This window comes from Lichenostomus cassidix, chromosome 17, assembly GCF_008360975.1.
Source record: "Lichenostomus cassidix isolate B80296 chromosome 17, HeHo_3.0, whole genome shotgun sequence".
In the NCBI taxonomy this organism is placed as follows: domain Eukaryota; kingdom Metazoa; phylum Chordata; class Aves; order Passeriformes; family Meliphagidae; genus Lichenostomus; species Lichenostomus cassidix.
The window spans coordinates 5,721,532-5,852,549 of record NC_139497.1 but is presented as its reverse complement, the minus strand read 5'-3'; the positions used below and the strand labels follow the sequence as shown (position 1 = coordinate 5,852,549).

Below are 131,018 nucleotides of genomic sequence, written 5' to 3'. Positions count from 1 at the left end.
TTGTACCTTTATTTGAAATTTTTTTTTTTCCTTCTCATAGAGAGGAAGTTCAGGAAAACTGTGTCCGTTGGAAGAAGAAATTCACCTTTGTGTGTAAAATGAGTGCCAACCCTGCCACAGGACTCCTGGATCCCTGCATCTGCCGAGTGTCTGTCCGTAAGGTAAGCACCCAGCTTTGCTTCTGGCAGGTAGTACCACCAGTAGTGTGCTGGCAGTTGGTGACTGGCTGCTTTTTGGCAGCAAGAAAAATTGCATGGACTGTGATGGGAAGGAAAGATTGTTTGGGACAGGATATGCTGGAACAGAGCCTCTCTCTCCAAGAAGGATCCTTGATGGAGGGTGGGAGAGAACAGGGTGGTGGTAACCCTTGAGAGAGAGGCTTGGGAATCATGAGAGCAGATTCCAGGATTGAGTAATGACTTTCCCCCTGTTGCCCCAGCACACATAATAGCTGCTTTTCCTGTTTGTTTTGTCTCCCAATATAGGAGCTGAAGGGCGGAAAAACCTACTCAAAGGTAAGAGCACAGAAAGGGCAAATGTAGCAGTGTTGATGGTCTTGTCTCCTGTTAGTGCTTGACACCCTTTAGAAACCAGTGGCTGCTGAGTGGAGCAGTCTGGAGAGATGCTCATTGGTTCTCAATTTAAGTCTGGGTTAAGAAATTTCCCAAAAAACTCGACTTGCTGGGACAGGATCCAGATTGCACTGGATGTGGATTTGAGACGGGGGTTGGAGAGATGATCTGCATGTCCTCAAACTTTGGGGAAGTTCTGAGTCAGATGTGAACTCTCTGGCTTCTGGCAGCATGTCTCTAATAAAGAAACAGACTCCAGTTCTGTTCTCCAGAGCACAGCAGCTAGCTGGGGCTGAGGAAGGGACCTCACTGCCTCAGGAGTGCAGGCAGGAGCCTACAGCACAAATCACTGCCTGCCAAAGCACAGAAGACACCAAGGCAAAAGCCAAACAGATCAGCAGGGATCTTAGTCTTGGTTTGTCTTCCCCCCATTTTCTTGCCTGTGCTGTGGGACAGACAATGGGCTACCCCTTTCTCCTCCTTGTGCTGGATCAAGAGACAATGTTGGCTTGGAAGCTGAGCTCACACAGTGCCCAAAATCATGTTTGTTTGAAAATGAGTCACTGCTGCTGGTTTCTAATAAACAGATGCTCCAGTCACGCACAGCTGTATAAGAATTCCTTCTCATCAATATCCTTTCTGAGGCCATGGAGGCAACTGGCTGTGAAGGGTGCACTGTACTCACTCCTGTGTTCTCCTGTGCTGGGTGGAAGAAGGCAGTGTGGCTGCCCACATCGTTTCTTTTTTGTTGCTAATTAGGACGTGGTCTCTAGGGCCATCAGTTTCTCTTTCACGAAATTCACACTGTGGGGAGGTTATTCATTCTGCAGAGCTGCCTGTCCAGGGAGACCAGCATAGCTGGAGGAAGAGATGTGCCTCTGAGACATAGTAAATGCATCAGCCTGTGCCTCCCGCAGTGTCCATCCTCAAGCTTTCCACAGGATTTGGAACGGCAGGATTAAAGAAAGCCTGAAGGCACGTTTCCATGGTGGTGTTAACCTGGAGACCTTATTCAGGTCATGCTCTAACCTACTTCCTTTTTGCTCAGTCTCCAGTTGTGTTTAGTGGCATTTAACAGAGACTGACTTTCTCCAGCCTGGAATTGGAGACCAAATCTCAAGTACTCGTCATCTCTTGGGCTGGTATCTTGCTTGGTCTCCTGTGAAGAAGACCAGATGTGTTCTCCTTGAAGATGATCTGAAGCAGCTCAGAAATGAGGGATGTCACACCAGACAGGGTGATTGCAGTCTTGCCCTGTGGCTTGTTCTAGGCAGGTCCTCATGACAGAACTGACTAATTTGGGCTTCCTAATGTTTCTAGCAGAAGTCTGTTCTGCATGTCCATGCAATTATTTTCCCATTTTACACCGTGAGTCCCCACCTTTTTAAACTATCCTAATTCACCTGAAAACTCCTTCAATCATGGCAGCAGATAGAGAAAAATGCAGTTTGTGAATGCCCCCTGTACCTGGTTCCCCTTCAGCAGGGACTGAGAGTGATGGGGCTGTTTGTGCTCCAGGCAGAGTTTCCACTGACTCGCGCACCTTCAGGTTTGACGTGACTGTCACCTCGGGGTCAGGGGTGACAGAGCGGAAGATGACAGGAAGAACTGATAAAGCAGGAACTCTTTCCCTGGGCTGGAAGAAACACCATGAGCTGGCTGGAAAACTGAGGAAACTATTCTGAAAGGTTATATCTGAAAACATCCTTTTGTTAAGGGATCTTTCCTCTATATACTGGGAGTCTGCTTCCTGAAAGAGCTTCTGACCTCAGCACACCATGTGGATTGCTGGAGGGTTCTCCCACACTGTGTTCCCATGTCCATCTCCTCACAGGATTTAGTACTGTGGTGGAGGAAGAGGGATCTGGGTCTGGGCCACCCCTGTGCCACATTGTTCTCCTAGTGTGGTGGTGCTGTGTCTTTGTCACAGTGATGGATTGCATCTCCCTCTGTGGCTTTCCTCTGTCTTGTTTATCTCTAAGAGATAAAAATTCACTGTTTCTTTTTTCTTATCAGTGAATAACTAGCAAGCAGCATAGCTCTTGACTAGAAGAGACAGAAGAATTTCTGCAGCAAGGGCTGGAGAAACACTTACATTAAAGGAATTCTTAAGAAGTGAGAAGAGAGAGAGAAAAATTGGGTTCTTTTTTCCTTCCTTTTTTTGCTGATAAAAGGTTCCCTTTCTATCCCACATATTTTTTCATTTGCCATCAGAAGTTCCCCTTTGAGAATGGGATGGAGGAAGCAACCATACTAATCTTGGTGCTGTTTTCCCCTCAATCATATATCTTGAACAGACTGTGGTTTAGACTTTTGACTTGGAACAGTGGGAGCCGGGGTTCCTGTGGCAGTGACTGTATTGTGCTGTGACTCCCTACCAGCTTCCTCAGCTGACAGAGCACCACAAGTCCTTAGAATGGTGCTACTGTTGAGGCTCCCTGTTCAGTTGTGCCAACCAGCTGTCAACAGCAGGGCAGAAGGGATGTGCTGCAGAGCACAGAATGACCTGCTGCTGCTGCTCCACCTGTGCTCCCTGCTCTCCTGGGAGCTGACCTGTTGTTGGAGTGACGCAGACGCTCCACGCCTGGATGCTTTGGCCAAATACAGAGTACAGCATGTCCTCCTGATCAGATTGGATCAGACACAACTGACTGCTGTTCCTAAAGCTCTGCATAAAAGCCATAACTTTTTCTTTGAAACGCTGTTGATACGCAAGGCATTAGGGCAGGAAAACAAAGGTGCTCTTCATTGTGTTTGTATTTACTCTGGAAGCATCAGTGCCCTCTTTGAAAATGCCTGTGATCTTCAGCTTTGTCACCTTCCCTGTTTGCTTCCCATTTGTTGGAGAAGATTTAGAGAGCTTTTTTAAATATTTCTCTTCCCTTCTGCCTGTCAAACATAGCCCTTGCTAGTTAAACCTTAGCAGTAGAGGAGGAATGCTCCAGGAGCTGCCCAGCCCAGTAGCTGCCTCTGAGGGGTGAGGCACAGGCAGTGCCACCTGGCTCTGGGCCTCCAGTTCCCTGTGCCCAAAGTCTGTTGTTTTTTTCAGGATGGTGTCACTTTCCCCTGTAACAATATCCTTTCATCTCCTGGTTCACATGCTCCACTGCATTCTGGGATGGCCCAATACAAAGAGAGCCTTATTATGTTTGTGTGTGTGTGATTCTGTTTTTTCCACATCGTTGACCTAGTGCCTTCCATGTCCTTGGTTATGCAACGGCTGCAGGCTGGTTAACACTGTCCTGGCCACCTCCTCTACTGTACACCCTTCCTCCATGTGGGCTTGGCTTCCTGGAAGCCTCCAAGTGTCCATCTGGCTTGGGATTAGGAATGTGGCCCTGCCCATCCTCCAGAACAGGGGATCTTCACAGCCACCACTCTGTGTCCTGGCTCCTGTTTCTGCCCTTGCTCACAGATGTGCTCTCTCCCGTTGGTCTGTGTGACACCATTGTACCTTTATGAGGTAACTTCTGTTCTCTCACCTTCCCCTCCAATGTTTTCTTGGCTACAGCTGGGCTTTGCTGATCTAAATCTGGCAGAGTTTGCGGGCTCTGGATCCACTGTCCGTTGCTGCTTGCTGGAAGGATATGATACTAAGAATACTCGACAGGACAACTCCATCCTAAAGGTACAGCAGCTAGTGCTGCCACAGTAGAAATCCTGCTTAGGAATTTGGGAAGATCAGAGTGCAGCACCAGGTCCTGTTATGTACAGAGACAGGAGTTTGCTTTTGTGCTACTAGACTGACTTGGGAAGTTTCCCACTGTCAGAGTTGCCCTTTGATAATTTGGCATCGATTTGGCCGAGCAGTGACCCTTGACAAAGTAACCAGGAGCAGGAGGGAGGGAAAAGGTTGCAAGTGCATTGTCAGCCTGGCCAGGCTGGTGTCCTGCTGAGCCACTGCTGCTTGGAGTTACTGATGCCAGGGATTTGGGGCAGGGAGGGAAATACTTTGCTAAATCCCTGAAGCTGATTTCCTTGGAAAAGGAGCTAGATCTTGCTAATCTTTACACCTAGCCCTTGACCTCCTGGCTGTTGTGAAGTGAGGAGCTCAGTGCATCATGGCTAATGATGTGCCTTGTGTCCCCTCTCCAGGTCACGATCGGAATGTCCCTGCTCTCTGGGGATCCCTGCTTCAAAACGTGAGTTTCTGGCTGTGCTCCATTCTGGGCAGACACTAAAACTGATGAAGAGAGGGGAGAGGATGTCCTTGATATTGGGAAGTCCAGTAAAACTGGTTGAATCAGCCAGAAAAGTGTAGCCAGCCCATGATGTTAATTAGTTTTGTTCTCTGCTCCAGCTTTCCCAGCTTGGTTATTGCTGTGCACACTATTTTCCCTGCTGGTTGCAACTTAGGTTCTGGAAACCAGTAGATTTTGATGACAAACTTCATGTTTTGCCTAAAGGATAGAATTTCTCATGGCTCTGGGGTTGGTTTCACTGACCTCCAAGAGGAGAAAGGTCAATAAAGAAAACAGTCTTGGAAGTGGACACGCTTCAGCACATATCATGGGGGATAAAGATCTCAGATTTAGCAACAAAAATACTTCAAGGCTGAATCATTTTAATTCCTTTTTTTTTCTGCAGGGCTCACAACTTGTATTAATTAGCAGAGAAATTACAGTCATGTGGGGGTTTTTTTAATGCATAATGGAAAGAATAAGTACAGTTAAGCTGTGGAGCAGTTTTGGTGATTAAAGAATTGTTGGTGAATCAACTGAGAAATATTCTGACCCCATCTTCCCTCACACCACAGTGCAGCATCACAGTCCCAGCCCTACTGTGGTGTGCTGGAAGGTGTATAACTGCACAGCAGGGCTGCCATGTGCCTACAGGAATATTTCATGTTGCTTCCCAACAGTATGAGAGAAGAAAGCTTTACCTTGAGGCCAGCTTTTGCAGAAGTTGTATTCTGGGCTAAAAGGTCTAATTTTAGGAGCTAGCTTGAAGTGTATAAATTAGCTTGAATTCTTGTTAAAAATGCTGCATAATTTTTGGTAGGTTTGTTTTGTAAGTGGCTTTTCATAGTTCCTCAGCATTTTCTGGTACTTTTATGTCATCTGATTCTGAAGAATTTCTGCTTCAGAAGGAAGTGTAATAAAGTAAGTTTTGGATATCTTAAACCATAATTTTATAGCAGTAACAGATGTTTTAAATCTAGGGTACTAGGGTGTCTGGTAATAATGTCTGACAAAAATACCTGTTGCTCCTTTGCTATGGAAGCAAGTCCCACTGTTAGAGTGCCTAAAAATTACACAGAATAGGATATAAATATCCATTTAATGTAAGTAGGTTCAATCTGAAAGTCAAACCTCCTCATTTTCTTAAAGGATTTTTGCAGTCATTCCCACTTTTCCCTTTTATGTTGATGATGTGCAAATACCTAAAAATAGAAGCTTTGCATGTGGAATAGTCCTTGATCAGTAGAGCTTCTGGTAAATGACACTCATTAGAGGGTTAGGCAGGAATTAAACTGTGCTGGGAAATCACTTCCAAGCACTGATTTTCTGCAGCACTCTGTGAACCTTCTCCTGCTGGGGTTGTTGGAAGGGGAAGAGCAGCTGAGCTGCTCCAACAGCTGCTGCAGGAAGAGTTTGCTTGCTTAAGGTTGTAAAAGCCTTAAAAACCTGTATAGCAAAGTCCCCAAAGCACCTGGGCACATGCAAATCACTGATAACACGATCAGGGAGGGCTTTTTCCTGGTGAAGACATGCTGTGAGTTTCCGGAAAGCTTTATAGCCATTTGGCTGCCCACATTAAATATTCTCTCTCCCAAAATACTGCAAAGGTCCTCTCATGTAATATCGTCCCTCAGAGCTCTGAGTGAGACAAATAAAAGTTTTTATTTCTCACTCCTCACTTAAAAAACATAATATGATCCATTAGTTCCAGTTCAGACTTCAGGCTACAAGGAAGTTAGGGCTCCAGCAGGAATATTCACTTTGCCACGCTGCACATGCTGTGGCTTCCACCCAAAAGCACTTCTGGAGGAAGGGAGGGGGCTCCAGGCACTCACAGCTCTGCCCTGCAGTCAGCATTTACAAAGGGATGTTGTGAGCTCACAGAATAACCAGAAAAATAATTCTGACAGCTGGAAAAACACTTTAGTTTCACTGAAAAGGAGTTTAATAGTTAAAAAAGGGAAAGGTTATTTGATCATTGTAAAAGGGCTCTCATAGGAGGACAGGGTTGTTGGGGTAAAAGGCTTCATTTTGGCCAAAGAGGTGTAACGGAAAGGAAGCTGGAATTGAGAGTAGGACAGCAGCAAACTGGTTCCTGTTTGTGAAGCCAACTGGCCAGTGGACACGTGCTGGGGGGGAAAGGGCAGCTCTGCATGGTGTCCTTGAGGACAGTGCAAGCTCTGAGCCTGTTGTCCTGTATAAATGAATGAATAGTCCCTTTTTTTCCTTAATTTACCTCAAAAACTTGATTTTTGTTGTCATGCAGTCCAAGGTAGGAAAGACCCAAGTCTTGCATGTGGGAGAACAAAACCCAACATCCTACTTGAGCTGCTGGTCAGAGGGCTGCCAGCTTCCCCCTGCCAAGAAGGGTGGGATACACAGGATGATGCTTGCTGCCTGCCTGGCAGTCTGTAACCCCCTTCCCTTCTGATTACAGGCCTCCTTCCACCGCCAAATCCATCACCATCCCAGGGCAGGACTCTACCCTGCAGCTGACCTGCAAGGGTGAGGGAACCACCAGCAGCAGCAGTTCCTCCACAATTGGCTCCCTGCGCCAGACCAAGCCAAGAACTGCCATTCTCAGCTCAGGTCTGAATGCCCATGCAATGCTTGGCTGTGCCTGGACACTCCTTTGTTTTTCCCAGCAGTTGCAAGCATGGAAACTCTTTAATTTTTCATGTTTTCCTGCACCCATTCTCAACCCAATTGCTCATTAGGAATATTGAGAATAACAAAACAATCTAACTGATGAGAGGAAGGTTGAATGTTTGCCACATGTGTACTTCTGTTAGTGGAGATAAAGCAGTTCGTTCTTTTTGCTGGGGATTTAATAATTCATGCACTGCACTCATCCCTGCTTTCCACTGTGTTCAATGACACTTACCATTGTTCTCCTCTCAGCTATTCTGTTGCTCAGACTTATCTTCTAGAAAAGTTCCTCTGAAGGTTTTAGAGGTTGGTTTAAGGTCTAGTGGCCTTGTTCCAGCTGCTGATGCAGTTCTTTGGCTTCTGTATGAGCCTGTTTTCAAGGGCACTGCATTTTCACATCACTTTTTTTTTTCGTCCCAGCACATTCCAAATGTGCAGGCAGATACACTGCACCAAAATAGCACCCAAGTCTAATCACCTCAGTGGCAGAGCACATGGTGCAAGTGCTGTTCTTAAAAAGCTGGCTAATGTGTTACATTTGTGCACTTCTGGGTAAACTTCCTGTATGAGAGACAAGCAGGGATAGCAAAGGAGCAGAGGTTGTGCTGAAGTGTCTGTTAAATTCAGAGACTATGTAAATGGCACAGGCTCTCTCACAAGTAATAGAAGGGGAAAGGTAGTAACAGAAGCACCCAAACAGAGGTTGTAATCCTTTACTGCCAGTGGCCACCTGACACGTTCTTGGTCTTAGCTTGATGCTTTTAACTATAGATGGTTTCAGACTCTACCTGTCCTTCTAGATGCTACAAGCTCCCAGAGATGTTTGTAAATTCAGGTGCTGGATAGAATTAGTGATGAATTCAACAGAGAAGCTTACTGTAGGTCTTCCCTATTCCCTGGGTGTTTCAAAGCCCTGTACTGACCTGTACAGCAGGGCTCTGCCAGCAGACTTGCCCTTCCCATGTTTTAGCACCCCAAGATCAGCCTCCACTCCCAGCTGATCAGTGCACCATGTCCTGAATTGGTTACGGTGTAAGCAGTGTCCTGTTGTTCCTTGGCAGGTGTCCCAGAAGAGCCAGATCAGAACCTGTCCAGCCCAGAAGAAGTTTTCCACTCGGGGCACTCGCGGAACTCGAGCTACGCCAGCCAACAGTCCAAGATCTCTGGTAACCATTGATCCACAGAGCTCTGCCAGCACTGGCCACAGACCTTTTGTTTCCTGCCATGAGCTCCTGTGAGAGTGATTTGCAGCCATCTCTCTCACCTTGCTCTGTAATACAATTCTCCTGTTCAGATGAGCTCATAGATGTCTAAACCTCTGTATGCAGGAGCAGAAACGCTGCTGTGAAGCTGCCTGTTAGCTGTGCTGCCAGGAAGAGGAGCAGATGAGGTTTGTAACCCCTCTGTGTTGGCAGGTTACAGCACGGAGCACTCGCGCTCCTCCAGCATGTCTGACCTGACCCACCGCCGGAACACCTCCACCAGCAGCAGCGCGTCCGGCGGGCTCAGCATGACCGTGGAGTGTCCTGAGGGGGAGCGAGACCACAAACTGGAGAAGCCACCTCGCCCCCCCAGACCACCCCTGCTGCTGGACAGACCCTCCCGGTGAGTAACTGTGGAGCAAAGACCTTTCTCTGGGAATGAGAGACAGAACCTGCGCCTTTGTCTTCAGGCGTCCTCTTTGTAGCTACTTAGGAGGAGACTGTGGCCAAGAGAAGTAGGATGGTATATGGAAGTCTGTGTCTGGAAAAGCTGAGTAAGTTTTTCCTGTATTTCTTCTCACCAGGAGGAAAAAGGATTCAGTGGAGAGTCACCCAACCCGAGTGGATGACACCAGGATCGATGCTGATGATATAGTGGAGAAAATAATGCAGAGTCAGGACTTCACAGATGTCAGCAATACTGAAGGTGAGAGGAGGCGTCTCAGAGGGGATGTCTGGGCTGTTCCTTTTGCAAAGCTGCCAAGCATTTACAGTCAGATCTGATCTGCCATGGGCTCTCTTCCCCTTTTGACACTTATTTGCTTTCAGTGCTTGCTGGGTGTTTCTGTGGTAGATAAACCATGTGGGTTTAAGAGCTGCACATGCATTTACAGATAGCTCTTGGCTGCTGTTCCACACATGACAGCAGAGATTGAATAGTAACTCAAATGAGAAAGGAAAAATACTGATTCTCAGTGCAGTGGAAATCAGTTGCATCAGCTGTCTGCACTGCTCTAGTGGCCTTCATCCAGGGTCAGCCCAAGGGTATTTATCAAAAGAGGAGAGCACAACTGGAAGGGAAACAGCACATCTCTGCAGAAAGATGGGTTACAATGTGCTGGTGATCAGGTCTATCTGAGAGCTTAAGCAGGGATTTTCTCCATTGCAGTCACAGCATCTGTTAGGAGAAAACTAATAATGAAACTGCATTTGTTTTCACTTTCATTTTTCAGTTTAGCATAGAAGTCAATCTTTCGTCTGATTTTCTTGTCTGAGTTTTTCTGTTAAGTTTTAAATTCGAACCTAGCTTTTTATCTGTGCTTCATTAATTTACCATTAGTCACCTTAAATTGTTGCACATAGTAACACTCTTACCATATGGGGATTTACACCTCACTCAGTATGAGTTAAAACTAGATGGAATGCAGCTGCCTCTCACCAGCAGAACAGGCTGAGTTTCTCCTCCAGTGACTCTAGAAAAGCAGCGTGAGGCCCCACATCTCATCTGTTCACATGAGTTTAAACTGGCCAAGAACTTGCATCAATGGAATTGCCTTAAAAGAGGCAGCTGAAGGAGTATGACTGAATTGATATTTCTGCCTTTATTCTTCCAAAGCTTCATGTTGTGGAGGCTCCCTTGTGGAGCAAGGAAAGGAGTTCCCAGAGGCTCCATGACTTTGGGAACACCACCAGAAAGTGTCAACATGCATCTGCAGAAACACACTTGTCATGTGCTGATCATGTGTCTGGGAGGGGAGCTCCTGACAGCCTGGGTGGTTCTGGATTTTGATGTCTGTCTTCCTTTCCTATCTGCAGACAGTAACCTGAGGTTGTTTGTGAGCAGAGACGGAACAACTACGCTGAGTGGTATTCAGCTGGGAAACAGGTAGGCTTCCCAAAAGGCTGGCAGACAGAGGGGCTCCAGTGAGATTAGTGAGCTTTTTACCCAGGAAACTTCCAGTTTTTGCTGCGGGAGAGATTTCTAAACATCATGTGCTACGTGGTGGCTTTATTAACAGCCCTGGGATCCTTTTGGTGGCAGGCTGCAGCTGCACTGGAGTATGAATGCAGTTCTCAGCAGGAGTTCAGAGGGATAATGGGATCCTGGTTGTTAGACCCAGAACAGAAGTGAGGAGTGAAAGGACAAAATGGTAGAGGCTGGTTCCCCTTCACTCCTGAGGGAGGGAGCTTTGCCTCCTGCTGGCCTGCAGCAAAACTGCGGCAGAGCCAGCTTTATTGTCCCTGTTCCCTGCCTCTTATTGTCCCTTGCTCCTGCCTCCTCCATAATCATCGAGGGCTTGTTCTCTCATTAAAGCCTTCTGAAGGAATAAAACTTTTTCTTGCCACTGTAACTCTTAGTGCAGCTCTTGGCCAGCTGCGTTTGAGGCTTTATTGCACCTTTTGAGTTGAACAAAAAGTAGTTCAATGGTAATGCAAAAATGTGTCAAGTTGGTAACAAATCTGGGAGCACGGCAAAGCCAGGCACGCTGGCTCTCTGTGCAGGATAGGATACTCTCCCTCTGCTGTGCCCCTTAGAAGGGTTCATGTGTCACACCCAGCTCTCTCCAGTGCTCTCTTGCTGACTTGCCAGGTCTCTGTCCCCTCAGTGTTCCAAGGACTGACTTCCCACCAGGCTGACTCATTATTCACAGTGTTTTATGTGGGGTTAGAGGATGATGTTTGAGAGTGGAGAGCTCTGAATCAGAACTTGGTTGCCCAAAGTGACTGAAAAATAACCTGCCCTTCCCATCTTCTCCCCCTCTACCTCCCCAGGGTCTCATCTGGAGTTTACGAGCCAGTGGTGATTGAAACCCACTAAATGTGAAGAACAGGGTAGAGCTGCTGGACACAGGCCCCCTACCCACTCCGCTGCCACATGGATGCCAACCTTTACCTCTCTTCATGCAGCATTCCAGAAGGGATTTCTCCACGCCCCTCCTCATATGTTTGCACTGCAGAACTACTCCGAGACCACTCCAGAACATGCACTTTCCCTGCATTGGCATTGTCCTTCTCTGCTTCCTGGTCCTTCCAGTGCCTGCCTTCCCCCTGTTCCTGCTCGGACGCAAGGTGTCTGTGGGGCTTCTCCTTGGGCTAGTCCCAGAGGATGTTGCTCATCTTCATCCCTCATTCCACCCATTCACTTGCAGCGGGGGACTTCTCAGCTTCTGTCTCCCCAAAACATTGGGTTATACCACTGTGAACTCTTCAAACCACTGGGGCTGGGGAAACCATTCTAACCAAACCCAGAGCTGCTTGTTGGGGACACGGTGACATGGCCACTTGCAGGATGCTTTATTCCATTGACTCTGCAAGGGAACATCACCTCCCAAGGCAATGGTTTTACTGAACAAAGTATGCTGTGGTGTACACTTCACCTTCCTACCCTCACATCCCCAAACAACATCTTCTCATAGGAAATACTTCCCAAAAGTGCATTTCAGAAAATGACCGCAATCCAGCTGGGAGTTGGTGAACGGTTAAATGTGAGTGCTCATCACACCACTGACTGCAGCAGCCCTTCCACTGCTGGGGCATGGAAGGGGGTGTTCATCAACTAGCATTAGCAGGAGCACTTTAGAGGTTACAGATTTTACCTGGAAGAGGCTTCTACTCATTATTCCAGGAGTATAATCTGTGTTTGCTGGACTGATTCAGCAAATAGTCCTGTTGGAGCTTGGAATACAAAGCCTCTTTTTTTTTTTTTTTTTTTTCCCTTCTTGTTTCTTTAGCTCAGGAAGGGAACTGCCCTTCTTGGACTGTGAAAAGAATCTTGTCTGACAGCCCTTTCCTGGGCCAGAGCAGGATGCAGTTGACTGCAGTGGTCTCTATTGTGTTGATGTCGATTGCCTCTCTTGGCCTGGGCCAGTAAGGGATTTGGTGTTGGTTGGCCTTCCTTGCCTTGTCAGCAGAGATCTATGCCTGAGCTGGTTCCTTCTGGGGCTGGGGCAAAGCTACTGTCTCTGCCTTCAGGGGCAGAATGGGTGTTTGCTGCTGCATCAGCCACAGCAGCTGTTCTGACCTGCTCCGTGGTGAGTGAACTCTTCTGACAGGGCTTCAAACTGTTCTCTGGTTGATCTTTCAATTGCTCTTCTTTGGGTTTGGTTTCTGCAGTTGTTTGACACTTTTCCTTGCAGTGTGTGGCAGAGATGTCGATCCCTTTCAGCTCCCACTTGGAGATTCTCCTGGCAGCCAAATTGCCAGTGAGGATTTGGGCAGCCCCGGCCGTGGGCCAGCAGCAGGCTGTGCTTGCAGCCCTTCCTGTACAGAGCCCCTCAGCTGATAAGCTATTTTTGTGTAGTGCCCATTCCTCCTTTGTCAGTGTACTGTGGTAGCACTTAGCAGCCATGCCCTGGGAGCAATTCCACACTCCAGGGCCTGGCTGGGAATGTGCCCCTCTCTGACACTTGTGTGTGTGCACAGGCACACACTCGTCCTGTTCAGCAAGGAAAAGCTTGTAACTGATCACATTGTTGTTTAAATTCTTAGTTATTGTAAAGCCTTTTTTTTTAAGGAGAAGAAAAAAGAAAAGGATTAACTGTGGTCTCTTTGGCCAGAATGCATGCAGATGAGCTTCTAGAAAAGGGAATCTGGCAGAATGAGAAACAAGGAATGAAAGGGCCTTGATTTATCATTTTTTTTTTACCCTTCTAGCTAAGGATGCTGCATGAGGAGGGTGCTCAGCAGTGTGGCAAAACTATACAGCTGCTTACTCTGTTTTGATGGTTTCTCTCTTTGAGTCAAGAGGTTTCTTTCTGTGTTTGGACAGACCACATATAGGATATGTATCTTTTTCACCCTTTCCCTTCAAAGGGAGTTAAATTTTAATTAGGGCAAAAAGGGGATACAGACAACACCTTGGTTTGGTTTAATGTAGGGAAAAAGTGTTGGATCTATTGAGACTGTCTAGAACAAAAGCTCTTTCACACTTGCTAGGTTTTTTTTTAATGGTGATCTCTTCTTCATTCAGCCTGGGTAGGTTTGGCACTCACTTGCAGGCTGCCGAGCATCCTGCCCTGTTCCTGGGGTGCCGCGTGTCTGCAGGAAGGAGAGAACTGCTTGTCTTTCTCTCTCCCTGGGGCTCTGCCAGAAAGCCAGGCCTGGCTTGACCGTCTGCTCAGGTCAGGGTGAGGGCAGAAGGAGGCTTGGACAGCAGTGGCTGTTCCTGCCCTTTCTGTGGATGGCCATGCAGAGCCAAGGGTCCAGCTGCTCCACGGGGGCCAGCAGAGCCCCTCGGGAAATCAGATCCAACCAGGACTTGAAAGGAGTAAACATAAGCCAGGAAAGAGGCCAAAGCCCAGCTCGCTTCTGCTGCTTTGCTTCTGTTCCCATGAGAAACAATGGCAGTCACTGTCAGAGCAGTTGGGATCCCAGGGCATTCTTCTGGCCTCCATTGGCAAGAGTCTGCTGCTCTGAGGCACTGGCAGCTCGGCATGTCACGAAATCCCCAGTGGGACAGAGGGAAGAGTATCTTCCCAGCAAAGGAAGAGGAGAAGTGGTTGAGCTTTTGAGAAAGCTGGTCTCTTCTTCCCAGGCTGGCAGAGGCATAACCTGGTCCGTTGTATCACTGTGGCCAACCTGGGCATGTTTTTGGCTTCCCTTCCAGTGGCTTGGCACGTCACTGCTCGCATTTTTGATAACTGTGTCTCATAGGGTATCTCTTCCTTGTCTCCACATTATTGACTCCACAGATCCTGGTCTTTGTGTGGCTTTTTAGCTCTCCTGCCCCTGGTTTTGAGTGAGTAAGTAGTCCTAGTCATCCAGCCTAGTGCAGCACAGGGCTGGAGCAGCCAGAGCAGACCCGGAGGGAGGAGGGAGCAGTCTGTTCCTATTTGCAGATCCCACACAGAGTTCCCACTGTGTGTCCAGCACAAGCAATGCCCAGCAGTCCCTGGGCAGCTGTGGGTACCTGAGGTGGTGGCTGTGGGGTCACTGGTCCCACACACTCATGGCTGCCTCGGGAAGCTGCACCTTGTGAGCACTTTTTTCCTTGTGGCATCACTGCCGCCTGTTCCTTGTTGGACTTTGAACATTTAAGAAGTGAATCAGTTTCCAGACCCAAACCGCTGGCTAGTTTCCTTTGAGTTTTTCTTTTTCGTTGTGAAGTTTATAGAATTTTTTTTTATATAAACCCAGCAGGCTGGTGTTTTTTGACTGCATTATTGTTTCATTGATATTTTATTTCAGGGGGGGCTGAGGGGGGGATGTTCTCCCCCACATTGTTCCCCTTCTCAGGGGATTCAGAGGTGGCTTAAGCAAGTAAAAGGACCTTATTGGCAAGACTCTGCATCCCCTGGGTCTCTGATGCTGATGAGCAGGGCTGCTCACACCTGACTGGCCCCAGAGAGCAGAGCTGGCTCTCTGCTCCAGTCTGGGGATCAGGCAAAACATGTGGGCTCTGCTCTCCCAGCTTCTAGACCTTTCATTGGTGGAAGCCCATTGCAAAGTGTTAGGAAATTCAGTGTAACTTTTTTACTAACTTTTTGTTTTTTTAAAACCGATATAAAACTGAGTGTCCAAAAGAATAGGCTTAGTCGTTAGGCTTGGTGAAGGAGATGGGTTTCAATTGGAAATTGTGATGGGAAAAGGGGGAGAAGGATGTTGCTCCCTCATCATCATCTTTTGTATGGTCAGCACTTTAAATGGGGGCCTCGTGCTGTCCTGACCCTTGGAGTGATGGGCAGCAGGCGTGTGATTTCTCCCCCCCTCATTGCCACATCACTTTGCCCCCTGCAGAAAGTTAACAAGCCCTTTTAAGCATTTGCTTCAGTTTTTAGAGGGTTCCGAACCAGGCACTGCCTGAAGAAATACCTATTTCATTCTCATCTGAATAGGAGGGGTTGACTTTTTATTTATTTCGTCATTGCTGTTTCTTTTTAAGCTGGTGGCAGTGCAGCTGGTCTCTGCACCACTGCCACGAACCTCTGGGAAAACCTCACTCCAGGTACGCTAGAGCACCTCGGTTAAACCCCTCCTGGTGAGGGGCTCCCCCTCCCCTCCTCACTGCCTTACCCGGGGGCTGCAGACCCCTCTCCACCCCTCCTGCCCCACCCCTGCTGCCCCACCTGGTCTCTAGCTGAGTTCTTGCTCTGGTGACTGAGCCTTGTGGACAAGGCCAGTCCCCAGGGACAAGTTCCTACAAACTCTGCCTGGTCGCAGGTGTTTGTCCTTGAATAGCCACTTCCTCGCTGAGGGGGGGGATTGATGAATTCAGAATTCCCCCCACTTCCCTCCTGAGAGCTGTGTCCATCAGCCCCCTCCCCGCGCCATCCCATCCTGCTGCCTCCGCAGCGCCTCTGCCCCTCCCGGAGGCAGCGGGCGTGGAAATGTGGGAAACGAAAAGGAATTGGGATGGAGCTCTGAGCGAGGGGTGCGGCTGAGCCTGGTGACTTGCCTCGAACACATGGAATAACGGTAGAGCCCATATTTTTGTGGGGGGAGGGAGGGGAAGGGGAGATCGTGTTTTATTTTCTTGAAAGTGAATTGAGCTTGGTGACCTTCGGCTGAGGCGCACTCGATTTGTATCAGATTCTATAGAGAGATGGCTGATATTTTTGGAAAGGGAATGGGTCTATGCAAACTTCCAAAATTGCTTGAAAGATAGTTTAACATTTTTTTACTTTGAAAAATCTAAAGATAAATCTAACTTTTGTCTTAAAGCAGAGGTGTGTTTAGAAAGAGAAGCTACTTCCACTGCTCTATTTTGATGATGATTCTTGGAAAGTTTGGGCTGGAGGGAATGACTATTTTTCACCATTTTTATCTCGCTCCTCTAGTTTTTTTGTTTCCTTTTCTAACGGAATGCTGTGCCGTCTTTGATTCAACAGATCGTGTTTGTATTTTCTGTATCTGGTTCCTAACGTAGAGAAATAACAAATATATGAGGAAATCAATATAATGTCAAATGTTGTTATGGTTTGGGGGAAAAATAAAGGTTTTTTTGGTACTTCACACTGATTTTTTTTTTTTTTTTTTGCTTTGTTTCGTGTTTTAAATGTATTTAAATATCTGCTGAGGAAGCAGGAGGGTGAGAAGGACATGCTGGGGCCTGGAACAGGGTTTGGCTTTGCCTTCTAGGACTGCTTTGGCGGCTGAGAGCAGAGCTCCCTGCCAGCCCTTCCCTGGAGTTGGAGAAGGGCTGGAGAGGGCAGCTGGCAGCACAGCACCAGTCCCGTGGAAGCAGCAATCCCGGGGCAAGGTGACCTGGCTGAGTTGCCAGCAATATCCCGTGTTCCATGCCCTCTGTCCCAGACCAGGCTCTGCCTGACCTGCCTCTCCTGATGGGGCTACCTCACCAGGCTGGCCTGGGCGATTGGGGCCACAGCCCAGCAGGGCTTCAGGGAATAAATAGCTCTAGATCCTCGGCTCTTGTGTCTGAGCAGCCCCTCTGCCACCACAGGCTTGCCATCCCCTTAACGGAGCATGAGGCAAATTCAGTGCCCAGCACTCACTGCTGCTGCCTGACAGGGCTGGAGGGGAACAGGAACCCTGGGAGGCAGCAGTTTTTGCTTTTTCCACCTTCCCAAAGCCTCGGCTACACAAAGCTCATCTGTGCCTTTGAGTCCCAGGCAGGGGAGGCAGCCGATCCTGTCCCTTGTGTCTGTCCCTTGGCTCTTTGGTCTCGCTTTTCCGTTCCTCCCGCTGCAGCCTCGGTGTGTTGGATGCGGAGCGTGGGCTGTCAGTGTCCCGGGGCTGGGGCTGGTGTCAGAGTAAGTCACTGTCACAGGGCACAGGTGCTGGGTATAACCAGAGTCCCTTGTTCCGACGGCAAGGGCACTGGAGCCGCAGGCGCTCCGAGCTGGAACAGGGAGATCAGGCCTGCGGGTGACACAGGGGAGGCAGGAGCGCTGTCACCGCCGTGCCCGGGCCGAGCCGGGCGCTCCCCGCCGGACGCTCCCCGCCGGACGCTCCCCGCCGGACGCTCCCCGCCGGACGCTCCCCGCCGGACGCTCCCCGCCGCCCCTTCCGGGCGTTCCGCGAATCTCGGGGTGACGGACCTGGGGCGGAGCCTCCCGCCAGCCCCGCCCAGCGCCGCGCGCCCTGCCCGCCCCCGCCGATTGGCTGCTCCCGGGGCGGGGCTGTCGGACCGCGCTCTGATTGGCGGGCGCGCCGGAAGGAAGGGCGGGGCCGGCGGGGAGGAGGCCGGAGCGCCATGGTGAGTGCGGCCGGGCCGGGCCGGGCGGTGTGGCGGGCCGGGGGAGGGACCCTGCTGGGGCCGGGGAAGGGACCCTGCTGGGGCCGGTAGCGCGGGGGGCTCCCTGGCTGCCGCTCCCGCGGAGGGACCGGGCCCGGCCGCCTCCCGGGGCAGGCGGGGTCGCTCCGTGGCCGGCCCCGGCCGGGGATGCGGAGTGCGGACTGGCTCAGCAGCTCCCTGCGGCAGGCCGGCAGCCCGCGCTGGGCTATCCCGCCGCGGTGCCCCTGCCCCGGGTTTTCCCATTCCCCGCGGTGACCAGCGCGGTCACGTAGCCAGCAGCAGGTGCCCTGAGCCGCTCCTGCACAGATCCCGCTCTCACTGTCTCCCCTCGCAGGCCACAGCGACGGACCAGCTGGTTGGGTTTGGCTTGGTCGCCTTCAGCCTCGTCCTCTTTGTTTACTACACCCTCTGGATCATCGTACTGGTACGGGTCTCTGGCCGATATAATCCCAGTCTCTCCATACATACTCAGGTGTTTCCCTGGCCGTTGTTCGGATGATGTGTCTGTATGCCCGAAGGACTCTTGCCTTCTGGGTTAATTTCAGGGCAGATCTCCCTCTGTGTGCTGACACAGCCCTTGTCTCTTCTGGATGCTCCTGGCCTTGCCTGGGGAAGACCAAACATTGATCGTGGTGCCCACCTGCTCTTTCAAGAAGGTCTGCCCCAGCCGGGGCTGGATGAGCCACTGGGGACAGCTGAAGCCTGACCCCGATGGACGTGTGGTCATCGATGTCCACATCTGTCTTGTATATCCCCGATTCCTGGTTCTGGTGGGAGATGACAGAGGGAAACATAAAAAGAGACTAATCTTAACAAATCTGGAGCCTGGTAGGGAGGAGAAGAGTTTAGGGAATGCAGGGCTGTGGAAAAGTGATTGTGAGGCTGCCTGCTTTTGGGGACACATCAGCTGGATCATTAGTAGTTTTTGCCCTGGAAAGAAATTTCTCCTCATGAGCTTTCTAGGTGCAAGAGGCCGGGTTCAGTCCTGGGCTGATGTCTGAACTTCACCAGCTTCCCCTCCAACTCCATGGGTTTTGAATTCCCCTCTTGAATCTGCTCACTCTGCTGCCTGATCCATCGTGCTCCCGGCATTCCCGGAGCCCTTGGTGTGCTCGGGGCTGTGTGGGAATCCTCACACTGCTCCCTAGTGTCCAGAGCCTTCCACTGGCCTCCGCAGAGGGATCCTGGTGGGATAAGCATGGAGCAGAGCCGGCGCAGCTGCTCCCTTCTGCAGGGCACAGACAGGGCTTTGCTGTGTTCTGCACCAGCAGCTGTGCCCACCCCAAGCCCCTGGGCCACCCCCAGTGGTCTCCCCTCGTTGTCCATTAAACACCAAAGCCTTCACTGCCCACCCACTCTCAGCCCCCGTGGCTGAGGCTGAGCCACTTGTGGGTCTGAGCACCGTTTTTTTAGCCATCTCACACCAGATGCTTCCATCCTGCTCCCAAAACCTCGAGGCTGTACGTTGAGGTGTTGTGCCCACCTGCTGACAGCCCTCTCTGTCCCTGCAGCCCTTCATCGACAGCGACCATGGCATCCATCAGTATTTCCTGCCTCGGGAATATGCAGTTATCATCCCCGTGGCAGCCGGGCTGCTGCTGCTGCTATTTATAGGTGAGAGTTATTTCTGTTGTTCTAATTACAAACTTCTAAATTAGGAAGAGAGAAGAGGGTTGCTAGGGGTTTAGCTAATGTGTGATACTTGTGACACTGTCTGTGGTTACTGCTGCAGCTTAGCCTGGCACAGGGACTCAGGGCTGTGTTTGTGTACCACTTTGGCTGTTTGAGCCTCTGAACAGCAAGAGTTTTCTTCCTCTCTCTTTGGAGATTCTGTTTCTCATTACCAGGTGTTTCAGAAATGTCTGGAATTAAAAGTTTCCTACCTGAATCTGTTCTCTCTCTCTCATGGCAGGTGTTTTCATAATGTTCGTCATGTGGAAGAGCAGGAAACCTGCCAAGAAATCAGACTGAAGGCCCAGCTGAGGAGATGAGGAGGTGCCCACACTGCAGCATCGTAGCCAGGAAAAGACTTTGCCTGCAGCTCCAGGCAGACACCTCCTCCAGGGTGCCCAGCACTGAGCTGCTTCCACGTTCCTTCCTGCAGAGACTAAACCTGTAGTTTACAATTTACTGACCAAAGAGAAGCAGGATTCACCCAAGGCTCATCAAGTGAGGGACCAGAGCCCCTGCTGAGGGACCTGCTCCCCAGCTGGGGCTGTGCTGCCCACTCTCTGGGCTCTCCTTCCCCTCTGCTCTGGCTCTGCCCAGTAGTTTGCTCCTTCCGGGACTTTTTTAAAGTTTACATACAGTTCATGGGGTTTTTTTGATTCAAGTCTGAAAGAAATGACACTTTGCACTTGGAAAGGGCAGGTTTGCCTTCTCCATTTGCTGCTGGAAGGACTACTCATGGTGCTGGGGGCTCCTGCCTGTCTGAAGAGGGACCCCATGAGGCTGGGTGTGCAAGGACAGTGCTGCCCTCTGCATCCCACCGTGCAGTCACCCAGCTGAGGGGGTGGTGAGGTATCCTGGATCAAAAGGGAGTGTTTGGGGGTGATTCCCATCACAGCTGTCAGCCCTGGCTGGGTTCCTGTCCCAGACAAGGCTCCCTGTGCGCTCCAGGCTGGGGCTAAGCAGGGAGGTGTGGTGGCACCATCCTTCCCCCATGGGGTTTCTTTTCCCGGCAGCAGCTGCTGCCCTGGCAGCTCCCCTGGACCACAGTGAGTGGGATCATGCTCAATAAAGGTCTGCAAGGTCTCAGTCCCTGTCCTCTGCCCGTGCCAAGGGGTGCCACAGGCCTGCCAGGATGGGTTCAACTGCATGGCCCTGGCAGTGCAGGACGTCCTGCTGAGAAGGTCCTGCCAGGTGAGGTCAGGAAGAGAAGCACCAGAGAGAACCTGGCCCAGCCTCATACTGGCTCTGCTGTGCTTGGGGCTGCTGTACCCTGCCTGGGGAGGGCAGATTTGGGGCACTCTGACCCTTCTTGCATGTGCTGTGAACTTCCTGCCAGCAGCATGTCCCACAGTCACCCATCCTGCCCAAGGGTGATGCTGGTGGCTGGGGACACCCCAAGGGTCACAGGTCTTGGGCTCACCCTGGCTGCAGGAGCCGGTGGAGGGTCCAGAGGTGGGGCTCTGGTGGGAAGCTTGTTTCCAGCTCTTGCAGGAGCTTCCAGGCTGTGCTGTGCTGTCAAACTGCCCTTCCCTGCCCCTCACCTGCTTGCCAAGGCTCAGCCTACCCCACAAGGGTGGGTTTGGGCTGAGGCAGAAGGAGGAAAAGGGGGGAAGAATTCGGTGGTGACTGAGCAGCTCCAGGTGCGACTTCCTCCTCCGGCCTTGCTTCCTGTGCAAGAGCCCAGTGATGTCCCTGTGACTTCCTTCTGGTTCCAGGCCTGTGCAGGACAGCAGCCAGGTCTGGCTTCAAGGTTACATCTCATGTTTCTTTAGGACTAGCAGGAGAAATTGAAGTCCAGTGCCCTTTCCTGGGCCAGCAGGCAGCTCTCTGGGAGCATTCCTCATGTGACATGACCCTGGCAGGAGGGGCTGCAGGTGACGGGTGGCCCCCTGGGGCCACTGGCTGGGGTCTGGGGTACCAAGGGCCTTGCCTGCCCCGGTCCCACTCCTGAGCCGTTACAGATCCTTGCGGTGTCCCTGGGCTCATCGGGAGCCGGTGGTGCACGGAGGTGAGAGAGACAGGGAGGCTGCAGGGACCCCCGGGCGGGAGGGGAGCTGAGAGGGCAGAGCAAGGCGGGGGAAGAGCGGTGGGGTCGCCACCAGGGCACACGGTAGGGAGAGAGGCGGGGATCGGTGTCGGGACACACGAGGTGGGTGCCGGGGTCGGTCCCGGTGCGCCGGGCACGAGCCCACGGGCACGGGCGGGCCCGTCCTCCGAGGGGCCGGGTCGCGGGGCGGGGCGGCCGGGGGCGGTCCCGGTGCCGGTCCCGGCAGTGTCTGCTCGGCTCCGCCCCGCCGCGGCCCGCCTGCTCCGGTCCGGGCGGGATGCGGGACCCGCCGGCGGCGGCCCTGGGGGCTCCCGGCTCGGTGAGTGGGGTCGGCACCGGGGACCGGGGGCGCCGCGCCGGGGGGATGCGGGACCCCGATCCCTGCCCGGCGGGGCGGCACCCGCGGCGGCACGGGGGAAGTGGACACGGAGGGGAGCTGGGCACGTGGGGGGACGCCGGAGGGTGCTGGGAACGAGGGTGCGTGGGGGGATCCCGGTAATGGCCCCGGGGGGGTCCCGGCACGAGGCGTGAGGAGGAACCCTGGGCGTTGGGGGAAAGGGGGGATCCCGCTGGGCGACCTCACCCCCGGGATGTCGCCGCTGAGCCCGCTCCGCTTGCAGGGTGCGAGCCCCCACCCTCCCGGTGACCCCCGGACCCCGCCCGGTGACTGGCCAGCTCCCCGAGGATGAAGACGCTGGTGAGTACCCGCTGGGGCGAGGGGCCGGTGGGACCCCACCACCATCGGGGGCCGCTCGCCCCAAGAGCGGTGCTGGAGCGGGCTGAGCCCGGCGGCCGCCGGTGCGTGCGAGCATCGCCGCTGCAGGAAGTGAGCCGGGCCCGGCACCCCGCATGGCCGCTCCCCGAACACACCCCAACACCCTCCGAGCGGCAGCTCCCGCACGGCCGCGGGGCCACAGCCATCCCGCATGGCGCGGGGTCGGTGCACGTGGACTGCCCGGAGAACTCCCCCCGCTCTGCTTGCAGGTCCGGCTCTGGTGTGCGCTGGTGTGCGCCGTGGTGCTGGCGGTGCTGTACATCCTGCTGCGCTCCCATGCCCGCGTACAGCACTGCTGCCAGGCCCCGGGGCTGCGGGACAGCCCCGCCACATCCACCGTCCGCAGCTTCCAGGGCTACAGCCGCGTTCCCGACGGGAAGGTGTGTGGGGACGGGGCACCGCTGGGGCTGGTGGGGCAGCTCGGCCCACCTGTGCCTCAGTTTCCCTGTCCTCAGGGAAGGGCAGGCAGGGACTGTGGTGTTTCTAGCCGCTGCGGGAGGGGCGGAGGAGCTGACAATGCATCTCCCCACAGCCTCTGGAGCGAGCCCTGTGCCGCCACTGCGCCGTTGTGTCCAGCTCGGGGCAGATGCTGGGCTCGCAGCTGGGACAGGCCATCGACAGGCAGGAGTGTGTCCTGCGCATGAACCACGCCCCCACCGCCGGCTACGAGCGAGACGTGGGGGCACGCAGCACTATCCGGGTGGTCTCACACACCAGCGTTCCGCTGCTGCTGGGGAACCAGCCCTACTTCTTCCAGCAGTCCCAGGAGACCCTCTACTTCATCTGGGGGCCAGCAAAGAAGATGAGCAGGGAGAAGGTGGGCTCGACCTATCGGGTACTGCTCAGGGTGATGGAGAAGTACCCCCAGCTGCAGATCTACACCCTGACTGAGGAGAAGATGACATATTGCGATGACGTCTTCCAGAACGAGACAGGGAAGAACAGGTACCACTGGCTTCTGAGGAGCCCCATTGGGTCCCCCTGACATGCCACCTGTCCCCCCCATCGGGCACCCATAGTGTGGTCAGGCCACCATCACAGTGCTATCCACTTCAGTGTGACCACAATGGTTTGCAGGATGCAGTCTGGCTCCTTCCTGAGCACGGGCTGGTTCACCATGATCCTGGCCATGGAGCTGTGCGAGCAGATCCGCGTCTTCGGCATGGTCAGCGACAGCTACTGCAGGTGCATGGGGGGCAGCAGGGGCAGGTGCAGGGCGGTCTGGTGTCCCCCCGAGTCCCACACTCACCCTGTCCCCTCCTACCAGGGAGAAGAACCACTCCAGTGTGCCATACCACTACTTTGAGAAGGGCCGGCTGGACGAGTGCAAGATGTACCTGATGCACGAGCGAGCTCGCCGCGCCGGGCACCGCTTCATCACCGAGAAAGCCATCTTCTCCCGCTGGGCCAAGAGGAGGAACATCATCTTCAACCACCCATCCTGGGCAGGCGGGTAGGGCACCAGCCATGGGGTGAGGCAGCAGGAACCCCGGCGGCAGGGCAGCTCTCATTCTGCAGCAACTTGTCTCAGCTCTGCCAGTGCCACGGTTGGACACCTTTTGCCAAGCCCTGGAGCAGGGAGTCTCCGTTTTTGCAGAAGCAGTGCCTGTTTCACCAGCCGATGGGTGGGCTGGGAACCTCCATGTTAGTACATGGGGGGCAGGAGCTGGATCCGTGGAGCCCCATCAGCTCCAAACACCTGCCTGGATGGACCCAGGGTGACCCAGTTTTCTGCCCACTCTACTAGGAGGAATATTTAATGCAGAAGTAGACGTACTGCTGGACTCCAGCAGGACATGGGGCAGAAATGCTCAGCCCCACCAGGGCCACAAGCTGGTGCCTCTTGCAGGGACAAAGCTCTACTGTGGTCCTTGCCCCACTCGTGCCCTCTGGACAGTGCTAGGTGTGGGGTGCAGGCAGCTGGATCCAGGCTCTGCCTTCTGCTGCTTGGTGCCTGCATGTCCCCAGCTGGGAAGCCCTGGAGCCACACGTGCCCTGGGGGCTCCAAGTTGCCTTGTCACAAGTGCCCTTGGATTCAGACCAAAGCTAACGTGGCCATTAAAATTGTTTTTAATTCAGTGGTGCCCCTTGCTGTGCCCCGTGCTGTGCCACTTGTGGCTGCAGGACAGGACAGGGTGGGAGGGAGGGATACACAACAGCTTACCACATGCTGCCAGGCTATAAATAAGGGAAGTGACCAGGGGATAGAGCTGAGCCTAAACATGGAGGAGGGTACTGAAAGCAGTCAAGGTTATTTGGGAACCAGCAGCTGCATCTCCGCAGGATCAGTGCTGGGTCTGGGGTGATCCTCAGTCCCACAGGGCTCAGTGCTGCAGGCCTGGAGAGATGGGACATGCCATGGGCACGTGTGGCCCTGAGCCCACAGCAGTTCTTTGAACCTGTAACAGGATGCCTCATGTTTGGGTGGGTCTGGTGGTGTCTGGGGTGCCAGGGGCAAGAGGAGGGGCAGAAATGCTGGGGTGCAATGAGGAGCGAGTGGTCCAGGAACTGGGGGTGCAGCACAGGAGCCCCTGGAGCTCTGCCTGGTACCTCAGCTGCTACAGCCCCACGCAGGGCAGGGCATCACCAGCACAGTGGAGCCAGAATCCCTCTGAACAGGCGTCAGGGATGCATGGCCCTGCCAGCGGTGGAGCCCTCTCCCTGCGCCACGAAACCCCCCAGAGCGGGGCCCTGAGCTGCCCGGCCAGCGCGGGGGAGACCTCGGCATCCCAGCAACGCGCTGCGGCCGGCGGCGAGTCAGGCACGGCGTGCTGCTCCTGGCACAGCCGGGCAGCGCTGCCCCCCATCCCCGGTGCCCTGGGGGACCGGGGGGTCAGGCACGGCCTTTACCGGTGGCTCTCCCCATCCCGGGAGAGGGACATTAGGACCTGGCGGCTTTCCCGATCCCGGGAGGGCGGCACTAGGACCCGGCGGTGCTCCCCATCCCGGGAGGGCGGCACTAGGACCCGGCCTGGGCGGCGGCAGCGGCGCTGTCAGTATCGGCAGAGATACCAGTATCGGCAGCGATATCGGCAGCGGTATCGGTATCGGCAGCGATATCAATCGCGGCGCACTGCGGGGCAGAGCGGAGCGGTCGGTGGGCACCGCGCGTCCCCCCCGGGCCCGTTCAGCCGGTGCTGGGGCGGAACGCGCAGTGGCCGGGCGGGGGAGCGGCTCCCGCCCCCGGGACCGGTGCACGGGGGATGGAGGGGTGGGAAGGGTCTGGTTCCTCCCGTGTCGCCGCTGCCGGTGATGGGGGGATGCTCCCGGGGCGGGGGAGGACTCGCACGTAGGAGTGGCGGGAGGTTCGCACCCGGGGCCGGGAGGGTTTTCCCTTCCCGGGGGGCGGGAGGGTTCGCATCCGGGGCTGGGGGACACCCGGGGCTCGCATCCGGGGCTGGGGAACCCCCGGCGGGGGCAGGGAGCTGGGTCTGAAGCAGCCTTTTCCCGCAGAGCGGCGATGTGAGCCCCGGTCCCGGCCATGGCCGAGCCCGCCGGAGGTGCCGGGCAGCCCCCGCCGCCCGCGGGGCGCAGGAGGTGACGGACTCCCCATGAGAGCCCCCACCAGGTAAGGCCGCGGGGTCCCGCCGTCGGAACCCCTCCGTGGAGTCCCACATGGCCCGAGAGCTATGGAGGGAACGAAGTGGGATCAGGGAGTGGGGTCCCACAGCGTCCCCAGCCCTTGCACGACGAAGCCCCCCAGCATCAGCACGCCCGGCCACGGCCTGGGCTCCCCGAGCAGGCTGGTACCTTCTGGCACCACCAGCCCTGAGAGCGTTTCGAGGTGCCAGCTCCCCCCAGGGGTTGATCTCAGGCTGTTGCATAATTTTCCTTCTGTGACAATTAGTAAAGAGGCTTCAGTGGTTTTTAATTTCCATTCGCTCGGAGTGCTCCAGGAATGGCTGGGGCTCACTAACCAGGGCTCCCAAAACTAAACTGGGTCAGTCCGTTTTGAGTGGAGGTTCGAGCAGGTCCCGGGACTGGAGAGGTCCCTCCAGCTCTGCTGGATGCAAGTCCATGCATGCACTGAGTTGCGCGGGTCTCACCTCCTTCCATTCCCTCCTGATCCAAGATTCCATGGCGGTGGTTTTAATGGAATTTCACTGCACGAGCAGCAGGTTGACCCTCCCTAACCCTGCGGTTTCAGTGGTTTCATCCCCACGAGGGGAAGATAATCCTCCCTGGAGCCCAGCCTAACGTGGAGATCCCCCAGGCACGAGCTGTGGCGGGGTTTGGCTCCTCCACACCCCGGAGTCTGCCCAGCTGCTGTCCACAGCATTTCTCTTCTCCTCATCAATTCCGGGGGATTGTCCTCCTCTTCAAAGGGGGGACCTGGACACTCATCCCGTGCACACCTGATCCTGTACCCCCACCAGCCCGGCAGCCTGGGGACGATGAGCCAGGCTGGGGTGACCATGTGCCTTTCAGGTGCTCGCGGGACGCCGGCGATCACTGTGCGCTGAGGCTGGCGCAGAGACATGAGTGGCAGCGCGGTGAGTGCCAGGGAATCACCCCGGGGACCTCCCTGGGCACAGCAGGCATCCTGCTGGAGATGCCCTGGGAGCGGGGTGGATGCTGACACCCGCGGGGTGGGGGCAGCGGCTGACGCTCTCCCCCCGCCCGCAGAGCCAGCGCGCCGCCGCCCTGGGGGTCCTCTTTGCCCTGATCATGTTGCTGATCATCTACAGCTCCGGCAACGGGAGCGAGGTCTTCCCCTACAGCCGCCTGCGGGGCAGAGCCCGCCGGCCCCCCGACCTCAAGAAGTGGGGGGTGAAAAGCGGGTACCTGCCCGTCTGTGGGAACAAGGTACGAGCTGGGCAGCAGGGCCCGGACTCGGCGGTGACACGGGGTCTGTCCCTCTGCTGACATTCAGCCAAATCGTCCCCTCCAGTGGGGCGGTGGCTCCGCAGGGGACAGTAATACCCTGTCCACGGTGGTACCAAAAATCACCTGCTCACGGCATTTGTCATCACCAGACCCTGACTGCTCGCTGCCACCAATGCGTCATTGTCACCAGCTCCAGCCACCTCCTGGGCACCCACCTGGGCACGGCCATCGATGGGGCAGAGTGCACCATCCGCATGAACGACGCTCCCACCACAGGCTACAACGCTGATGTGGGCAACAAGACCAGCTTCCGTGTGGTGGCTCACTCCAGCCTCTACCGTGTCCTCAAGCGGCCCCAGGAGTTCGTAAACAAGACCCCAGAGACCATCTTCATCTTCTGGGGGCCTCCCACCAAGATGCAGAAGAGCCTCCTGAAGATCATCCAGCGTGTCTGTGCCTCCTTCCCCAACATGACGGCCTACGTTGTCTCCCCTGGCCGCATGAAGCAGTTTGATGATCTGTTCCGGGGGGAGACAGGGAAGGACAGGTACCTCTGATCCACCTGCTGTGCTCTGTCCTCCTTTCTCCAGGTTCCCAAGACAGAGCTGACTCTTGGAGCTGCTTTATGGACTGCAGCATTGAGCTGGGGGTCCCTGAGGCAACCTGGGGACATTAAGAGGGCCCATTATCCACATCACCTCACCCTGCCATCCTTCCCGTTGTTTTCCTCCCCAGGGAGAAGTCTCGCTCGTGGCTCAGCACCGGCTGGTTCACCATGGTGATCGCGGTGGAGCTGTGTGACGCCGTCCACGTCTATGGCATGGTGCCACCCAGCTACTGCGGGTAAGGAGACCCCTGAGCCCCTGCCCCATCCCCCTGACCCCACCACGGGGCTCACCAAACGTTTCTTTCCCCACTGCAGCCGCCACCCCCCTCCCCGCCGCGTGCCCTACCACTACTACGAGCCCAAGGGCCCCGATGAGTGCACAACCTACATCCACAACGAGCGGAGCCGCAGGGGCAACCACCACCGCTTCATCACCGAGAAGAGGGTCTTTGCCAGCTGGGCCGGCCTCTACAACATCACCTTCTCCCACCCCACCTGGACCTAGGGGCTGCCCCATGCCCGCTGGGCAGACCCCTGGAGCTAGGATGGATGGGGGCTCCCCTGCATCCCCCTGGGAGCAGTGGGAGCCAGGCACCAGGGTGCCACCAGCCGCCTCCCACAGGACCACTGATGTACGTGGTGGCTCCTTGCACCTGGGATGTGTTGGGTTTTGAGCTGGTTTTTGGGGGCCAGGTAATGAATGTAAGGTTTGGGGTGTCCCCCATCCATGTGCAGGATACTTGGGCATGATATCCTGCCCCATCCTGGTCCAGGCACATTGCAGCCCCTGTGAGCCTACAAGGGACTTCCAGCTCCCCTCAGCTCAGTTTTGGGTTGCATCACTTCTGGGTTCACCACAGAGACTGAAGTCCCACCTACACCCAGACTGGGGGGACCCCCTCTTGGAACTCAGCCCATCTCTGCCATACTCAGCCCCCTCATCCCAGTCCTCAGTCATCCTTCCCTCAGCAGAACCCCACAGTTTTTGGTGGGACCCTGTGGGGGTGACATTGCCACCCTCCCTGCCCCAGCACCCCAAAACCACCAGTCCCTCCCAGCACCACTGCACCCCACACTGCCAAAACCTTTTCTAACTGACAGATGGGATTTTGGGGAGCTTTTGGGGGGTTTTGGCTTTTTATCTCCCCGCTTCTAGTCCTGGGGTTTGTACTTGGGTTTCCTGGACTAAGGAGTGAGCAGAGGCTGCTCGTTAGTGGTAACGAAGGGATAGAAACTGCTTATAAACAATTTAGAAGTGGACAGGTAGTGGGGGGTGGTCGTGCCTCTTGGCACCCTGCAGCTGAGACAGGACTTTGCTATTAATTTCTCAGCAGCAGAGAAGTGAATGTGGGGAAAACACCTGAATACAGCATGTTTGGGTGCTGAGCCTTGGCAGGAATACATTCCTCGGTTTCCCTCTGGCTGTGGCTGGGGTTTTGGGGGCTCAGTGCTGGGGGAAGCAGTGGGGCACCCACGTTTTGTAATGGTTTGTACAGGAATAAATATTGCTGCAGTCTGTTGCCTTGAAACCTGGCTCTGGATGGGTTTTTGGGGATCATGGTAGTGCCATCAAAGGGGTGTCAGGACCCCCAGCCTGCAGCAGTGCTGTCCCTGGGCACTCAGGAGGGTGAGGGAAGGTGACCAGAATGTCTGGGAGGGATCCATGTCCAGTCCCTGTCTGACTCCATCTCTGAGCCACCCTCACAGTGCAGGTGGCAGCTGAGACCTCCCCAGCTTGTGTCACTCCCAGCCAGGTGTCCTAGGGCCACAGGATCTTGGGACAGGGTCTCTGCAGCAACAGAGGAGGAGGAAGGGCAGGTAGGTGTAAGAACTTGGAGTTCACAGAAGGACTTTGCCATGAGATGGGCACAGAAGGGAGCAGCAGAGTGGCCCTGGTGAGGTCTGGCTGGCACATCCTGGGGTTCATCCAGACAGGGGTGCCCACAATGGCAAACTGTGGAGGAGCAGCATACACATATCACTGGTCAAACAAAGATCACCCCAAGTTATGGGACACACAGTACCTGCAAGCACCTGCCCAATATGCCTGAGACTTGTACTGCAAATAAAGCCATCGTAAGAGGAATTTGAGATAAAATAGAGGTGGCACTATTGTCTGAGTGTTATCTCAGATTAGGGGATGGTAAACAAAGCAGGGGGAGAAGAATGTATCACCGATAATGGACACAAAGAATCCACAAGGAAAGCCAACCCAGCAATTGTGGTGGAATCAGCTCCAGCTGGGTAAAAGGTAATTTTGGCAGGGGGAGGTCGCAACCACCGACTCTAAGAGAAAGACTGAGCATGGGATTAATTAGCATTAGAAGCGAGGGAATAATTTAACCAATAGAATAAGAGAACTGTGCAGCCAATGAGCATTAATGCCTTCATTTGCAAAAAGGTATAAATAGTGGAAAGTTTTCGAGAACCTCGGGACCCCCATCACCATGAAGACCAGGGTGAAGAAGGACCAACAGGATGCTGCAGGATGGTGATGATCTTCTGCTTGACCTCACTCTCTCTCTCTCCCTCTCTCCCTCCCACCCTCTTTTCTATTTCTTTCTCTTCCTCTACCTCACATTTTATTGTTAAATAAAATCTGTACTCTTGGCTTTGGCATATGGCACCTCTCACTAATCAGATCTTAACAAGGACACAACATCCCTGGGGTTTTACAGCCCTGGAGCTGGTTGGGAGGGGTTGTAAGCTGGAGGTGAGAGCATGGGGACACGGGGATGGGATGGGGACATCAGCGACAAGGATGGTGACAGTAGGGATGGGATGGGGACAGGAATGGGGACATGGGGATTGGATGAGAACATCAGGGACGGACACAGGGATGGGATGGGGACATGGGAATGGGTTGAGGGCATGAGGGTACTAGGGCCAAGGATGGGGACATGAGGACAGGGATGGGGACATGAGAACGGAACGGGAGCAGAAAAGGGGAAGCGACATGTGGGCAGCGATGAGAAGAGCAGTCCCCTCCGAGGAGCTGGCGGCGGAGGCGCGGGGAGCCCCGGAGCCCCCAGACCCAGCAGGGTGAGCACTCCCGGGCCGCGCAGGGTTTCACCGCGTCCCCCGCAGCCCTGCCCGCGCGGGCGGGCGCAGGAACCGCCGTGTCCCCCTTGTCCCTCCCTGTCCCCCGCGCCGCCCGCTCGCGCTGCCGGTGCCGCGCGCTCCCGGCGTGCCCCGCGCCGCCGTGCTCTATAAATAGCGGTACCGGCGGGCACGGCGCGGGCGGCGGCGGGTCCAGGTCAGTGCGGGACCCCCGCGGGGCCCGGCCGGGCTCGGGGCGGTGCAGGGCCGCGGGGGTGTTGCTCGGCGCCGGCGAGGGGCGGCGGGGGCGCTGCAGGGGTGCCGGGCAGCCCGGCCCGGGGGCTGGGGTCCCGGGGAGGGGCTGCGGGGGGCTGCGTGCCGAGGGGGTGGGAGGGGTGGGTTGGAGCTGGCGGCGCGGTGAGGCTGGGGGACACCCCGGCGTGCAGCCCGCAATGGCCTTGGCTGGGGAGTCACAAGGCCAACGCTGCACCCCCCCAGCCAGCCCCCTGCCATGGTCAGCGTACCCCCATCGTCCCTGGGTCAGTCAGCTCCACATCGCCCTCACCCTGCGCCCATTCGGCATCCATGGCACCGGCACAGCGCTGGATCAGGCCCCCAGCCCGCACTGGGGTCAGGACTGCCCGCAGCCCCCCATCACCCCACCAAGGCTGGTGCCGGCGGTCCTGGGTCTCAGCACCCCCACACTTAGGGACCCGGGGGTCCTGCACCCCCAAACCCCGCGGGGGCATCTCAGGGCTTTGTCCCCGCAGCGCTGGTGGGACGTGACCCGGTGCCGGTTTCAGTCCGGCCATTCTTAGCCTCTGCCCTTTCGAGGCTGTAACACGACCTGTCAGCGGCCACGGGCTCCTCTGGCCACGGGATGCCCCATCCCTGCACCCCGTCCAGCCGGTTCGGGGTGACGCACTGTGGCCAAGCAGGGCGGGTGCTGCGGGGCTGGGTGTGGGCAGGCAGAGTGGCCAAACATCCCCCCGCCCCGAGGTTCTGGGGTGCAATGGGGTGCTGCAACCCCCTCCTCAGGACATCCCCCTAAAACCAGCCCGTGGGGAGCTGGGGATGCCGCCTCCATCACTCGGGTGTCCTGGTGGCACTGGGCATCCCAAGCGGGTTTCCGGCTGTCGGGCAGCACCCCGGGCACTGGGATGTGGGCAGGGCAGGGGAGGAAGCCGGCAACGTCACCACGCGTCACCCGGCATGGGGAAGCCCTCACCGCAGCCGGATGCGGAGGGTGACTGCTGGGAAGCAGGTGAGTGATGGCCGCAGAAACATAGATCCTCAGCTCTCTATTCCAGGGCCAATCCGGGGGTTGTGTATTCTATCCCACCCCCAGCTTGGCCATGGAGCTGGCCATTTGGCCATGGCCAGAAAGGGAGACCCTTTTTCTCCCCAGATGCTTGGTGACCCGTGTGTCCCTGATGTGCTGTGTTGTTTATCCTGCTCTTCCCTTGCAGCCTTAAGTGTTTCTGTGCCTGAACCACAGCAGCATGGCCACAGGTGAGCGATCTGCCCCCTCTGCATGCATCCCCACTGCATCCAAGCCCCTGCACCCATCCCCTCGGTGTCCCCTGCATCCATTCCCTCTGCATCCCCTTGTCTCCCTTGTATCCATTCCCTCGGTCCCCCCCTGCATCAATCCCCCCTGGAATTAATCCCCTTCATCCCCGCTGCATCCATCCCTTCTGCATGCCCCTGTCCCCCTTGTATCCAACCCCTTTGGTCTCCCCTGTATCCATCCCCTCTGCATTCCCCTTCCCTCCCTGCCTCTGTCCCCTCTGTCCTCCATTTGTCCCCCTTACAAGCAGCCTCTGGTCCTCTTTGCATTCCTCCCCTCCATCCCTCCCCTGTGCCCTTGCCTCCCTCCCTTCTGTCCATCCCCCGTGTCCCTCCAGCCCCCCCACATGCCCCACATCCCATTGGTCCCTGCCAGCCACTTGGCTCCATCCCCAGCCCTGGGGAGTACTGGCTGCCAAGGAGTTGAAATTTCATCCAGCTGTAATCAGGAGATGGGAAAGTGGCCCCAGAGCAGCTCGACTTTATTTTTAGCTCTGCCTCCCCCTGTTGCATTGCACCCCAGCATTGCCCCACACCATGGCTGGGACAGATCCCACAGGTGGTGGGAACCCTGTGCCAGGGTGCTGAGCAGGGGACAGGGCCGTCAGTGCCACTTGCACGTCGGCCACTATGTCCAGGAACTGATGCTGGGGTCCAGGGACTGCCGGGGTTGTGCCAGGTGCTCGAGGTGGCCGTGCCAAGCTGAGCCTGCCACAGCCCCCCTTAGCCTGCCAGGGTGAGAAGCTGGCCACAGGGATGGATGAGGCCAGTCCCTGCCTGCGGTGGAGCCGTGGACAATGACCGCCTCTGGGACACACGTGGCAGTGGGATTCCAGCCCCGTGGCCAAGGTGCCGTGGGGCCTTTGTGCTCAGATGTGCCCAGACATCCCAACCTGCCCAGGTGACCAGGACACGCGTCTGCTTCCCTCTCCACCTTCCCCCAGGACTCTGGGATCGGTCCCCTCCATCCCCAGGGATGCCTGCCCTGGATCTGGCACCCCCTGGGGACACCTTATTCCCCAATGGACTTTCTGGCTTTTCATAATTATTTTTTTTCCCTTCTCTCCTCCAGAAAAGCTCAAGCAGCACAAAATCATCTTTGTGGTGGGTAAGTCTGTGTCCTGTCACCGGTGGGGTCAGCCCAGACCTTTCCCCTGTATCTCCAGGCTGGGAAGCCAGGGCTAGAGGCTGAGACTGGGCTGTTCCCAGGCATGGTGGGATGGCTGTGGCTCCAGTTTAGCTCCTCAAAGCCACGTGGGGTGTGCTGGGCCCAGAAGGGCACCTCTGGCCAGGCATGGGAGGGCAGCATCTGGGGTGATGTGACAGTAAACCACTGGGGGTTGATGTGAAAACAAATCCTTGCAGGCTAATGTGGTAAAACCCTGGGTGCCATCAGGCAGTGGTGATGGCCAGCTGCCAAAAGGACAGTGATGTCCTGGGTCCTGAATAGGGTGGTGGTGCCCTGGATGCCTTCAGGCAGCGATGATGGGGGTCATGATACCCTGAGCGCTATTGGGACAGGGACATCCAGGTGCTGATGGGGTTGGGGATGCCCTGGTGCCAATGGGACAGTGATGCCCAGGGTGGTGATGCCCTGGGTGCCATCAGGGTGTGATGCCCACATGCCAATTCCCAGCAGCCCATGCCACCCCCAAGCACTTGGCAACCTCAGGAGCAGCTCTGTCCATCCACCTGGTGCTGGGTTTGGGAACACCAACCAACATGTCACCAAGCTCTGAGGACTCCTGTGTGTCTGTGCTGCTGCTCCCACCTACCCCTCCCTGTCCTCACCCATGGCTTGGGGCACGTGTGTGACCTGCAGGTGGCCCCGGCTCGGGGAAAGGGACACAGTGCGAGAAGATCGTGCAGAAGTATGGCTACACCCACCTATCCACGGGGGACCTGCTGCGGGCTGAGGTCAGCTCGGGCTCAGAGAGGGGCAAGAAGCTGCAGGCCATCATGGAGAAGGGAGAACTGGTGCCCCTGGTGAGTCCTGGCCAGCCACCAGCTGCCACATGGCAGGGCGTGCAGGGGTGGCAGTGGGGACACCAGATACGTGGTTGGCACGTGGCTCAAGCATCTCTGGCCCTGCCATCCTAGGGTGGAGTTTGCAGCAGGGATTGGGGGTGCTGGGTGAGAGGGCATGTTGTCCCACATCAGGCAAGGCAGCTCTGTCCTCCCCTCCCCAGGACACGGTGCTGGACATGCTGAGGGACGCTATGGTGGCCAAAGCAGATGTGTCCAAGGGCTTCCTCATTGATGGATACCCCCGCGAGGTGAAGCAGGGAGAAGAGTTTGAAAAGAAGGTGAGGGCTGGTGCTGTGCTGGGCCATGCTGAGCCATGCCACACACCAGCTTAGCACAGGAACTCCATCCAGCAGCAGCCTGGCCTCCCTATTTCAGTGAAGATCACATCCCAGCAATGTCAAAGAGGGGCAGCAGGTCCCACTGCCTCGGGGACAGCCTGTGCCCACAGCACAGTGGGAGGGACCAGGGTGTCCTCGGGATGACAGAGCGTGACAGCAATGCTGACATGATGGTGATGGCAGAGAGCCAGGGCTTGGCCACAATGTCCCTTTGCCTCCTTCTACACAGCCCTAGAGGCCATTGGAACAGTGTCCCGGTGGCCCCCAGACCAGTGCAGAGGGAGGCAGAGGATGGCATGGAGACATCATTGACCCTCATGCTGACCACCACCATCTCCCCAAACCAAACCAAACCAGACCCACACCAGCTCAGTGTGGTGACAGCCTTGTCCTCTGTGCCCACAGATCGCCCCCCCCACACTGCTGCTCTACGTGGACGCAGGGAAGGACACGATGGTGAAACGCCTGCTGAAGCGAGGTGAGACCAGCGGGAGGGTGGATGACAACGAGGAGACCATCAAGAAGCGTTTGGAGACCTACTACAAGGCCACCGAGCCTGTCATTGCCTTCTACAAGAGCAGAGGCATCGTCCGCCAGGTAGGTGGGGATGTGGGATGTCAGCGCTGTCCAGCTCCACGGCTTGGGGCTTGTGTCCCAGGGGAGAGGAAGTGATGGATGGGGATCATGAGGGAAGGGGGAAAACTTGATTTTGGCTAGCTTGGAGTGGGCTTGACCCCTCTCATTCCCAACACTGAGACCCCCTCCAAGGATGGCCTGCACCCCTTTACCCCAAATGAGCCCCAGTCTCTTCATCCATGGCCAAAATGCATCCTTGGAAGAGCTCCAGTTGCTCTCAGATGAGAGCCCTCGGGCGAGCCCCCCAGCTAACCTCTCTGTACCCAGCTCAACGCCGAGGGCTCCGTGGAGGAGGTTTTCCAGCAGGTCTGCACCCACCTCGACTGCCTGTAACTGAGCCCCCAGCCCCACTCCCCCCAGCGCACTCCAGCAGAGACAGCGGAAGCAGCTTTATCCTGTTTTCGTGGACGGAGCCGCGCGGAGGAAATTTCAAGGACATTGTGTTTGGCTCTTTCCCGTCTCTCCCCAGTAAAGTTCACTTTAATGAATCCAGACTTTATCTTTTTCTTCTGTCGCAGGAAATGAGTTTTTCTTTCCAGAGGTTTTTTTTTTCTCCCCCTCTGTCCCCCCCAGCCCCTCTGGAGCTGATTAAGGGCAGGAAGCGGGTGTTTATCCCACCGGGGCAGCGGGATGCTGTGCTCGGAGGAAGGGAGGGAGCATCCCGGCCGCTCGCCCCGGCTTCCCAATCCGTGGCCTGCGGGGAGCCTGTGGCGGTATTCTCCAGCCAATCCCGGCTGCCCTCATTCTGTCCCGATTGCTGAACCCCCTCGTGCTCTGTGCGTGTGTCCGGACACAGGGGCAGCTCTGAGCCGTGTCCTGCACATGCGTCCCTCCCCCTCGGCTCTCCCACTGGCTGCCAGGGGCTGGAGGCGACCGGATTTGGGATGGGGATTTCCACCTCTTTCATGCCTTGGCATTTCCTAGTTTCTGTTGGCTGTCAGGGTTTTTTGGGGTATGCGGTGGCTGCACTGTGATGGTTTGTGGTGGCACAATGCCCTGGAGTGCGGTGCTCCCTATCATGCTGTGCTTGGGCATTCACTGCCCTCAGTGCCACATCTCAGCCCTGACCCCAGGGGATAAGGAATGCACTGGGGGCACCCACGTGAGCCCGGCCACCAGGCTGGGTGTCCTCGTGGCTGGGGGACCGGGTGGTGCCCTTGTGATGGTGAGTCACAGGACCCCAGCAGACAGGCAGTGGGGGGTGCTGGTATGGGGACAGGGGATGTGGGGCTCCCCAGCATTCACACTGTGTCCCAGGCAGAGTGCCACAGCAGAGGGGTTGCACTGGGGCTTGGGGACAGGGTTCACCCTGCCACAGTGAGGGTAGGAGGCAGCAGAGCTGCAACCCCAACAGGGCCCCCCACCACTTACTTTTGGGCTGCTGGGAGCTGGGCACGGAGCCAGGGGGCTGGGAGGGCAGGAGGGGCGGCAGTGCTGGGGTCAGCCAAGGCCACGAGGCCAAGGAGTCAGAGCGGAGAAAGGAAGCCAGCAGGGAAAAAACAAAACTCCCCAAGACGAAAACCCAAACTCAACAGTCTCCGACGTCAGCCCCGTGCCCGGGGGGCCACGAGCCACCGGCAGAGCCCGGGGCACTGCGGGGAGGCAGGCGGGCAGGAAGGATGCAGCCATCCGGCCGGGGCTGGGATGCTGCCAGCTCAGCGATCCAGGGCCGGGGCCGGCGAGTGCTTGCCTCGTGCCGGTGGGGACAGGGGGGTCGTGTGGTTTGGGCCACAGTGGCCTAAAGCCGGGGATTGGGGAGACCTGTCTCTCTTGTGCCTGCAGTTCTCTTTGGGTGTGCTGTGAGCACATCTAGATGTGCCTCAGTTTCCCCAGGTGGTGACAGGGTAGGGGGTGTGACAGGCACCCTGCCCTTCTGCCCCGTACAGCCCTGAGTGCTTGCTGTTGGAGTTTAGATTATTTTCCTCTGGTTTGAAAGCCTAAGGCCACCCTACAAGCTGCGAGGAGGAAAGATGCTGAGCTGAATGGGGTGCAGGGTGGTGCACATGGGGCCACCCCACAGTCACGGCCAACCCCCTCTCTGTCACACTGCAGCTGCCACCATCCCAATGCCCATCGCCGAGAGTATCTTGGTCGTTGTCCTGCGGTGTCACCGCGGGGAGAGGGGTGCAGGAGGGCCAGGGGATCCTGTGCCTAGTCCCGGTCCTCATCGCTGTCCCCATCCCCGGGTGAGCACCCGTCCCCGCGGTCCCCAGGAGATGGCAGTGCTCTGTCATGGGAGATGGTTGCTGTTCACCCCGGGTCACCGACACCTCCGGGGACATCCTGGCTGCTGGGGACAGGCGTCGCTAACTTCCCTGGCACATTTCCATTCTGTCCCCTTGCCCCTGAACCATGAGTAGAGATGAAAACCTCCCCCGGGACCTGCGCCCACCCCCGGCATGGGGCTCCCAGCCCCACTGATAGCTGTGTGAGGGCTCTCACCTAAGCCAGCAGGGAGATGTGGGGAGGAAAGTGGCAGGAGTGCAGAAGGGGGTCCCTGGGTGCCCCCAGCCATCTCATGGCTCCCCCTTTGGCAGTGCTCGGCTGTGACCCCCTTGCCCGTGACTCCCTCCCCCAGGACCCTCTGTCATAAGGGATCTCCTGACCCCAAGCCCGCCTGCCAGGTAGGGTGTCTGGGCAGCCCCATCTGTGGCCCGGCCAAGGGTACAGGCAAGGCAGGCAGTGGTGCTGGGGGAGCTCCACTTGTCCCATGTCCCCAGAGTGGGCGTCCAGGGCCATGGGGGAGCCACCAGCCTGGGACATGTGACCCTGCTGGGGTGCTGGGACCAGTGGGGACTGAATGCCTGGGACAGCTCTCTTCCCCATCGCCTGGGGCAGCCCCCCATCCTCATCACTGGGGCCAGTTTGGGAGTAATTTGGAGGGGTGGACGCCACCAGAACGCCTGTGTTCCACCCCTTCACTCACTAATGCGAGCCCTGGGGGTCCTTGGGGACATCTACCCCGGGTACCAGTGCCCTCCCCCTGCCCAGCACGCTTCCAGCGCGCCCCTCCGGAGGTGCAGCCCCTCACGGCCCTGTGGGGAAACTGAGGCACGGCGCCTCCGGGGGAGGGGGGGTCCGTCCTCTCCGCCCCCCCAGCCCCGCCGGCCCGGCCCCAGCGCCGCCAGCGGCATTTCCTCCGCCGCGGACCCTCCTCCGAAGGGAGTCGGTTTCCTGCCGCTGCCGCCGCCCGCACTCGGCGCTGGCTCCCGGGGAGCGCCCGCAGGCGGACATGGGCCCCCGCTCCGTCCCGCTCCTGCCGCTTCTCCTGGCTCTGCTCGGCCGCCCGGGTGAGTGGGGACGGGGGGCTCCGGACAACGGGACCCCGGGGATGAGACCTCCGGGATGGGACGGCGGGACGGGACCGCCGGGACGGGACAGCCGAGGCGAGGGGAACAACCGGTGACTCCGGGTCTGTGGCCAAAGGGGTCCCCGCCGTGCCCGCACAGGCAGTGTTACCCTCGGGAACCCCTCGGGAGAGGAGGTTTATGGGAGCAGCCCCGATGTGGGAAGGGACAAACCTACCCCGATTCCCGAAACACACACAGCACAGCCTGCCACTCCCTGGGACCCCCGAAATCCTGGCTGCGTCACCGGGGCGCGGGTGGTGTTGACGCCGTGGCTGAGTCGCGGCCAAGGCAGTGGCACACGGGGCGTCTGGGGTGGCTTTGGTGGCTTCCCGGCACCGCGGAGTATGGAGGGGTTCACCAGGAGCTAGGAGTGAGAAATGGGAAAAAGCCCTTAAAGCCTCACGTGGGATGTGGGGATGGAGCTGGGGGCGAGAAATGGGAAAAAACCCTTAAATCTCATATGGGATGTGGGGACAGGGCTAGGGGTAAGGAATGGGAAAATCTCCGAAAAGCCTCTTATGGAAGCTGGGGGCTCAGCCACTTCCAGAGTGGTCAGAGCCACCCCAAGGTGCTTGCAAAGCCACGGGGAATTTCAAGGAGGGACACTGGGACTGATGGAGGGCAGGGAGCTGGGGGACCTGGGGACATGGTCCACTAGCAGAGGGGAAAGGAGCTGGGAAGACAGTGGCTGCCCAGAGAGGCACTGAGTGTCCTGGCTGGGTCGGTCCCTCCCGGCCACCTCGGGGGTCAGTGCTTGTGGGTGGTGCTGGGGTGGCTCCACTGCCAGGCTCGACGCCCATTCTCTTATATGGCAACCCTGTCTGGTGGCTGTGCCAGACAGTCCCTGCCCGGTGAGGCTGTGCCATGTGGGCCATGTCCCCTGTGGTTGTGCCGTACAGTTCCCACCCTTGCAGATGTACAGTAAGTCCCATGTCCTGTGTAACTGTGAGGCTCAGTCCCCATTCTATAGCTGTGCCATAGTCCCTGTCCTGTAGCAGTGCCATGATGTCCCTATCCTATCTAGATGTGCAGTGAGGTCTGTGTCCTCTGTGGCTTTCTGGTACAGTCCCCATCCTATAACTGTGCCATATGCTCCACATCCTGCGGCCTTGTGCCACAGAGGCCTTGTCCTCCCTGTCTGTGATGTATATATATAGTCCCTATACCACGCAGCTGTGCCTTCTGGTCCTCATCCTACACAGATGTGCAATGTCATCTGTGTCCTATGTAGCTGTTCCATCTGTCCATGACCTTTGTATTTGTCCCCGACGGTCTCCATCCTATACAGCTGTGCCATACATGCTGTAAGAGGACTACACTATATGGGCTGAGTTTTACATAGCTGTGCTATATGGTCCCCACCCTGTCTGTCCCTATGGTCCCTGTCTATTAATCTGTGCTATATGATCTCCATTTTACATAGCTGTGCCACACAGTCCATGTGCTACGTAATGGATCTATGCAGTCCCTATTGTATGTGTCTGTGTCTGTATAGTTACTGTCCTGTGTCACTCTGCCATATCCTATGGCCATACCACCCCTAACCTATGCTGTATGGACCCCAACATATGTGTCTGTGCCATATTGTCCCTGTCCTATGTAGTTGTGCCATATGGTCCCCATCCTCAGTATCTGTGCTATACGGTCTATGTTCTGCATGGCTGTGCCATATGGTCCCCATCCTGCCTACCTGTGCCACTCACCAAATCCTGTCTAGCTGCTGTCTCTCCCTCACAGGAGCCCATAGGGCTGGGGTGCCCACAGTGGGTGCAGTGCCATGGAACTGGGGTGCCCACAGTGGGTGCAGTGCCATGGAACTGGGGTGCCCTCGGTGGGTGCAGTGCTGTGGGGCTTGTGCCTTGGGTGCAGTGTCAGGATGCCTCACAGACACAGCCAGCTTCCAGAGGTGTGGGACTTTGTGCCCCCTCAGCATGGTCCAACAGCCAGCAGCGGCTCGAAGGATGACAATTCCCTCTCAAGTTTGCAGTGCAGGGTCCATCCCCATTCCTGACCTGGGCCAGCTCATTACAGAAGTGCAGAGGTGGCACAGCCGGATGCAGGGATGCCAAAGTGGCGCTGCCTGTCCCATGGGCATCCTGTGCTGCCAGAGCCACCCCTGCCCTGCACCCCACACCCTTGCTCTCTGTCTAGGTCTTTCACCTTCTCCCAAAACCCCAGGAATCGCCCCTCCAGCCCCTGACCCACAGGGGAGCTGCAGCGGGCCCATCCCCATTCCTTGATGTAGGCTGCACCAAAGGCGACTGGAAAAACATAAAGTGGATTTTCTTTCTTTCTTCCTTTTAATTTTTTTCCCCTTTCCTGGAGTACAAAAATAACAGTGTCCTTATCTGATCGCCCCGGCGGCCCAGCTGAGCCCCCTTATCTGATCCTGACATAATGCTGGAGCCCGCTGCCTTCCCCAGGGACAGACAGTGCCCGACTGGCACCGCTGCCCCGCATCCCCTGCGCTGGCATCCCTGCCCTGCCCTGCGCCAGGGGCGAACCCAGCCGCGGCCCCCGGCCCTGCCTGACCTCCCGGCAGGATGCTGCCCGAGGAGTGACGAGCTGCCCGTCCTCTGCCCAGCAGTGCCGGGGCCGCGCGGCCGTGCCCAGTGCCGTCAGGGCAGGAGTGGAAGGGAAGAGGGACACAGCCTGTGGCGCCCAGATAAGCGGCTGTTTATCTTCCTCCCGATGCTGCCGGCCGCGCGGTCGCCACGCTGGGGGGAGGAAGCGCCGGACAATAAGTGGGCCCACGGCAGCGTCACTGGGGGGGTCTGTGCCGTGACCCCGCCGCCACAGCCGGGCCACCCCGATGGTGAGAGGCAGGTCGGGGACACCATGATGGGCACAACTTGGGATGAGTGGCCCTTTGCTGGGTGCTGTGTCCCAAAAACTCAATTACCTGGAGCAGCACACCCTCTAACCCTAGCCCCGGTGGGGGTGTCTGGATGGACCTGAAATGGGGGCCAACCATCTCCCGGTGCATTGGCTGGAGCCATCAAGGATGGGAAAAGATGGAGTGGGAAGGGATAGAGCTCAGTGGCTACCTCCAAAGGAAACCCAGACAGTTTCCCCACAGAAAACCCTCAGCTGTGACCTCGGGGGTCCATCCCTCCAGCCCCCTGGAAAGGAGAACTCACGCGTGCAGGCAGGTCCGCGGGGCCAAGCTGAGGACAGCCCGGCCACAGCAGGGCTGCCTGAGGCAGAGGAAGCTGTCGAGGCACGTGGGGATTTACAGGATCGGGCCTTCAAATGGCTGTTTGCGCTCAGGATTTCCCTTGGCAGCCGCCGGCCGGCCCCGCTCGCCGCACGCCGCCGGGGACTTTGGGATGGGGCAAAGCTCACGCCTCGGCGCCCGCGGAGGATGAGCTTTACAGCCATTTCCATACCTGCGCTTCCCACTTTCCTGCGGCGGGGGAATGCGGGGGGGCTTCCGCCACCGCCCCAGCCTTCGGGGCGGCTGGGTGCGAGTTTTGGCACGCGGCGGTGCCGAGCAGGGACAGTGGATTTTTCCAGGCCGGATCCGAGGGTCATTGATGTTGATTGCGGAGGGGGCTGGCGGTGGCGGACGAGCCCCGAGCAAACACGTAGCAGATTGTCCCCGGCGTGCTGCGCCGGCGGTGGGGCCGCGGTGACGCCGGGCTGCGGGCTGAGGCTGCGGGGGCAGTGCCGGGGCTGGCGCAGACATTCAGCCCCCTCCCGCATCGTGTCCCCCCGTGTTGTGTCACCCCATATCCGTGCGGCGGGGACTCACAGTCTCTTGTTTTCTTCCAGACCCCGGGAGAGCCAAGGGCTGTGACCTGAAGCCAGTGACAGCGCAGCCACCCATCACCGTCTCCTATGCCACCAGCACGGTGCCGCGGGGCTGTGTCAGCAACAGTTCCCTGGACACCAGCCATGAAGTCCATGTCCTCAGCGTCAAGTTGTCCAAGGTGAGTAAGAGGGGTTCCAGTGCATCCCCCCAGAACTTCTCCTTACACTGTCACCACAGCACTGTCACCACAGCACTGTCCTCAGCAGGCAAGTGTGGCAGCTGGCAAAATTTTCCTCTAATTAAGGAGCAGTGAAAGGACCTGGATCAACCTCTTCCCTGGCACCTTCACCAAGCTTCTCCTCCAAGCAAAGCCATGGGCGTCTCTGCCCCAATGGGAGTTAAAAGCCTTTAGAGGCAAATTCTTCAATAGCCCATTGCTGCCAAGGCAGATGTTCCTGTGCTGGACATCTCGGGACACTCCATTTCCCTGGGAAGGTGGCCTGAGGAAGATTCTGGCTCAGGAGCTGGGCAGAGCCATGAGCACCCAGTGGGGACCACACTAGAGAGGAAGGGAGGGATGGAAAATGGATTGGAGGAAAGGATGGATGAACAGATGGAAGGAGGGATGAGGGAGGCACATCACTCTGAGGTGTCCAAGTGAGCAGAAAGCTTTCTGCAAGTGTTGGCATGGCTGTGCTGAGGGGTGATAACTGCATTGTGGGTGCTTTTGGGCAGTGGCAGGGCTGGCGCTGGTACTGGCTGGCACCGTTGGGTGGGTTTGCACCAGCACATGGGTTTCCACGGCAGCTCTGCAGGACAGTCCAGCTTCCCTCGTGCTGGCTGGGGCCCAGCACCCGATTTTGGCCCAGCCCTGGGCCACCCGGCGCCGCACTCCCCCCTCCCTGCCACCTCCCAGCTCTCCCAGTTCTGCTTTTGGAGCAGAGAGGGAGCCAGGCGAGGAGGCACTGGGGAGGGTCAGTTTTGCAAAGACCCCTCTGTCCTAGCCTGGTGTGACCTGGCCGTGGAATTCTGGATAAGTGCCAGGGCCAGGGGTGCCCCGGGGTTGTCACCAGTGGCAACAGGGGACACACACTGATGTCACGGCTGCGGCACCGAGCCCCGCGGCGCACGGGGGGAGCCGGGCAGGGACGTGGCTCCACTTATAGAAGAATTACTGGAAGCTGCTTTCTATAAGCAGATCCCCACGATGAAAAAAAAAAAAAGAAGAAAAAGAAAAAAATAACCCGAAAGGCGGCGGCGGGGAGCGCCGAGGCTCCCGCCACTCGCGCAGCCAAACAATGGAGCGCCACAAAACACGCGGCAGGAAAAACAGCCGCCGGCTCCTCCCCGACACTCGGGGCCACCCGGGGTCCCTGGCCACCCACGCTTGCCACGGGGCCATGGCCAGGCCGGGATGCCCATGGCCTCATCCCGCCAGCCCGGTGCCCGGCACTGGCAGCAGACTCCACCCGCCCAGTGTCCGCCTGGCTTTCCCAGCCCGCTGCCTGGCTCAGCATTTGCTAGCCGTTTTCAGGCAGCAGTTGCCAAACTTAGCGCCTGGCGTTTCGACTTCCCCATCCGGATTTCCGGCTGGAGGCCACCAGGCAGAGCTAGCCGGGGGGAGTGGTGTGTGCCACCACTGTGCCCAGGCATCCCTGCACACCCCTATGGACACACCTGAGCCTGGAGCTCAGCACAGTGCTGGGATGGGGCTGGGAAACCTGCCGGGGGGATGTCCCGGTGCCCAGGATGGGCATTCTCCTGTCTTCAGGGGGAGGCACCCCAGTACCCACAGTGAGGATGCTCTAGTGCCCAGGATGGGGATGCTCAGTGTGGGGATACCCCAGGCCACAGTGGGGTGACACCCTCCTACCCAATGCAGAGATTACTCAGTCTCTAACTCAACAATACCCCAAGAAGGGGGTGCCTAGACTCCACTATGTGGGGTGTCCTAGACACCAGTGTGGGAATACCACCATCCTCCAGGTGGGGATGCCACTGGTCCCTTGCTTAGGGGAGCTAGGGGATGTTTGCTGCCCTGGTGTGGGTACACATCCATGTGGCATCCCTGTCCCCTAAACCCAGCCATGGCTGCCTCCTGCATTGTTCACCACAGGGCCAGCCTGAGGTCTCTCCCTGCTGTGTTGGGCTCCAGGGGGCAGCCAGGAAGGTGACAGCAGTTGGGGGTTGGTGGCTGCGGTGGTGACAATCTCCTCTTCCCTCCCAGGTCTCTCCTGTCCCTCTTATAGTGACGGTCACTCCACGAGCCAATGCCTGCAACCGGTCAGCAGTGCTTGTCCTCCTCTGCGCCCGCTGCTTTGCCACCATCACCTCCCCGTGCTCCAACCTGATCATCCGCACCGTGAGTGCCACAGCCCCACTGCAGCAGCAATCCTGGGGGGCAGCAGGGCTGGGGCCATCCGTTGGGATGTTAAAGGGCTCACTGGTTGAGATTGGTCCCCCCTGATCACCAGACATGATGCTTGTGGTGCGCCGGGGAGGAGGGGACGCTCCTGACCATTGCTGGCGGTGCTGAGCCCTGGGCTGGCCAGGCAGGGAATGACGCACAGGGCTGGAAAAAGCTCCCGTTTCCTCCGGCCGGCGGGAGGAAGGTCAGGGATGGGGTTTGGCTCCAGCGAGCTGAGCCGGGGTCGGGCGCTTTGTTAGCAAAATAAACCTCCTGCTTTGTTTGTGGCTAATAATAAAGTGGGCCGAGCCCTCCGCGTGCCGTCGGCTGCTCTTGCTACTCCCAGCTCCTGGCCCCAAAAACCCCCATTCATCCAGAGTGTCCCCATGCCCAGGCTCCAGGGACACTCACCTGTTATAGGTTCACATTTGTATCCCACACACTGTGGGAAAAGGTTTTCCTCGCTATCCCCATGCCAGCCTGCATGGGGGAGTGATGTGCCTTGTTCCCCACCCTGATTCAGGCTGTCACTCTGCTCACAGGATGCTTACCTCAGCCCGGAGACCGTCGGAGCACCAAACCCTGAGCCACCCGTGGTCTCCAGTGAGGGGCAGCTGCTGGCCTGGGCTCTGTCTGCCTACGGGGGCATCACATCCTACAGCGAGCTGCAGGACCCTCTCAGGGTCCAGCTCCGCCTGGGAGAAGGTGTGTGGGGCTGGGGGCTGGCACTGGGGGGCTGGAGCAGGCAGCAATGATCTTCCTGTTCCACCAGGGTGACAACCTCCTGGGGCAAAGCAGCTTCCCCAGGGAGATTCCATGGGGACTGATGCCCCTGGCCCTGAGCATCTCCCCCCGCCCCTGAGCCCGGTTTGGCATTGATGACCCCTCTGCCTACACAGATGCCCACAGCCCCCCGGAATGCATCCCCCAGGAGCACTTCAATGCTGTTCTGCACCTTGAGGCTGAGGTCGCCTTCCACGGGGTGAAAAGCTGCTCACGCAATGACACCCAGAGCACCAGGGCAGCTCACATCATCCATCTGCAGTCGGAGCCCAGGTACTGCAGTGCTGGTGGTAGGACAGGCGGTGGGATATGCTTGGAGATACTTGGCAAGGTGTTGGGGTGTCTCAAAGGCAGAGCCCCACATCCCAGGTTGGATGTGGAACCTATTGGTGTGGAATGCTGAGAAGAGGGGTCTTGTGGTTTTGCAGCTTCCCTATCACAGAGGTGAACCTGACTGTGAACTGTTCTAAGAATTCTGCTGGCAACTCGGTCCTCATCCTGCAGAGCAAGGTCAACTTCACCTGGTCCATCACTTCTGAATGCCACATGCAATTACTGGTAGGCTGAGGGGTATGTGTGTTCCCCACCAACCCCCCAAGGGGTCTGCCAAGTGCCCAGGAGATGCTGGTGGCATGGAGAGGGTGGCAGGAAGGCACCTGGGGACATTGTACATGGGGAGGTTGCAGCCCCCTTGCTGCAAGCCTTCATAACTGGGATGAGCCCTGCCTTGTGCATGCCCAGCTGTCCCTGTCTCCAGCTAGCCCCTCTGTGCTGCCCCTCTTTTCCCCCTCACTGCAGGTCTCTGGGATTTACAAGATTACCTCACTCACGGATCTGATCCCTGGGGAGCTCCTGCCTGACACAGAGCAGGACCTCATTGCTAAAGCCTTCGAGAAGAACTACAGTGTTGCCTCCTACTCTGCCATCCCTGCCAGCACCCGCATCAGCCTGCAGACTCGTGAGCATGGTGAGGCCCCAGCACCCCAGGGCTGGCTGGGATGGGGGGGTCCCACCATCCCCACTCAGCCCCCCCTTTCCCTGCAGAGACAGTCAAGAAGCCTACGACGACCGCCCCCCTTGTCACCACACAGCCCCCAGACTTGCCCCACCAGGTTCTGTTCATGCTTAAGCCCTGGAAGTGTACAGATGAAACCATGGAGATTGTCATCACCAGGTCCTACTTGGAGGTGAGGAGGGTGGAGTGGGGTCCCAATGTCCACCAACATCACTCAGAGGTTGGATTTTCCTCTGGGTGCTTGGGGTGGGTGGCACAGGGCTGTCCCCAGCCAGTGGGTGACTACAGTGTGCTTTCCTCTTAGCCCATCAAGGATGTGGTGAACATCACCCTGAGGGACATCAGCTGCCAGGCAGAGAAAAATTCCACTCACTTCACATTGAAAAGCCCCCTTAGCCACTGTGGCACCTCACTAGAAGGCAGGGGCTATGCCAACAATGAGGTGAGAAGGGGGATATTGCCCCCAGCCCCACTGATGGCCCATGAGAGTTTCAGTGATGGCTGGTGAAGCTTCTCCACCAGGACCTCCTTGCTTTTGCATGGCTGGAAACACCATACTGCAGCCCAGGGCTGAGATGGAGTGGGCGTGTTTGGGTGGGGCTTCCATCCCATCCCATCCCATCCCATCCCATCCCATCCCATCCCATCCCATCCCATCCCATCCCATCCCATCCCATCCCATCCCATCCCATCCCATCAACAGACCCCAGCAGTAGGGACCACTTGACTGACCCAGCCTTCCTGTCCTCACAGCTCATCCTCAGCCTGGCCAAGGATGCAGTGCTCCGGAGTGTGCGGGTGAGGGCTGGGTTTCCCAGCGTGTCCAGGGGTGGGAGAAGGGCACTGATGCCACTGTCGGCTGGGTGCTCAGTGTCAGGGGTGGCTTCAGTGCTGTCCCCTCTTGTAGGTGGGATTCCAGTGCGAGATCCCGCGAGAGCTCTTCCTGCGCCTTTTCCCCACCGCCGCCTTTGAGGCACCACAGACAGAGCTGGAGATCAACAAGGAGGCCTTTGTGCAGGTACTGCCACTGTCCCAGTGCCCAGGACAGTCCAGCCACCCCTGGGCCAGTGACCCTGACGGTGTCCCCATTCCCACTCTGTGGCAGGCATCCATGCGATGGATGGACCACCCGGCTGACCTGCAGCTGAAGGAGTGCTGGCTGGAGGCGCCGGAGCGGGAGCCCATGCTGCTGGTGCAGGGCGGGCAGGCACGTGGCGCGGGGGTGGCTGTGCTGGAGGGCCCCCCCAGCAGCCACGGGAGGAAGGTGTGGCGCTTCCGCTTCACCTACACCATTCCTGAGGGCGGACGCATCCCCTTCTCTGCCACCCTCAAGTGCAAGGCTGGCTTACAGGTCAGTGTAACCCTCCCCACACTGTGATGCCACCATGCTGGTCCCCCGCTCACGGTGGCAGCCTGGTGGGTTTGTCCCACACTATTGGCTGATGGAGCTCGTTTGGGAGCAGAATTCCCTTGTCCCCAAAGCACCTGGGGGCTTTGTCCCCCCACAGGGTGCACATCTCCCCCCTCTCACCCCAACCTCCACCTCTGCAGAACGACACCATCTTCGAGAAGGTCCTGGAGGTGACAGTGAAGGATGCAGGGCAGCCACTCAACTGTGAGTTCAGGGCAGGGAAGGAGGTCAGGGTGGGGAGTGGGAAAGGGACCCCCCAGTGTGGCAGTGCTGATGGCCTCATCCTCCCACAGACCGTGGGCTGGGACTGGCTGCTGTCCTGGGCATCACCTTTGGCGCCTTCCTCATCGGGGCACTCCTCACTGGTGGGCTCTGGTACATCTACTCGCACACCCGTGAGTATCCACCACCCCTGGGGTCCCCCGGGGTGGGATGGGGGGCCACATACATGTCCCTTGCTGGGTTGGCCATTTTTCCCTCCTGGTCAAAGTCCCCAAGTGGGCCCCCAGAGACCAGGCTGCTCCACTGCCCTTATCTACAGTCCTCCTGCCAATGCTATAGGGGAATAACCCTGCTCCAGGTGCCTACAGCTCCCCAGGGTCCCTCCTGCTTCCCTGAGGGCCCCTCTGCCACCTGCTCTCCCTCCTGCTCCTGGTGCCAATGGTCCCCATGCTCGTCTCCATCCCAGGGGCTCAGGGGCCAGCTGGGCAGTGATCCATGAGGGTTTGTGTATGAGGGCCGGAAGGTCCCGTGGGACTGAGCCAAAGCCACCACCGTTCGCCCTGAGTCTGGTTTCCCCTTGGTGTTTCCCTTGGTGTGGTGGGCGGTGTGAGCCAGGTCCCATCTCCAAACTGCAGCCGGTTTCCAGCACGGCGCCAGCCTCGGAGAGCAGCAGCACCAACCACAGCATCGGCAGCACCCAGAGCACCCCCTGCTCCACCAGCAGCATGGCCTGACGCCCCCGGGACCCCCCGAGCCCGCGCAGACCCCTGCCAACGGACTTGGGGACCCACCCCAGTGCCATTAAGCTGATGTTTTGCCCCGAATCTCAGGCCGAGCCCAGAGGGGGCCTCCATTACTCATTCAGTGAATGCTTTGGCCCCCCGAGAGCAGCCCACGCCAGGGGGGGGCACCCTGCAACCCCCCTGGGGTTCCCCGCTGCAGTGGGGAGGCAGAAAGAGCAGCTACTGCCAAAGCCTCCCACAAGGCTCCCCATCAAATGGGGGGGGAAGAAGTGGGTGCCCCCTGGACATGCCCCAGCACTTGGGGTGACCCCTGTGCCCCTCCTGCATCCCCCCGAGAAGGCAGCAGGCACCAGTGGGAGCAGCAAGAGGTTTATTTGCAGGGGGGGGGTGCGAGGCTGCTGCCCTCCTACAGGACGATGGGCAGAACCCACCACCCCCCTCAGCTCCCCACCCAAGTTACAAACTCTTATCAATAATAATAAAAATCTTCCCTACGTTAAATTAGCCGCGCCCTGATGCCGAGTCTCGCCACAGCTTGAGGCTCTCACCTACCAGGCCCCCGGGCACTGGGACCTCATCACAGCCTGGGGCAGCCCCCCAAACCCTGGGGATCCCCCCAGTCAGTCTCACTAGGGAGGGGATAGAGGCCAGGAGCATCCCCCCACGGACAGCATCCCGGGAAGGGCACAGGCAAAAGGCACTGGGGTGAAAACAGCCGAGCCAGGATGGGGTGGGAATGTCCCACGTCCCCTCCAGATGCCTCCAGGCATCACCGGGGACAAAACCGTTGCTTCAAGTAAACAGAGGTGCAAAGCCCTGTCCCCACGTCACTGGGACAGCGCAGGGTCGAGCAGCCGCAGGGCCCCCCCCACCAAGTGCAGGCTGCCGGTGACCAGGACACGGACAGTGGCCGCCTCCCGCAGCAGCACGGCCCCGCTGCTGGCCACGGGGTGGGGGTGAGCCCCCGAGGCTGCGGGGGCTGCCAGATGGGGGTCCCGGCCCTGTGCCACCCACCGCAGCGCCTGGGCCAGGCACGGGAACACGAGCGCTGGGGAATTGAGGGGTCGTGGGGCTGGGGGCACCAGGACCAAGGAGCCTCGGGCAGGGGTTGGCTGCAGCAGCCCCCCCACCCGCAGGGGAGATGGGAGCCAGGGGTCCTGCCCCGCTTTCTCCTCCAGGAGCCGCGTCCACGTCCGCTGGTTCTCCAGGCAGCGCGTCAAGGCGTTCTCCAGCGTCACATTGAAGTTTTGCTGGTCTGCAAGGGATGGGCACAGCGGTCAGGGATTGCAGGGGTAGCTGGGGAGGGATCAGGACAGGGGGCTGGGTGAGACCCTGTCTCCCCAGCACTCACCTGCGTTGTTGGCCACTGACACCTCGGTGAAGTTGGGGCAGAAAACAGCGTAGTCAAAGTGACAGGGCTGCAGGGACAGGAGGAATCAGCACTGTGGGAACCCTCAGGACCCACCCACGGGATTTCCACCAGGACCAGTTCCACACCAGCAGGGTTACAGGGGATGGGGTGGGGGCGTCCCTTCCCCGCCCCCAGAACTGTGAGACTCCTGCAGGGGGAAGCTGAGGTGGGATACACCCCAGGACAGCAGGGTGGGCAGGCAGGCAGACAGACACACAGACAGGATGCCAGCTCCACCTCGCGGCTCCCTGCACCCACAGCAATGCAGGTCCAAGGACAGGCAGAAAACCCAGGCATTTGGGCACAGTGACCCCCCCGTGCCCCCCAAACCTCACCACCAGCAGCTTGAGCAGCGCCGCCGTGTCCCGGTCGCCTGTGGCATTGAAGAGCAGCACACGCACCTCAGAACCACTGTGGGGAGAAAGGGCAGGTGGCCCTCCAGCACCACCACCACACTGCCACCATGGCTGTCCCCCCCTCATGTCCCCTCCTTACTCGTGGGGCTTGTCCTGGTTGAGGGCGGCCTGGCGGAACCAGCGGACACAGGCCTGGATGCTGCTGGTGGTGTGAGCTCCGTCCAGGTACCACGTCACGGGGCCGTGGGAGAGCACCTGGGTCCGGCCCAGCCACTCTGTGTCCCGCAGGCCTGGGGGCACACAGGGCATGGCTGGGACCCCCACATCCTCCCCAGGACCAGTACCCCCCTGGGGATCCAGTTCTGTGGGGCAGACTGTCTCCTCTAGCACGAGGCACTGGCTGGGGTCCAGCATGGTCCCCCTAAGCCCTATGACACAGCAAGGGAGGGTGTTGGCATAGCCATACTGCACCTTGGATCATGGCATCGGTCAGTCGGAAGGCAGGCGCCAGTGGCACTGGCCTCCCCACCAGCTCGGTGCATGGCGGCACCTCCTTCTGTTCCCCAAGACCTGGGCAGGACAAGCATCCCACTGAGACCCCAGGGGCCATGGTGGGCTCTGGCCCTCTGCCCCTGGCCCCCTGCCTTACCCTTGCACCCACGGCGCTGCAGCCACGTCCGTGCCAGCTGCAAGGCCAGGGCGGCGTTGGAGCGCTGGTGGGAACCCGCCAGCCCCAGCTCCAGCGTCTGGCAGCCCTCCTCAAAGTCGTCCAGCTCGGGGCAGAGGTAGAGGGGACACTGCAGGGAGAGGAAGCTGAGCCCCCTGCCATGGGGTACCCCTTATCCACACCCCTGGCACCAACTCACCTTCCGCTCCTGGGCTCGCTCCCTCAGCACCTCCAGCGGCCGCTCCGGCTGCGCCACAGTGAATGCCGGCACACCAGGCTGGGAAGAATGGGGGAGCTTAGGGACATGGGGGTGCTTAGGGACATGGGGGAGCACACCCCAAAAATACAAGAGGAGAGATAAGACCAGGTCTCTCTACCTTAAAAATGCCCCCCTTCTGCCAGGCGATCTTCTCCATGGTGTCCCCCAGGATGCTGGTGTGGTCGATGCCCAGGGAGGAGACCCCACACACCACTGGCGTCCTGGGGATGCAGCATGACAGTGTCCCTGCTGTACCCCTCTCTGCTGTGGGGACATCAGGGCCTGGCAGGCCTGGGGACAGGCTCGGCCCTGCTGGCTCCTACCTGATGATGTTGGTGCAGTCATAGGTGCCGCCAATGCCAACTTCCACCACTGCCAGGTCCACCTGGAGACACGGGGACACTGGAGCCATCAGAGAGCCACCAGCAGCATGTGTCCCCATGGATCCAAGGATGTGGGTGGAGCCAGGTCGCTGTCACCACCCCTTCCAAACCCACACCTGAGCACGCCCCCTGTTTGTGGGGGGACCATCCACCTGGCACATCATCCCCTAGTTACAGCCACAACAGCTTGACCCACACAAATTCTACCCCACGTGGCAGCTGAATCCCATGTGCCCCCTCGCTGAGGTCCCCACCAAGCTGACATCTCCATCACAAGCTCAAGGCCACCACCACTGACCTTCTCCTGCAGGAAGACGTGGAAGGCCATGATGGTGAGGAAGCGGAAATACGCCGGCATGCTGGCATGCACCGGGTCCTGCCAGGCAGAGCAGGGTGAGGGTGAGCATGCAACCCCGGGAGAGGGGACCCAAGGGAGGGAGCACACCTACAAACCCTACTGGCCCCACCTTGGTCTCCTCCAGGCGGTTGTAGACCATCCAGAAGTACTTGTTGAAGAGGTCCTTGCTGATGGGCTGCCCATTGATGCGGATCCGCTCGCGCACCTGCACGAGGTGAGGGGAGCTGGGGGTACAGAGCAGGGGAAAGAGTCAGGCAAAGCTCCACTAGCCCCTCAAAACCCTCCCGACCCCCCTGCCCACCTGTAGAAGCCTGTCTTCAGCCCGTAGTTGCGGAGGATGCGTTCAGTGAAGGCGCACGCTGAGCCCTGAGGAGACAGCAGTGGTAAAGCCCCTGTTCCGGGGCAGGGGCAAACAGAGCCATGGACACCAGCAGCTCCCCCTCAGCCCCCCAATCCCCCACAGCACCGCCCACCCGCCTCACCTTGCCCTTCGTCCCCGTGACGTGGATGATGTTCAGTCGATCCAGGTCCTCGACCTGTAAGAGTTCAACCACCCTGTGAGACCCCCATGGCAGCCAGTGCTGAGCATGGCAGCGCTGCTGACAGGACACAGGGAACAGGGACGGGGATCCCTCCTTCACCTTCAGCCCACTCCTCTCCAAAAAGCCTTGCATAGCTTCCAGCTGGGCCTGGGGGTCGCCGCGCTCCCGCTTCACCTGCTCCAGGTAGCTGGCATTGGTCTGCAGGGTGTTGAGCATCCGGATTGCGTCCTGGAAAGACCCCCAGGGTTGTTGGGATGGCACACATCACCGCAGCCCTGGGGCTGTGCCAACCACGACAGCCCCAGGGGCCAGTCTGCCCCGAACCCGCTGCACCCTGACCCACCCCGTCAGACTCAGTCCTCTTGGCGGTGCCATTGGTCACCCGCGCCGCCAGCATCTCCGCCATGGTGCCGCGGGGACGTGCTGGCAGCGCCAGATCCTGTCACGGGGACAGGCTACTTATGGGCAGGGGTTGCCCGCCCCTCGCCAGGTGCCCCTTGGCCCCGCGGTGGGGCACGGGACAGCCAAGCGCCGACACCCACAGCTGCCCAGTGGGACAAGGTCGCCGCCGGCAGAGCGGGCAGCGCTCCAGCGCACGCCGGTCCCGCCGGTGTTCAGCGAGCGGCGTTAACGAAGCAGCAACGCCGCACCTGAACGGCGCACGTGGGACAAGAAGTCAGCGGGGCCACCGAGCCCCCCAAACACACGCCAAGGGGATGTGAGCCTGGCGCTGCACCGCCGTGTGCTGCAGGGTGGACCTGGCATGGCACCAACCTATGTCCCCAGCGTGGGGACACCCCACCCAGGCAGCTGGACTCCGGCCCACTAGACAGTGGCATCGGCACCGATAGCGCTTCCAGCCCTGCTGTGCGGGACCGATCTCGCCCGCCCAGGGGTGGCTCCACGCCAGGGACCGCCATCAACCCCACGCCACCTGGCGCAGCCGCGTGCTGCCGGGACACGCCGTGGCTACCGGAGCGGCTGCCACCGCAGGCCGGGCTCACCCGCTGCTGCCGCGGGGCACGGCAGTTTGCGGGGCGACCCGAGCAGAAAGCGGGGACACGTGGCGTGCGGCAGTCAGCACGGCCCGGGGCTGCGGGAGGCGGCAGAGGGGGTCGGGGGGTAAGGCGTCTCTGCCGCCCCGCGCGGAACCGGAGCCCGCCCCATCGCCGTCGCGGCCCCGTGTCCCCGCCCGGTGCGCGGCCCCGCGCGGTACCTGGTAGTCCATGGCGGGGGCGCGCGCGGGGCGCGTGCTGAAGCGGCGCCCCGCGGCCCGCAGCGCCCCGCGCAGCGCGCGCAGCCCCCGCGCCACCATCCCCGCCGCGCGCGCCCCGCCCCGCCCCGCACAAACCGCGCGCGCCGCCGGCGAAGGAGAGGGGGCGGGGCCGCCCGCACCGCCCCCCGGACGCCGCCGCCGCCATCTTTGAAACGGGCAGCGCGCGCCACGTCGCATGGGGAAGGGGCGGGCGCCATCTTTGCGAGGGGCAGCGAGGCGACCGCCCCCGCGACCACCCAGACACCTCGGGAGGGGCGCGGGGATCCCGGCCGCCCCCCTCGGGACAGGGACAGGACAAGGACGTAGCGGCAGCACAAGCCAGCTCCAGGTGGCTCAGCCTGTCAGCACAGGGACATGGCCCTGCAGCCCACACCGCCCGAGCCGGGGCGCAGGGACTACCGGACTCCGCAGCCCCCGCCCGGCAGCACGGGGCCAGCGGAATCCCTGTGCTCTGCTCATGGCAATGGTACTGACATGTTAATCCACGGCAGCGCTGATTGAGCTGACCCCCACCCTGCACCCCAGGGACAGAGCAGAGGTCTCAGGGTCCCGAACCCAAACTGCCCTGGGGAATGCCAGGTGCTGCCATGCAGGCTCCCGCTGATGTCTCCATTTAGGCAGCACAGCGACAGGAGGTTCAAACCAGCTGTTTGGGACAGGACTGTGTTTATCCATGATGGACATAAAACACAATGAAGAAAGCACGGATGCCATGTGCTGTGACAGAGACCAGCAATTCCCACTGTAAATCCCAGCTACATGGAGCATCCAGTTCTGCCAGCCACCTCTGTCGCTTGCCCAATAAGTCCCTTTCTAGGCTACATCCCCTTCTCCAGGGAGAGTTAGTCATGCTGTCTACAGTGACTCAAAGGCACCTGCCTCATCCTACATCAATGCTTCAGTGCTCAGAGAATACTCCACGCAGCAGCTATGACCAATCAAGAGAGCAGAGACATGTCCAAGCAGGGCCCAGTATGGTCCTGGGTAGCTACTCCCAGTCCTGCCAGTCCCTGCACCATGTGCCAAGAGCCCCAGGATGGACAGAGATGCTTTTTCCATCACCAGATCCATAACAATTAATCTGCAAGTTTAATGTAATCAATACAGACTTTCGAGGGGCAAAACCAGGTTCTGAGACAAAACTGCAGGGAAATAATGTGCAGCTAACAGGTGTCACCTCCCCAAGTCACACAGCTCCATGGTGGCCGAGAGGAGATGTCCAAGCTCTGTTAATGCCATCAGTCACTTCCCCTTGAAAAAAGTCCTTTCCTAGACAAAAAGACCTCACCAGGACATCTCTGCTCAATGCAGAGAAGCCCAGCCAGGACCCCATTGAGTGTCAAAACACTCTGTCGAATTCAGTCTGGTTGGTGGCAGTGGGGTTCCTGCCTTGGTTCGCTGGCTGCTGGGGCATGTGCCCACCCCTCCTGCGCGGCGGGGCCAGGTACTCAAACATGGACTGGTTGTGAGTGGACAGCATGTTTTTGAGGTCCGAGGGCATGGGGTCTGACCAGAAGAAGTCGTGGTTCAGGGCGTCGTCGCTGTCGATGCGCTGGGCGGGATCCAGCACCAGCAGCTTGTCGATGAGGTCGAGCGCGTAAGGGTCTTTGACGTAGGCCTTGAGGCGATCCTTCACCTTCCGCTTCTGCCCCTTGGGGAGATCCAGCTTCTCGTACAGCTCGTATTTATCCACGTTTGGCCAAACCTGGGAAGGGGCAGGAAAAGGGGTTGGCAAGAAATAGTTATGGGAAGGACAAGCCATTTTTGATTCAAACACCCTCAGGCAAACCAGGCTGAGGTCTGCCAAAATAACAATTCTATTTTATAACCTCCAAGCTGGCAGGCCTTGTTCCCACAGCAACAAAGAGGCAATAAAGGCTGCACTAATGCCTGGAGACATATGGGCAAGTCGGGACAGAGTCCTCCTGGTGTGGAAACGATGCTCCAGGATTTGTGGTTCCCCCACAAAAGATCTACTAGAGAGCATGGTTCACCCAGCTACCATATCCAGAAAGATAAAGTGACAAAATTGATTGCTAAATAATCACCTGGATGTGGCACCTTCTATCCTTAGAAAGCAAAGCCTGCTGCAATCATCAGCACTTATCTCTATCTGGGAGAGACCACATGCCAAAGAAAGCGCCTCCAGTGTACATAATAAATGTGACAACGAGGTGAGGACTCTACAGCTGCCAGCACAACATCCCGCAGATCTCAGTCCGGGCTGAGATCCCTCAGCTTGCTCCCCACAAGAGGGCAGGATGAGCGGCTGATAAAGGAGGAGCTGAGGAGCCGGGTGCTCACACCAGGGCTGAGCTGATGCCGCAATCACAAGCCAGAATTCAAGAGGCTTTTCAAGGTGACCAGTGCAAAGCACCTGAGAAAAACCCCCACCCTTCTTTAAGCAGCAATTGAGGGTGTTTGTCTGAGAGGCAACCTTTAAACACTGGCTAGAAGATTCTCCAGCCTCCCTGCCAGCAGCAGGCATACTCCATTGCTGGGAGCATACAGCAGCCAGCACACAGGGCAGGGAAGAGACCCACACGTGCCTGGTCCCAGACTCTGCCCACACTCCCACTCTCCACAGCTCATCCCTACTCTCGCCCTCACCTCCGGCGTGATGGACCCGCAGAGCTGGCTGATGAGGGTGAGCTGGTGCTGCTCCGTGTTCCCCTGCATGATGGGGCTGCGGGTCCACATCTCTGCCATGATGCAGCCTGCGCCCCAGAGGTCAATGGGGGGGCCGTAGTCCCGCTCCCCTAAACGGAGATGCCGAGTTAGTCTCCCAGAGGGCCGAGAAGGGCCGAGAAGCTGGCAGAGCCCACCACCTCCTACCTAGGAGCAGCTCTGGGGGGCGGTACCACAGGGTCACCACGCGGTTGGTGTAGCGGTTCGGCTGGCTGTTTTTAGCCAGGCTGAAAGCTCGAGCCAGCCCAAAGTCCGCCAGCTTCAGGACTCCATCCCGTGTGATCAGGACGTTCGCTGCTTTCATGTCTCGGTGCAAGATCTGTACAAGGACAGACAGTAAAGAGTTAAGTGATTAAAGTGCCCTCCTTGGGTGCCTAGGGCCAGCAGGATGCTCAGGCATGTTTTTCACAGAGGTGAAAAACAAGCATTTCCCTCCAGCCTGTGCTAAGACAGCTTGGAAAGCCACAGAGAGCAGGGTGACCTCTGAGTACAGCAAAGGTCTGTCCCATTACCTTGTTCCTGTGGATGTAGTAAAGTCCATTGAGGAGCATCTGCATAACTTTCTTGATCTCTGACAGTGTGAACTTGACGTGGGCATTGCTGAGAAGGCCAGCCAGGTCGTGCTCACAGAAGTCAAACACAAGGTAGATGCTGCCCTTGCAGCGGTTGTATGGAGAGGCTGCAGGAGAGGCACAGAGAGGCTGTCAGGGAGGGACCCTTCACCCTCCTACCTCCCACCACCCTGCTGCTCATACAACACTCCCTACACAGAATCTCAGGGCACAGGAACGCAGAGAACCAGACAGCCTGCAGGCCTCAAGGTTCTGCCTAAAGAAGCACTGAGCAAAACTAGCAACACAAGAACAGTAGATGAGGATTGGCACAGTGAACATCATCAAACAGGCAAGGAAAAGGCATGGCAACCTTTGAAAGCTTCACTTCATGCTGCTCTGGGCATGTAATGGCTGTGGGGTTTCCTCCTTGCAAGCTATGGCTGTCAGCCAAGCACCAGCAATAGAGGAGGCACCAACAGACAGCCCCAGGAAAAATGCAGAAACGCAGAAAATCTGTCTAATCTCACATCAAAAAGTGAGATTTCCTGCAACCTCAAACAGCATCTGCGAAAACGGACTGATCTCAATCAAAGTGATATAAAACTCCAACTGCAAGTCGTAGTCAATGAAAGCAGAGCTCAAGTAATGCAATCGATTTCAATCTTGTTCCTAGAGCACAAACGCAAAACATTATTAAAAAGAAAGGCTGATTTTCATGAGCTGTAATCAGCGAAACCTGCTGATCAGCATCTCCAACCAGAAAAGCTCAGCCCCCACAGAAGCACACTGCTCTCCTTTCCAGCCAGGAGGGTGCCTGCTATACTGTATTTGCAGTTCCTCACATGGACATGACCCCAAACACACCTTTCCAACATAAAAACAGAAAAGTCTCACGTTTGAGAACAGTAAATAAAACATTTCTACTTTACTGCAAACTGAGGTCAAGGTAGATTTGGATGAGAACTGGAATGCAAACAAAACGTAAACAAAAAGGAACAACCGACGTCTACAAAAATATTTATCTTTGGTATGTCAGACAACCAATCATCACAGCTCTTTTAATCACATGGTGAATTAAAAATTAACTTGTCATTGGTGTTTTTACTCATATGTTCAGTCAATAATCTACACACAGTTGAGTACTAGAGTAATTTGAATTTCCCAGTCCTAGGCCAGAGATTTCTGCCCATTCAGTGACAGGACTTTTTTTAAAACAGCTTTGTTTTTATTCCACTAACATGACCGGCTAGGGAAGGGCAGGCTGTAACATCAACTGTCACTTTCCAAAGTATTTTTCCAGTACAAATCCAGGTAAGAGAATGATATATAAATTCTAACAGCTGTTTTATAGCAGTTTCACTGGAAACAGAGTCAGGCCAGGTGTGCTGGCCCTGCAAAGCAGTGGGGGCATACGGCATCAGGTGGGAGTGAAGAGGTGGAAGAGCAGCTCAGAACTGCCCATATGGAGTTCCAGCCCTCCCAGCATGAGCAGTTACATCACCCACAGAGAGAGATGCTGAGTGAGCCTCAGCTGGAGCTGTGTCATCAGCTCAGAGCTGCCACAAACCATCACAAGCCAACCGAGAGGGGCAACTCCAGGCTGAGGAGCCTCTGCTCTAAAGTCTCTCCAGTGCTGGTTCACTGAAAGCCTCTCAGGAGGGAGTTTTCCAGCACGGGCAACATTCACTGCCATGGCACAGGTGTATCCTGGCAGGACCAAACAGATTCTTCCAGCCAAGCTCCAGCAACGTCCTGACTCATTTAGAAACTCTTCTCCAAGATAAGTGAGCTGTCACCCCATGTCACAGGCAGGAACATAGGCCTGTCCTCAGCTAGACGACCCCACTTCCAGCACAAGACACGAGCCTGCTCAGCAGGGCTCAAAAAAGCCATCAGCAACACAAGGGAGACTCTGCAAAGTACCTTTGGTCCTGCAGATTTCTATGAGGTTCACCACATTCTCATGTTTGAGCAGCTGGAGGATTTTAATCTCTCGCAAGGCTGTGATGGGAAACTGAAAAAGAGAAAGAGAGGATGGGGATTGGAGGAGCAGCAGACCAGGCCATCTCTGCCTAGACAACAGGAGAGGTGAAACCCTGCAGCTTGGCAGGGGACCTCCTTGAGCAGGTCCCTCCCTCCTCCCCTCACCTTCCACATTCACACCAGGACATGGTACAGCCCAGCCTGAGCTGCAGAACAGCCTCCCTGGCTGCTGCCCTTGCTGTTTAAGCTGCTAACTCTCTCCCCAACTCCTGAGAATGTGCCTCACGTATCACCCAGTTCTTCCACAAACACAGGCAGTGTGGAGCCCTGTGCTGGGGATGCTGGCATTTCCCAGAGGAGCAGAAACACATGGGAAGTGTCATCTCCCAGCAGCCATCCCAGGAAGCCCAGTCCCCTCACTGCTGACATGTGCCTTTGCAGCCCAGGTGACAACAGGCCAAATCCAGCCATGCTCTCACACTTACCCCTTCCTTCTCATTTTCCATCAACACCTTCTTCAGAGCTACTTTCTTGCCTGTCTGACGATGTTTGGCTTTGAAAACTTCCCTGTGAAAACAGAAAGAAATCCATTAGTAGTACAAGGAGAAAGGAGACAGGTGTTCCTGACAAAGAGCAAGACCAAAGAAGACACAGTAAAGCACCATACAGAGAACTCTGTATTGAGCCAACACAGCCACATTTCCCCTGGGCCAAAGGCCCTCAGGTCTCACTGAACCAACAGAGAGCTCAGAATTCCTCCAGCCTCACAAGGACTTTCAGTAATGTAGCACATTTGGAGCAAAAAATTGCACATTTAGAGCCAAGTTACAGGTCCCCACCCGAACTGTTTTCAAGGTTAACTCTGCTCTGCCAGAGCTGGGACAGAGCGGGGTCTCGGGTTAGGGGAAAGAGGGCTCAGGAGCCAGGCCTGTTCCTTGGAGCCAGAGGGGTGGCCGGAGAAAGGACACCCGAGCAAGGAGCACCCGGGGCTGGGGCGGATGGGCCGCAGGGCTGGGCCCCGGCTGCAGGCCTGAGGCCGGGGAAGGCCGGGGCCGGGCCGGGGAGGGCCGAGGTCGGCGCGGCACTCACCCGAAGGTGCCCTGCCCGATCTTGGCGAGCTTCTCGTACTTGGAGACCTCGTCGCAGAAGGGGCACTCGACCATGTCGTACTGCTTGGCCATGGCGCCCGCGCCGTTGCCACAGCACCGCGTCCCGCCCGTTCCGCCGCGTGACCCAGTGACGCGATCACGTGATCTGCCCGCCTCCTCGCGGGGCCTTGTGGGCGTTGTAGTCCGCGGGGCCTTGTGGGCGTTGTAGTCCGCGGGGCCACCGCCATGTTGTCCCGGCTGTCCCTCAGCGTCGCCCGGAGGCACCGAGCCAGTGCCAGTGTCCCTAAAGCGCGTTGCCGTGTGTCCTGTGTGTGCGTAAACCCGTCAGGGATTAAACAGCATTTCTGCTCCTCCAGCCGCGGCTGTGACATGGGGATGCCATGGCCTGGCAGGAGGACTCCAGGGTCTGGTTCAGGAGACTCTGAGTTCCTCCCCCAGCCATGGCTGTGTTCAGGTGCAGGATCAAGAGCTCCATCCGGGGCTGTTCGAAACTGGTCCCCAATGCGGAGAGTGCAGGGAACCAGGGACAGAGCTGTGGCAGAGGCGACTGCTGGCATCCTGGCCATGGGAACCACCAGCTCCCTGGGAATGGGAAACATGGACACTGGTCCCTGCTGCAGCCACCTTGTCCTGCATGGAGACACTCCCATGGAGCAGTCAAGGTCCCCAGCACGAGAGAACAGCTGGTGGGGAGTGCTCCCGCTGGCAGTGATGCCACCCAGCCCTCACCCCACGGGGGCTAAGCACCAGATGTGCATGGCAGGGACCTGTCCGCAGGTCCAGAGCCTCATCCATAGGGCTGGCACCCTCATCCGTAGGGTTGGCAACCTCCTCTACAGGGCTGCCACCCTCCTCCATAGGGTTGGTACCCTTTTCCGTAGGGCTGTCACACTGCTGTAGGGCTAGCATCATCCTCTAGAGCTGGCACCTGGGATTTTTCGGTGTCCACATCTGCCAGACACCCCCAACCCGGGGCACAGAGGTGGCCCCTGAGGTGCCAGGCAGGTGTGAGCGGCCACAGGGACTGCAGGGACTGTGGGGACAGCATGAGGGCGGGCAGAGACAGCATGAGGGGCTGGGAGCAGATGACAGCACTGAGGAGGAAACGCTGAGCGAGCAATGAGTGACTGCGGAGGGGGGGCAGGAAGGGAGGAGCGGGCAGGGAAGGGCTTCACAGTTATAAACTTGTCCCTCTCAGTCCCCGCAGCCTCTGAGCAGCACAGCCATGGCCGAGGGCCAGAAACGAGGGAGCTTAAAGAAATTCAGTAAGTGGGCACGGGACAGGGTGGGTGGGCAATGGGGTGCTCACCTGGAGAGCCCAGCAGGGAGGAGGATGTGTGAGAGTTAGTGTGAGTGAGAGTGTGAGTATGAGTGTGTGCTCACACACTCCTATGCAGGTCATCCCATCCTGGGATGTCTGGAGCTGTGACAGGCTCTGCTCTCGTTAGGAAACTCATTAGGGTGAGGGTCTTTGGGGGTTTCCATCCACAGGGCTGGGTGCTGCCTCAGGACCTGGATGCTGGGACTGGGACCAGTCTGCCGCAGCCCAGCCCTGTGCTGGATGCTGGGATGTGCCCAGAGGGATGCACAGCAAGGCTTGGAGGTCTTCACTCTTCAAATCACAACCTTCAGGGTGCACAGCTATGGTACCAGCAGGTGCTGGGGGCTGGAGTGGCCAGGACCCTCACCACAGGGTGCTCCTGCAGCAGAGGGACAGGGGCAACACAGGGAAGCCGGGGTGGGAGCCTGGGAATGGATTCCCACTGGCTCTTCTGGGAGGAAGTGCTCGGTACCCACCGGGAGCGAGCTCTGCACTTTCTCACAGACCTCAGCTTTCCCCCGGAGCCCCGGGGGAAGGCTGCAGTGGCCTTCACCCCATTCCCAGAGCTGGGCTGTGCTCTCTGCATTCCTGCCGCGGGGCCGACGCCAGAGGGGGGCCAGTCCCTTTGCTCCCCCGGGACCCCTCCACTGGCCAAACCCGCGGCCCCATCCCAGATGGGATTTTCCTTTGTGGTGGAGTGGTGGGGAAAGAGGGAAAGTCCCCAGAGCTGCTTTTCCCACCTCGCAGCAGCCCCAGGAGGAGCAGGTAGCAGAAGATGCTTGGACTGCAAGGGGATGTTTAGCGCAAAGTAGTTTTGCCTCTGAGTGCACTCAGGCCATGAGGTTTCTGCCTTGCAGAGGGGCTTTTGGGCTGCTGCAGCCCCTTCGCCCTGTCCAGCTGCAGGGATGCCCTGCAGACCCCATGGACGGTGGCTGCAGGTGGGAATCCGAGGGCCGAGCAGCCCCGGACACTCGGTCCTTGCTCAGCACCTCTGCAACATGTCGCTTCCTGCCCCGGCAAATCTGCCGAGCTTTGCAGAGCCCCAGAGCGGCATCAGCATTGCAAAACCCCCGGAGGCACCCAACAGCACCCTGGCAGGCAGGGAAACGCTGCTCGACAGCACAGCGGCCACAGTCGGGCTCACCCTGGGAACTGACACCGGCACCGGCACCAGCATCATCCGAGGCTGCGCTGCAGCGGCACACAGAGCCGAGCTGGGGCTGAAGTGTGAAATGCAAAGCCGCCCGCCGGAGTTATAAATATTTCTCCGGCGAACATGTTCGTGCTCAGCACTTGCAGGTGGTGGCGAGGTGCCGGGTGAGGAAGTGGGGAGGTTATCTCCCGCCCGCGGCAGCGCCCGTGGCTTGTTCCTGCTCCACCGTGCTGGCGAGACATGCACATGTGGGCAGGTCGTGTGTGGCCAGGACCCTCATCCCCTGGGGAAATGCCGTGTGTCCCATTCCTGCATCCTGCAGGGCTGCCCTGAGGCTGTGGGGATGGGCACAGCCCTGCCCAGAGTCCCCCGGGGGAAGCAGGGAGGCGGAGGGCGGGAGGAAGAGATTTGAAATAATTTCTAGAGTTGCCTGCTCACCAGGGCTGGGTGTTTTCTCCGCCTCTCAGCTGTGGTGGAGAGATGCAGCCGCTAGATTTGCCATGGCACTGAAAACTTTTGCTCCCCAAGGGACCAGGGCAGAGCTCCCGGGTTCCCAGCAAAGATGCCCCAATCAGCATCACATACACCCCAGACCACAGGGATATCATGCCAAGCTAGGACTGCAAATATGGGTGTAACAGAGTGACACCAGGCTGCACAGTGTCCCATGCCCACCCCAACCCAGGCCCAGGGGCTCTGGGACGCCATCATCACACTGTGCCAGCAGTAACCCCACACTCATCTCTCCTCTCTCCTTGCCAGAGTTTTTCAAGTTCAAAGGCTTTGGGAGCCTGAGCAGCATCCCCCGCTCCTTCACCTTCCGGCGTGTGTCCGTAGTCCCCAGCACTCCTGAGAGTCTGGGGCAGCATCTCCCTTCTCCCCACGGCTTCCTGGAGGAGCCCTTTGACAGCATCCAGGATGATCTCAACACCGTGCCCAAGAGCCCTGGCCCCTACGCCCGATCATCGGACATGTACAGCCACATGGGCACCATGCCCAGGCAGAACCTGGGCAAGACAGGGAAGAACTTGGGCAAAGACAAGAGTAGCCAGAACGGCCGGGAGAAAGGGACTCCCAGCAACAAAACCCCCCAGACAGCCCCACTCCCCTGCATCAAAGGCCCTGAGATGTCCGGCACACCTGGCCCAGGCACAGACTCACCCTCAGCTGCTGGACAAGCAGACCAGGAGAAGGAACAGCCTGAACCCAGAGACACTCTGGAGGCAGCAATGGCCAGGACAGACCAGGAGCCTGTGGGGAATGCCTCCTGCCCTGGGACAGAGGCACCAAGCTCCAGCCTGGCTCCAAACCCCAGCCAAACCACAAGCCCTGATTCAGTAGCTGGACCAGAGACCACTGACGGGAATCTGCTAGAAAAGGGACAAGAGCATCCTGACAAGATCTCCCCAGACAGGTACAGCACCATTGGGTTTGCTCTGCCTTCTGCTAAGACCCCCCTTTCGCCGCCCCAGGGCAAGAGGAGGGGGCTGGGACACAACAGCGTCACCACAATGTCGTCGTCCCCGTCCCTGTCGCCTTCCCCCTCACCCCCCAGGCCACAGTGCCAGCGGGATGCACCTGGCCGGTGGGACAGCACAGCTGGAGCATGGTCAGGTCAGCGGCTCCATGGGAACGAAGTTTCCTGTGGGATTTCTGCTCCCTCCTGTTTCCGGACGGGGTGGAAACATCTCGCAGCCCCGCTCGGCCCCAGCATCTCTTTGTCCTGCGGCGGCTGCGTTCCAGCACCAGGATGTGCTGCAGAGAGGTCCGACCAGCACTGTTACAGCCTACTCCGCCTCACTCTCCTCTTTTCCACCCCTTCTATCTTTTCCCCCTCTCCCGAGCCGCACTGCCTCTCCCAAGGCACAGGGGCAAATCCTGAAACCAGACACTCTGTCCCCATTTCATCACCTGCCAGTAAACACCTACTCTGGGCACAAATCCCCCACTCCAGGCACAATCTCCCCCTCTGGGGGAATTTGGAAGCTCAGCCCTCTGACATGAGGGGTGGATTTTTGGGAGGGTTTTGATCTCAGAATCAGCCAGAGGGATTTTTATCTCCCTGTGCCAGGGCATCTGGGCACAAAGGACCAAATGCGACCCCAGCCCAGCAGGGTGCGTGGGACTGGGGACACACGCAAAGGCGACTCCAAATTTATCCCGAAAACATTTCTCCCCCTTTCGCTGGCCTGACTGTCCTCTCTCTGCACTCAAGTAGCCCCTGATGCCCCTGCTCCCCCTGTACCGCCCCGGGGCCGGAGGCTCCTTTTTCCTGGTACTGAGCCTTCGGGAGATCCGGGTGGTCCCGGAGCTGGGTGAGGAGGAGAATTTCGTGCCGGCGGTGGGAGCCGGGCTGTGCCGGCCACACATTCCTGCCGGGCGCGAAGGGAGGGCCGGAGGAGGGCTGGGACGGGAAGGAGGAGGGTCCGCCACCGCCTTGCGCGCCCCGAAGTCCCGACGCTCAGTGCAAGGCGGGAGAGCGCGGGAGAGCTTCTCCCCATCCCGGAGCAGAGGCGCTCGCTGGATCCCGCAGGGCCGATGACAGCGGTGGGCAGGAGGTTTCCCAGCCTGGGACAGGGCAGGTAAGGGGTCCCGGCCCCCCGGCCACTCCTCGCAGCCCGGCACAGCGGAGGGGATGGGGAGGGAGAGGCTGGGAAGGGGCTTTGCTTGGGGCGGGCACAAAACTTCGACGCAGATGCCGGAGCCGCTGCTCGGCTGCCGAGGCCCCCGGCCCGTGGTGGTGTTTGCTCAAGGAAAGAGCTGCTGAAACCGCAGCAGAGCCGGCGCCAGGGGCTGTGGCCAGCTCGGGGGGCCAGAGGCTCGGAGGTCTGGGGGCTGGTGGCACTGCCACATCCTTCAGTGAGCACAGAGCCCCAGCAGTGGCAGAGGGTCCCCGAGGAGGGTGCAGAGGGCTCACCCAGACTCTCTGTCTCACAGAAATTACTTAGATCCTAAGCCAGCGTGGCTGGGAGCCAAGCAGCAGGGGGATGTGGGTGGGTCACCTGGGTGTCTTGAATCTGGGCAATGTGAAATTGGGTTCCCAAAAATGGGGGACCAAATGCTTTTTTGCATCCTGTGGGGCTTCCCTGATGATGGGTATAGCCTTGCTGCTTGCCAGGGAAACTGAGGCACGAGAGTGACCAGAGCAGGTCCTGGCATCAGGGTTATTTCTGCCACTCCACACTCTAACTTGGAGCCTCTTGCCACAGCCCCTGGCTCAGGGAGCAGCCATCTGCCAGAGCCATCCCAAGGCCAGGCCCTGCTGTGGGGCGGGTGGGCGGAAGTGGGACCGGGATAATGCTGCGCCCCAGCCCTTCCTCCTGTGCAGGCACATCCCTGGGGATGGGGACAGTCTGTTCCTGCCAGGCCATGGCAGCAGCATGTTCCCTGGTGTGGAGCAAACATGGCCTTGGGACACATTTTCACCTGGTCCCTCCTGAGTATCCCTGGTACACACAGTGCCTGAGACAGGATGGGCTGAGGATGCTCATACGCAGGAGGGCTTTCCCAGAATAAGGTCTGTAAGGGGGGAAAATTGTGCTGCGGTGGGACAGGGAGTGGCACCCAGCCTGTGGAGCTGCTCAGAGCAAGGCGGTGGCCGTGACTCCAGCAGAGACACTCTGACTAACGGGAGATGGCCGCTGGCATGTCACAGGGCGGACATGACTTGGTTTCCCTGTGCACACGGCCATGCGTGAGGCACGGGAAACGCTGCTTCCTGCAGGGCACTGCCTGACCCTCCCTGCAGACCACTTTGGCGACACTGCCAGCCAAACCTCTCTGGAGGCAGTTCTACAGAGGGGGAAACTGAGGCACATGGTGCCCAAGTTTGGTTCTCCTGGGGTACAGCCTGCGCCAGTGTCCCAAGACAAACAGAGCCTGGGCTTCAAAGCAGGGCTGGACCCACAGGATCCTCCGGGACTGTTCCCAGCAGCCAGCCTGGAGCTTGGCACATTTGCAAGTCACGGTGATGCCTTCCTGAGCCCAAAGGGAGCAGCCACCCCACCAAACCCCCACTCCCCAATACCACTGCTGTAGCTCCGGGTCCCAGCAGCTCAGCCACGGCCGCACTCCAAAGGCAGCCCTGGAATTTCTCCCAGGCACTCGTCTGCCCCCAAAAATGCCGTTTCCTCCAGGAATGTGCAGAACCAGGGGGGCTGCGGCCCCAGCTGCTGCCCTTCCCCAGCACGGGGGCCTCTCCTGCCCGGGCCCTTGCAGCGTCTCCCAGCTGCTCCCATGCTCCCGACTTCCTGCCCAGAGGCCCCCCGTCCTCCTGCCGGTTTTTCTCACGGCTCTCGCAGCACCAGGCAGCTCTGCAGCGTGTGAAAGGCAAACAGGCTGGAGAGGCAGCGCCGGGGCGGGCAGGCAGCCACAGCTGCCCAGGGGAGTCTGCATCTATCCCCACTCCCAAATGGCTCCGCTATTTGCTTTACCCCCAAAAAGTATGGGCTTGATTTCCAGCCCCTTTTTCCCCTCCCAAGCTGTACAGCAGGGGATGCGGTTTCTGCAGCGTGGGCTTGGAGAATCATGGAATCATTAAGGTTGGAAAATACCTCTAAGATTTAGTCCAAATGTCAACCTGGCCCTGCTATGTTCACTACTAAACCGTGTCCTTAAATGCCACATCCACATGTTTGTTAAACATGTCCAAGGGTTCCAGAAGTGGGAATTGTATTCTGGAGGGCTGGAGCTGGACACTGTAAGGGGCTCATGCAGATCCTGTCACAACCCACTGTAATGCCATGGGAGATATCCAGTGGAAAAATGTCTGGCAATGGTTGCCTCTGCTATCTCTGCTTCCCTTTGGGAGGCCACCAGGCACCACCCTCAACCTGGAGGGAGGACACAGAAGAGGAATTTGGCTCCCCAGGGATGCTACCAGTGTGGGTCCCAGGTGGAGGTTGTGTGCAGGACCCTCACCAGTTCCCACTATATGTCTGGTGAGGGCTCCTGGCAGGGAAGGGACACCCCAGGTCTATGATGACCTCAGATTTGGTTATTCCTTAGTTGCAGTTGCCTGTCCTATTGTGGCAGCCTGCCATCCCCAGGCCTCTGCTGCTGCCTCGTGCTCAGGCAAGCAACCTTGGCAAGCAGCAGGATGTCCATACTGAAGCTTGGCACTGGGGAGGCTACAGCTTCTGGATTCTGGTTAAAGACATCTGGATTTTTGTGTTTTATTCTGAAAGGTGAGACCTCAAGGTAGCACATCCCCGCTCAGGCTGCTACAGCCTCTCTCCGTTTGAACTCTCTGTTGTTCCCTTTGAATGTCTCCATACAGACACATACGTGGACCTACAAGAGTATGAAAGGCAGTCCCAGTCAGGATGTCACAGTTTAGCCCTGGCTTCAGTGGGATTTCTGTAGGGTTGAACAAGGCCATAGATACAGTCAGAAATGCTTGTCCCAACAGCTGCCTACTGGGAATGCAGCTCTGCTAGGGAACAGAGCACAGGGCTCCCATCTTGGCATGTATCCCCCAGCACTGTGACCTGCGGGGACCCCAGCCTAGCTGCTGGGTCTCCCGGGTTCAACTCACACGGTCCCAAGCCGATTTGGGGAGAGATCCTCTAAAAAGGCCTCCTTCTCCCCTGATCGCCTTAGGGAGGATAAGCCCTGTGCTGAGAGTGGGCACAGAGCAGGCAGGAACAGTGCTGGGGCCCTGGGAACCTCTCCCAAAACCATGACCATGCTCTCGGCGCTGTGACAAGACAAGGGGCACAGACCCCTGCTCCCCCAGCAGTGCCACCACCGCCTTTGACTTGACTGTCATGACTTACTGCCCTTTACTTATGTATTTTTATTGTCTCTTTTCCTTTTAGCCACCATGATGGCCTGGAGTCTGGCAGTGAATACGTGAAGGTAAGACACTGAATGTGATCACAACCTGTCCCAGCTGGGTGCCAGGGTGGAGAGGGGATGGTGTAGGGCTGTCCGGGTCCTACACCAGTGGGTGCTCAGTCTGCATCCCTCATCCCCACTGGGCTTTCTTTTTGGCCCTAGAAGGTATTTCTGGCAAGGCCAGGAAAGGCAAAGGAAACACAGACCCTACATGGTCCCCCCAATGCTGTTCCCACAGGAGCTGCCTGCATTTCATGTTCCCAGTTTCTTGCAAACGCCCACAGACGCAGCCTCCTCCCTCCGCCCCCACGTAAAGAAACGGAAGGGTTTGAGCCACTTTCGTGGCTGTCACATGAAAGTTGGTGTAAATCTCTCCAAATCTCTTGCTTATTCTCCAGCAAACTATTAACATTCCTGAGGACTCTTCATGTCTGGCCAGAAATTCATTAGTGAGGCGCCTGGCTCTGGAGGAGAGTGGCCCTTTTGCAGGAGTCTGCTGGCACGATGGGTGCTGGGCAGGCGCAGAGCAGCAGTGGCAGGGATGCTGTGAGGTTTGGACACTGAAACCCAATGAAGTGACAGGGTGGTCACTGCCATGCCATGGCCTTTGAGATGTTTGTTTAAGGAAGAATGGAGTTCCTGAGTCCAGTTGCCCAGTTGGGGATCTAATATAGTCTGCCACTGGGCAGATGTGGTTGTTGAGAAGTGGCTTGAGGTGCCCAGCTTGGGTGGTCTAATTAGCACAGAGCCCTGTACCTTCATCTTTTGGACTTGGGGCTCTTGTTGGTGGCTGTAGCCAGACATGGAAATGTGAGAACCCCCTGTGGCAGCACCAAATGGCAAGCCTGGGACTGAGCTGGCTGGACCCTGAGCTCATCTGCTGCTCCCAACAGGGGTCACCTCTCTGCAGGTCCATCCTTGGGGCTAATGGGGACCCCACATGCCAAGTCTGGCAGCCTCTGGGCACTGGGGTCAGATAAGGTTTTTGATGTGTAGCAGAGCGATCCCCTGGGTGGGATGTTCTCCTCTCCATGCCCTTAAGCCACGTGGGACTGGCAGAATGGGAGCTCATAGGGCTGGAAATGGGACATGTGCCAGGACAACAAAGCTCTGACTGGGTGTATTTGGTGTGGCTGTGATGGAGCTCATTTTCCCCTGCAAAGCCAATACACCAGCCTTTGCAGGGAAAGACCCTGGTATGGGGACCTCAAGATGTGCAGGAAAACTCCTGCTCACACAGGCAAGTCCTGTGACGGCAAGGAGGGGTGGCAACAGGAACAGAATGGTTTGGGGTGTTTTCCCTGGCACTGTCAATGTGTGCACCCAGAGATGGGCACATTTTATAGCTCATGATTTAATAGACAGAAACAATACAGGTTGCTCCCATTGGGGAGCAATGGATAAGGCTCTGCCTTTGGGATCAAGTTATTTTTGGTGAGCCAGGAGAATTCCCTATCATCCAGTCAGACCCTGGACCTGAGCTATCTGGCCTTTATTTCTCATCCATCCCAGTGGTGTTCAGAAACAGCCTGTGGGCTGTGATTTATACGCCACTTCCCTTTGGTCAGGGAAGCAACTGATGGCTGCAGTGACAGCAGCTATTTTAGTCAAATAAGTAATTATCTGGAGTGTGAGTGACCGGGATGACAGGGACACTCCAGCTGATTGCAGGCGCCATGCCTGGCTGGCAGCCCATGCAGCTGCAGGGTGCTCAGCACCCGGCAGTGTTCAGCCCCTGGTCCTGCAGGATTCAGGGTGGGAAGGAGGCTGCTGTGCCTGCCTTTGGAGCAAGGGAAATGGGGCTGGGATCTGCCACTGGTCTCTGTAGCTGGGAGGGAAACAAGCTAGAGGGGAAACACTGGTGAGGGGTGAGCAAAGGAAAGACAGGAAGAAAAGAGCCAGTGAAGGAGAGAGTCAGGAAGAGGGAGAAGATGTGTTGCAAAGCCCTCATGAGCAAGGGCTGACAGGCAGGCCCGTGTCCAGGTGTGCCCCAAGGATCTGCCAAACATCAGCCCTTGAGCTTCAGCTGCAAAACAACCAGGGCTGGTGCTCCTATCACCAAGCCTGGCCTGATTAGAGGTGCAACCGGGAGCTAGAGGGAGGTTGGAAAGCCAGGATCAATAAGCACTTGGTAATTAATGTGCTTTAATAATAGCCTAAGGGTTGGTGTTTCCAAGCTGCCTGGGGATCTACATGCCCAGCTCTGTATTTCAACATCCCAGCCAGCCCAGCTTTGGCCTTTGTGCAGGTGAAGGAGCTGCAGAAAGACATTACCCTTTGGGAGAGCTGCAACCAGTAAAGCTGTCACATGTCCTCATGAGAGCTCAGTCAGGGGTTTTCAGCTTCCCTATGAGGAGGGGCAGCACAGGCACAGCTGGAGGACTTCACCCTGCAGCACCCCATGAGGCTCTCGCTCACTTGTCGGTGAAAGCCTCAGTAGGAAACCATGGAGCCCGTCACGGGGGAGCAGCCTTGGCAGGAGGATGATTCACCGTCGCATCTTTTTGGAGCAGCATGTCCCTGCACAGTGCCATCTGCTCTGTCCCTCAGCCCCAGGCAGGAGGCGAGGAGGAGAGTCCATGCTCCCTGCCCATGCTGGTGGGGCTGCAGGCACCCATGGGACCCGTGAGCACCTGCTGCTCCATGTTCCCTGCCCGCAGGCTGCATGCTGCCACCAGTTCTCCCACGCCTCAGCCCTGTCCTGCTGCTCAGCCACACTGCTCTCCCATCTCCTCTCTCCCCTGCAAAACCAGGGGCAGAGTGAGAGCCCGGCCAGCGCCTCCGAGCTCTTTGTTCTGCGCGGAAGAGCCGCTTGCTCAAGCAGGGACCTGTATCTCATCAGCCCCGGCTGCTGTCTCCTTGCCTGGGGATGCGAGGGGCTCGTTTGAATTAATTAGCAGGAAGGCTGCAGGGTTCTGTGGTCGGTGGCAGCAGGAATACCTCTCCGAGGTCACAGCATCGCCCGGGAGGCATGGGGGTCCTTGGGCCAGGACACGTTCTGCAGATGGGAGGGTGAAGTCCCCAGTTACCAAAGCACAGCCAAATCCAGGCTGTGCAGTGCAGGACAGATGTGGAGGGAGAACAGCAAGGTGTGCATCCCTGTCACTGCTGGGGCTGGGGGAGCCCCTGCCTGTTCCCAACGCAGAGCAGCCGCCAGCAGTGAGTTTAGGCAGGGGTTTGGGGGGATTTATTCAAGAGTCAAGGCTGGAGCAATGCTTTGAGTCATCAGTGCTGCCTTGCACATCCCATAAGTGATACTGTGGCCTTAATTAAACCAAAGCAGAGCCTTAATTAAACACGAGTCGGAGACAGCCTACGCTGGAAGCAGGCAGCCAGCTTCCCACCGTGTGAGATGGGCACTGGTGTCTGCCCCAGAAAGGTGTATCACCTCGTGGGGGTGAAGGAAGATAGGATGGGCAAGAGGGGACAAGGCTACCCCTGACCCATGAACATCACTGGGGAGAGCAGGCCGATTTGGGATGGGGAGAAAAGGGGTGCTGGGTCCCTTCAGGGTGTCTGGTCCCCTGGTCAGAGGAGCCAGTTTCCGAGCACTGGCAGCAAGGTTGCTGGTTTCCCTCAGGGGAGCTTGTTCCCCTCTGAGAAGCTGAGTCACCTGAGAGGAACCAGTCCCACTCAGGGCATGGGCAGCCGCGGTGCGGTTCCCTTTAGGGATGCCCAGTGCCCTCAGAGGTGCCGGTTCTCTTCAAGGCACAGGCAACCGGGGTGACTGATACCCTCAGGGATGCTGCTTCCCTTTGCAACACAGGATTGTCGGTTCTCCTCAAGGCATGGGTAGCCGGTTGCCTCCAGGGGTGCCTGATCCCCCCAGGGATGCCGGTTCCCTTTGCGGCATGGGAGTGCCGGTTCCTCTCGGGGGAGCTGCTTCCCACTTCCCTTCAGACACAGGCAGCCGCGGTGCCCGATCCCCTCAGGGATGCTGGTTCCCTTTGTGGCACGGGAGTGCAGGTTCCCCTCGGAGGAGCTGGTTCCCAGTTCCCCCCAGGGCGCAGAGAGCCGGGGTGCCGCTTCCCCCCGAGGTGCCGCTTCCCCTGTTCCCCGGAGCCGGGGCGGCCCCTCGGGGCGGGCCGGGGCGGAGCTGCCGCACGGTGCCCGCCCCTCGCCACCGACAAGGGATGAGGTAATCGGGGAAGCGGCTGAAATTGAAGCCCGGCGGCGGCGGCGGAGGCAGCGGCGGTGCAGCCCGGGCCGGGGCAGCCCCCGCCGGGCGCGCCGCGCCATGACGGAGCGGTGCAGCCTGTGGAGCGCCCTGTCCGCGGCCGCCTGCTGCTTCTACCGCGGCTCCTTCATGCAGGTGCAGGTGAGCGGGGGCGGCGGCGGGACCGCACCGGCTGCCCCGCGCTCGGCGCGGAGCCCCCGTGCTGCCGCCGGGCAGCCGCACGCGTGGGGAAGGTGGCGGGGGCAGCGGGAGGGGAGCGCGCGGGGGACCTCCGGCCGCGCACCCGCCGGGGGCTGCTCCGACCCCCGGGTACAGCGCTGGAGAGTGGGGTAGCCCCCCCGGGGAGCCCCGCGGTGTCCCCGCTCACACGGAGCTGGTGCGGGCAGCGCGCCGGCTGCGCTCGACAAGGTGGCAGCGAGCGCGGGGTGAACCGAGCACCGGGTCGGCGGCCAGAGCTCAGCCCCTCTGCAGCCAGGGCCACGCAGCCAAAGCTGCCACAACCGCCGGAGCGGCGCTTTGACAGGCAGAAAAGTCTCTGAAGGGAGCCGTCACCTGCAGCAGACCTCATGAAGGGGAGCATTTAGCATCCCACAAAAGGTGACGTGCCCGGAGCATCACTGAGCACAGGAGGGAGATCGAGCCCAGATGAACGTGCAGCTTCTTGGCCCGGGTCTCCATCTGTGTGCTGCACTGCACAGGTCTGACTGGTGGGAGAAAGCTGGGACCCATCTGTCACCTGTCCTGTGGTGCTTCCAGCACTGCCACTGTCTGGGCATGAGTCTAGATGTCCTATTTTTGGACTCTGGCATTGGCACAGGAAGGGCATGGTGCTGGGAATTGGTTCCCTCATTTAGTGAGTTCAAGAGCAAAGGTGTTTAGGACTGCAGGAGCTAAGCAGGCTCTAGTCTAAAGCATGAGCTGTAGCATACTGCAAGTTAGAAGGGAGCCAGCAGCCAAGAGAGCTGGCAGTCTTATTCAGTACTCCTGCTGAGTGAGGTAGGTGCCGAGCTTTAGAGATTATTCTGGGTAAGAAGGAGCCCAGAAGCAGCATTTCAAGTCTTGTCATGATTGCGGCTGATCTCAGCGCAAAGCCAGGGATTTTGATTGCCAGTGGGGGTGAAAAGGGAAAAGCAGCAGAGCTTTTCCCAGTTGTCCAAAGGCCACTGAGCAATATGGGGACGTGCCCTTGGGCTGCACATTGCAGGGGGTGAGCAGGTGCTTTCAGCCAGCTGCTGCCAGAACAAGGGAGAGACAGGTGAGCGTCTGACTCTAGTGCAGGGATGCGAGAGGGGATGAAGGGCACTTCATCCCGACCCCAGAAAGAGTTAAAAGTGAAGCCCTAAGTGCTCACCTGGCTCTGCCAGATCTTTCACCATCTATTTGTGTCCAAGCGTGCCCAGCAAACACACACTGAAGTCCCCATGAATGACTGGAGCGCTTCCAGCTGACAGCCGCATCCCTGCTCACCGCCAATGGCGGTGCACCCAGCCTGGGAAGCACTGACATCATTTCTGGCCAATAGCAGCTCCGAAAAGGGATGCAGCAGCAGCCGCTGCCGCCGTCTTGGAGTGAGATAAGTAATATATAGATGGATGGAAATGTGTGTATACACACACACCATCACTGCATAGGAGACCTGCTCCCTTGGGGCAGCAGTAGCAGCACATTCTGCCACCCCACCACACAACCTGGGGTGCTTGTGCCACCTTAGAGCACCCAGATGTTCCTGGCCATCAACCCCAGCTGCACCCCACCCCTGCCTGTGAAACAGAATTCCTCCAGAGCTGCCACAAAGGAGCACAGGCAAGGGGAGAGGAGAGCCTGAGGGTAGCCAGGACTAGCCCTAGGAAGGGCTTTGAACTCCTGAACAAAGATCTTGAGCCAAGATCTGCCTTGAGTGGGAGCTAATGGAGTTGTGACATACCCAAGAGATGCCTCAGTCAACTATGGGATGGGCAGATTGGCTGATGCCTTCTCAGAGGTTATTTAGGTTCTTAGAGTCATTGCAAGAGAGGATAGAGGAACAAGTGATTTTCTTTTCCATATGGATATCAGCAGGACAGACTGGCTCACAGCAGGACATGCAGGCTGAAAGCAAGTCCATAACAACCTGGGGGTTGTTTGTGGTGGGATTTTCTCATGGTCACACAGGGTGGAGTAACGATTTTTAGGTGGTACCTGAACAGTCCTGCATCAAGCAGGCAGAATGGTTCTTGGGTTTGCTGTGATGCTCAGCACGGGTGCTTGTTCTAAAATACATCACTGAAGTAGCCCATTGCCACGTGTGGAGGAAGCAGAGAAGACCCTTCATGCAAATCTGTGGCTCTCCCCAGACACCTGTTCCCAATGGGTTGTTACTCCATTTCCTCACAGGTGTGCTTCCCAGGCCCCAGAGCTGCTCCAGCAGCCAGAGCAGGGGTGAAGAACTCAACAAGGGGCTGGGATTTCCCTAGCAAGGGTCCCAGCACAGGGCAGGCAGCATGAGCAGGAGGGAGAACAGATGTGCTTGGTGCCTTGGGGTTAGTCAGATGTTATCAGCAGGGTGGGGTGAGAGTACACCTTGCTCTCCAAGCTGACTTCATCCTCATCTGCAACTCCTCCAGATCTGGGAGGGGAGAGCAGGAAAGCAGAATGGTTTCGTAAGATTACCTCTGCAAGGAGAGAAAGCCAAACACCAGCCTTTGAAGCTCTCCTTAGAGCAGGCAGAGCGACAGCTGCTCTGTCACACACCACAGCCACCAGCACCCTCCATCCTCACAGCTCTTGCCCTTCCACTACCAGTTCCAGTCCTTGCCACTGAGCTGGGACTGGAAGCACTTCCTCCATCAAGAAAGCAGCAGAGTCAGGGAAGCAGGCAGGGATGGAGAGCCTCAGGAATTGCCTTCTCATGGCAGCTGCCCCATTGCATAGCTGCTCCAGAGGATTCCCCAGCCCCAGGACTGTGAAACAGCCCGTCGGGGCACTCTCCTTTCTCCAGCCAAGCCAGCTTGGCTGCTGGTTGGGATTCCTCAAGCAGAGCTTGGCATCATCTCTGGCAGCTTCTGAGCTGGTTTGTCTGGTGCGGCTGGTTTGGAAAACCACTCCAATCCCCATTTCTTCCTGCTCAGCTGGAAGATGCCTTGAGGTTTTTCACGCAGGAGCCCAGCACCACTCACTCCAGCCAGATGCTAATGGCAGTCAAGGCTTTTCCCCACACCCAACCCACTAGTATGCAAGACCTCACATGGGGCCGTGCATCTTTAGCCGTTCCCTTGGCACGGCCGAGAGCGCCAAGCGCTGCCTCTTCAGCGCGGCGCTCAGACATCCGCTTACACGCTCCTGACAGCGCCCGGCTGGCCCACGCCGCCTCGCCATGCCGTGCCATGCCAGGCCTTGCCAGCGCCTCGGCGCCTGGCCAGCTGGCAGCCTGCGAGCTGGGCTCCTCTGAGACACGCTCCCGACAGAGCGGAGGAAACTCGAGCGCTGCTGAGGGGCTCAGGAGGAAACACGTCCCTCCACAACACAGGGGTCTTTGACACCAAGGGCTTGTGGGGGGCCCAGTTCCCACACAGAAGGGGGAGCAGACAGGTGATTTTGGTAGCATGTTGGAATAGCGAGAGAGATTCGCAACAAGGACCAGTCCCAGAGTCACATCACAACAAGGAAAAGGGCTCCTCATAATCAATCACATGCTGCCTCTCCAGCCATTATAGCCTTGTGATCACTCCAAGCAGTGGCTTCTTGGTGGCCATGCAAATCAGGTGGGATCTCACTGCCCAGCCAAGGAGCTGAAGGGACAGTGCCCGCCACATGGCTGGAGAAGGTGGTTCCTGGCACCCTTTGCTCACAACTGGGCTCCCTCCCCCATATGCAAGATGCAAAACCTTCCTTGTCTCTCCCAAACCTCCTGTTCTCTCCTGCTAGCTTAGCTCATGGCTCCTGGCATGGATGCAGCCGGCTGCTGCCCAAATCTGGGCTCAGAGACATGGGGCACTGCTCAGCTGGGCTTGTGTTTTTGTTATCCTGCACATTTGCATGGCGAGGATTTGGGGAAAAACCCAGATGTACAATGCTGAGCAGAACAGGCACTAATCCCTGCTCCAGGGGTGGTGGGGGGAGAGCTGTCTTCACACCGCTCTCAGCTGAGCACTGATGGCTTTCACCTGCATAGACAGGAGAGGTTCCAGGGGGGGTCCTTTGGTACCCCAGAATTTGGGGGGAACTCTGTCACAGGGAGGATGCTGCAATGAAGGGTCCTCCACCACCCCTCGGCCAAGCCAGGCCTGCTCCGTGGCAATGGATTTGTCGCCATGGAAACGGCATCTGCTCGGCCTGGGCCCCCCAGGAGGCAGCCGGACCCCTGCAGCATCCGCTGGCTACCATTTATTTTTAATAGGGCTCAGCAACACCGGGTGGCTTTGTCTCCAGGAGGGCCCAGAGCAGCAGCAAGTGCTCAGCTCCCTGCAGCCCTTGGTCACGGGGGGGACAATCCACACATGCCTGCAGCTCCAGTCAACGGGACCCTCTCACAGGGAGAATAAACACAGTTGGATGAGCAAGTCAGAGTTCAATCCACACTCTTTTCATATGCTGCTTCCCCTCTCCCAGCACCTTTGACTTGACAAGAGTTGGGAAGGGAGGAATAAGGGCAGGTCCAGGCTGGTGAGGGCAAGCCCTGTACCACAGTCCAGTGCACAGGCCCTTTGCCACTGTCTCCTTCCATCTCCCCAGGCTGGAGCAGGGTCCCCAGGACAGGATCTCTGCCTGGTTTGGCTTATCAGTGCAGCTACCAAGAGGGATGGAACATCTACCCTGGTGAAGGAGAGACCTGGGGTCAGGATCCTGATCAGGGACTCTGTGCAGCCCCGGGAACACTCTGAGAGCAGTGGGTACAAGGCAGGAGAGCAGCACAGTGCTCTGCACTTTGCATTGCTCATAGCCAGTAGAGGAGCAGAGGGAATCAATACAGGACACAGAGGATGAGGGCACTGGGAAAAGGGGTCAGCTCCGAGGCAGGTCCCTGGTGTGTTGGCATAGGGCTGCAGCCTCCTGTGCTCTGGGGAGCCAGCTGCTACACACGGCCAGCCACAAGTGCCAGTCTGCTCCTCTGGCAGTGCCAGGGCAGTGTCAGCAGAGCTTCAAGCCCATGCCTGTCCTCCGAGACATCACCAGCATCCTGCCCCAACAGGCACCAAGGAGCTGGGCCAGCCCTCAGTGCCTCCTCACACTGGCACTGCCACCAGTGGCAAGCCAGGCCACCCACCCACCCTCACTCATGGGAGCAGAGGAACAAGACACCCCAGTAGCCCTATCCAGGCTTCTTAGTCCATGGCAGTGGCACACATATCCCCCTCTCAGGACAGCACACATCTGGGATGTGGAGGGAACCCAGGAGTCTTGGCCCCCTGGCCCTGCTCCACTGCTCAGCTGTGTCAGTACCACAGCAGGATCATCTCAAAGTTGCTGTGTCAGCCAGGAGAACCAGCCTCATGTGAACCACACAGGAACCCCAAACCTGTGCTGACCTCCCCAAACATCCACTGGCTCCACCATGCTGGCAGCAGCCTTCTGGGAATGCTGGCCAAGAGGCAGGCAGGGAGGGAGGCAGGCAGGCTCCAGCCAACAGAGAGACATGATGCCATCATCCCTTATCTCTCCAGGGGAAGGGAGGGGGCAAATTGCATCCTCCAGGCTCAGGTGCACCAGTGCCAGTAAAAGCTAATTTCTAAAAGCTAATTTCGATGCAGAAGGCTCCCTTTACATTTGTCATTACTATTCATGCTGCCATCAGGCTAAACGCAGTGAGTTAACCCTTTGGAAGGGAAACCATGGTGGATGTTTAAAGGAGGAGCAATAATGCAGGTTGCTTCCCAAAAGAGTGCTTCCCATGGCAGTTCAGCCACAGAGATGTTTAAGGGGGAGCTGAGGCAGGTTTTCTCCTGCCCAGCCACACTCAGCTCTCAGCTGGGGCAGAGGGGCAGCACACCAGGCCAGGCACAATAGGGACATGCCACCAGGAGACCCTCCAAGTGCTCCCAGTGACAACAGGCACATTACCCACATCCTTTGCCACAAGCAGTAATCCTCACACACAGCTGAGTTACTTGGCCTTTGGGGACAGTTCTGCTCCTGGCAGGTGCCACAGCCCCCACGTGGGGATCCTGCCAGCCCTTCCCTCCCCAGTCCCTGCACTGCTGCACTGCCTGACACTCTCTTCTCCCGTACAGTTCTCCAAGGAGAAATACATCCTCGACTCATCACCAGAGAAGCTTCACAAGGAGCTGGAAGAGGAGCTGAAGCTGAGCAGCACTGACCTGCGCAGCCACGCTTGGTACCACGGCCGCATCCCCCGGGAGGTGAGGAGGGGAAGGTGGGTGGCTCTGGGAACCCTTTACTTGGAATGTTGTGGGAGAGCACTCTAAGGCCACACTGAACCACCAGCCTTTCCTCCTGCAAAACCTCTGGTCAAGGGCTTCATTAGCCTTCATTAGCCAGCAAATGCCCTCCTGTGGCTCAGAACCAGAGGCAAGGGAAACAACCAGTGCCCCAAATAATGCCCCAGCAGAGCATCTACTCATGGTCCCCATGGTCCATCCACTGTGGCTGAGCTGTGCTCTGTCCCCCTGCCAGGTGTCCGAGAGCCTTGTGCAGAGGAATGGTGACTTCCTCATCCGTGACTCACTCACCAGCCTGGGCGACTACGTACTGACATGCCGCTGGCGCAACGAGGCACTCCACTTCAAGATCAACAAGGTGACAGTCAAGTCCAGCGATGGCCATACCCGTGTGCAGTATCTCTTTGAGCAGGAGAGCTTTGACAACGTGCCTGCCCTCGTCCGCTTCTACGTGGGCAACCGCAAGGCCATCTCTGAGCAGAGTGGAGCCATCATCTACTGCCCCATCAACCGCACCTTCCCCCTGCGCTACCTGGAAGCCAGCTATGGGCTGGCCAACGGGAAACATGGGGGACCCCACAGCCCTTCCAACCAGAAAGGGGGGCACATCAAGAGGAGGAGCATCACCATGACAGATGGTCTGACTGCAGACAAAATCACCAGGGCTGAGGGGTGCCCAACCAGGTGAGCATGCAGTCTCATCCCAGCTCAGCTGAGCAGAGGATCAGCCTCAGGAATGAGGCAGGGCCATGCTCAGTCGCTGCTCTCTGGGTGCAGGGCAGAGGTTTGGGATCAAGGATGGACGAAAGAGATCAGCAGAGGCATGGGGGGAAGAACCAGTACTCAGCTGGAACTGGGGTTTTCTCCCAGGCTGGCTGCCAGCCACACTGAGCTATGGCAGCAGACGCCCAGTGAGCAGACATGACTTTAGCATTGCAGGCCAGAATCCAGAGAGTGTTTTACAATCACCCAGTCCAGGATTACCAGCATGTCAGGGCTTGTTAGAGCCATGGAGCTGAGCTTTCCCAGGCAAACATGAGAGCAGAGTCAATCCCAGACACCAAGACAGCGTTTGTTGTTTGGTTTTGAATGGCCCTTTTAGTTTCAGAGCTCTTTCCATTCAGTGTTTGCAAGGAGTTACCAAGCAGAGCTGAAAGCCTGATGGGCAGGAGGAGACTGATGGGGCTGTGCTGATGGAGTCTGCACAGGCCCTGGATCACAGCCTTCACAAAGCTGAGCTGCTCACATTGACCTTGGCCAGTTGGGCTTTCCAGAGGTGGAGGAGGAGACTTCCTTTGTATGGCTCACTTTTGGCAGTCCCAGGCTGCCCAGAGCCCTGCAGGGAAGGCAGGGCCACACACATATCCTCACATGCAGCAGCCAAGGGCAGACCCATCTACTCCTGCCTCCAGCAGGACACAGCCTGTTGTTAAGCCAAGCTGCTTTCTCACCACCCCGACCTTCTCAGCCCAAGGGCAGGGTGAGGACGCGCCAGCAGAAAACAGGCGACCAACTGTTATGGCTGGGAAAAGGAAAACACTCAGACTTCCAGAAGAGCATATGTGTTTCCAGAAGAAGAGCCCAGATCCATCAGTCTTTCCTCTTCACTCACATTTTCCCCAAATCCCTTATCACCACCACTGCTGTCCCATCCTCCTCCCACTGCTGAGGCACAGTGTTCAAGACCAAACACATCACAGCAGCCCAGCCAGCTCTCACCCATGGCAGGAAGGGCAGTGAATTACCTGCCATAACTCCTTGCAACTCTCCCTGCACTCAGCATGTTTTGCAGCACCATTGACACACAGGGTTTGCATCACACCACCACTGCTGCCCCACCAGCCCAAGACCTTCTTGCTTGTTATGCAACTTCCCAAGTCCCATTTCCAGGCACTTTCCAACACTTTTCCAGGCACTTTCCGGTGGGTAGTGACCCCTTATGCTCCCAGCTGCTGCAGGGACTGCCCGCTCACTGCTCCAGCTCTTATTAGAGGTAGTTGTGTAAGGAGGTGATGATCCAAGGGAGGTGTTGGGGCAGCAAACCCTCATCCCAGCCCCTCTGTGCTTGCTCAGGCCCTGCTTTAAGGGACTAACCTGCCCCCTCTGCCCTCTCCCCAGCGTGTCCCTGCCCCACCACAGAGACATCATTCGCAACTGTGCTGTCAGCGTGGACCAGATCCAAGACCTGCACTCCCCAATGTCTCCCATCTCTGAGAACCCAGCATCACCTGCCTACAGCACAGGTAGGAATTGGCCTTCCATCCCTCTGGGGACAGTGTGGTTGTGGATCAGCATGGACTTGGCACTGTTATGATGCAGGGACCTGAGGAGGGTGACCTAAGGGACAGGACCTCAGCTGCATGATTGTGCAGCTGTCCTGGGACCAGGTTATTCTGTTTTGGCAGCAGGGTTTTCCCTGAGCCCCATGTCCCTGGGCTGCCATATCCACAATCCCTATGCATGTGTGCATCTCCAGGCTCTGCTAAGTGTCTCTTCTGCTCCCTACAGTCACACGGCTAAAGCCACATGGCTGCCAAGCATCTGGAATCACCCCAGCCTCCCCGGTCATTAGAAGGTCCAGCGAACCCCAACTGTGCCATGGGAACAACAGCAAACCTCTGCCAGACCCTGCCCACAGCTCCCATTCAACTCCCTGCCATGGGTACGCCCGCGCCTCCCCCTCTCCCTCCGTGAACAGCTACAGCGACCCGGACACGGGGCACTACTGCCAGCTGCACCCCACCTCACCCATCAGCAGGGACCGGCCAGCCCACGACACCAAGCAGCTGCCAACAAAGAGCTACGTGGAGAGGCTAAAGGTGGAGGAAGGACAGAGAGGGACTGTGGAGAACAGCTCTGGGGAAGCAGAGGCAGGGCAGAGGCTGAAAGCAGAGCCGGACTTTGTGAGCTTTGTGCCCCCCACCATGGAAACAACCTCCTCCTTCAACCCTGCCGCCTTCCAGTCCCTGCTGATCCCCCTGGAGAACAAACCTCTGGAGATGACCGTGCTAAAGAAGGTCAAAGAGCTGCTGGCAGAGGTGGACGTGAAGACACTGGCCAAACACATCACCAAAGTGGACTGCCTGGTACGGCCAAGGCCAGGAGAGAGGGAGGGGCACTGCTGCCCTCTGATCGTTCTGGGTTGGCAGGGATCAGTGCATCCCTGAACATCAGGCAACCCCTGAGCATTGGGGCATCCCTGCTGGGCTCTGCCATGCTGTATCAGCCATGGCAGGCAGAGGCTGGGCTGGGGCAAGAGGCTGCCTGAGGACACTTCAGCCTCTCCTCAATTAAAAAAGATCTAATCAGCTCTCACCTTCCTTGCCAGGTCGCCCGGATATTGGGTGTGACGGTGGAGATGCAGCGGCTCATGGGAGTGAGCTCTGGCATGGAGCTGCTCACCCTTCCCCACGGCCACCAGCTCCGCCTGGACCTGCTGGAACGGTACGGCACAGCACGGCTGAGATGAGCCCACCGGGCTGCCCTGCACGGCCTGGACCAGCTCCCCTGGGTGTTCCCAGTCCAGCACAGGGGTGGGGAGTGGAGAAGCCCTGTCTGAGCCCTCAGAGCATCCCCCCTCCCCGTGCTGACCCCGCTCTGTGTCTTACCCCTTGGCAGGTTTCACACCATGTCCATCATGATTGCCGTGGACATCCTGGGCTGCACAGGCAGCACGGAGGAGCGGGCAGCCCTGCTCCACAAAACCATCCAGCTGGCTGCCGAGCTGAAGAGCACCATGGGGAACATGTTCAGTTTCGCAGCTGTGATGAATGCCCTGGAAATGACACAGGTATGGGGATGGTCCTTTAATACTCATGGGCTGGGCTCAAAATGCATCCTTGCTCAAAATGCATCACTCTCCCTGTGTCCTGCAGGCTCCAACAGCCATTGGGATGGGTGAAAGGGGAACATGCCCAGGGTAGGAGGCATGGGGCCACATCCGCTGGGATGCAAGCAGGGAAGGGGAAGAGCCATCCCCTCCACGGAGCAGACAGCCCAGTCCTGCCAGGATCCAATTGTTTTTCGGTGGTTGGGCTTTTTGTTTTGTGCTGGGCTGTGTTCCTGGGAGGAAATGAATCTGCCCTCCGGTACAATACAAAATCAGTCTCAAGGCTGTGGCAGCAGCGTCTCCGGGCCACACTGCTCCCTTTGGAAGATGAAAGGAGATTAAAATTCAATTTTAAATCGAGCCCAGCTGGGAAGTCTTGCTTCCTGCCTGCACAAAGGAGGTGGAACAGCTGCCCCCTCCCTGCATCTCATCTTCAAGGCCGCTGCAATGCGGGGAAGCTGCTGTCCTGGGGCACGGGCAGGGGGAGAAATCCTAAGCACAGCCTCAGTGCCAGGGATGTGCTGTCTCTGGCCATGAGCACTAGTGGAGGAGGCTGTTTCCAGGATCAGCAGGCACTGTTGTGTACAAGGCTGGGGGCCATGGCTCTAGGCTGTGCTCCCTGTGAGCGCAGAGCTTGGTGCCCTGAAGCTGTGCTGCCCCCAGCACCTTCCACCTGCCCTGTCTCCTTTCAGATTGCCCGACTGGAGCAGACCTGGATGGTGCTGCGGCAGAGGCACACAGAGGGTGCAATCCTCTATGAGAAGAAGCTTAAGCCATTTCTGAAGAGCCTGAATGAAGGGAAAGGTAACAGGAGCAACTTGCATTCTCTCATTTGCCTTCTCATTCCCACTTTTGTCTGGGCGTCACTGGGAGCTCTGACCCTCTCCCAGTTAGTGCCAGACACTTCCCCTCTGGCTGCTGAACCGCCCCAGCACCCGGCAGGGCCTGTCTGGCCTCATTTGCCCCTTCCTTCCCAAGGAAGCATTTCATAACTAAATAAAACAAGCAGCTGAGCCAAACCCTCGTGCTCACATGGTGGTGAGTGCCAAACCAAGGGACAGGGCGGCCAGTTGGAAAGATGAAAAGCCATGTCTCTCTAATGGCCAGTGCCCTGTGGTCTGCAAACCTCCTCATTGCAGCCCTGGGAAATGCAGCCTGAGCAGGGACAGCAGCTTTCCCTTCCCAACACAGCCAGAAAGCCTGGCTGGGAGGAGCTGGTGTTGGATGAGGCGATGGCCCCAGGCACAGCGATCGAAGAGACACAGCAGCTGCTGTGTTCAGCTGAGCCTTAAAGCCTCTCCTGGGAGCGCAGTGGCTGCCTGGCTTCACAGCACTGTGTGGCCACACAAGCACTCCACAGGGAAATGGGGAGGGGGATACAGGGTCACAGGGTCATGCAGGGTCCTAAGAGTGCTTTTCTCTCCAGAAGGGCCGCCGCTGACCAACACCACCTTTCCCCACATCATACCCCTTGTGACCCTCCTGGAGCGGGATGAGGCTCTCACAGAAAGCCCTGAGCCCTGGGAGGCCACCGACAATGGCGTGGAGGTGGTCATGGCCCACCTGGAGGCAGCACGGATGGTGGCCCACCATGGTGGGCTCTACCACACCAATGCTGAGGTGAAACTCCAGGGTAAGCAGTGGGGACAGCAGAGCCTCTTTCCCTCTGCCCCATTCCCAATGGGCAGCTCCAGCACCAGGATGGAGCATCCCACGGGCACAGGGATGCCATCCCATCCCACAGGAACTGACTCTCCCTTTCTGCAGGTTTCCAGGGCAGAGCGGAGCTGCTGGAAGTCTTCAGCACCGAGTTCCAGCTGCGGCTGCTCTGGGGCAGCCGTGGGGCTGAGAGCAGCCAGGCTGAGCGCTACGAGAAGTTCGACAAGGTCCTCACTGCCCTGTCCCACAAGCTGGAGCCAGCAGTGCGCTTCAGTGAGCTGTGACTCCCTGGGGCCTTGGAGACCCCCAGCTCCCAGTCTGTGCCCTGCCAGTGGCTGTGGGGCCTGGGAAGGCACCAGGCACCCAGCACCAGGAGGAGAGATGGTCCAGAAAAGTGCTGAGGCACAGGTTGGCAATTTTGAGACAAAGAGGAGGAAAAGAAGCCACCTCAAATCTACCACCCACCTCCTCAGGACACAACAGGCCAGAGGTCCACAGTGCTACCCCGAAGGACAGGGACAGTGTCTGGGCAGGCCAGCCCCAGCCTCCACCACCCAGTCCTGCTGAGGTCCATGGCTACACAGTCCCCCTAACCTCACCCTTTGGTTTTGTTTTTTCCATCTCTGTCTTGCCCACAGCTGCTGGATCCCATTTGTAAATACGTTTTCACAGTTACTTCTTGATGTACAGACTTGTGAAGGATGGTCCTTGTTGTAAATAATTAGGCTTATTCATTTTGTCATGTAAATACATGTACATATCTCATGGGTTTTGTTCTTACATACAATAAACTTTTATCCCGTTCCTCAAGGGGACCCCCTGTCCTGTGGGTGTCCTTTAAATGAGCCCCCCCAGGGGAGCAGAGCATGGGAAGGGCTGATGGGGGTAACCACATCAGGGGGGCCCAGCCCCGCCTGGCCCCAGACCCTACAGTGGCCCAATGACAGCCCTTCTGAGGAAGGCTGTGTGCTGTCACAGAATCACAGAACGGCTCAGGTTGGAAGGGACCACAGTGGGTTATCTGGTCCCACTTCCCTGTGGACTCCATACCCTCTCTGGACAATCTGTTCCAGTGCCTGGTCACTGCACAGTAAAGAAATTCTTCCTCATGTTCAAGTGGCAATTCCTGGGCATCACTTTCTAGCCTCTTGCCTCTTGTCCTCAGCACCGCTGAGCAGAGCCTTGTCCGCCTCCTTGGCACCTCCTTAGGTATATATATACAGACTGAGCAGAGGGGCAGGATCACCTCCCTGACCAGCTGGTAATGCTCTTCCTAATCCAGCCCAGGATCCCACTGGCCTTGGTAGCCCTCAAGGCACACTGCTGGCTCGCAGACAGCTTGTTATCCACCAGAACCCCCAGTCCTTTTCTGCAGAGCTGCTTTCCATGTCAGCCCCAACCTGTACCACTGCTCGGGGTTGTTCCTCCGCAGGTGCAGGACCCTGCATTTGCCCTTGGTGAATGTCAGCAGGTTTTTCTCTGCGAGGGGGTCCCGGGTTCCAAGGCACGGGGGGTCGGGGGGCACAGGGACCCTGCCCCGGTGGTGGGCGGGGCGATACCGACCAGGCCCCGCCCCCACGCTGCATTGCCACGGTGTTTTGCATAGCCACGCCTCTTTCCCCGCCCCCGCGCGGGGCACGCCGGGAGCTGTAGTGCGGGTGGTGCCGGATCTGCGGCCGCCATGGCCCCCGGAGCGGCCCCGGTCCCCGTCCCGGTCCTGCTGGTGCTGCTGGCGGCCGCCGCCCGCTCCGCCGCCGCCTGGGACCTGTGGGCGCTGCGCTGCGGCTTCTCGGCGGACTGCGAGTGCGGCTTCGGGCCCGACCTGCGCGGTCAGCGGGAGCGGCGGGCCGGGAAGCGGGTGTGGGGCAGGGGGACCCGCGGGGGTTGGGGGGCGCGCAGTGGGCGAGGCCAGGAGGCAGCAGCGAGGGGACCCGGGAGCCAGCGCGTCTGCAGGAGAGCCTTCCCGGGGGACGTCCCTGGAGCGGGGCCTCTCGGCCGTGCTGACAGGGCCCGGGGAGGTGGCACCCCAGGGACGGGACGAGCGATGAAAACCCGCGTTCTCCAAGTCCTGGTTTCGCTCCGTTTCAGGTTTGGAGTTTGACTTGGCCACCAGCCTGGTGGGGCAGCCCCTGGTGAGGCAGCAGGTGATGAAGGGGGTGAGGGAGTTCCTGGAGAACCCGAATCCGGTGAAACCCCTCGTGATGTCCTTCCATGGCTCGACGGGAACCGGCAAAACCTACGTGAGCTCCATGCTCATCCGCTACCTCTTCCAGAAGGGGCTCCAGAGCCCCTATGTTCACCACTTCTCCCCCATAGTGCATTTCCCCCACGCTGAGCAGATAGAGAAGTACAAGGTAAGGGACACCGCTCAGCAGTGTCACTAGAGTGGGGGGTTTTGGCTGTGTCTGTCTTGATCCTCAGTACATATGCATTCAAGCTGTTTCCAGAAGTGCAGTAGGAATAAAAGCTCTTTGTTTTACCCTCTCAGACAGCTGAGTGAGTGGCTCCACACACTGGCTGAAGGATCCACTAGTAACTGGGATATACTCGGTTATCACTTTCGTTCTCTCTACAGCAGTCCTTGCCCTGACCATGGTCTCATTCTTAAATATTTACACAGCTCTTTGAGCACACAAACAAAAGTGTTTGGCTTAGATGAAAGGCACTAAAATTTTCCCATTGCTTTCCAAACAGCCTGATGGCTGTAAAAACCTGCATATCACTAGACCTGTAATCCCCTCCTCACAGAGCACACAGCTCCCAAACAGCAGCTACAGACTCTCCATGGTGCCAGTCTGTCTCTTAAGGCTGAGAAAGGAGAGAAATCAAAATGCCAGATTCTCAGCAGAGCGGGGATTCAGCACACCTGGACCTTTAGTTTCTGGGTGTTAGGAGAAGTTATTTGTTGTATTGTGTCCTTAGAGGAAATGCTTTTGAAAAAGTAAATTGCTTCCTGGCTGAAGTGCTTCAGTTAGGAATTACACATGCCCCCAGGCAATGTGAGTGGTTTTGTATGGGCTGGGAAGTACCCTCAGCCATGATAAAGAGCCAGAGCTGTTCTGGGTTAGTGCAGGCACAAGTTTCTGCATCAGAACAAGAGCTGGCAAGAAGCTGGGAACTGTAGCAGAACGTGGGGAGCTGTAGGAGTCTGAATCTCCAGCTTTAGTGTGCTGCCTCCATCTTTAAATCCGTAATAAAAGACATACAATGGGCTAATAAAGCTGGTAAACAGCCACTGTGTGAAACCCAGAATAAAGGGGCCTCCCCAACACTGCCTGTTTGAGCTCTGAGTGGGTGGTGCTGTGCAGGGCCATGCTGCTCTCAGCACCTTTGGCTCTGCTTGAGCTCCTGCCTCAGCCTTTGCTCTGGGGTGCTTGAGCCTCCCTCACCATCTCACTGCCTTACAGCTTGGTGGGTGTTTTTCCTAGGAAAACCTGAAGCGCTGGATCCAAGGGAACCTGACAAACTGTGGACGGTCAGCCTTTCTCTTTGATGAGATGGACAAGATGCACCCAGGCCTGATTGATGTGATCATCCCGTTCCTGGGACCCTCATGGGTTGTGTATGGGACCAACTACCGCAAAGCCATTTTCATCTTCATCAGGTGAGAGACGCCTCTCCATGGGGGCTTCCAGCTCACTTGCTGCTTGTGAAGAGCTTGCATCTACTTCAGGGCACACACTCTTCTCCAAGCCTTGAGTCCTTATGAATGCCAAGAGATGCTATCTCACTGTGAACAGATAGATCTGGAGAGTGTGAAAAAGCCTCCTCTGCATGTTACTTGGCTGCCTCTACCTAAGTTATTTTGGGCCAGGCAGCTGGGAGCTACTGGCTTGCACTCTGCAGGCTGGTGGGTGTCAAGTGCCACCTGAGACCCCGTTTTCCTGGGTACACACTGGATAAATGTCTCATTCTCGTGCAGCAATGCAGGAGGGGAGCAGATCAACAACATGACACTGGCTCTGTGGCATGCCCGCAAGGACCGGGAGGAGATCAGCCTGCAGGACCTGGAGCCAGCCATCTCCAAGGCTGTGTTTGAAAACCCTCAGAGTGAGTCCATGGAGCTGAGCTCTTCCTGTAGCCCCACAGCCCAGCACAGGCAGCCAGGCCTGTTCTAGGAAGCCACCCACACCACCTGCCACCTCCTAGGCAGCCAGAAAGGGACAAGGGGTTTTGAGGGACAGGAACTGTGATCCCCTTTAGGTTATCTGGGAAAGGAAACCAACTTCTGAGCCAGCAGACCTGTTGCCATATTTAGCAAAGTTCATTGGAGACAAGGTGCATTTGCAGTTGGGGGCAGGCAGAGACAGCACAGCACACTTGCCAAAACAGCACTGAGCTGTATCGATCCGCACTGCCTGCCTGGATCTCCTTGCTTTGCCCTTAGCACAAGGAGCAGAGCTTAAAATCTGACTAGACAAGCTAAATCAATCCACTCATTCCTGGACAACAGGTCTGTTTGGGGGGGAGGCGGTAACTGATGGGTTCAACCTTCTCCTTGTATAAAACCAGCACATCCCTCTTCAGCTGAGTATTCTGGCTTCACACAAAGCAGCTCTTTGAATTTCAGATACTGCAGAGACTCTGAAGGTAAAACCTTTTCTTCCTTTCCTTGTGCAGGTGGCTTCTGGAAATCTGGGATCATTAATGAACATCTCATTGATTTTGTTGTGCCTTTCCTCCCACTGAAGCACCACCACGTAAAGCAGTGTGTCATCAGCGAGCTTGTCCAGCAAGGCCTCGAAGTGCGCCCAGGTGTCGTCCAGGAAGTGGCTGACAGCATCCCCTACTTCCCAGAAGAAGAGAAATTATTCTCATCAACAGGCTGCAAAACAGTGGCCTCTCGCATCAGTTTTTTCTTCTAGTCACTGGCAAGGGCCTCTCTCAGATCCATATGGAGCTAGAAAGCACGCTCGGCTGGTGGGATGAGCAGTGGGGACAGTGTGTCCCTCTCCACAGCACAAGTGCTCTCCTGCTGAACCCTCTCCAGCCCCAAGGAGGCCACTGCAGGGTGCAGCCTCGGGACCAAGTGCAAATTATGTGATTTAAAGCACTTTACTGATTAACTCTTGGCCAGGTGAGGGTGGATGCACCACCTGAGACATCTGTGATGACACGGGGAAGATGCTGAGAGGGTCTGCAGTGTCAGGGAGGTTCTCACCCTGTCAACAGCACCCACCTGCAGCTCTCCCCACTTCTGGCAGCTGTTGATACCCAGTACATTAAGATTGTGAGCCCACAGAAAAATATTTATTCCTTACATCATTTCAACAGATTTTTTAAAACCTTTTTAAGCATAGCTGTGCCTCAGGTCCTTGGTACAATATGAGTACTGGTGCTGACTCCTGTGAACACCTCAAGATGGCAACAAAGTTTTTTTTCCAGGAAGTTTTAGAACTACCTTCATTCTACTTTCACTGTGAATAGGTGCTGGTAGGGACCAACTTCAACACCAAGTGAGGGGGTTACGTGGGAGAGGGCAACACCTGATTTGCCATGAGCCAGGCTCCCCCTATCACCCCCTTATCCATCTTTCCCCTAAGGGCCAAAGGATTTTCCTGCAGCAAACCAGGAAAACAACAACAAAAGACTTGCTTGTTTTACCAGCCATGAAAAATTTTATCCTACCTCCAGGGGAGCCCACAGCACTGCTAACGGTTTTAAAAATTCCTTTTATTCAGTGATGGCTTCTATAGCAGAGTTGGTGCTATGAGCTGTAGAGCCCCTTGTACATCCTTCTGCTGGTCAGACCTTGCAGGCCTTGGCTGGGCCAGCACCCGTTCAGCTTCTGGGAAGTGTCACAGTGGGGGACCTGGAGACAAGTTAGAGAAGATTAGTGCTCCAGACTGCCAAGCATGGGATGCACAGCCTGGCTTTTGCCCAGATTTTAATCTTCTCTGTGTTGTTCTGGAATAATAGATCAGAGGAACCTGAGTCATTCACTCTCTAGGAACAACCTGCCCAAAGGATGGGTGTAGGGACACTTCCCAAAGCTTCCAGTGCTGTGCTGGGTCCCTGTACAGAAATGAGTTGCCAGTGCCTGGGACCATGCCAGCTCCAGGCCCTGAGCTTTGGGGATTTTAGACACCACCCAAAGGCTGCCCAGGAGCTGGTCCAAAGACAGAGGCAAAAATTCTGCCTCTTCCAAAAATATTATGCATTTCTAATTTTAAAATAAATCTTTTAATTAATAAACAGTTGAGATCTTTACTTAGATTCCTGACTGCAGGCACTGTGTGCTGCTGGGCTGGTGAACTGTCACATCGCTCTGGGAAAAAGCTCTGCCACGCAGGGCTGAGGGATGGCTTGGGAGAAGGTGAGGGGGGATGTGTTCCCCCACCCAGCTGGATCCCGAGGGCCGGCACACGAGTGGAGATGGATCAGGCACAAACACACAAAACACGGGGCCCAGTCCTGGGTACTCACTGCTCCTGCAGGTCCCTCGGGGACCCTCCCGGCTCCAGGGGGTTGCCAGGCCGCAGCACCGGCAACGCCCCGCCTGCACACCCGCCACGACCACCTCTAGGGCCAGCCCGCCAGCGGTGCTTTATCCAAGCTGCGGCACCGCCCTCGGTACTGCTCCGCCTCCGACACCGCCCCGCCGCCCGCAAGAAAGATGGCGGCGCTGCCCGTAATCAAGATGGCGGCAGGGGAGAGATAACGTTGGGGGCGTTGAGCGGCGTGCGGTATGACGTCACGCGAGCAGCGAGGGCCATGCTGGCGGCGGAGCTGGCGGGGCGCGCACGGGCGTTCGCGGGGCGGGCGGGACCGCGCGCCTTGGTGAGGGCGGGAGGGGAGAGCGGGGCTGTGAGGGGAGCGGGGCGATGGGGGATGGAGGGGAGCGGGGAGAACGGGGGGCAATGGGGGCTGTGCGGGGAGCGCAGGCAGCTGGGCTGTGAGGAGAATGGGGGGAACGGGGCTGAGAGGGGAGTGCAGGGGGGATCATGTCAGAGGCGAGCACCGGGGTGATCTGGGCTGTGCTGGAGGCACCGAGAGGGACTGAAGGGAATGCTGTGGCGACTGGAGCCGTGAGGACCCAGCCAGGGGTGGGGAGCAAGGAGGGAGCAGCTCTGAGACATTCTGGGGGGATCAGGTCCGTGCAGGGGCCAGGGGCCTCACGGTGGCCCATCGGAGCCCTGTTGACAGCTGTCACGCAGGTGGCTGGTCTGGGCAACTATGGTATGCGGGGCACACGGCACAGCGTGGGCATGGAGGTGCTGGACCGGCTGGCCCGGCAGCTGGCAGTGGCCGACGGCTGGCAAGTGGACAGGAGGTGCTGCGCTGACGTGGCTCTGGCCACAGCCCACGGCCTGGAGCTGGTGCTGCTCAAGCCACGGAGGTTCATGAACCTCAATGGGCTCAGCGTCGCCAGTGCTGGTGAGCAGCTGGGTCACCCCCAAAGCCTGTAGTGCCACCAGCCCCTAGGACAGCCCTGCTGTCCCCCTGCCCTCCGTGGCTTACTACAGCCCTACTCTGCAGGGTCAGGGCCTGGTGAGTCTGTCTCCCCCTCATTTCTTGGGTTGTATTTCTGTTTCCGAAGCTGAGATCTACAGCCTTGGTCCACAAGACATTTACCTGGTTCACGACGACCTCGACAAGGCCCTGGGCAAGGTGGCAATCAAACTGGGAGGCAGTGCAAGGTATGGGGTAGCCCCAGCTCTCTGACTGTGTGAGCTGCTTTGAGGCTTTAACATGCCTTTACAGGCTTATGGGCTGCTCTTGGCCCCATCCCACCAGCCTTGCAATGTTTTCAGCCCGGATCCTGGGCTCAATCCATTGCAGAGGCAACAGCTGGCTGTTTGGGCAGCCTCCCAGTCCCTGCCCTGGCAGGGAGGGCAGGGAGCCTCCTGGAAGCAGCTGTGGGCTGGATCCAGCCCATTGACAGCACCACATGGGCTTTTTATAGCACTCCGCCTCCACTGTGCCTGCCCAGCGCCAGCTCCTGGGGCAGGCTGCATACATTTAACCTAGGAAAGCATCCACTGTGGGATGGGGCAGGGATGGTGCTGGGCCCCAGTGCTCAATCACACATGCACCAGCTGTGGTGAGAGCTGAGGCAGAACATGCTGTCCCAGCCCTGTTGCCCTTGACACCCCCACCCAGCTGCTCTGAGCCCCCAGGGCTGGATGTTTCTGCGGAGCTAGGACGTGGGGACTGCAGCCCCTGGCTGAGACTACATTCCCACACCCCTGCAGCAAGAGACCCCAGGGCTATACTGGGGGGCGTGTCTCTTACAGACTAACTGGTTTTTCTCTTTCTCTCCCAAGGGGACACAACGGGGTCCAATCCTGCATCAGTGCTTTGCACTCCAATGTGAGTGGGCTTCAGTGGAAAGGGATCAATCCTGTGCTCCCCTCAATGCATGGCTTGTCCCCCCACTCCCATTTTTCTGACTCGCCTCAGATAAGCCCCTGCTCCCTTTCTCCCCTTTTCTCCTTCCCCTTCTTTCCTGAGGGCTGATGTCTGGCTGCCATGCAGGACATGGAAACAATTAGCCTGAGCAGCTCTGCCAGGCCTGGCAGGAGCCTGGGATCTCAGCACAGCCCAGCAAGAGCCTCTTCCAAAATCATGTTTCTTGGAGCAAGCACTCAAAACCACCTGGAAAACATGAGGAGTTGTTGCCTTGCTGCCCAGCCCCACTCTCAGCACCGTTCCCTTGCCTAGCTCTGTCTGAACCCTCAAGGGAAGCTCCCCCAGCTCTCTTTCTTCTTCCCCAGGAGATGACCCGGCTCAGGGTTGGCATTGGGCGGCCAGAGGGTGATGTGACTGTGCCTGACTATGTCCTGTCTCCATTCAGTGCTGGGGAGCGGGAGAAGCTGGAGCAGATCCTGGCCCAGGCAGTGACCTGCCTGCTGGAGCACATCCAGAGCCAAGTGTCTGCAGAGCCAGGGGACAGGGGCTGACACACAAACCCCTGGGGACCCTTGTGACTGATGGACAGAGTGCTGCAGGCTCTGGAGTGACCATGGGGCAGAGCAGAGGTGGCTGTGCTGGGCAGCCTGGCTGGGCGCTGGGGCAGCCTCCTTCCATCCTCACACCAATCCAGGTAGCTCATGTTCCACTCAGATCCCTGCAGAGGCTCCATACCTCAGTTTTGCACAGAAATGAAATAAACTCTCACCCTGACTCTGCCCTGCTCCTGCCTCTCTTCGTGCACTGCCTGCTGAGCTGAGGTTGTCCTTGTCACTGTAGCTCAAATCTGTGTTCCCATCCCTGTTCCACCAGCACAGACTGGAGGGAAGCTTCTAGTGAGAAGGGGAGCAATGCAAGCTACTTCTATAGTATCCAAAGGCGTTTCAGTTTTGTTGAGAAACTGGCAAGCACAAACAGCCTGGAATCTTGTAGTGTGTTGCTCCCACTGAGCTGCAATTTCAGGGCTGGCCTCACAGTGTTTTTGAGTTCAGTGGTTTTAGCCAAAACCCTGGAATTTCCAACAGCTGCTGGAGTTCTGGCTTCTCACAGACCCATTGCAGGTCTCATGGTGGAGAGGGCAGATTGAGGCAGTGTCTCCCCACCACTGCTGTGTCCCAGAGGCCTGGGCTGTGCCAGCATGCTCTGCCCAGTTCTCTACCCCACAGGTACTGAGACACCCAGCACAGGCAGCTCCTCTCCTGCATCCCAGCAGGCGCTGGAACAAGCACTGGGACCCTTGCTGGGTGACGTATACCACAGTGTTGCTGCCACTTCCATCCTCTGCTCCAGCTGGCACCAGACTTTCTGCTCCATCCCCAGCTCCTGAGCTCCTCCTGGAGCACTGAGGCTGCCTGGGACCAGGGAAAAAGCTGGGAAGCAAAAGTGTCCCCAACCATTCATGCCTTCCTCACCTATGCCTGTACTGGCTGGGACCCTGCACTTGCAGAAGAGGCACTTGGCTATCTCCTCCCTGCTCTCCAGAAGGTCCACTTGGATCTTCAGGTCCCCATGTGATCTCCTGGAGCTGGTTGTTTTTCTTCAGGAGGTCCCTGCTGTAGCTGTTCAACCTGCCCCCAGTGATGCTTTCCTGAATCACTTGGTGGTCTCAGACATCTCACTGTGGGTGTCTGCTACCAAGGCCTCCACCTGCTGCTCCATTACCTCTATTCCCAGGGGAGAGCTGAGCTCTGTGGAGATGCCACCCACCTTTCATATCCAGACCCCAAAGGGTGAGCTTCAATCTTCCTCCCCACCCCACCTCAGTCCTTCCCTCCCTTTCCCCCTTACAGATTTCATTCCCAAAGTTCCCAGCTGGGAGAGCTGCCAGACCCTTGCCCCTGCAGCACCAAGGGGCTGCACTAAGGGTCCTGCCCTGGGGACCTGGGGCAATGCCAGCACCAGGCACATCAGCTCAGTCTGCTTTAATCCCCCCTGGGCTTCCACCTAGGGATGGCAAGAGGGACAAGCCCAGTCAATGGCAGGAGGCCACCACGGGTGCCAGCCCAAAGTCCACTCCCCAAAGTTCAGGTTGGTGGGAGACAGCAGAGTTGGCATCACTCAGGACAGTCCAGGAGATGTGTCCTCAGCAGAGACGGAGCACAGCACTCCTCTGATCACTTCACTTGGCAGGGAAAGGCTCTTCTGGAGCAAATCCTGCCTTGGGTGGATTTGTCACATGCAGATTCAAAGAACCCAGTGGGGCCCTGTCCAGGGCAGATGCATCTCTTGAGTGAGAGCAGGCAGGATCAGGTCCTGGCTGACGGTGCTCCCAGCTGGGTCACAATCCCTCATCCCTAGGAGGCACGGACACAAACATTAGCGGTCACGGCAGGAGCAGCCCCGACGTGTTCACGCCTGCAGCAGAGCCAGTGGGAGGGCTGTTTTCCAGCCTCCCCCAGTCTGGCAACTCCCAGGGCAGTTCTGCTGCCAGGACAAGCAATCTCAGGCAGGGAAAGTCTGACCCGGCATTAACTGTGGCCGTGCTGCCCTGGGGCTGAGCCACTGTGGATCACCTGCCTGCCTGCCTACACAGCCACCCCACAGAGGCATAGCCCCATGGAGACCCACTTCTGAGGGGAGCAAGCAGTGCTGGGGTGAAACATTCTCCTGGGAGATGCCCCAGCTCTTTCCACGCTGAGGCTACTTTTACAGCAGGCAAAGGAATGCTCTCCCTTCCTCACTTGAGAGGCTGGGGAGCAGCGCGGACTCAGGGAGCAGCAGAGCCCCATCCCCTGGTTCCCTCCAGCCCAGTGCAGCCCCACATGGGACATCTGTGTCCCAATCCCTTTTCCCACCTGGAAGGGACCGTCCGGTCTGTTTCCCAGTTTTTTGAATCTGATGGGGAGACTTGCTACTCCATGACAAAAACAAACTAGGCATGTGGGACACATCCAAACACGGCCCTTGTAGGGAGATGCTCCCCAGCCACTCTGTTCCTGTGCCAGGGTCTCACAGCCTCGCTCACCATCAGAGCTCATCGCGGGCCGTAGACCGGATGTGGCTGGCACTGCCCCGTGAGTCCCTCAGGGTCTTCTGTGAGCCAACCCAGTCAGTCTTCTTGGCATCGTCATCCCAGATGGTGGAAGTCTCAGTGTCACTCAGCCAGTTGCTGTCCCCAGCATAGTGAGTGGGATAAACCAGGAGGGGGTGAGCCGAAAACACCAGCAAGTCCCGTGGGGCGAAGTGCCGCTTGTAATCCTCGCTGGGGAAAGTGGAGCAGACCCGAAAGGAGAAACTGGATTACAGAGCATGGCACAGTGGAGAGAAAGCGCTGGGAAAACCGTATAAACCAGCTGGGGAAGGCTCCATGCAGGGCAGGAGATAGGGAGGGATGTGGGGTACAGGCATGGGGCTGTGGAAGGCTGGGGAGGGACTGTGGAGGGATTACAGAGAGGACAGGACCTATCGCTCCCCACCACCCGGGGCCAGGTCTGGCACGGAGTGGGGCTCTGGCACAGCATTTAGCTGGACCTGAGCCAGGGCTGTCTGGTGCTGTTATCCCTGCAACCACTTCCAGCTGCTCCTGGTGCACATCCAGAGCACTAATCAGCCCCTCCATCCACCTCCAGCCTTCCTTTTACATGCCTGGTCCCTGTGTGTTTCTCTGTCCTGCTCACAGGCTTTCTCAGTCTCCTCTCTCCCAGGACACTGGTGCTCACTCACCCCCTAAACTGCCTCCCCCTTCCCAGATAAAGCCTTACCACTGACCCCCACCCCAGGGAGGGGCATGAAAGTGCTCCAAGTTGGGGTTGAGACCCCAACCAGGTGCAAGGGACCACACAGCCCCCCAGCACCAGGGTATGGGGGGCTGCTCCCCACCCCTTGCCACGGGGCCAAGACCCTGTGCAAGGCCCATATCAGGCCCAGCTCCGTCCCAGTCCCCCCACCCCACACTGGCAGAGGACCATTTTCCAGCGGCCAGTGGCCAGGCAGCGGCCGGCTGGGAATGAGCTCATGCTACAGATGTTTTCCTCCAGCATGAGTAATGCCGGCAAGGGGGGGAGCGGGTGAGATGGTGACGGCAGAGAAGAAACAAATGCTCCCTCACCGTCACAGCCAGGCCAGCACCCTCCTGCACCCCCTGCTCCTTACTTGGGGTGCTTGTCGTACATGATGGGCAGATACTCGTCCACTGGCAGCATCTTGGAGAGGGGTTTGGTGGCCAACAGCTTCTGTGCCCCACGGCGGGAGATGGCGTAGGCTAGCGTCCAGTATGAGTACCCAGCCACCACCAGGTTCCGCACACCCTCCACAGGTGCCTCATCCTCATCGTTCACTTGCTTCCTCCCCAGGTAGCTGTGGAGTGCCCAGGCAACCATGACAGCCAGTCCTGAAGACCCCCGCCCCACATCTCCCTGGCCTCAGCACCTACATGAGGTCCCAGTCCTGCTGTGCCCGCTCCAGCTCCTCCATCAGCCGCTGCAGCCGTGCTGGGAAGGCAGCCTCGAAGCGCACGTCATCCTCAAAGACCACTGACCGCTCCAGCCCCCGCGACACAATCTGCAGGAGGGGACAGAGGTGCAAGCCTATCCCAGCACCATGCTTGGCCATACTGGGGCCACTCACCCTGCTGGACATCCCTCTGCCCAGGTCCTCTAGGGCTCTGTGATGCTCGCAGGGTCCCTGGCTGGTGGCCCTTCGGGATCCCATGGCCTCTGTGGCCCCTTACCTCCTTCCAGATATTGTAGTGGCTGAGGAAGCAGCCGACCTCGCCCTTGGTGAGTGTGCGGCCAGAGAAGGGATCGTAGTACCCAGGGAGCAGGTCCACACCCAGCACCTTGATGTCACTGCTGTTGAGGGTGCTGCAAGGCAAGGGGCTGCATCAGTGAGGTGTCCCCCCAGCTGCCCCCTGTCCCCTCCCCAGGGTGACACCAGGGGACTGGTGAGTGGTCCCCCCATGGTCACCTGCCATCCACAGCATCCACCACCCGTGGAATGATCTCCAGCTCCTGCAGGGATGCCAGCATTCGCTGCCGCCGGTCCGGCCTCCGCACCAGGTTGATCAGGAAGATCTGGAGAGGAAGGGGAGAGCCCCACCGAGGGGCAAGTTGTCAGGGGGGACACACAGCCTGCCTGGCTACTGCAGGACTGGGACAGCGGCTCGGGCTTTGCCATGGATGAATGCTACCAGAGGGATGGACCAGGGCACACGACTGGCTTCATTGAGCACTTACTTCATCAAAGCCCAGTTTTGTGAGTGGCCTGGGCAGGAGGGAAATGTGCCTGGAGCGCTGCATGGGGGGACCATCCACTGTGGAGAGAGGAGACACCCTTCAGTGGAGCCCAGACTCCCCTGGCTGGGAGCTGGGGGTGACAGCTCCCCAGCTTCCTCCTGTCAAGACTTGGAGGCCTCCAAGATCCCTCCGCCCATGGGCACTCACCCATGGCCTCCAGCGTGAGATGCACAAAGTTGGCACGATCATCCTCCAGTGTCTGGTGGGCCTTCACGGGGACGTTGATGTAACCAAAGCGGTGCTGGTTGCACACATAGACCTCAGCGCCTGCCGGGTGGGACAGGTGAGCACCACAGCCTCCCCAAGCCCCTGCACACCCCAAAACCCCATCACCCTCACCAGCCTCCTGACAGGAATAGGCAAAGACAATGATGTCATCAAAGGCCCAGGTGTAGTTGGGATGGGGTGGGTAGAAAGCCAATTTTGAGGTCTCCTCCTTCCGCAGGTCAATCAGGAAGGTGGCATAGACCATGGGGACGCGGAAGCAGCCAACCCGCTGCCGGTTCTTGGTGGGGAAGTAGTCGGCTGTCCGGCGATAGTATCCCTGTGGCACACCAGAATGATGCCTCCATGGCAGGGGGTTCCTCCACCATGGGGATGTCTCATTCTTTCTAGGGGCTTTCTGGGGATGTACCTGGGGTGTGATACCACACCAGAAGTTGGAGTAGAAGGTCTGTGAGTCCAGCATGGGGGCCACGACTGACTTGTTCTGCGCCATAAGAAACTTGAGGGTCTGGTTGTTGGTCAGGATGCTGTCAGTGTCCATGAACTGTGGAGACAGCACAGGTTCTGGAGACATGGAGAAGCCCACCTCAGTCCCTACCCCATCAGTGCCCCATGTCCCTTACCAGGATGTAGTCTGCCTGCTGCTCCCGGGCAAAGGTGAGAGCTTCCTGCTTCAACCTCATCAAGTTTTCATAGCGTTTGTCACTCCAGTGCTTGGGACCAAGCTCATCAGGGTAGGAGCTGGGCAGGGGGAGGCAGGGGTTAACCTCACTCACTGGGAATGAACAAACTCAGTGCAGGCTGTTCTTGCCGGCAGGCTGAGTCAGCCCCACTCTGCCTCGCTCCTCCTGGTCCCCAGCCAGGGACAGCTGATGCTGCTCCAGGAGCCCCTCACAGCCCACACCTGCCTGCCCCATCACTCCCCCAGCCTCACCTGGGCTCCTCCTGCACCTTCCAGGACACGGAGTGATAGTCCTTCCCCACTGCCGCCAGCCACTCCTGCAGTATTGCCGTCGTGTTGTCAGAGTTGTGGTCTGTTGCACACCTGGGGTGAGGGGACATCAGCCTCGGGGGTCCTCCTCAAGGGACAGCCAGGACCCCACCCTGCACTAGAAATGCTCACGGGGCCAAAAGCCTGAGCCAGGGACAGACTTGCTTGGGAACATAACATGTAATTTGAAGGAGCCAAGGCTGCACGGGCAGGAGGGGGAATGCCAAAGGGTAATTTATGTCCCAGTGCTGCTGCCAGCCAGGCTGTTCCACGGCTCCCACCCTTCATCCCTGCACTCCAGTGGCAGCCCTGGACATGTTCTCCCCGTCCCAGCCCTGTGACTATCCACCATGAGCATCGCAGCACAGCTGCTTTTTCCCCCTGCCCCTGCACCCCACGGCACCCCTGTGCATCCCACTGTTCCAGCAGTGAGAGGAAAGGACTCAACGGGCAGCAAAAAATCCCACTTCTGAGCATTCTCTTCGCCGGGCACCATCACCATTCCCAACTCTTCCACCCATCCTCACAACAGTGTTCACAGACGGGGCTGAGCCCACCTTTCACTGGCCCAAAGCCCAAGTCCCCACACTCCTCGGCACCCTCGACCTGTCAAAGAGCCCCGGGACATCCCGCAGGCACTGATGTCGTGGGGATCTGACGGATTCAGGGGACAAGGCAAGATCTGTGTTCCCCCAGCTCCATAGGCTGCTTGTTAAACGCCCCACAGGGTCCTGCGCCGGGGGTTCCCTGGGGATGCAGCAGGTAAAGGCGAGGACCCCCCCCCCGTCTTCTCCTGCCAGAAGCTGCCCCCCCTCCCCAACCCAGCCCTGCCAGGACTCCCTCCGCCAGCGCCTGCCTCAGCTCCTCGCAAAAGCAGCTGCAGAAAAGTTTCCGACAAGCTCAGGCGAGAGACGGCAGTGGCGCGACGGAGGGAAGGGACGGGAGATTCCTCTTCTAGCCAACTCCCAGTACGGTTAAGGGGGTTTAGGGGGGTGTCTTTAGGTAAGCGGGGCTGGGGGTGAGCCCTTCAGGGAGGGGGAAGGCAGCGTCTGTTCCTGATGATACAGAAGCCTCTTGTGCCCAGGGCTCCCCTCCCTCATCAGCCCCACAGCTTCCTCAGGGGAAAGGTGGGGATTTTGTCCCTTCGCTGCGGGGCAGCCCCAGCCCTCTTCAGTTCCCTGCTGGGTTCTACACGCGGGGCAGAGCCACCCCCATACCTTGGGGCTGGGGGGGGGCTGCTACCACCGGGGTCCCTGTTCCTCCGGAAAGTCCCTTCCCCTCACGGTCCCCATTCCCCCTCAGGCCCCCATTCCTTCGAATCTCTGTTCTGTCCACCCAGGCCCCTGTTATTCTAAGATCACCCCGAGCCCCGAGTTCCCCCACTCTCCCCAGCTCCCTCCCCGCACTGTCCTTTGGGTCCCTGCTATCCTCGGCTCTCCATTCTCCCCACAGTCTCCCTTATTCCCCAGGACCTTCCTTCCCCCCCACTATCCCCATTCCCCCGGGGGTCCTCGTTATCCCCCTGGTCCCTGTGACTCCAGCATCCCGGCTCCCCCCGAGATGCCCGTTCCCCCATAGCTCTCTCCTCCCCTAGGATCGCTGCCACTCTCCGCACTGCGGGTTGCCCGCTCCCCCGGTGTCCCGGCTCCCCCCGGGGGTCCCGCTCCCTCACCACAGGGCGATGCTGCCCGCGGGATAGTCCAAGCGCTCCAGGGCTCCCAGGAAGTGCGGCAGCGAGTGCTGCGCGTTCCGGGCCAGGAGGGCGAGCACCAGACGCGGTGGGGCTGGTCCGGTCCCGGTCCCGGTGCCGGTGCCGACGGCCAGCAGCAGGAGGAGGGCGCAGAGCGGCCCTGCGGCGCCCATGGCGGAGGCGGCGGGCGGGGAAGGGGCGGGCTGGGACCCGCGCCGCTCAGCGCACCCCCCGCCCCCGCCCCCGGCCCGGCCCCGCCGCCGCCGCAAGCCCCGGGGGCGTGTTTGGGTCGGGTTTCCTTAAATAGAGTCTGCAGAGCCCCGCACAGCCCACGGCTGGGGGACGAGAGGCCGGAGGCCACCCCGGGACCCCCTCCGCGAGGATGCTCCTGGGCATCCCCCTGTGCCCCTGGCCAGGGCGCGGTTGGGTCCCCACGGTGTCCGCACGGCGAGGGTGGGTGGGCAATCGGATGGGAGAGCTGATGAATGGGGAAGAACATGTCTAGGGGCGCTGGTGGCCGGAGACATCACGGCCAGGGGGAGTCATGGCTAAGGGGAGCATGGCCAGAGAGGCTTGTGGCGGAGGGGGGCTTGTGAGGGTGAGTGATGGCTGAGAGGGCCCATGGCTCTTGCCTTCACCAAGGCAGCCCACACCACTGAGCCACGTCCCACCCCCGCTGTCCTCCATGGCTGACCTTTTGCAGCCCCACAGGCGTGTCTGTGACGTGTCCGAGCCGCAGACAGGGGCAGGCCCGGGTCCTGTGGGACATTTGACCAAGCCTCCTGGTTTTCCACCCAATCCATAAATACAGCCGTCAGCTCCCAGAGCAATCGCAGGCCTGGAGATGGTCACGTCCTGCGGAGCAGTAGCTCCATGCTCCCCACCAGTAATGCCGGGCTCCTCTTACTGTGGTGGCACCAGAGCCATGGCAAGGGACGGGTGGATGCCACACGTGGCCAAACTTGTGCCCACCCGCAGCAGGGTGAGGGGTGCCCCAGGCAGCAGATCTCGCTGGCTCCCTGTGTCCCCCCGCTCCCGGGACCCTCCGGGGGTGCTCCATCAAGGTGCAGCAGCAGGGTCGGGAAGCGAACAATCCAGGAACACCTGAAAGAAGCAACAAAGAGGACGGAGGACTCACAGGGCCCGGCAGGGGCTGCGAGAAAAACAATGTTTATAGCCTCGGCTCAGACAAGTATTTCGGGTAAAGGGCTAGGCGCCAGCGCAGCCGGGAATTCCCAGCCATGGAGGAGCTGCGGGAAGGGACAGGAGTCCAAGAGCCCTACACAGCCGGACCCACCCGTATCCGTGTCCGGACTCCACCCGTGTGCATCCCCTGGGACGGCTGAACGAGGGACAGCCCTTCTCCCCTCCGCCGGAGTCCCCGAGCGCGGCCCTGCGGCCCGGGGCGGGGATAAGGGCGGAGGGAGGGCTGCAGAGCAGCGGGGATGCCCGCGGAGCCCACGGCCCCCCCGTCCCTCGGGGACACCCCCCGCCGGCACCGCCCCCGCACCGCCGCTCCGCGCTCGGCCGCTGCTGCCACCTCCCGGCACCGCGGCACGGTCCGTACGGGCGCTCGGTGGGGAGCCCGGGGCTCCAGGGTGTGTCCGAAGCGGATCCCCCCGTCCCCACAACCCTGTCTTCTCGCCCTTCTTCATGCCGGCATCCCATCGTCCCTCCATTCCTTCATCCTTGCCCTTCTTCATGCCTGCATCCTTTCACCCATTCTCTTCATCCCTACATCCCTTCTCCTCTTCATCCCTGTATCCCTTCCCTTCCTCATCCTGACATCCCCACATCCTTCCATCCCTGCATCCTCTCTGAGGGTCACAGATGGACCTGCCCTTCCCTCAGCACCCCACATGGTTCAGCCACCCAAAGCACAGCCATGGCCTCACTGCCCTGGCACAGCCCTTGCCAACACTCCCTGGCTCCAGAGGAGAGGAAAAGAGGGAGAGACTGCCCTTCCCACAGGCCCATCGCCCCCAAAGCAAGCAGAGGAAGGGGGCCACCACTGTGACATAGGGAAACTGAGGCACAGGCCAGTGAAATGTGCTCCACACAGACAGAGTGGGACTGGCAGAGGGACAGAGCATCCTATGCCTGCAAGCTCAGCTGGGGTCAGAATTATCCCTGTCTCTGCAGTCTGCCTTCTTCTGCTGCTGCCAGGCTCACAATAGACCCTCGGAGCCCACTGAGAGCCAAGTGGCACCTTACAAGCAGCTTTGGGCATGCAATGGAAAATCAACCCCAGGCGAGCTCAGGGAGAAGGGGGACATGGAGATACCTGTCAGGCCACCTGCTGTGTGCTCCTCAGGGTGACGACCCACCCAGCTCTGTGCTGCTGCTCAGCATCTCCACCCCACCACATTGCTAACACAGAGCTGGGACAGCTCCTATGCCCCAGGAGCAGGACTGGAAGGCAGGTGGCAGCTCCCCACAGGGCTCAGGGTGTCCCCATGGGGCTCAGGACATCCTCATAGCTTCATGCATTCATGGTGATACCTGCAACACAGAGGCAGCATCCGGCCTAGAAGCATCCTGCCAGGAAAACCACTTTCCCATTCCCAAGGCTCCAGGCAGGAGCAGCACTGCATAATGTTTACAGGAGTATGTTTTCTTTTTTTACAGCAAAAAGTTGCTTTTGGACCCAGGGCTGAAGGTTTTGGCCACTTCCCATCTCTCTCCACTGCTTCCTTGAAATTTTCTAGGATTTTCAGCAAAGCCTTTGAAAAGCTTCAGGTTTCTCAAATGTCATATTTTTCTGCTTTAAAAGGCTCAAACTTGGTTGCAAAAGGCAAATATATAAAGATATGTGTGTGTGTATATATGTATCTATAAATACAGAGATTATGTGTGTGTACATGGCTGGGTCTGGTAAAAGTCCCTCAGTCAACAAAAATTTTTATGAATTGTATTTCGCAAGAAAAAACATCCTGGGGACTCAGCTGGCTGTCTGAGGTCCATGGTGCCCCTGAGGGTCCCTGTTTTCATAGTGTGTCACTCCCTGAGTGATGCTGGTGTCCCAGATCTGCCTTCTACAGACCTGCCCTGACTTATCCATCCTCCAAATTCCAGCCCCGAAATTCCAGCCCTGTTTCCAGCTGGGGACACTGAGGCAGAGATCCTTCCACAGCCTGCCAGCAGGTGCCTGTCCAGAGGGGACTTTGGAATGGAGGGAGTGCCTGTGAATCCACCATGCTCTCTGCTATGCAAGCCCCTAATCCTGAGCCATTCCAGCTGCTCCAGATGTTTTCTCCACCTCCCAGCTGTTGGGTAGCTCAGGAGGCCAGCACTCCCCTCTCAGCTGGGCTTTCCTTCCAGGTCTCTGCTAAACCCATCAATTCCATGGGCACTGCTCCTCTTTCCTCCTTGCAGGCTGCTTCTGCAGCGAGCAAAAACTACAGATCTTCCCACACAGAAAAATCCAGGGGAATTTAGGCCATCTTGGAGGGATTTTGGCCATCCTGGGAGGGATTTTGGCCACCCAGGGGGATTTTGGCCCACCCAAGAGATGTTGTGCCAGAGGAGCTGGAGGCTGGTGGGAGGAGCATTCTCATCCTGGCTGTGGGGAAAGGGAGATTTGTGCTGCTGTAAGTGGGGCAGCGACACACTGCCAGTGTCCCCCAAAACTCAACCCATTGGCAGACAGCCTGGGGTCTTCCTGGTGGGCTGTGAAATTCTGGGAGTGTGAAGGCTTCCTAGGGGTCCCTCTTCATGTCCCACTGGAAGCAGGAAGCCAGGGCCATGCTCTGCTCCACCTGCAAGGCACTGCCACCCTTGGAGTCACATTCAAGCCCTGCAGTGGCCAAATCCTGACCCTCCTGGGTGACACAGCTGGTTCAGTCTCAGAATGGTCCATTTTCTCCCCAGTCTGGACCACACCTTTTGGCATCAGGGCCAGCAGTGCCCTGGCTCTGGGTGTCAAAGGGGACCCCAGGCACCTGTCAGTGGGCAGAGGGACACCTTCTGCAGCAAGGGGAAACTGAGGCACGAAACCAACTCTAGGCTGCCTCAGCCCCAGTGGGCAGGGAGAGGCTGCACACCCTGAGGCTTCACTCCAGGGACAACAGGGAGCTGCCCTCTGTCCCCCCACTGCCACTTCTCAGGGGGACAGCGACACAGGGGTACCCGATACCCCCCTGCGATGTGCTGACCCATGCACTCCCGTCCCCTCCGTCCCCTCCCTCCTCTCCCCGCAGTGGGGCTGACGGTCGGTCCCGTCCCAACCCGGGGCAGCTGTGAGCGAAAACAAAGCTGTCCCCTTCGGCACAATACCCTTCTGTCCCCCCCCCACTTGCTGACCGCTGGGGTGGGCAGCGGCCGGGCTGGAGGCGTCGAGGGGCCGTGCCAGGCCCCCGCTGGCAGGGGACAATGTTGGCAGTGATGGAGAGTAGGTATTTCAAAAGGTTTTGTTTTCGGGTTGACCCGCCGAGCCGGCGTGACCCCGCAGCCCCCCACCCAGCCCTGCTCCTCCGTCCCAATAGAAACCGGCCACATTCCTGACCTCGGGAGGGGGGGGGGAAGTTTCAAACCTCCCCGGGAAGGAGACAATGGGGGTGTCAGGGCAGTGATTTAGGAGGGGGGGCTCTTTTCATCACAAAGGCGAGACAAAGGCGCTCGACGCTGGGAAAGGGGCTTCGGCGGCGGCTCAGGAGAGGGGCCGTGGTATTGTGCCTGGCCAGCCGGCCTCGGCAGCGGGGCTGCCAGGGCCCACCGTGTCCCACTGGATCCCATTGGATCCCACCGGGTCCTACTTGGCCCCAGCGGGTGCCAGCAGGTGCCACTGGGTCCAATTTGGTGACACCAGACTCTCCAACCCAGTCCATACTGCAGCCTTCCCCGTGGCCACCCTGGAAACCAGAGTCTGCTGGCTTAGTGGATGTCACCATGACCCATGGAGGGAGGGAGTCCCCCATCCCCACGTGGGATGGCTGGGGAACCCCCTGCTCCCCACAGTTCCTCAGTCCGGCAGGGCTGGCAAGGGCCCAGGCCATCCTCCTTGCACCCCAGGGATCAAGGCTCGGACTGGGGGCCAAAGCCCCCCATGGGCATCTGTCCCTGACCCGGGGTACACTCAGACCCTGAGCTCCCCTCCCCGTGAGCCCTGCCGGGTGTCCAGGGCCAGGGTTCCACTCTGCTCTCCCGTGGCCATTCCCGGTTCCGAGGGCCGGCGAGGGATGAGCAGCTCCTCTGTGAGCAGCTCAAAGGGGCTTTGTGCACCCCGGGGCTGCTGGCGCCCAGCACCACCGGCCACCGCCGGCACGGGCACCGCGCCGCTGCCCACCCTGCCCACACCTCGCAGCCTGCGCCCCCCACAAACCCCCCTCTTTGCTGCTGCCCCCTGTCCGACCCTTCTCCTCCTCCATCCCTGGGGGTATCAGCCCCTAAACCGTGGCATAATCCCCCTCCCCAAAAAGCCAGGAAACTGTTTAAGCAGACGCCCAACTTACAGTGTCCTGTGCTGCCGAGCTGAGCCCGTGTCTCCAGCCAGTGTCCTAGTGACGAAGGGATCCGAGCCTGCACGGAGAGAGGAGTTTTTTTACAGAAGAAGTATTTTTCTCCCGGTGCTGGACGGCTGATCCGAAGGAAAAGCTGGAAACAAGTTCATTGGTTTTGCTCTCCCTCCCTGTCCTTGCCCTAATTTTTTTTCCTGGCAGCTGGTGGGAGGAAGGGAGCTGGCAAGGTGATGCTTTTTTGGGAAGTGGTTAACTGCTGGTGGAAGAGGCATTCACCGCACCGGGAGCCTGGGAAAGCCGGGGGGCTGCCGGGAGGGTGGGAGCCTGATCGCCGACCACCGTGCCGAGGCTCACGGCCGCGCCCGGGCTGACCGTCGTGCCGAGGCTCGTGGTCGTGCCGAGGCTCATGGCCAAGCAGAGGCCGGCGGCAGGTGGAGGGGCGCCGGCGGGATACACCAGAAAGCCAATGACATCATGTTGTGGGTTTTTTTTTCTCCAGGATGAAATTTGCAGACAACTTCCCCGACCGCCCGCGAGCGCTGGGGCTCGGCGGTGAGGAGCGGGACAGGTCTCCCCAGGACACACAGGCGCCCATCGAGGGAGTGCATGGCTTGGCCAGGGCTTTATTTTTTTTCCATTTGGGGTCAGAATAGCTACGTTTTGTTTCTTAACTCACTAGTGCCGCGCAAGGGGCTCCCGGCACACGGAGAGCGGGTCCGGCCGGCGGCTGAGCAGAGCATCCCGGCACAGCACAGCCGGCGCCAGCGCCCCGTCGGGGACCCCCCATCCCCACGGCGGGGCAGGATCCCTCCCGGCCGCCCAACACGGGATGGCTCCTTTCGCCTCTTCCCTCTTAATTTTGTTTAGAAACTTGTCAGGTTGGTAGATAAAGGAGGTGGAAAGATCAATCCCGGCTTTTCATCAGTGTGGGAAAAAGTATTTCACTAATCCATATTTATTGGTGTAAGGAGCCCGGGGGGGGGGAGGGCAAGAGACCCTAATGGTCAGAGCAAAGGACAGAAGGGACAGTTTAAGGCTGCCCTTTTCCGAGGGGTCACATGTCACCAAAATCTTTCGGTTGTCTCGGGATTGGTTACATTCTGTTCTCTTTTTTTCTATTGAGGTTGCCAAGCAACTGGCTAAGACCAGCCAAGATATTTTCTTTATTACAAGTGGAGCAGAAAGCAGCAAGGAGGAGAGAGATAAAAAAAAAAGGGGGGGGGGGGAGAGAAGAGAAGAAGTTTAGACAATTAACATTTATAGGATCACATAACTTCATTAACTCGGCCGAGATTTGGGAAGGAGACTTAAAAAAAAAAAAAAAAAAAAAGGAAAAAGGTGGTGGTGGGTAGCGTTAGGAATTAAAGCAAGTTAAAAGGCCGGCAGGTCCGGGGCTAAAACAATGTCAGAACACCCAGAGCAGCAACAGGGGCTTCCCTCGAATGGTTCCCTCTTCCCAAAGAGCAGCATGTCCCGGGCAATGGCTGCAACCCAACTCAGGGGCCTTCAGCTGCTGCTGCTGCTCTTTTTTCTTTTTATTAAATGCCGGCTTTCTTTTGATTTTCACAGTCGTAGGAAGTGGGTTTATTGCTACTAGCGCTGGCAGGGATGTGTTGGGACGCAGAGGAACCCTTCCGAGGGAGGTGCATGGCTGTGGCAGGAGCTGGGCATTCCCCTGGCCCTGGCCCACGGGAAGGGGCTGTGAGGATCTGGCTGTCCCCAAGCCCTGGGACACCTTCATGCCTCTTCAGGGTGGGCAAAACCTCCCAGGGTGGGAATGAGACTCTGTGGGAGAGCAATCTCCACTCGCAGATCCCTGCCCTGTTGGTCCCTGCTCAGGGTTTGGGCCTGGCAGTCTCTGACACTGTCCATGGGCTCCAGGGGCAAGGCTTAAGGCAGGGGACACTGCCAAAGCTTGGGGACAGAGACTGGGGTCACCCTGCAGCTCCATGGGGCTGGGCTGCCCCAAGCATCCCTGGGGCTGTGGGAGTTTCTCTCCCAGCACTCACCAGTCCCTGTGTGAGGACACAAGGGGAGGTGAGGGCGAGCAGGGACCCCCCCGCCGAACCCTTTCAGGCCCCCTCCGGTTCTGCCCAGGGCCCCCTGTGACACCCAGGGTGGTGGCAGGCAGCAGTGGAGAAGGCGCCAGCCACCTCCGTGCTCTTCCCCTCGACTGCGGGGACCCTCGGCAGGTTGGAGCTGGGGGGTCCCCGGGCGGGGAGAGGCAGGCGAGGTCCCCACTCCCCCGGCCGGAGCCCGCAGCTGCCGGCCTGGCAACTCGGTAATATTCATTAGGGGAAAACAATGAGCATTATTTATCCCCAGCACTTTCCCTGCTGTTGGGGGGCCGAGTTGGGGTGCAGGTGACCCCACACCCCAAGGGGTACCCGGGCAGTGTTACTCCCGCGGCAGCAGAACGGAGGGGGTCCCCAAGGGGGGCCGAGTGGGTGGGAGGGGACCCCAGACCCAGCTCTGCCCGGCGGCTCGGGGGGAACCCCCACAACCCCGAGTGGGGCCAACTGCGGCCGTCCCCGGGGCCGAGCGCCGAGCCCCCGGGGCAGAGCGCACCCCGCGCCCCGGGCCCGGAGGTGCGGGGGCTGCGGGCCGGGCCGGAGCCAGGCTTTGGGAGCTGTGTCTTTAAGAGATGGCTGGCTCCAGGTTGCAGCTGCTGTTTCTGTGCTATAGAGACAGTGGAGATTCATTACTCCTAAAACACAATGGGCATTTATCACCCCGTGGTGTTATTCAAATCCAGTACCAATTGAAGGTCATCCCCATTCTTTTCTCGCCGGCTCTGCAACACATTTATTGTTGTGCCGTTCAACTAAAAGCCCTGCCCGGCCCCGGCGCAGCCCGCAGAGCCCCGGTGTGCGCATCCCTCCCGGGCGGATTTGGGACCCTCCCGGGTGGATACGGCGTGGAGGAAGCGGGGCAGAGCCGCGGCGGCTCGGCCGGGCTCGGGGCCGGCGGCAGGTGCCGCGGGAGCTCCGCCGCTGTGCCCCGCCGAGCCGCGGGGGCCGCCCGCTCCGCCCCCGCGGGACGCACTTTCCGCGCCCCGTGGAAACTCGGAGCCCCGCGGGCCGCCGGGGCCGAGGGCGGCTCGGGCAGCCGGGGGTCCGCCGCTCGCCCGCAGCCCCCAGCCTTCCCTCGGGGCGACCTGCCCGGCCCCGCCGCGGAGCGGCCACGGCCACCGGCACCGGCATCGGCGGGGGAAGCGCCGGCAGCGGGCCGGGATTTTCCCTGGCTGGAGAGAGGGGATTTGTTCCCAACTTCGTGGGCGCCGGTCGGTGAGAAGGGGCTGGGGAAGAAGCCTGGATTTTTCATCTTTTTCCTTTATTTTTATTATTATTACTAATATTTCCCCCCCGCAGTGGGCATTTATAAATTTCGGAGATTTTTTTTCAAAGTGCACGAATTTTGAGGGCAATCCCTTTGGAACTGGTGGATTCTCCAAGGCAGGAGCGACGCGGCTGCAGCGCAGAGCCGGGTCTGTGCCCGCAGCATCACCCCCGCCGAGCCCCGGGGCTGCTGGAGGCACCGAGCCCCGCCGCGGCCGCCAGACCCGGCGCACGGAGCCCGCGCTCCACCGGCGCTGCTCCGGCAGGGATGGATCGTTGATTTTCGTTTTCTACCTTTTTTATTTTTTCTTTATTTTTTCCTTTTTTTTTTCTCCTACGTTGTTTTTTTTTTTTCTTTTTCTTCTTTTTTTCTTAATTTTTCTTTTTTTCCTTTTTTTTTTTTTTAATAGAGCTGGTTTTTAATTTTTTTTTGGGGGGGGCGGTTAAGAAACGAGTTGATAAAATTAAACTCCTCACGGTGCCATTAAATGGAACCCGGGATGCTAAGCGCCGCGGCCGCGCTTGAAACTTGTCGGGGCCAGAGCAGCATCTCGATGGGGCCGGGGAACGGGAGCGGGGGGCGGCGGGAGCCGGCTCAGGGCCCGTGTGTCCTTCTTTTCCAGGCTCCAGCCGGATTCCCCCTGGAAGATCCCGCGAGCCCGGGATGGGAATCTCCGCTCCTGATTGTCCAAACGCAATTCTTGTGCGATGGAGCCGTACGAACCAAGAATTGTGTCTGGACATCTGTAGCAGAGGTTTCACCTCCTCCGGCGGGGCTCCAGAACGGTGCTCGGGGCACAGGACGGAGGACGGACTTTCCCCGGGCCCGGGGCACGGCAGGTAACCCCTCCCGGCTGCGGCCCGGGGGTCGGGGCCAGGATTTTAGGGAAACTAAGGAAACACCGGCGGCGGCTCCGCTCGGCGCGGCCGAGGGGGCTCGGTCTTCATGCGTCAAACACTAGCCGGGTCATCACCGGGACGGGCAGCCCCGACCGGCAGGCACCGGGCAGGGACGGAGAGGCCGAGCCTCGGGCACCGGCTCTTTGCCGGGAGCCGTGGGGCCGCAGCCGGGCGCGGCGGGCAGGCGCTTCGGCCCTGCGGCTCCATCCCGGTTTATCCTTCTGGTGTTTATTTATTTATCTATTTTAACATTGCGGCTTTATTTCATCTAACGTATTTCGGCGTGCGCCCGGCCCCCTAAACCGGGACACTCTTCTCAAGCTCTTGTCGCAGCCCCGGCTGGCCCCGGGCACACGGAGGCCGCTCCGACTGCGCCGGGTCTCCGTCGGGCTGGGAAGCAGCCCCGCCGCTCGGGCACCGGGCGGCTCGGCGGAGAGCAGCCCCGGGCTGCGGGCACGGCCCTCACCGCCGCGGCGGGGCTCGGCGAGCCCCTCGGAGCAGAGCAGCCCCCGCGGAACGGCGGCCGGAGGAAGGCTCGCTCTAACAGAGAGGCTTTATGAATCCACCAGCCAAGCGGCTCGGCCGGGGCTGCCAAGGAAACCCAGGAGGAGGAGGGAAGCATTACAAGATCCGAGCAGAATTTCACCAAGAGCCTATCTAGGACAAAGCTGGAGTCAGAGAATGTCTTAAAAGGCTTTTATTTCAGAAACTTTTTGTTGCTGTTGTTGTTACAGGATTTTGCTGTACCCCTCTTCTCCACCCCCCAGCTTCCCTCATCTTCCCATTTCTAGCTTTTTTTAGCAGTGATTGGCAGCTTTTACTACAGCAGGAGCTAAGCCACCTGGGTCTACCTGCACTATCAAGGGGAGTAACAGTTCCCGGGGAAGGAAACCATCCTATTTAAGCAAACAGCTGTGGGGGATGAGAACAGACAAGCCCAGCCTAAGGCACAGATGCAGCATAGAGGAAGGGCAGGCAGCAGCGCTGAAGACGAACCTGCCTTTTCCCATCGTGTTTCAGTCCGTTTCAAGCAGCACGCCACACAGGTTCCTTGTTTTTCAGCCAGCTCCTACTACCACCTGGAATCCTCCACCGCTGCCCCGGCCCAGCAAAGATAATGGCCAGGAACTCAGGACAGAGAAGAGCCTTTGGCCTGTCTGTGTCATTTACAAACGGCGTGAGCTGGACTCAAGTCGCTCTGGCTGGATTTGGAAAAGGCTGAATATCGGTTTGTCACCAGCAGTGGGTTGAAGTTGGGGCTCCTCATATGCAGCAGCATCGTAGTCCGTGGGTGACTTTAGTTATGCAGGTTGTGGAGGGGTAAACGTGAGAGAGGAGTCAGTGGAGAAGGCAGCTGAGAGAATTCCTCTCTCCGCATCAGACAGAGGAATTCCTCCGTCAGGCAGGCGCAGGGCGGGAGAGGCTCCTTGTGCGCAGCACTCGGGGTGTTGGGCCAGGCTGCCTGAGCAGGGGCTGGTGCACTGGCTGCTCCCCACCTCCTCGGCAGCTCCTGAAGATCGAGGGCTCTCGGAGCAGTACGTGGTGCAGATCAGTCCCGAGATGCACTGGCTGAGCACTGGCGAACCCTCTGCTCCGCAACAGCCGCGGCTCAGGCAGGAGCTGCCGCCGGGGCCCTCTGCATGCTGCCGGAGCTGTGCCAAAACAGGTGAGCAGGGCAGGGGGGAGTGCAGGAGGACAACCCTGGTCAGGCACTCCTGGAAGCTCATGCAGCAGTTTCAGACCTGTTGGTGCCAACACTATCCTCTCTGACCCCATCCCTTCTGCTCACGCTGGGGCCTCCTGGCTGGCAGGGGCCAGTCCATCTATCCGAGGAAACTTCTGGAAAGCCAAAAACACCCACGCCCTAGCAGAGCCACACACACCCACTTCCACAGCGCTCACAGGACCTCCTCAGGGCATGCAGCAAGAAGCCTCTCCCTCCCACTGATGGAAAGGGTTAAAAGCCACTGACTTTCTCAGATCTTGGCACTTTAACAGTGCATCTCCAGCCCTTCCCCAGCCAGGCTGCAGCTCCCACCTGCACAGAATGCAGTGCAGCCTGATCAATTCTGTCTATCACGGTGACAGAAAGATCATTTGCTGCCCTGATCACTCTGTGCTGTCTCAGGCCGGGTGAGGGTTTGTTTCCCCTCCAACCAAATCGTTATAAATTGACGTTATTCATAGGCCAGTACTTCACCCTGCCTCAGCTCTGGTATGAAAGCAGCATGAGAGATCAGAAATACAGAACAAAAAAAGCCTATTTCTCTCCTGCGTCCCATAAATAAATATCATGACAAGTGGAAAGTCACTTCAGAGGGCTCTGGAGCTGTCATGTTTGCTACCTCATGGAAAAGCTAGTCAAGCTGCCTTTTTTTCCTTGCACTTCCTCACCCTTCCCGTGGCTGGTGCAGAGACTGTACCAACACTAAGTATCCTGTTAAAAGAATCCTGCTTGGTTCCCAGCACCAAGGCAGAGGCATCCCAGCCTTCCCCCAAAACAGGCACAACTCCTCCAGAACGCCTCACTGCCTGCAAAGACACATGATCCTACTCAGGGTTCAGGACCCCTCTTCCTGCTGTCAGAGAAGAAAAAAGTCCCATATGCTGAGGTGCTCTCTGCTCATCAGAGTACCTGGAAGTGCAGTCAGGAGAGGTGAAATGAGAACCAATAGATGGATGCTGTTGTGGTGGACAGAAGGCCGCAGGCTGGCGGGGCTTTATTTGGATGTCTAGAACAAGTGAACTCAGTGGCAAAGATGCAGAGACTGGACACAGGCAGTTCAAAAGAGGTTTGGGTAGGTTAAGGTTTTTGTTTGGGTTTTTTTGCCCAGGGATTTGGATTTACATCCTCTTGTTTTTTCAGGAGTTCACCCGCCGTGCAATGTTGAGATGAAAAGCACATTATCCTGGTCCTGGAGTTTATAATCCAGCTCACCCTGCAGGCCAAGAAAAAAAATGAAAAATGGTTTAAATGTCATTTCCAAATACAAGCTGCAAAGAGAAAATAGCTCATAAAAAAGATGGTGAGTGTTAGGGAGAGCAGAAGGGGACAGACTGATGTTTTCATCCTAACAGAAGCAAAGGTGAGGGATCAGCCACAGCGACAGCGCTGACGCTCATTGCCCCACAGCGCTTTCTGGACCAGGATTTTGACAGAACAGGTGGTTGCCTGAGGCAGGGAAATGGCGAGGGGCTGTTTGTTGTCTGAGCACAACAGTGGGCTGAGAAGGAAAGACATTTACCAGGTGCCTGTTTGAGTTGAAATCTCCCCGTGGCCTTCACCTGCCAGGCACCACCTAACAGCAGGGGAAGGTGGTTCTGTGTGGGGCCCGAAGGTCCCAGGTGCCTCCCACACTGTCACCCCACATGTGGGGGAACCCACCGGTGGCCAGAGGTGCAAAACCCAGTGCCAGAGACCAGGAAAAAAGGGTGATCTCTCTTCAGACCCTGTCTGGCTGATGAGACTCAGCAGGTTAGAGAGAGGCTCCAGGCTTTTGAACAGCCACAGTACAGGAGAGAGATTCCAGCTTGCCCCTTCCCCCTCAAATACAAGATGCTTTGCTTGGGGCAAGAATCAGAAATAGCTTCTGTGAGAGCAACCACAGAACAGAGAGAGCAATATTTTCAACAAAGAAAGTCAAACTGAAGGAGTACAGACCATTAGTTCCCAGTCTGCATCGTTGATGAGCACCAAAATTCCTGGCCTCCTGCAGAATAGAGAAAAATAATTAGGATAGAGGGCTGCTAAAAAGCTCCACAAATAGTTAAGAACAAGGGATGTCACAGCACAGATCACAAGCTGACTGCCTATAAAGCCAAAAAAGGGATCCTAGCATGGAGGTGGAAACAGGTACAGTCTGTGCCCTTTCTAGATCAAATAAAGGGGACGCAGGAGCAATCCCAGAGCTCATTTGAATGAAAAGGCATCCTTCCCGAGGATGCTCCAGGATGACTGCATTTCCGTACGATGCAGAAAAGCCAGGTAATTAAAACCCACGCACGACAGTCGAGCGCAGAGAGCTCGATGTGAAGGTAGGGAAAGCCATTCCGGTGCCCCTACCACAGGCATTAAACACCTGGGATCCACTCCAAGCCCCTGATTCTCAGCAAAGGGATTCCCCCTCTTTGATCTTCAGTGTCCTGCAATTGTCTCTCCTGTTACCAGGGGACCTGGCACACGCTTCAGCTCACAAAGATCCGTGACGAATGTTAAACACCCCCAGCGCCACCCCGCAGTCAGGGATGGCTTGCACAGCTCACTCTGCTCCATTTCTCTTGCCTTCTTTCTCCCCCCCACTCCACGAGGCTGGCCCCGTTTTGCTAATAAAAATACATTTCCCAGAAGAAGTATTTGTTGGCATTTCTCAGAATGACTACTTCAGTCCCAGTGATGTCAGCAGGGAACAGACAGACCTGCTAAAACTCCTGGAATTAAGGATACAGGTGTTATGCTGTTCCAAGTGACAATAGAGAGAAAGTACAAATGGCCCTGCTTCATGTTTAAGGTTTAAACATTTGGGGTGAGGGCTGCAAAAGATGGTCTCTGTGGAGAGTGCAAGGTATGGGTGGGATACCTCCCATTAGCATTTTAGCAAATCCTGTGTTTTCATGGTCACTGACCCTCCCCCCCCAAAGAGAAAAAATCCCACAAACCATGGGGATCAAGAGAGAAAGACAAGGAGGATTCCTAACAGCTGTACTTACACAGACTCCCCTTGAATAAATAATTCTGGTCGCTCTTTCAGCAGATTCTGTTTGATCCACTTGAGCAGGTTTCTGATATCCCCTGGAAGGAGAAAGGACAAGGTTTACAAACTAGCTGATGGTTCCCAGTGATGTCAAAGCAAAGTGATTGTTTATCCACGAAAGAGCAGATGAGGAACATGCAGGATGGATGGGGATAGCTGCAAAGAAACCCACAGACAGTCCTGTCCCTAGGGTTTGGCAGAAGAAGTTTCCCACAGAAAGCTCATCCCACAAAGAATGAATGCATCTCCTGCTGAAGCACCAATCTGGCAGCAGATTCCTGATGTTCAGTTCTCTTTCATACAGCCCATATCCTGTGCATTATGCTGCCACCCAACAAATTATGTCTAATTCTCTGTGTGCTTAATTAGATTTAAAAAGTCCAAACAAACAAGCCTAAGAAGCTGAAAGGAACAAAGACAGACACTTTTGCACCAAAACCAGCACCAACTCTTGGAGACATTTGGAGCTTTGGGGCCCAAACCTGTCCGTGGCTGTGCCTTAAACAGACAGATGGGCCCTGGCCAGTAGCTGCATTTTGGACACTTGCAGCATCCCTCAGCATCACACCTGCTGCTGTGGTGTGTTCCCCACACTGTGCCTGCTCCCTTCTTCTACACTTTATGCTTAGAGCTTCTTTATTAAAGCTTAGCCTTTATCTTTCCATTTCAGTAGGTGACAGGAAGGATTTGTCTTCATGTAAAAGGAGGAGGAGACACTGCTGGTGGGTTTTTATAGTATCAATTTTACTTTGTGAGGCAAAAACAATTTCTTTAGTGATAGCATCAGTTAATTTCCTATTGGAGAGGTGAGAAGAGACAGAGGGGGGAGAACAATCCGTTACAGGGTTTAGAGAAGCTGACAAATTGCAATGTGGAGTTCTCCTGCATTTGCCTCTATATTTCACCGTTCCACAAACCACTTCATCATTCCGAATCCACAATCAGTTATTCTCCCGGGGCTCCTTTAAACAGCCCTTTGAAAGCCCCAAAAGAGTTTTGTTTGTTTTCAAGAAGCAAGGAAGCTTTCTGAAGGCACAAATCCACCAGTGAGGGCTGAAGCCCTGCCCCAGGAGGAGTGGGGATAGCAGGATGGGTTTCTTATATGAGGTAAGCTCACTGTAGTCATGAGGAACATTTCCACAGAGCTAAATTCACTCTGTGTACCATTCTTCCTGTGTTTGTTTCATGACCAGCAATAATAAATGTGTGTATACAGGCTTGACTCATCCCAGGCCTTACCCCAGGATTTTATGGGATCACAGATGTTACCCAGAGCCAAACTGGGGCTCTTCCAAATAATGTCACCTTCATTGCTTCTGTCACACCCAGGATGAACAGCCCTGGTGTAGGCAGGTGCATATCAACTAGGCAATGGGGATATGTTCATCTGCAGCAGATGGGGGCCTCTTCTCCTGGGGAAAGGGGGAGGGGGATGCTCTGAGATTCCCTCTGTTCCCCCTGCTTTCCTAGGGCATTGGTGCCTCCAAACCAGCACTCTGACCCCAACACCTCAGTGCCACTGCAGGGCTGCCCAGAGCACAACAGGTATTGCTGCCTCTGAGCACTGGATTGCTCTGATCTGGGCAAAAGGAGCTGCTTTGTGCCTCAAAACTGCCTGGTGAGCTGGATCACCTGCCTGGGGCCAACCCATGACTCCCTTCTAATGACACATAGTTAAAAGAACAAAATAGACCATTTTCTGCCTCTTTCCTAGCAACGTGCACCAGGGACAGGGAGCACCACTAAGGTGTGTATCTACAAATACATACATACACACACACACACACACACATATATATACACACAAATATATACATATATATATATATATATATATACACACACACACACATAGCACAGCGGTCGGTCAGCCATCAGAACAAGAGTTAAGCACATTCACCCTCCCCTGAAAAATGCTGCTGCAACGTCAAGCCCTCAGGATCTCACACCCAAACGGCTCCTGCTCTCCATCACCAAGAAATGAAAGCTGTAAAGGAAGGAAGATGGAGAGGAGCCTTCAGGAGAGGGAGGGGGGTGTGAAGGGGACACCAGCCCCACCGCAGCATCGCCCGCGAGCTGTTTCATATTTATGCACTTGCAGCAGGGCACACAACAATGAGCTGTGCCATATACCATTCTCCTTGCATGGAATAAGCAGCCCTTTCCTCTGGGACCTTTCAGGAGAGATCATTTAAACAGAAACACGCTGCACCAGCTGGATAAAAGGCAGCCACCTAGAAGCAGCCTGGACGGAGGGGCGAGTGGACTGATTTATTCGAGGCTGAGCTGGAAGACTCCCTCACCCCATCTCCTTCCATAATAAATGTTATTTTCAGCCCCACCTGAGCCTACACTCATTTACTCCTACCCAGAAGTCACGTACACACATACTGAAGAAATTAAACAGAAAGAAAAAAATAACCAGACACCCCTGTGCATGCCTGGAGCTTGCCCACTCCAAAAGCTACAAAAATTAAGACCCTTTCTCCACAACCAACCTTAAGACATAATACTTTCATCTGCTTTATCAGCACTGAATTTTTTCACCCACCTTCAAATCTCTGTGTCCTGTACACCAATATTACTAGAACAAATCAATTATAAAGGATGAAAAATGACCACAGCCACACCAAAACCATCTCCCACAAGTAAGATATTGAAAAGGAGCAAGATTACTTCCACTGCAAGTGGTCTGTGGAGAAGCCATCTTGCAGCTCAGTGCCTCGAACAGCAGTCTTGATCAACAGCTCAGGACTCTGTGTTCTCATGATGGAAATAATAAGAGGTAAATTACAGCACAACTGCTTATCTCTTACAGTTGACACACGTAGTGTTCCTAAGACATTTTCTTTCTGATACTATGCTATGGGTCTAACAGGTTTCCAGCTCCCTGGGCCAAGGATATGCTATGCAAACAGCAGGTTCTCTACAGATGACATGTAAAGAAAGAAAAAATCTCAGCCTGGTCAGGCACCACATCTGCTGACAAGTTAAACCATCATTACAACGCAGCGATTTCACACTCGTGTTGGTTTGAAGCTGGCCTCCTTCACAGAACAGAGGCATCTGCTTTGGCAGGAGCACAGTTGTACCACAGGTGCTGTCATTTGGCTACAAAACCCACTGTGCATTTTGGCTCCAGAGGGAGGTTCAGGTGAGAGTTGAAACAATACAGCATTTTGCTCCAGCATCACCAACTTGAGCCCAGCTCATCCCCCTAATGATATATTTTTACCACTGCTGCAGGGTCTTACTAAAATCCTTTTGGTAGCCTACTCCATTTCACTGACAGCAAACAACTATCACATCAAAAAATGCACTATTAATTCTCATTAACTGTCCTCACCATTGGCAGCATCAGAAGAGAAGCAAGACTGAACCAGCCAAGGAAGCGGAAATATTCTCAAACTGCAAAGGAGGGACTGAAGCACATGGTAGGAAATCCCTGTGTTATTTGTACACAGAGACAGCTTCTGCTGCCTGTGCTAACAGCACATCAACCCTCTCCAAATTCTCAGGAAAAAATAACCTAAAGTTAATTAAAAAAAAAGAAAAAAAACTAAAAACGTTTGAGAAAACTGCTTAGTTCAAGTGCACAGATGGGAGCTCAAGCCCACAATATATGCAGAAAACCAATCACCCAGCGAAACACAGCGCTCAGGAAAACGAGGTGTGTGCTTGCAGTGACACAAAGTCATTGCCGTGTCACGCAAGAGGATGGGATGCAGGAACTGCAGCAAGCACACACTAAACCAAACAGCCTCGGCTCCTGCTCAGCCCAGCTGCACCACAAACCCTCCTGGTCGTGGCAGACAGAACTGCAGTCTGCTCTGTCCTATGAATCCTCCAAGGCCTGACCTGCATTGCCCCAACTGTTCCTTCATGAGCAATCTGCTGAGCTTCCTCTGCAACAGGAATGCATCTAATACTCCATTTTAGCACTGCCTGGGTTCATTTGCACCCTCAAAAGCAGGTCTGAAAACCATAGATCTTTCCTGGCTCAATAAAACCTCCTGGGCCTGACAGATTCATCAGGGATAACTCAGCAAAGAGGGCACTTGCTGTGTGCAGAGAGAAACCAGGTGCCTCGAATAAGAAACACCAAGCTGGGTGTTGCACCAGAAGGATATCACACTGAACTGATAAAGGTGCAGAAACATGGAAGGATTTTGTGCAACTGTGGTATCAGTTGACACACCCAGGGAGCTGCACAGGTCACTGGTAGACTCACACACACATGCAAGGACAACACACCTCCATGTCCCCTACCTTAAAATCTATGTACAAACTTACACAAAGCCCACAGTGCCTCAAAGGGCACCCAGAAGGTGTAATTACACCCATTTTCTTGCCTTGGCTGCAGAACCAGGAGATGATTTGAGGGAAATAGGGGAACCCTATAAAGGCTGAACCATGGAAAATTCCCTTCTGGTCTGCAATAAATAAGATATATGCAGCACTGGTCACTAAGGGGTCAGTGCTGCAGGAGCACGGTGCTTTCCCGGGCCGCCTTGCGGATACCTCCCTGTGGGGTACCATTTCTTTGACCCAGAATAAGATCATTTATCATACTGACCATGGCTGAGCTCCAATTTGCTGAGGTCACTAACTCTGGACGAGCGCTGCTCCACCCACATTCTCAGCCACCGGCCTGTAACCATGACAAAGCCCCTTCCCTGCCGCTCCTCTGCCATTATTCCCCCTGCCTGCATGGAAATGTATGGAAAGACAATTTGTATGCCCCTTTCCCTGCTTAAGCAGCTTGTTTTTAAATCAGACAAACCAGCTCCCAATACCTGCTGCCATTCCAGGTGCATGACTGCTCTTTGCTGTTGGATCTGAGGACCCACCAGGAATCTGCTCTCTAAAAGTGCTCAAAAACTGACCTAAGGGATCCTTCCAACTCCTCTGGCCTCCCATCTGATATGCAAATCACTCTCTGAAGCAGACCATGGTGTGCCATAAACTGCAGAAGAAGACCTGGAATAGCTGATATAAATGGAGTCACAGGCAAATGGATTCAGTACTATGCACAGTGAGCAGCCAGGCAAATTTTGCAGCAAGAGCAAAATCCATTTTCTCTGACAAGTGCACAAGCCAATCCTGCCACACACTGGAATGGGCAGTGATTTAAGTACTAGGGAAGAAATTAGGGGGTAACTACAGCCAGGCGTAAGAGAATTGCAATTGTTGCTCTCATCTGTTCTTGTCTGCTACAAACGAACACCAAGGCCTTGGCTTCTGTAATTTTTAATTGCTTTAAGACATCTTTTTCTTGCTTCTCATCTAGAAGAGCAATGCTCTTCTTAATTTTCTTGTGTCCACAAAATGGAAAAGGATCACAGAGGTCTTTCATAGCCTTCCTGTTAGCAGTGGAGACTCAGAATCCCAGCTATCACCCAGCAATTCTCAGCCCTGAGGTTTTAATCACAATGCTTATGAACTGGAGAGGAGCTGCTTGGGATCTTCCACTGCCCAGAGATTGCTGGTAGGAGAATACAAGTTCAAGGGATCCCCAATCCCACCGCTAGCCAGCAGCAAGCCTCCAGATCCATCAGCTCCCATGACACAAAAAGCAGCTTCGAGCTGATTCTCAGGGTAAACCTAATCCCTACTCATTTCCAAAGTCAGAGCATCTAATCCCGTAACACCCAACGCTATTGTCACTCCAGGCTTCCCAATAAATGCCAGTGCACCAAACTGTCTCTTTTAATTAGGATCACAGATCACTAGTGCTGGCCCAGGGTCTTGCCTCTCGTTGAAAATTGTCAAAGGAAGGAGCTGAGAGAGCCTCAAAGACCATTGCCCCAGCAGCAAAGTACCAGCCTGGGGATCGCAGACATTAAAAAATATATCTCCTTAACAGGTCCTGTGATTTTATCCTTCTGCCAGTGCAGAATTATTCTCAACAAAAGACTGTCCTGAGCCTTGTCTGCTCTGATTTTAAGAGGCTTGAGCACTGTAGACCTGCTACCAAACCCCAAGGAGACTGTGCCATGGTCTAATAGTTTTTGCAGTCAGGAATCTTCTGCTAATGCACTAAACTCCCATTTCTTCATTCCTCCCTATCAATCTATGCTAGATGATATTGCATCACCCTGGCTATAATCTGTCCTTCCCAATGATAAAGGAGATATCCCACCTCATCACTTTTCCATTCATTTATCCTGTTTAACCTTGAATGTTACTGGTTAATTTTTTTTTAAGCTCTCAGCAAGACAATTCAGAGAATGCATTACTAACCACCAGCGTAAAGCTTTGCCAAAACCCAGCACACTGAAATTTCCCCTCTCTTCTGTTTTCCTGGTTTCTGAGTTTTGGGTGTGTGCACAGGCACTGAGGGCTAAAAAAGAAAACCTTATTGCTATTAGAGAGGTTACACAGAACTGATGTGCAACCTTGGACCACAGAGGAAGGTGGCTGCTCCTGCCAGCGTGGAGAGGGATTCCCTGGCAGCCTGGCACTGCCCTGCATGCAGCCAGCCCGGCCGAGGGAATTCCCTGGGCTGGGCTCTCCCTGGCACTGCCAGCTGGATCAGAAAATGCCTTGAAGTCAACTCCTTGCCCCCCTCCCAGCCTGGCTGGTGGCTGTGTCCCCTCTGGCTGCTGGATGAGTCAGTGTCTCAGCTCAGCTCAGGAAACTGCCATGATTTTATTCCTCTAAATACAGAAATCGCCTCTCACTTTTGGGCTCAGATCTGCTTTGCTATTATTAGACTTTCATACAGGGCCAAGCACCATTAAACCGATTCCTGTCCACCCAACCCAGCCACCCCCACAGATACTCCAAGCCCCTCAGTCTTACTTGAAAGGGAAAAAGAAAGGGCCAGTGAGATGATCAGGGTGGAGGAGAGGGGGGGTAAGATTTACAAGTGAATGGAGGTAAGAATGGAGCAGTTTGTGGGATAAAGGGGCTGCGGAGGGAGCTTTACAGATGTGCAGAGGGACGGCGGCTCATTGTTTAATTAAGCAGAAAGTGGCTCTTTTGAAAAGCAATTTTGCACAGGAGCTCTGAGCTCAGCAAACAACTCCTGCGAGTGAGGGCAGGAGGAGAAAGGAACAGCTGGCCCGGAGCCGTGTGAACCGCATGCTAAGCGGTTTAAAGGGCCCGGATCCTCCTCCCCAGCCCTGCTCCGCTGCCACCCTCTGAACAGCGCTGTCAGCACAGCAAATCCCACCAAGAGAAAAGAGGGAGCGGAGGGGGGGTGGCACAGAGGGGTTATCCTGCTAGGTGTCCGCACTGCAATACAGCGGCTGGGAAGGAGGGTGTAACAGCCAGGCTTTGTTATCCCAGGGATTTGGTCACACACAAGAGCTGGTTTCCCAGTGCCTGGGAAGCTCCTTCCACAATGAGTTGGGATGAGCTGATCCGGCAACGCGGCTCCACGGCCTCCCGGGAGGGTGACAGGGCTGCTCCTGTGAGGACAAGCGTTTGTTTCCCTGCTCCCTCTAAAGGGACCTGTGGCCTCGCTGGGACAGGGACCCAGAGCTGAGCCCCACGCCAGGAACTGCTCGATCGCGACGCGGCAGCGCTGCGGCATCATGACGGGTCTGGTGCTGCAAACCATCATGATTTGCATCCCTGGCAGCAGCTCCAGGGCTCACCTGGTCCAGCCTGAGCTCCCACCCGGTGTAACCCACCGAGTCCCCTTCCCTTGCCACCAAATCTGTAATTTCCTGCTTAAAAGAGATGCACGAGTGGGATGCACAAGGAGGGGAATAACCCAAGCCCTTTGAGAGCTGCAAGTACCACACACTGTGGTTAAAAAGATTTGACTGCATGAAGTTCCATAGATCTATGGGGGTTTTTTTTATCATTCTTCTAATAAGCCTCTACATTAGCAAATGTATTTTTATTCTTTCTCTGGAGCAAGTTTTAAAATGTTAGGAGTAATAAACAGAGCAATAAAAGCATGCCAGAATATTAATGACTCAATACTACCCAGCAATAGCTGGGCACTTACCAACAACCAACGCCAACTGCTACGTTGGATTTTACAGGTTGTTTTGGCTCAGCACCTCAGTCAACTCTGAACACGTGCCATGCTGTATTTTGTAAGCCACCCTGCCTGTATCACAGGTCTGATCTCTCGAGATCCCCAGGCTCTTTTTTCAGAAGATGAATGCTCCCAAGTCCCCAGCAGTCCTCCATGCTGTGCAGAACAAGGCCCCTGGAAAGCAAAGCTCTCGAGGAGCACACCATGCTCTTCTCTATGGGGATTCAACATAAGCAGCACTTGGCAGATTATTTTAATTTTCCCTCTAAAAAAAAAATCTGATTGGCAGTGGGCTTTTTTCCCCTAGGGTTTTGGTAAAGGGAAACCACAAACGATTACCAAAACACAGTGATTAATAATTTAACCATCCAGACTTGTAAAGTGCCAAAACACAGTGTGAATTCTTGATTAGCCCGGGAGGCCCAAGCAAGCACCACTGAAACTGGTCACCGCTGCTCCAAAAACACAAGTTCCACCACTGAAGCCACAGGAAAAATTGGAATTTAAAGGTCTGTGACAGCAGCTGAGCAGTCTGCAGCACAAGTGCCAGAGACTTTACACACAGCTCCAGCCTCTGGGTACAACATCCAGAAGGCAGCACAGCAGAGAGGTTTTGTAAACACTCTTCATTAGATGATGCTGCTGAGCTAAACCTGAAATTACTACAAGGGTTAAACAATGGCAGTGAGTTCCCACCCTTCCAACAGCATCCATGCAACTCACATGGCCAAGACAAATCCACCACTGTGAGTCCCAGTGAGATGGAGGAACGAGCTCCGGCATCACTTGCAGAGCAGTCATACAATGATCTATTTGATTACTGAAGCACTTGGTTAAATTACTGTGGCTTGTTTCAGGAGGAGGCTGCCAAATACATTTTCAGTTTTTAATCTAGGGTTTCTCTCTTTTATGCTCCATTGTCTCTAATAGCCTCTTAGATGCTTGAAAATAAAGTTGATTTCCCTGCCAATTTAATCCTCTTTCTATGTGACAAATATCGTTATTCCCCCAGCTGCTTTCTCCCACACACACTGTTTTTATGCAGAAGAAGCCAACAGGGCATAATGCCTTTAGATCCTCTAACAGCATTATCAATGAGATCATCAGAATAGCCAGAAATTTGGGACAAGATTCTTGTTTAACTTGAGATCTTCCTTCTGCAACAGCTCTACAAGATTACATAGTCCTGCACAAAGTGTGGCTTAGCTGCCTATGCACATACACCACACCTTTCTACATTCCTACTTAGCAGCAACTTCAACATGCAGACTGAGAGAGCTCTGCTCTGGAAATAAAGAACTCCTGTTTAACTGACATTAAGATACAAAATGCCCCTTGGATAATAAAAATAGGTCCTGCCACATGGCTGTACCCCTCATGGCTTGCTTTTGTCCAATTTGCAGCTTCCTTCCTTCCTGCCATTCCCAATCCCTCCAGGAGTCCATCTCCAGACATCAGAAAAGGACAGAGAATCAAATCTTCTGGAAAAAGTTAAGTGGATCTGGAACCCACCTACTTTCCATTTAGTGCCTGTTACCAGAAAAAAATAAATGACCACATAAAGAGTTTGCCCAAGCAACATTATCATTTAGAGAACACTGATTGCCCCTGCCAACTCGGGAGCACAGCTTGTTTTATTCATGTAAGCATTTGTAGGTATTTCTTCATATAATTTTCCACCTCCCTTCACTTCTGGGATATGTATAAAAATGCCTAAACAATTAAAATATAGGTGGGCCTAATATCCCAGAGAGAAGCAGCTGTTCTGCAAAAAGGAGGACAAAGACAAAAATAACCTAGAAAGAAAGGAAGAGTAGGTAAGAGAGGCCAAAATGTCCAAAAATAAGCTTGGCAGCTAATGAAATCACTTTAAATGGGGTTAGAAGTGCATGTCTTCAAGCGGTGTTCATACTACGGATCTTTCCCCGGAGAATTCAGTGATGGACATTCAGGGTAAGGTAAGCAACAGGATGTGCCGAGTAAAACTGAGCTGTTTTATTTCTCTAATCATTGCAATTTTGGCTGCATGAGGGCAACAGGGAACATGCTATATATATCTTTATTTACCCAGAGACAGGTGAGTTAAAATTTGTTAGTGCGAACAAGGGAAATACACAGCATTAGGAACAACATAAAACTGAAAGAACTTACAAATTTATTCATATGTTTCTGATATGATTCAATTGATTGCTTACCACTACAACATAATTGTCCTCTGGAAGTACCACAAGGGGTGTCTCCAGCAATCCTTTACTGTCAGACACTGAGGCCACCTCTGCCTGCCCCATCCTTGTGCTGGCTGTAAATGTCATTACAGCAGCTGCCTCACAGCTCAGTTTATGCTCCTCAGATGCTGCAAACCACAACCAGCCCCAAAATGAAACCTCCCTGGCAGCCAAGGCACAGGACAGCAGCAAACCAGGGGAGCTGGCAAGGGGGCACTGTCAGTTCTGCCATTCCTGTCACAGGGATAGCAGCATCTGGAAAACAAGGCAGCAGGAAAAGCTGGGAGCAATAATGTGTTAGCTGAATCTGGAATGAATCACTGGAGATCATGAGTTTGAACCCTGAGGCTGACAGACCTTCAGGGAGAGATTTATCCCTTAGGATAAACACAGATCCTACTAAGGCTGCAGAAGTCTTCCCAGCAGCTTCAAGTACAACTGCACCACTGACAACCATCGGGCTGGGAAGAATCCCTCTTTGGTATTAATATCCTCCCCTCCCCTGGCAGAAATAAAGTCCTCCTGTAATAACCCCTTTTTCTTGAGCATCTGATCATGGTTTGAACACCACCAAAGCAGTGGGTGTTGCTGGGTATTTTAAATTTGCAGAGGACTGAAGAAAATTATGCTCTAGCCCCCAAGTTTATAAACCAACTAAATGAGTGGTTTAGTATTTCTTTACTACCTTTCATTTAAGGATCTGAAGTGCCTTAACAGTGCTGGAATTTAATGCTGCATTCTCTTGTGATACATGAAAGTATCACTAGCAACAGGGGAAAGTTAAGCAACACGACTAAACTCACAAAGCAAATCAGCATCAGGTCATGTTTCTGGAGCCTTAGTCCCTGTCCTTAACCACAAGATAACACGATATTCCAGTACTCCTATTATACTTGAATTACACATACTTATGTCCAAGCATCAAAAGCACTTCTACCAATCTCTAATTACTTCCAGGCACAGCAAAAAGATTTCAGGCCTGGAGGTTCCCAGCACATAGATTATGGTATCAGCCACTCATGAGATATTGGTTGTTAATATTCCCTGATGGCTTTGTGTTATTTTGGTTTATAATCCCACTCAAATAGCATAAAGCAGTGCTATCTATCTGGAAAAATTCAGAACATACCTGTGGCAAAATTACACTACAACTCAAGTATGCACACAAATAAGTGAGTTAGTGCAGCACTGCTCTGTATTGATATTCCAAATTGCAAACCAGGAATTATGACTGCTTATCCTTGGGACACTCAAGTCCTGTTTTTTACTGCAGGGAAGGCCATGGGCAGGATCCAGCATCCCATTTGAGCACTAGGTTTGCTGTTTTCCACTGCAGAGCTCATATTAAAGTTATCACATTTACCTGAAAAGTCAAATGAGTAGATAAACAGCATTTATGTTACATTGATACACATGCCCCCACATATCTATACACCACACAAACATACATACACACATATATACATATATATATATATATATGTGCCTCCTGGAAACCTCAGAACAGGCAGAAAAAACAAAGGAGAGAGGAGGTTATTGGTGGTTTCAAGTACCAAGAAAGACAAACGTAGACTTGATGGAAACATCCAGAGGCTGTTGTCTATCCAGCAGGAGGGAGGCAAAAGTCTTAAGGAAGGACTTGATTCACAAGTGCTTGGAGGACAGGAAAGAACTCAGACTTTGAGAACTAACCCCTGTTTGTCAAGCTGCCTGATCTATGGCATGTCTGAAAGAGCTTTTAAAATACTTTGATCCCTGTTGCCAACTCAAAGTGCTGTACAAACCAGCTTTGTTTGTTTCGTTTGTTGTTATTTTGTCAAGTTATCCAACAGGTTCTGATACTCACAAGGCTCTGGTTGACAGGGCAAAGTCACCTGATGCTTTTTGACACCATCGAACAAGAGTTCTGCACCACCTCTGAAATAAAAACAATGAACCACTGAGATTTTGCTTTATTGTCAAAAGAAGACAGTACAAAAGAGGCGATTTACATAGATGCCACAACAGAGAAAACAAATGACACAGACTATATTTAGCACAGGATTCCCTTTGTCTTGTTTTTTCCTGTCACAAACCACTAGTTCATAGGGGAAGCTGCCAGCTCCTGTCGCCAGCACAGAGAGGAGGCTCTGCTGTGGGCCAGAACCCCACGGTGCCAGGCATCATCCCAACAGAACGGGAGGATGGTTCCCATCTCCATGTGCTCCCAAACGGCTGTGCAGTGCTGCCTTCCCTCTCCAGCCACTGGCACTGCTTCTGCCCAAACAACACTACAGCCATCACACTACGTCCAATGTCGCTCGTCCCTAACACCTGCTAGCCAGAAGTCTCAAAATTGAGCATCCTTCTGGAATAAATATTCCCCCAGCTTCCGTGTGTGAACACACAGAGAGGGGAAACGACTCACACGAGGTTACAGAGCAAGTCAGAGCCAGCTGCCCAAGAGTCCTGACAACTCTTTCTTGATCTACTAACCACCAAGACTCCCAGAGGGAGACTTGACTGCAAGAAGCAAGAGATCAGGATGGCAAGGTAAAATATAAATAAATAAATACACAATCTTCCTCCACTGAACAACCTTGATGTTCATCCCTCTTCTGACACTTGGAACACATTAGGGAATACCCTCAGATAACAACTGATGGCCTCACCAAGCACAGATCAGGTGTGAGCAGGATAGGCAGAGGCTGGCAAGTAAAAGAGCTGGTCCTCACACTGGAAAAGAATGGGATTTGAACTGGGTCCAGGCACCTAATCTTAGGCTCTTCAAAAGAGTAATTAATTTTTGTAACTGCAACTTAGAAGCCTCAGCAAGCTCCTCACCTCTGCTCCTGTTCTGGAAGAAGTACAGCTGTGAAAATCTTCAGCTTTACCACCATCAATCAGTTTTCATGACATTGTGAGGCCACAGGCCAAACTCAATCTTAGATTATAAAATTTTACCATGTGAGTAGGGACATGGATAATAAACACAAAAGTTACAGGACACAGCAGCAGAGGGTGTGAGCTTTTGACTCCAGACTGAACTCTACACTGGCCAAAATTTTAACAACTAGAGAACTCTTAAAAACTCAATTCACTTAATATTCAACTGAGGTAGAAAAATTACCAACCCATTTTCAAAGGGCATATAACTGTGGCAAAATGTTCTTCCAACTTAAATGTAGATTGCTTAGGAACAATTTTCCTATGAAGTTACTTTCTGGGAACTTACTGGTGCCTCTCCTCCCTTGGAAACCAACATAATAAAGAGAAATATTTAAAACAAACAATGCCCACCTAAATACCAACAAAGATACTTCCAGACATTACTAAGTTCCTTTAAATTCAATATCTAAAAATGCCACAGTAGATTTTCTTGGCTCTGCAGTGGCAAAGCACAACAGAACCCTTGTTATGCTCTCAGCAGCGTTACTTATATGCAGCAGCTCTCCTAAAGAGCACTCTGTTGGTGTTCTTCCACCAGCTCACAACAAATAGTTATCTCAAAATTGAAGCAGTGATTATTAACATGAGCCGAGATTCATGCGAGGGAACAAGTCACAACAATTATATGAAAAACATTTTTTCATGTAAGGAAAACAAGGTCACGCTTTGTTACAGCGGGAAATGTAGATTGAGAGATAAGGTCCTTCTGTAAGGCGCGAGCTGTGGGGAACTCAGCTGTGGTTCCTACATAGAGAGCTCATTTATGCATTTCCAAGGGAAGCAAAAATGCATCTCACTCTTCTGGGAAAATTAGGAGAGTTGCTGCAGCTGGAAGCGGGAAAGATAGAGGAAAGGATTCTTAAGGAGAAGGGTATTTAAAGGGTTATGGCATTTCTGTGTTCGTGAAAGGGTGGGAAAAAGCGAATAAATAGCAGCCTTTTAGCTTCTGCTAAAAGGAGGCTTTAACGAAATAACACAAGTATTTCCACAAATATGCACAGCTTCCACTGCAAATGCTTTAAGATCCCAGGGCCAGAGCGTGAGCAATGCTGACAGTACAGCAGCAAAGGCCTGGAAACTGAAATGCTACAGTGAAGAGCTGGCAGCTTTACAGTCCTGACACGGCTCAGACAAAAGCACAGTGAGGACACGTGTACACACACAAACACACAGACAGTGCTCAGAAAAAAAAAAGCCGAGAAACGAAGGGGAGGTTTTTATAAATAATTTTAATAATTAAAATTTAAAAAAAAAAAAAACTCGGAAAGTTTGAAAGAGGTGAAAAGAAAAGAAAGGCCTGGTAGAGGACGCTCACAGAGAGACGGGAGCGAGGCGCCGGGACAAACGGGCAGGGCGGCCCGGCCTCACACTGCGGACACGCTGCGGCGGTGTCCGGCCCCTCCCGCCGGTGCCTGGCTCCCCGGGGGCGGCAGCTCCCCCAGCCCCGCAGCCCCGTGACAGCGGCAGCGCCCGGGCCCAGACGTGCCCGCAGCGGCCCCGCAGGCCGCACGAAACAGCCACCCCGCCGCAATGCCGCGGCCGCCTCACCGAGGGGCCAGCCCACCGCGGCCCATCCCGGCCCTGCCCTGTGCCCGGCCCGGCCCGCCGCCGCCCGCGCTCACCCGAACTCCACCTGCAGCGACACGGGCGCCGCCATCTTGGCGGCGGCGGGCGGGAGGGAGGGGCCGGCGCGCGCGGGCCGCGCCGGAAGTGCCGCTTAAGACTTCCGGCCGCGCCGCGTTGCCCTGGCAACGGCGAGGCACGGTGTGGCGGCCATGGGCTCTGCCCGCCGGCCAGACCCCTCCTGACACATCCTCCCTGCTCCCGTTCCTCCGCCGGAGAAGCTCCCGCAGTGCTGGGGCCCGGCGAGCAGCGCGGCCCGTGCCTGGCTGTTTTATTTTTAAATAGCGATATTT

General features: G+C 56.7%; 13 protein-coding genes and 2 long non-coding RNA genes across 33 annotated transcripts in view; 10 read left to right on the top strand and 5 right to left on the bottom strand.

The window, feature by feature from the left end:
• The window catches only part of EEIG1 (estrogen-induced osteoclastogenesis regulator 1), a 37,684-nt gene extending 21,124 nt beyond the window's left edge, over positions 1-16,560 (top strand). For all 3 annotated transcript variants that reach the window (XM_085077175.1, XM_085077176.1, XM_085077177.1), the window contains exons 3-12: positions 41-161; positions 486-515; positions 4,084-4,200; positions 4,668-4,714; positions 7,191-7,342; positions 8,464-8,568; positions 8,818-9,007; positions 9,189-9,310; positions 10,420-10,489; positions 11,377-16,560. In XM_085077175.1, coding sequence (XP_084933301.1) covers positions 41-161; positions 486-515; positions 4,084-4,200; positions 4,668-4,714; positions 7,191-7,342; positions 8,464-8,568; positions 8,818-9,007; positions 9,189-9,310; positions 10,420-10,489; positions 11,377-11,422 — 1,000 coding nt within the window. In that variant the 3' untranslated portion in view covers positions 11,423-16,560. The remainder of the gene's footprint in view (positions 1-40; positions 162-485; positions 516-4,083; positions 4,201-4,667; positions 4,715-7,190; positions 7,343-8,463; positions 8,569-8,817; positions 9,008-9,188; positions 9,311-10,419; positions 10,490-11,376) is intronic.
• Positions 16,561-17,557: 997 nt separating this feature from the next.
• Positions 17,558-20,554, top strand: DPM2 (dolichyl-phosphate mannosyltransferase subunit 2, regulatory). The gene is made up of 4 exons (XM_085077190.1): positions 17,558-17,758; positions 18,132-18,221; positions 19,309-19,411; positions 19,710-20,554. The coding sequence occupies exons 1-4, from the start codon at positions 17,756-17,758 to the stop codon at positions 19,766-19,768; spliced, it is 255 nt and encodes an 84-aa protein (XP_084933316.1). The 5' UTR covers positions 17,558-17,755; the 3' UTR covers positions 19,769-20,554.
• Positions 20,555-21,250: 696 nt separating this feature from the next.
• Positions 21,251-24,368, top strand: ST6GALNAC4 (ST6 N-acetylgalactosaminide alpha-2,6-sialyltransferase 4). Of its 2 annotated transcripts, none has more exons than XM_085077182.1 (6): positions 21,251-21,476; positions 22,136-22,212; positions 22,500-22,670; positions 22,823-23,235; positions 23,368-23,475; positions 23,558-24,368. In XM_085077182.1, the coding sequence occupies exons 2-6, from the start codon at positions 22,201-22,203 to the stop codon at positions 23,745-23,747; spliced, it is 894 nt and encodes a 297-aa protein (XP_084933308.1). In that variant the 5' UTR covers positions 21,251-21,476; positions 22,136-22,200; the 3' UTR covers positions 23,748-24,368. The 2 variants fall into 2 exon arrangements, with proteins under 2 accessions (XP_084933308.1, XP_084933307.1); XM_085077181.1 differs by lacking the exon at positions 21,251-21,476 and adding an exon at positions 21,694-21,834.
• Positions 24,369-25,265: 897 nt separating this feature from the next.
• ST6GALNAC6 (ST6 N-acetylgalactosaminide alpha-2,6-sialyltransferase 6) lies at positions 25,266-29,253 on the top strand. Of its 2 annotated transcripts, none has more exons than XM_085077183.1 (7): positions 25,266-25,383; positions 25,744-25,858; positions 26,719-26,783; positions 26,917-27,096; positions 27,267-27,664; positions 27,853-27,960; positions 28,040-29,253. In XM_085077183.1, exons 3-7 carry the CDS (start codon positions 26,769-26,771, stop codon positions 28,227-28,229), a joined length of 891 nt encoding a protein of 296 aa, XP_084933309.1. In that variant the 5' UTR covers positions 25,266-25,383; positions 25,744-25,858; positions 26,719-26,768; the 3' UTR covers positions 28,230-29,253. The 2 variants fall into 2 exon arrangements, with proteins under 2 accessions (XP_084933309.1, XP_084933310.1); XM_085077184.1 differs by having other exon boundaries at positions 25,296-25,424.
• Positions 29,254-30,903: 1,650 nt separating this feature from the next.
• AK1 (adenylate kinase 1) lies at positions 30,904-35,822 on the top strand. Of its 3 annotated transcripts, none has more exons than XM_085077187.1 (7): positions 30,904-30,980; positions 32,233-32,275; positions 33,405-33,440; positions 34,155-34,318; positions 34,522-34,638; positions 35,104-35,295; positions 35,602-35,822. In XM_085077187.1, the coding sequence occupies exons 2-7, from the start codon at positions 32,266-32,268 to the stop codon at positions 35,665-35,667; spliced, it is 585 nt and encodes a 194-aa protein (XP_084933313.1). In that variant the 5' UTR covers positions 30,904-30,980; positions 32,233-32,265; the 3' UTR covers positions 35,668-35,822. The 3 variants fall into 3 exon arrangements, with proteins under 3 accessions (XP_084933313.1, XP_084933314.1, XP_084933312.1); XM_085077188.1 differs by lacking the exon at positions 30,904-30,980 and adding an exon at positions 32,003-32,027; XM_085077186.1 differs by lacking the exons at positions 30,904-30,980; positions 32,233-32,275 and adding an exon at positions 33,118-33,233.
• A 2,642-nt stretch (positions 35,823-38,464) lies between these two features.
• On the top strand, positions 38,465-49,520 carry ENG (endoglin). Of its 2 annotated transcripts, none has more exons than XM_085077161.1 (15): positions 38,465-38,624; positions 42,459-42,616; positions 44,666-44,800; positions 45,388-45,550; positions 45,745-45,901; positions 46,057-46,186; positions 46,427-46,595; positions 46,673-46,815; positions 46,948-47,085; positions 47,397-47,441; positions 47,551-47,661; positions 47,749-47,994; positions 48,195-48,258; positions 48,348-48,449; positions 48,912-49,520. In XM_085077161.1, exons 1-15 carry the CDS (start codon positions 38,567-38,569, stop codon positions 49,079-49,081), a joined length of 1,989 nt encoding a protein of 662 aa, XP_084933287.1. In that variant the 5' UTR covers positions 38,465-38,566; the 3' UTR covers positions 49,082-49,520. The 2 variants fall into 2 exon arrangements, with proteins under 2 accessions (XP_084933287.1, XP_084933289.1); XM_085077163.1 differs by having other exon boundaries at positions 48,892-49,520.
• Positions 49,373-54,336, bottom strand: FPGS (folylpolyglutamate synthase). Of its 4 annotated transcripts, none has more exons than XM_085077164.1 (15): positions 54,212-54,336; positions 53,095-53,223; positions 52,936-52,989; positions 52,755-52,819; positions 52,563-52,677; positions 52,394-52,471; positions 52,036-52,097; positions 51,831-51,933; positions 51,653-51,730; positions 51,436-51,583; positions 51,258-51,356; positions 50,926-51,076; positions 50,766-50,841; positions 50,371-50,437; positions 49,373-50,274 (listed from the first exon to the last, which is right to left on the bottom strand). In XM_085077164.1, the coding sequence occupies exons 1-15, from the start codon at positions 54,308-54,310 to the stop codon at positions 49,847-49,849; spliced, it is 1,752 nt and encodes a 583-aa protein (XP_084933290.1). In that variant the 5' UTR covers positions 54,311-54,336; the 3' UTR covers positions 49,373-49,846. The 4 variants fall into 4 exon arrangements, with proteins under 4 accessions (XP_084933290.1, XP_084933293.1, XP_084933292.1 ...); XM_085077167.1 differs by lacking the exon at positions 54,212-54,336 and adding an exon at positions 54,000-54,191; XM_085077166.1 differs by lacking the exon at positions 54,212-54,336 and adding an exon at positions 53,930-54,068.
• A 1,001-nt stretch (positions 54,337-55,337) lies between these two features.
• Positions 55,338-60,744, bottom strand: CDK9 (cyclin dependent kinase 9). Its single transcript, XM_085077168.1, has 7 exons — positions 60,586-60,744; positions 59,982-60,063; positions 59,437-59,527; positions 57,472-57,638; positions 57,107-57,278; positions 56,882-57,030; positions 55,338-55,976 (listed from the first exon to the last, which is right to left on the bottom strand). The coding sequence occupies exons 1-7, from the start codon at positions 60,675-60,677 to the stop codon at positions 55,611-55,613; spliced, it is 1,119 nt and encodes a 372-aa protein (XP_084933294.1). The 5' UTR covers positions 60,678-60,744; the 3' UTR covers positions 55,338-55,610.
• A 1,007-nt stretch (positions 60,745-61,751) lies between these two features.
• Positions 61,752-85,771, top strand: SH2D3C (SH2 domain containing 3C). 5 transcript variants are annotated; one of them, XM_085077160.1, is made up of 13 exons: positions 61,752-61,870; positions 63,842-64,493; positions 68,899-68,938; positions 79,301-79,429; positions 79,704-80,153; positions 81,094-81,179; positions 81,587-81,711; positions 81,977-82,554; positions 82,797-82,912; positions 83,087-83,258; positions 83,990-84,101; positions 84,724-84,930; positions 85,065-85,771. In XM_085077160.1, exons 1-13 carry the CDS (start codon positions 61,831-61,833, stop codon positions 85,238-85,240), a joined length of 2,883 nt encoding a protein of 960 aa, XP_084933286.1. In that variant the 5' UTR covers positions 61,752-61,830; the 3' UTR covers positions 85,241-85,771. The 5 variants fall into 5 exon arrangements, with proteins under 5 accessions (XP_084933286.1, XP_084933283.1, XP_084933282.1 ...); XM_085077157.1 differs by lacking the exon at positions 81,094-81,179 and having other exon boundaries at positions 79,704-80,152; positions 84,727-84,930; XM_085077156.1 differs by lacking the exon at positions 81,094-81,179 and having other exon boundaries at positions 79,704-80,152.
• Positions 85,772-86,593: 822 nt separating this feature from the next.
• On the top strand, positions 86,594-91,151 carry TOR2A (torsin family 2 member A). The gene is made up of 5 exons (XM_085077151.1): positions 86,594-86,785; positions 87,045-87,310; positions 88,385-88,560; positions 88,879-89,006; positions 89,577-91,151. Exons 1-5 carry the CDS (start codon positions 86,638-86,640, stop codon positions 89,819-89,821), a joined length of 963 nt encoding a protein of 320 aa, XP_084933277.1. The 5' UTR covers positions 86,594-86,637; the 3' UTR covers positions 89,822-91,151.
• On the bottom strand, positions 89,396-91,622 carry LOC146429945 (uncharacterized). Its single transcript, XR_014855504.1, has 2 exons — positions 91,383-91,622; positions 89,396-90,768 (listed from the first exon to the last, which is right to left on the bottom strand). It is a non-coding gene; the product is annotated as an uncharacterized LOC146429945 (long non-coding RNA).
• Positions 91,623-91,631: 9 nt separating this feature from the next.
• PTRH1 (peptidyl-tRNA hydrolase 1 homolog) lies at positions 91,632-94,143 on the top strand. Of its 3 annotated transcripts, none has more exons than XM_085077152.1 (5): positions 91,632-91,736; positions 92,114-92,333; positions 92,497-92,596; positions 93,224-93,269; positions 93,754-94,143. In XM_085077152.1, exons 1-5 carry the CDS (start codon positions 91,671-91,673, stop codon positions 94,126-94,128), a joined length of 807 nt encoding a protein of 268 aa, XP_084933278.1. In that variant the 5' UTR covers positions 91,632-91,670; the 3' UTR covers positions 94,129-94,143. The 3 variants fall into 3 exon arrangements, with proteins under 3 accessions (XP_084933278.1, XP_084933281.1, XP_084933280.1); XM_085077155.1 differs by having other exon boundaries at positions 91,633-91,736; positions 93,674-94,087; XM_085077154.1 differs by lacking the exon at positions 91,632-91,736 and having other exon boundaries at positions 91,886-92,333; positions 93,674-94,087.
• A 1,138-nt stretch (positions 94,144-95,281) lies between these two features.
• CERCAM (cerebral endothelial cell adhesion molecule) lies at positions 95,282-103,993 on the bottom strand. 3 transcript variants are annotated; one of them, XM_085077149.1, is made up of 14 exons: positions 103,793-103,993; positions 102,203-102,612; positions 99,762-99,872; positions 99,451-99,568; positions 99,237-99,371; positions 98,942-99,146; positions 98,750-98,869; positions 98,543-98,619; positions 98,274-98,380; positions 98,038-98,170; positions 97,741-97,868; positions 97,461-97,664; positions 96,334-96,603; positions 95,282-95,662 (listed from the first exon to the last, which is right to left on the bottom strand). In XM_085077149.1, exons 4-13 carry the CDS (start codon positions 99,508-99,510, stop codon positions 96,336-96,338), a joined length of 1,437 nt encoding a protein of 478 aa, XP_084933275.1. In that variant the 5' UTR covers positions 99,511-99,568; positions 99,762-99,872; positions 102,203-102,612; positions 103,793-103,993; the 3' UTR covers positions 95,282-95,662; positions 96,334-96,335. The 3 variants fall into 3 exon arrangements, with proteins under 3 accessions (XP_084933275.1, XP_084933276.1, XP_084933274.1); XM_085077150.1 differs by lacking the exons at positions 102,203-102,612; positions 103,793-103,993 and adding an exon at positions 101,491-101,742; XM_085077148.1 differs by lacking the exons at positions 102,203-102,612; positions 103,793-103,993 and adding an exon at positions 101,491-101,739 and having other exon boundaries at positions 96,334-96,570.
• Positions 103,994-111,044: 7,051 nt separating this feature from the next.
• LOC146429942 (uncharacterized) lies at positions 111,045-114,114 on the top strand. The gene is made up of 2 exons (XR_014855503.1): positions 111,045-111,142; positions 111,536-114,114. It is a non-coding gene; the product is annotated as an uncharacterized LOC146429942 (long non-coding RNA).
• On the bottom strand, positions 113,888-130,807 carry URM1 (ubiquitin related modifier 1). Its single transcript, XM_085077146.1, has 5 exons — positions 130,725-130,807; positions 128,021-128,091; positions 115,910-115,991; positions 114,864-114,912; positions 113,888-114,141 (listed from the first exon to the last, which is right to left on the bottom strand). Exons 1-5 carry the CDS (start codon positions 130,757-130,759, stop codon positions 114,073-114,075), a joined length of 306 nt encoding a protein of 101 aa, XP_084933272.1. The 5' UTR covers positions 130,760-130,807; the 3' UTR covers positions 113,888-114,072.
• Between the last annotated feature and the right edge of the window lie 211 nt (positions 130,808-131,018).

What these genes read in the sequence shown, in the direction of transcription:
- DPM2 (XM_085077190.1), top strand. An exon ending in CCCTCTGGATCATCGTACTG is followed by an intron (nt 18,222 to 19,308) that starts GTACGGGTCTCT and finishes CTGTCCCTGCAG; the next exon opens with CCCTTCATCGACAGCGACCA. An exon ending in GCTGCTGCTGCTATTTATAG is followed by an intron (nt 19,412 to 19,709) that starts GTGAGAGTTATT and finishes CTCTCATGGCAG; the next exon opens with GTGTTTTCATAATGTTCGTC.
- ST6GALNAC4 (XM_085077182.1), top strand. An exon ending in GCCGCGTTCCCGACGGGAAG is followed by an intron (nt 22,671 to 22,822) that starts GTGTGTGGGGAC and finishes ATCTCCCCACAG; the next exon opens with CCTCTGGAGCGAGCCCTGTG. An exon ending in GTCAGCGACAGCTACTGCAG is followed by an intron (nt 23,476 to 23,557) that starts GTGCATGGGGGG and finishes CCCTCCTACCAG; the next exon opens with GGAGAAGAACCACTCCAGTG.
- ST6GALNAC6 (XM_085077183.1), top strand. An exon ending in TGCCCGTCTGTGGGAACAAG is followed by an intron (nt 27,097 to 27,266) that starts GTACGAGCTGGG and finishes TGTCATCACCAG; the next exon opens with ACCCTGACTGCTCGCTGCCA. An exon ending in GGGGAGACAGGGAAGGACAG is followed by an intron (nt 27,665 to 27,852) that starts GTACCTCTGATC and finishes TTTCCTCCCCAG; the next exon opens with GGAGAAGTCTCGCTCGTGGC.
- AK1 (XM_085077186.1), top strand. Translation starts at nt 33,206, where the DNA reads ATGTGCCCAGACATCCCAACCTGCCCAG. An exon ending in GAGAAGAGTTTGAAAAGAAG is followed by an intron (nt 34,639 to 35,103) that starts GTGAGGGCTGGT and finishes CTGTGCCCACAG; the next exon opens with ATCGCCCCCCCCACACTGCT. An exon ending in GCAGAGGCATCGTCCGCCAG is followed by an intron (nt 35,296 to 35,601) that starts GTAGGTGGGGAT and finishes CTCTGTACCCAG; the next exon opens with CTCAACGCCGAGGGCTCCGT.
- ENG (XM_085077161.1), top strand. Translation starts at nt 38,567, where the DNA reads ATGGGCCCCCGCTCCGTCCCGCTCCTGCCGCTTCTCCTGGCTCTGCTC. An exon ending in CCAGCTCCGCCTGGGAGAAG is followed by an intron (nt 45,551 to 45,744) that starts GTGTGTGGGGCT and finishes CTGCCTACACAG; the next exon opens with ATGCCCACAGCCCCCCGGAA. An exon ending in CCTGCAGACTCGTGAGCATG is followed by an intron (nt 46,596 to 46,672) that starts GTGAGGCCCCAG and finishes CTTTCCCTGCAG; the next exon opens with AGACAGTCAAGAAGCCTACG.
- FPGS (XM_085077164.1), bottom strand. Translation starts at nt 54,310, where the DNA reads ATGGTGGCGCGGGGGCTGCGCGCGCTGCGCGGGGCGCTGCGGGCCGCG. An exon ending in AGAAGGGGGGCATTTTTAAG is followed by an intron (nt 51,731 to 51,830) that starts GTAGAGAGACCT and finishes CATTCTTCCCAG; the next exon opens with CCTGGTGTGCCGGCATTCAC. An exon ending in AGCGAGCCCAGGAGCGGAAG is followed by an intron (nt 51,584 to 51,652) that starts GTGAGTTGGTGC and finishes CTCTCCCTGCAG; the next exon opens with TGTCCCCTCTACCTCTGCCC.
- CDK9 (XM_085077168.1), bottom strand. Translation starts at nt 60,677, where the DNA reads ATGGCCAAGCAGTACGACATGGTCGAGTGCCCCTTCTGCGACGAGGTC. An exon ending in ATCGGGCAGGGCACCTTCGG is followed by an intron (nt 60,064 to 60,585) that starts GTGAGTGCCGCG and finishes CTGTTTTCACAG; the next exon opens with GGAAGTTTTCAAAGCCAAAC. An exon ending in CCCCCCAGAGCTGCTCCTAG is followed by an intron (nt 57,031 to 57,106) that starts GTAGGAGGTGGT and finishes ATCTCCGTTTAG; the next exon opens with GGGAGCGGGACTACGGCCCC.
- SH2D3C (XM_085077160.1), top strand. Translation starts at nt 61,831, where the DNA reads ATGGCCGAGGGCCAGAAACGAGGGAGCTTAAAGAAATTCA. An exon ending in GACAAGATCTCCCCAGACAG is followed by an intron (nt 64,494 to 68,898) that starts GTACAGCACCAT and finishes TTTTCCTTTTAG; the next exon opens with CCACCATGATGGCCTGGAGT. An exon ending in CTGAGGGGTGCCCAACCAGG is followed by an intron (nt 80,154 to 81,093) that starts TGAGCATGCAGT and finishes TTTTCCCCAAAT; the next exon opens with CCCTTATCACCACCACTGCT.
- TOR2A (XM_085077151.1), top strand. Translation starts at nt 86,638, where the DNA reads ATGGCCCCCGGAGCGGCCCCGGTCCCCGTCCCGGTCCTGCTGGTGCTG. An exon ending in CTTCGGGCCCGACCTGCGCG is followed by an intron (nt 86,786 to 87,044) that starts GTCAGCGGGAGC and finishes GCTCCGTTTCAG; the next exon opens with GTTTGGAGTTTGACTTGGCC. An exon ending in AGCAGATAGAGAAGTACAAG is followed by an intron (nt 87,311 to 88,384) that starts GTAAGGGACACC and finishes TGTTTTTCCTAG; the next exon opens with GAAAACCTGAAGCGCTGGAT.
- PTRH1 (XM_085077152.1), top strand. Translation starts at nt 91,671, where the DNA reads ATGCTGGCGGCGGAGCTGGCGGGGCGCGCACGGGCGTTCGCGGGGCGG. An exon ending in AAACTGGGAGGCAGTGCAAG is followed by an intron (nt 92,597 to 93,223) that starts GTATGGGGTAGC and finishes TTCTCTCCCAAG; the next exon opens with GGGACACAACGGGGTCCAAT. An exon ending in TCAGTGCTTTGCACTCCAAT is followed by an intron (nt 93,270 to 93,753) that starts GTGAGTGGGCTT and finishes GTCTCCATTCAG; the next exon opens with TGCTGGGGAGCGGGAGAAGC.
- CERCAM (XM_085077150.1), bottom strand. Translation starts at nt 101,681, where the DNA reads ATGGGCGCCGCAGGGCCGCTCTGCGCCCTCCTCCTGCTGCTGGCCGTC. An exon ending in CTATTCCTGTCAGGAGGCTG is followed by an intron (nt 98,870 to 98,941) that starts GTGAGGGTGATG and finishes CCCACCCGGCAG; the next exon opens with GCGCTGAGGTCTATGTGTGC. An exon ending in CAAAACTGGGCTTTGATGAA is followed by an intron (nt 98,381 to 98,542) that starts GTAAGTGCTCAA and finishes CTTCCTCTCCAG; the next exon opens with ATCTTCCTGATCAACCTGGT.
- URM1 (XM_085077146.1), bottom strand. Translation starts at nt 130,759, where the DNA reads ATGGCGGCGCCCGTGTCGCTGCAGGTGGAGTTCGG. An exon ending in TCGCTGCAGGTGGAGTTCGG is followed by an intron (nt 128,092 to 130,724) that starts GTGAGCGCGGGC and finishes TTTTTATTTCAG; the next exon opens with AGGTGGTGCAGAACTCTTGT. An exon ending in GCCCTGTCAACCAGAGCCTT is followed by an intron (nt 115,992 to 128,020) that starts GTGAGTATCAGA and finishes TTCTCCTTCCAG; the next exon opens with GGGATATCAGAAACCTGCTC.